This window comes from Pinus tabuliformis, chromosome J (genome assembly GCF_031772625.1).
Source record: "Pinus tabuliformis cultivar Carrire ecotype Pingquan chromosome J, CPIR1, whole genome shotgun sequence".
Classification (NCBI taxonomy): Eukaryota; Viridiplantae; Streptophyta; class Pinopsida; order Pinales; family Pinaceae; genus Pinus; species Pinus tabuliformis.
In genome coordinates this window covers 1,487,725,463-1,487,869,641 of record NC_142295.1, presented here as the reverse complement: position 1 = coordinate 1,487,869,641, position 144,179 = coordinate 1,487,725,463, and the positions used below count along the sequence as shown (strand labels likewise).

The 144,179-nt window shown below is 38.9% G+C and overlaps 1 protein-coding gene and 1 pseudogene across 4 annotated transcripts; one reads left to right on the top strand and one right to left on the bottom strand.

Moving 5' to 3' along the window:
* Nucleotides 1-6,872: 6,872 nt before the first annotated feature.
* On the top strand, nt 6,873-7,272 carry LOC149233033 (uncharacterized; annotated as a pseudogene).
* A 15,438-nt stretch (nt 7,273-22,710) lies between these two features.
* LOC149233032 (uncharacterized) lies at nt 22,711-126,394 on the bottom strand. 4 transcript variants are annotated; one of them, XM_089379648.1, is made up of 9 exons: nt 125,647-126,392; nt 125,370-125,462; nt 124,659-124,763; nt 124,347-124,499; nt 124,129-124,227; nt 123,792-123,920; nt 27,685-27,864; nt 23,419-23,535; nt 22,711-23,152 (listed from the first exon to the last, which is right to left on the bottom strand). In XM_089379648.1, exons 1-9 carry the CDS (start codon nt 126,049-126,051, stop codon nt 22,994-22,996), a joined length of 1,440 nt encoding a protein of 479 aa, XP_089235774.1. In that variant the 5' UTR covers nt 126,052-126,392; the 3' UTR covers nt 22,711-22,993. The 4 variants fall into 4 exon arrangements, with proteins under 4 accessions (XP_089235774.1, XP_089235776.1, XP_089235775.1 ...); XM_089379650.1 differs by lacking the exon at nt 27,685-27,864 and having other exon boundaries at nt 125,647-126,394; XM_089379649.1 differs by lacking the exon at nt 124,659-124,763 and having other exon boundaries at nt 125,647-126,394.
* Between the last annotated feature and the right edge of the window lie 17,785 nt (nt 126,395-144,179).

Here is a 144,179-nt window from a genome sequence, read left to right as displayed (position 1 = left end):
ATGTTTTTACTTGTATATGAAAGGATAATGTGTCTATGACCTAATAGATGAATATACAATAAATGACATGAGGGGACGATGGCTTATATCGATTCTCAGATAAGTATGAGATCCCTACATTTAACTCTGTTGTTTACACCTGTAGGTTACATGTCGATGATATGTTTGACGAAATGGCTGTCATGTCTAGTAGGGGTCTAGTTAAGGTCTTGTTGAGCTTATTGCTTTTGTATCATTGTTTCCCTGTACTTTTATTGATTTCAAGCTTTCATTCCATTCTGGGTAGTGGCCTAGGCTCTGGGCCTAAAAAAGTGGCTTAAATCCCAGGGTCACTGGCACAAAACTGGCGAGTTTTGTACACAGTCACTGGCATGAAGGCCTATGAGAGTGACTTTAGTTCTATGGTCACTCCCTTGCCCATAACATGAGAGCGAATGTGGCCCCAGAGGTCAAGAAAAATAGTGGTACCTAGGGACAGGCTGTCTGAGTGGCTGAGTTGTCTCCTAAGGGTTCTATTGATGATGTTGGATGACTGTGTGTGATGTTCTGTCGATTTCACTTCCTTAAGGTCACATAGAAGGTCGAATATGATCATAGTATCCTCTCATCTCATGTTTACCCTGGTTGACATGGTTACTTGGGTGGATGTGGGAGGAGGGTGTTATACACGCAGAGGTAGCACAAAGCCTTGAGGAGATCCGAAATTTCCTGGAGGATTTGATTTCTGTAGCTAGAAGCCGGGGTGTGAGACCGCGAGATTAGAAGTCAAAATCTCATAGGAAAATCAATCAACCGAGAGGAGAGATGCAGACCCTAGACAATGTGACATTGGGCTGACGTAGTGACTGCACATAGGCAACCAAGGGCTAGTCATTTAGTGGTTGGATCAGCTAGGATTTCCTGTGATAGTATGAGGTAATCTCACTTATCTATCTGTCAATGATATTCTCTATATTGGATAGCCAGGATGAAATCCAAAGATTGTATTAAAAAATTACTACTGCTTAATAATAAAACCCTCAGCTGTTGCACCGATTTTCCCACACTAGGTTTTTCCAGGGACATTTGTCCAAAAATAACTGTGTAGATGTGTTGTGTATTTTTTTCTTGTTCAGTTTCTTGTTTCCGCATTTTATTTAAATGTTGAAGGCTGCAGTGTATTAGTTTCAGTTTTTATTGTAGGAAACAATAAATACTTTTGTTCAGTAATTAATAAATAGAAGAAACGTAATCAGTTGCTGCAGTAGAAATTTGGGGCTTCCAAATTTTCACGTGGTATCAGAGCTGCAAGTGGAACAAGAGAACAATACCGGAAGAACCTAACACTGAAGAAGGAAGGGAGTTCGAAATTCCTGTAGAGGCAACAAATTGAATCCCCAAAGGTATTACACAGTTTAGGCCAGGAGGGCAAGATTTTCGTGGTAAATCTCTCTCTGAGTGAATCGATAGAGAGGTAGGATTTCCATATTGAAATCTGTCAACTGTAGAAGGAGTAGTGCAACAGTAGCTTCAACGAAGAGGGTTTTTTGGTGTGACACAGTTTTCTGCAGGCAGTTGTGAGGCATAAAGATGTCAAAGGGAAGAAGAGACACTTGAGGGAATTTCTTCCTTAGAGAATTCCTAGCCAGGGAATTCAAATTATCATTTGCTGAGCAACAACAGGAGAGAGGAGGTCATTCGACTTTTTTGATTGACAAAGATGGCAACCAGTGGATTGAGAGATCATGATCGGTTGGATGGTGCATCCAACTATGTGATCTTGAAGGCAAGGATATCGTGCCTTCTAGATGAGCATTTTCTCAAGATCTACGTTGACAACATGGTAACTGAGCTTGTGGATCCAAATCCGCTCAAGAAGTACAAAGGAGAAATGGCGAAGACCAAGATAATGATCCTCGACAAAGTGAAGGATCATATAGTCTGCCACATCGTTGGAAGAAACACTACCAAGCATATGTGGGATGCTTTGTCAGCGCTATATCAGGGATCTTCTGAGCAACGAAAGATGTACTTGGAGCAGAAGATGAGATCTGTGCAGATGCGGAAGGGGAAACACATTGATTTGTTCCTTACTAAGGTTCAGGAGACCCGAGACGAGCTGGTAGTTGTGGGGTCAACCCCTCAAGGTTCTAAGATGGAATACTGACCCTGAATTCAGTTTATGAGGAGTGGCAAGTTTTTGTTGAGAGCATCCTCGGCAGGGCGACTTTGCCAAACTGGGATGGAATGTGGGAAACTCTTAGGAAGGAAGAGTTGAGGAGAGGCTTGGTCTAGTGTAAACTTGAAGGAAGAAACAAGAGTGGGTCGAAGTCCAAGGAGGAGGAAGAGAATGCAACCCTCACATCCAAGGGGCAGTAGGAGCAGCGGAAGAAGAAGAAAGATGTTTCAAAGATTAAATGCTTCAGGTGTGGTGAATTTGATCACTACAGTACACGATGTCCTCTAAGGAAGAAGGACAAGGATGAGAATCATGATCTGAAGGTTAACGTCGCAAAGATAGAGGAGGAGGAGTTCTCCATGACAACCTAGTCATCTCCAGGAGGGAGGGGGGGAGATCTAGAGCTATAGTTCAAAAGGACTACAGTTGGGCAGGATCCTTGAGGAGTCCACCTCTCAGATCAATACCTTGCTACGGAAGCCTAGATCAGTTAGTAGCAAGATGGACTGGGTTAGTTGATGCAAAGGAGTGGCAGAGTGACAGTTGCAGTGGCTAGGAGATCCTGAGAGTAGCGCAAAGCTAGAGTTGACATCAGTGCAGTTGGCACAAAGCAAAGTCAACAGTAACACAAAGGCTTTAGAGGGTCGGTGTAGAGACTAGTAGCAGTGAGAACTCCTACAACAGATGCATCATGTTGAACAACAGCTCAATAATTTAGGATGCTTTTTCGTTGCTGATGCAGTAGCAACAACAGTTGGAGAAGGATGTAGTGTAGATGTAGTGTTGGCATTGGTAGGGCCAACAACAACACAAGTGCAAAATTTGAGAGGGAGTTGCAGTGTTGGCAGTGGAAGTGTCAACAATAGTACAAATGTAGCGTTCGCGCAGCAGTTGGTGGGCAGAGATGTTAGACATCAACAACGCAGAGGGAGATGTTACAGAGAAGGGTGATGCTTCGGCAGGTTGCATTATTAGAGCACATTCCTTGTTAAGAGGGAGTGTTGATTTCTGGTAGCATCAAATGCTTTTTAAGCCTCAAAATTTGCAGGGAGGCTTAGACACATGCATTCTCCAATACCCAGAAATCGTTTTGGGAAATTCCACCCGGAGACAGTGTTATTAAAATAATTAATTATTTTTAATGGGTGCCTAAGTCTAAACTTAGAAAATTAAAATAATTAACGGGTATTAGTCCAATTGTGGGTGAAACTTTTAGAAGAAGATGAGGATCAAGCCAAAATGATCTAACCCATTGATTATAAGTTAATCTGGGTCATTGGTTGTCCAAAGGAAAGAAATAAGAAGAGGCTTTAGGGGCACTTGGAGAACACATCGAGTGAAGATCAAAAGATTGATTTTTTGAAGCAAAGCAACTGTCAGAAAGAATTTCAAAGTGATATTTTGCAGTGAGGGGCAAGGATAGTTCCGGTTGGAGATTTATCTTGATCCAGGAATACTCAATAGAGGAGGAAGAGAGAGATCCAGGAGAGCAGCATAGAGCTAGAATAGGTTGATGTAGGGCCACACAGAGGCAACGTAGAGCCTTGAGGAGATTTGAGATTTGTTGGAGGGTTCGATTTCTATAGTTGGAACCTAGGGTGTGAGACTGAGAGAGCATAAGTCAGAATCTTAGAGGCAAATCGATCAACTAGGAGGAGTGATGCAGAGCCCAGATAGTGTGATGCTCAGCTAATACTCAGTGGTTGGATCAACTCGGATTCATTGTGATAGTGTGAGGTAATCTCACTTATCTCTCTGTCAGTCATATTCTCTGTATTGGATAACCAGGAGGGCATCCAGAGATTGTATTCAAAATTACTACTGCTTAATAATAAAACCCTCAACTGTTGCACCAATTTTCCCACACTGGGTTTTTCCGGGGACATTTGTCCAAGAATAACTGTGTAGATGTTTTCTGTATTTCTTCCTTGTTCAGTTTCTTGTTTCCACATTTTATTTAAATGGTGAAGGCTACAGTGTATTAGTTTCAATGTTTACTATAGGAAACAATAAATAATTTTGATCAGTAATTAACAAATAGAAGAAATGTAATCAGTTGTTGCAGTAGAAATTTGGGGCTTCCAAATTTTCACATTACAATTTCTAGCTCCAGCTCTAAGCTCAACCTGTAAAAGAATAAATATTATCTTTTATCAATGAGAAACTCTGGCCAACACGTAGCCAATTCTTTGCTTATCAAGCCTCCTATTTCCTTGCGCAATTCTTGAAGAAATTATCCCTTATTTCCTAGGAATTTCCTTCAAATTGATTACGCAATTCCCAAAGATTGATCACTGATTGCATGCAACACCTGTACACTTAAAATTGGTTTACAACTGATGTTAGTCTGCCTTGTCATCTCCACTTCAGCTGAGGAATTCAAATTCCTTGCATGCACTATCTATTTTGGGTTGATTGATAAGTTCACTGACAAATCTTTGAATTAGACTGTTGTCCCACTGCATAATTGACCTTCCACTAACTCTATCAATAGTTAGAGGCCAGTTAACTGAATACAACTAAAAATAACTGAACTTGATTACTAAAATTTAGCAATCACACATGCATAAATGAACTCCAAGCCCTCTAACTCGAGTTTACTAAACTAACTAAGTGACAAGAGCCATGTCACACTACTTAACTGCCTCCAAGTTATCCTACTGATGTGGAAATTCAATTTACTCAATTTGACTAAGGCTAAAGTCAAATTGAGCCTTTCGTGCTACATTTTTTCAACATGTCAAGTCGAGATTTTGTTTACCTGATGGGTACAATTTTAGTAGGGCCATGATAGAGGAGTTCGACAACCAATGCCACTAACATCAAGGTACATAGATGGTTTGGTGCTCTTGATTAAATAGGAGTTCCATACATTCATACATGACAAAATCCGATGGAAACATTGCAATCCCCCCAATCCTGAAAATTGTTAAGTCTGCTGTATTTTGAGAGAGATCTAAAATTATACTTTCTCCATATGAAATCTAATGAGGTGAGAACCACTCTCAAATATCTCGAGTTATTTCATGGTAATGTTAAAAATTTAAGTAAAAGGATGAAAATGAAAGATAATGGAGAATGTCAATTTTATTTTAAGAATTTAACATTACCATGAATTACATAGCAATACTAAGGCCACAAGCTTGAATATTAGGTTGGCCCGCTCATATTTTTTTTGGAACATATTTGGTGGAATTGTATGGAACCAACTTTTTTGGTACCGAACTGATTGGTTCCATCACAGAACCAACCAGTTCAGAACCAAAATGTTCGGTTCCATCACAGAACCGGCCGGTTTGGCACCGAACCGACCATTTCCGGTTCCGAACATCGAACTAGACCGATTTGGTCCCTAAACCAGTCGGACCAGCCAGTTCCACCAGTTATGGTTTGAGTCTGATAACACTGATCCAAAACCCAAGAGGATGGAGCACTGATTCGAATTAGAATTATATCTCCTCCAGCAAAAGGATTCACCACAACCAAAGCTTTTGATCTTCAACGCTTACTACTAAGATATGATTTAAGTAAGTAGGTCATACATGGACCCATGAGCTCCATAAAAAAAGGATCCTATTGTATAAAAATGATAACTTTTTATATTTAAAACCATATGGAGAAATTTTTTTAACATTCTTTGTTTTTTATATGTTATGGTACATAGAAAAATGATTAATGAATAGTCTAAGGAGGTGATGTTTTCACTCGGGAAAAAATGGAAATTCCAACACAATTTTGACAAAATCCGAGTTACAGTTCTCAAGCTTCAAGACAGGATTTTGGTTGCCCCATGGGTTTTTGTTGGTGCTGAATTGATTTCCACCATAAAAAAAAATGATTCAAATACTCCCATGGTTGGATTTTTTGAAAAAATGAAAAATAATTGTTTAGATGAAATTGTCATATCGATAAATAAAGTCAATTATTAATAAGGAAAAAAATAATAAAAATAATGAGAAATAAAAAAATAGAATACATTCGAAAAATTTGTTTTTCCTTCCATTGAAAAAATAAAAAATAATTTCTATTTCAAAATTTCACTAATAATTTTTATTTCCATGCCTCTGGTTTGGAATCGATTTGCATTAGTCCCACCCTTCTCTGAAAAAGCTAAAAAATTCTTAAAAAGTCAATAAGGGCTTCAAATTGGAAGCCTCATTGGAACATATTGTCAAATCAACCCCTTCATAATTTTGCCATTAAATAATGGAGTCGTCTATGGAGGCGGAGGAATTGCTCGGACGAGACCAAAAGTGGTTGGAATCTGGGCAAAAAAATTTCAAAAAATCTTGTAGATGCAGTGTTTGAATCATGTTTTTTATGGTGGAAATGGATTCAACACCATCAAAAACCTCTAGGGCACCTAAAATTATGAAGTTTGACAGTTTTTACTTGGATTTACAAAGATCCCTGCCGGATTTTTTCAAAATATCGTCGGAATTTCCAAAACTTTTTGGGCAAAAAAGCATCACTATGTCCTAAGGCGTTTCCCTTTGAAATGAATTATCCTCTGATCCTCGCTGTCGTTGTTATGCACCATCATGTTAGGTGTTAGACGATTGAAATGTTGCCCTCCGTTAATCTCATAACCAACTCCTTACCGCTCAATTGACTGGCTCATTAAGTTTTTAGTTGCGTCTTGACTACCCTCGCTTCATTATTATTGCTCATTCTCCCTTCATTTCTGTGAGTTTGAATCGAATCTGAAGCAGCCATGACTGACAACAAGTTTTCATCACCACCCGTAGGCTACCCTCAACCAATTCCTCTGCCAGGTTCGGCTCTCTTGTGCTCCTCTCTTTTTTTCATCTTGTCAATTATTTTCTTGAATGACAATCACAAATAATTTGTATTTACATAAAATAATTTTGATGGTGTTATCAGGGTATCCAACCCAAGCTCCTCCTCTCCAGTACGCTGAATCTTCCCCGCCTGTAAAAACACAACAGAGAGGAGAGAGTTTTTATTGAAGGATGGTATGAATTCAATTGCAATTTTTTGTTATTATGCAAGTATATATGGCTTATTATTTTGCGTTATTGATTTCTGTTCTTTTATGGATTTGCAGCCTCGCGACTCTGTGCTGTTGTTGGTTGTGCGAGACATGTGGCTGATGGGTATGGTTGTAAAACATGGTTCTTCCATAAACGATGGGAGATATGCACGACTATCTCATTTTTTCGCATGTAAATATGGATTTGTATTTTCTCGATTTTTAAATTATTCATGAGTAAGTGTGTAAGCTTAAATTTATATTCTCTGCTTTTTTTAATTATTCAAGAGTATGCCATATAAAGGCTCTGTTTATGGAAGGTACACAAAATTATTAAGTTTGTATTCTCCATGAGTATTTTATTTAAATCTATCTAGATATAACAATTTAGTAATGGAAAATATGCCAGATTATTAATGTATTCTCTTTTCTTTTAAAAGTAGTTTAATGCAAAAATTTAAGGCTAGCTAGATATAACGATTTAGTAATGGAAGATATGGGGGATTATTAATGTATTCTCTTTTCTTTTAAAAGTAATTTAATGTAAAGTGATCGCAGATCATCTCTTCTCAATCCCGCCTATGGTTTATTTTCACACTTTGCATATTATATATAAATATTATTTCTCTCTTTTACTAATACTTTTGATAGGTATAATAAACGGTATTTCATTAAAGTGATTTTAATTGTTTATTTTTATGCCTGGAATATAAATATGTGAATTTATAGTGATTTATTTAATTTATATTATTATTATTATTTTGATTGTAGTAAAATTTTTGTATTAAAACAAATTTTACATGAACCATGATTAAAAAAGAAATTTTCTATCACCACCCTTAACCAACCCTCAACCAATTCGTCCGCTTGGTTCGGCTCTCGAGTGCTCCTCTCTTATTGAATTTTTTACCTTTAATTTTTATTACACTTTTTTTTTTTTATTACAATGTTTTAATATAAGATTTAATTGTATTTTTATCTTTATTTTTAATTTTAACTTAATTATTCTTATTATCATAATATGTAGGTATAGCTTTATTTATTTTTATCCTGGTTACCTTTAATACTATCCTTATATGATTAATTAACATAAGATGATTAGTTATTTTTTAAAATTTTAAATATGAATGAAATATCTTTAATATTTTTTAAATATAAATTAGGTATTTAAAAAAAAAATTGAAATAGAAAGACTTCAGCAACTATCTTTTTCTCATTCTTATTCCTAAATACTAATGTAATAATATTTAAATTTTTTTTTTTTCAGAGAAAAAAACCAACATAGATTTATATTAAGAAAATATAAAAGTCTTCAATACATAACGCTGTAGATTGAGCTGAAGAAAAGCCCCACATAATTACAGAAAGATAGACCAAGTTATTTTTGTGTGTTTCTCATTATTTTTAACCTATTGAATTTTTGTATGTTTTAATATAAAATTTAGTAGTACTTTTATTTTTATGGTTAATTTTCCTTGATTGTATCTTAATTATTTTTATTAACCTCATATAACTATTATTTTTATTAACCTAATATTTAGTTATAGTTTTATTTATTTTTATCTTTAATACTATTTTTATATTTATTATTCTCATTTTGACATAGATTAATTAACATGACATAATTAATTATTTTTTAAAATTTATTTATTTTAAATATTAATGAAATATCTGTTATATTTTTTTAAAAGCTTCAGCGATTATCTTTTTCTCATTCTTATTCCTAATATTTATTTACCAGTACAATCACATTAAATATAGCAGTTGTCTAAGACTTTTTGGAAGCTTTTCCGGTGGGTTTTTCCGGTCAAAATCCGACAGCAATTTATTGGAATCGCAAGTTTGATAGCTAGTTTCTGTACAATCAAAATGTCCCAGGGGTTTTTCAGGGTGCTGAATCCAAATATGCAGTTAAAAAACCATTTTAAATAATACAAATCAAGATTTATCCTCAAATTTTTTCCGTCGGATTCTCCAAAAAGTCGCATTATAGACAACTCCTTAAATATATAATGAATATCTATACGTGATCCCATGTCCGACGGAATATCTGTATGCCCGCGAGCATGGAGAAGCAATTGAATATCTAGCTCTTTGATTATCTGTCCTTTTCCCTGCGGAGTCATTTACTCCTCAACCAGCCTCTCTCCAGCTGATGTGATGGACTTGCTCCACGCGGACTCTGACTCGACTGCATTGGTTAATGCTGCCATGGAGGCTGAGGCTTTACACTTTGGCACGATTAAATCGTCCTGCTGGCACTCCAAGCTAGCAGCTCATCTCCAGGATTCTATACAGGTGCCAGAAACGGAGATTGCTTCCTCCCCTGTCTCACGCCGCAAAACCAACTAGCGGCCTGCCAAGGTCACTCCCTCCCCGGCCGCGATCTGTTTAGATGGGATCGGACTGAAGGACCGTATCAAGAGTTTACAGTCCCGAGCTCTTATTGGGAAATGGCATTTCCCCGAAATGGATGACGCCATGATTAGAAAATGGCTGGGTTCAAAATGGCGGTCTCTCATCGGGTATACTCCTACCATTGTCCGGTTAATGAAAGACTAGTACAACTTTCATTTTTTGAAAGTGAAGGACCTCTATACTATTTGGAAGATTCCATGGGTATATGGTCGGAGCTTTCTTGCTCTCTATAGATGGTATATAGGCTTTGATCCGCTCAGGAATACACCTCAGAATAATTTCATATGGGTGAAGTTGCCAGCTCTCCCGATTGAATTGTGGAACAGGGAATCTTTAGAAAGTATTGGTAATGCTATCGGGAAGTTCGTCTTCGTCGACCCTGGATGTCTGGGTGCTAAAGATAAAAGGGTCGCCTGGATCCTAGTTGAGAAGGATTATGGGGGGGCTTTCCGGAGCACCTTGATCTGTTCTGGGGTACTCTATCGACCTGTCAAAGGCTCGATTACTGGGGTGTACCCTTCAGGTGCTCCCTCTGTCATAAAATGGGACATCTCAAGCATAACTGTCCGCGGCAAAAAAAGGAAAAGATGGGACAAACGAACCACAGGATGGCCCAGAAGGTCCGGGAAAAGGTTTCGCTGACGGGATCCGATGATGAAGAAATGCCTTTTTTTAATATGCATTCCCCTATTGCAAAGATCTCCCTGCCTCACACTCGCCGTTTTTCCTCCCCCCCGAACCGATCGGGGGCGACCCTCTTTCGGCCTTTTCTTTCTCCCAGGGCGCAAAAATCTTCTTTCCATTATATACAGAGATCGAACTCGATGGGGTTGCTATCCTCCTTGGATAACAACATCATTTCCTCCCAACCGCCGCCAGTTAAACCGTCTCCGGATATCCCCATTATATCGCCTCCCCCCATCATGAAGGAATCCATAAACTTCATCGATATCCCGTCGACATCGTCTTCTCCTCTGCGCTCGGGCCGCGCTCCAGACAAACTTTCCTCACCTCTCATCTCTCAACAGACCCCGATCATCTCCTTGAAATCTAAAGGAAAGACCCCCATGATCTCCCACTCTTCCCCGCCTTATCCTATCTCATCCCCCACAAACTCCCTGGATGACGATTTGGATTTACTCTTACAGAGGGAGTCTCTTCATCTGGTGCCTCTCACCATTGATAAGCCTCGTAAACCAACTTCCCCCATCATTAGCCCAAATTCGGCGAAAAACATCACTGTCCGCCGAACTAACAATAGGGGAAGTCGACATTTCAGGGGGTGAAAGGGTATTTCAAATATAAACATCATGGACTCCTCCTTGGTTGATATCCCTATTACAGATCTTCCGGAATGCGGGCCTCTTAGAGCATGCTTGCCCGAAAAAATTGAAAGATGATGAACATCCTATCTTTCAATATAAGGGGTCTTGGAGCTGGCCCGAAATTCCTTGCTCTAAAAGATTTTTTTCTGTCCTCTTCTTTCAGGATGATCTTAATACAGGAGACAATGCACGACAGACAGGATTCCCTCACCTTTTTTAGGCGCATGCTGCCAACCTGGTATATGGTAGCAACTGAAGCGAATGGCCTCTCGGGAGGCTTGGCGGTATTATGGGATCCGGCATGGATATCTGCTGCCACGTTCCGCTGCCTTGGAGGAATATTGGTTTCAGCTAAACAGAGAGGCAGTGCTGAATATTTCCACATTTTAAATGTATATGCTCCCTATAAAGAGAGAACATCTTTCTGGAATGTTTTCCTTGCATCAGGCATTATGGAGATCGAATCACTTATTATAGCGGGTGATCTTAACTATACCATGGGACCTGATGAGGTTTGGGGCAGGGGGAATAAGGCTGACCGGATTGGTGAGAACATTCGAGAGGCTATGTTACAACATAATCTGGTTGATGTGTGTCCAAAAACTATTTCTCCTACATGGGATAACGGAAGATCGGGAGATGCTTACATAGCAAAAAGATTGGATAGGTTTATCATGCATGAAAACCTCATTGGAAAATATGGATCCCCGTGCTCCCTTATCCATCCTGTTTTTATCTCGGATCACCGTCCGATTTCTCTCATATTGAATGCACAGCAACTGGGGATGCATTACCCTTTTAAATTCAACAGAATATGGCTCGAGGACGAAACATTCAATAACATGATCCGGGAAACGTGGCATGCCACTGATGTAAGCTACAAGAGTTCTCTGGCGGAGAAATTAATTGATAAGATGAACCGTCTCCGGACAAAAGTCAAAAAATGGCAGTATCAGAAAAAAGTATCAAATCGCCGGGAAATACAAGAGATCAAAAAAGAACAAGAAGACATTGCAAAATGTATGGCGTCTCGTCCCTTAACTTGGAGTATGCGGGCTCGGTTATGGAATCTAGAGAAAAAAAAACAGCAGCTGCTCTCCATTGAAGAACGGACCTGGCGATTAAAGAGTCGTGCAACTTGGCTTATGGAAGGTGACAAAAACACTAAGTTTTTTCACCGGTTCGCGAACAAAAGGAGAGCTACAAATGCTATTTGGAATATAAAATGCGAGGATGGCAGTACTGCTCATTCACAGGAGGCAATATCTAAAGAAGCAGTAAAACATTTTAAAACAACATATAAAAAAGAGGACACCAGAGAGATTGCCGACATCATGTGGGGTATCGATCCATTTCCTGTGATGTTTGACGAAGAAGAAAACAATAGAATTTTTGCAGCTGTTACGGAGGATGAATTGTTAACAGTCTTGAAGTCTTTCAAGAAAGACAAGTGTCCTGGTCCAGACGGTTGGACCATTGACATTTTCATCTATTTTTTTGACATGATGAAAGATGATATTTTAGGAATGGTGGAAGAATCAAGGATAAAGGGCAAGATAAATCATATCCTCACATCTACCTACATAGCATTGATTCCTAAAAAAAGGGATTCTCAATCATTTGTTGATTTCCGGCCTATATCTTTATGCAACACCCTATACAAAATCATCTCTAAGCTAATTGCTGAAAGAATCCGTGGAAAGCTTTCACATTATCTCACAAAAGAACAGCATGGTTTTCTGAATGGCAGAAATATTATTGACGCGGTGGCTATTGCTCAAGAAGCTCTACACTCTATGCACACAAAAAAGCTTGCTGCGGCCATCCTAAAAATAGATCTCAGGAAAGCCTACGATTGCATTGATTGGGGCTACCTGAGGTGCCTCCTCATAAAGATTGGTCTAAATGATCAATGTACGAGATGGATAATGGCATGCGTGGAAGGCGTGAACTTTGCTATTCTCATCAATGGATGCCCATCTCCTTTTTTCGCGGCTGGAAGAGGTCTTCGCCAGGGATGCGCCCTGTCTCCCCTGTTATTCATTTTGGTTATGGATACACTAAGTCTCCACCTGAAAAATGCTGTGGATATGGGGCGTATTGGCCCGCTGTCTATCTCAAGGGGATGTTTCATTTCCCACAATCTCTTCGTGGACGACATCCTCCTATTTGTTATGCTCTGTCGACGATATTGGGACTGTCTGCACGGGATTTTGCACTCTTTTCAAAAAGCAACTGGCTTATGCATAAACAAAGGAAAATCTATTTTACATTATGGAAATGTGGATTTGAATGATATGGAATATGTATCACAGATGTTCGGGATTCAGGCTGCTCCCATAATGGAGGGTATGAAATATCTAGGCTTCAACCTTAAACCCTCGGCATATTCCATTAACGACTGGACTTGGATCACAAACAAATTCTATAAGCTGATTTCGGGATGGGAATATAGGTGTTTATCAATGGCGGGCAGAGTGATCCTTACACAGTCGGTGCTCACCCAATTATCAGTGTATTGGGCGCAGCTTTATTATTTGCCTTCGGCTATCATAAATAGATTAAACAGACTGATGGCCTGTTTTATATGGGGAGGGAATAAAGAAAAGCACAAATTCCATCTCACAAACTTAAGATACTTAACCCTTCCAAAGAAAATGGGGGTTGGGGCATCATGCAGCTACGAATTTTTGGTATGGCCCTTCTTTGCAAATCCTTGTGGAGAGCTGTCTTTGGGGACAATCTATGGAGCGTTGTGGTGAAAAAAAATATCTCCAGAACAAAGACATTCTATATTGGTACAGGACCAAAAGTTTTGGGAAAAATCAAGGATCGGTCATATGGAGAAGTCTTACAAAGATAACACAATTCTTCTTTAAGAGAATGTTATGGAAATTTCAATCTGGCAATCACATTTAATTGGTATCGATCCTATTTCGGGAGTACAATCAGACTCTCCATTTCCTCAAAAGCTCCTTACAACCCTTCATCAGAAAGGAATGTTCTTTTGGGCACAGGTAATCAAAGGATGGCAGGGATCTATTCCCACGTGGAAAACAGCAATTGAGCTGGGGCTGGAGGCTTCTCTAACCGATAGTTGGAATAAGATAATCTGGGATATGAAATTAGCAGGTTTATACAGGTCTGAAGTGAATGACAGCATCATTCTACAGATAAAGGAAGGAAATTCAAATGTACAGGGAAAGGATATTTATCTTACCATGATTGCAAATCATATGGATGCCTCCCGTTGTATTTTCCCGGTGTCCTTCTGGAAAACTGGTGTACCTCTCAAGATCACGTTATTTGCATGGTTAGTTTTCCATGATAAGAACCTCACTTGGAATAATTTGCAAAAAAGAAACTGGCAGGGACCAGCTATATGCTCTATTTGTTTTGCAAATACAGAAGACAATTATCATATGTTCCTAAATTGTCATATCACCCGGAATCTTTGGAATCGTTTGGCTCTTCATTTCGGTTTTGCTATCTTCTATCCCGCCACTATAACGGAGGCCTTTCACTGGTGGAGCGCCCAGAAAAATGAGTGGAGACCTATTCCTCTACTAGTTTTCTGGTTTGTCTGGGAGAAATAGTTTTTTTTTTGAAAATGGGAGAGAGGATTTCGGTCTCATATTCGACAAAATCATTCCTGTTTATTCTTCTATCCTACCGGCTTCTCCCATGCAGCCAAAATATCAGCAAATAATAAAAACAAAAATTCTCTCCACTCCCCGGGCGCACTTCGACGGAGCATCAAAGAATGGAATATGCGGCTGTGGAGTATATATACACTTAGCAAAGGAACAGAGCTACTATATCTACTGGAATGGAGGAATGGGAACGAACAACCGAGCCGAGGCAATGGCCCTCCATGGACTGCTCATCTTCTGCATCTTTTTGGGAATTGGCTCAATTCAATTATATGGTGACTCAAAAGTCATTATAGAGCAGGTTACTGGAAAACTATCTATAAATAGTGACTCTCTTATGGGGTGGATGAACAGAATTGCTGATCTTTGGGAACCAACTCGTTTTCCTATATCCCATATCAGGCGCTCGCAAAATTTGGAGACCGATGATCTTTCAAAAAAAGGTTTGCTATCCTCTCCAGGTATGTGGCACCTGAGCATCACTGTGGATTCCTTTACTTACTGCCCACATCCTTTCAAAATGCCCGGCATTTAGTAGCTTCTCATCTTGCAGGTTTGTTTATTTTGATCACTTGCCTTCAATCCGTTTTTATCCTGTAAAAAGGACTAGCTCCCTTCTTTTCTTCAGCTGTCTTAGAATATAAATGAGACTCTAAATCCAGTTTTTTTGTCCAGAACTTCATAAAGAAAACAATCTTGTTTTCTGATATTTCTATGTTGTTTTCACTAGCTGGAATGTATCAGCTGTTCTGTTATGTACTCAATCACAGCATGTACCGAATCTTTTGACTTATATAATACAAATATTCAGCTTTTTCTCCTGAAAAAAAATGCCAGTCGATATAAGAGAGGTTCGATTCCCTCCGTCTGTCAGGCTTGAATTTTGGATACCGTGGGATAAGAATAGTCAGAGCATATGGGCAGGCTTGTGACTTTGGGGAGTAAAAACCTTGAAGTCCTAGCTCCATGGTAAGGTCACATGCTGGATGTTTTGTGTTGAAGGGGTTTGCAAATTAATGTAGGGTTTAGTTTAAGTTTGAATTCGGTTTTCCTTGTCAGCGGTGCGGTTGCACTATGACGACGGGCTGCAGGTTTACCAATGCTCCTGATTCAAAAACCTTAAAATTCTAAACCCTTGAAATTCTCATCGAAGCGTACCGCTACGGTAGGACCCTTATGCGACTGGACCATATTCCTGCCTTGATCGATTTTTCCACCGATTGAGTCGCAGACACTCCTGTCACTCGCAAGTCGCATGCATACTCAAACGAAGGTGAAGGAGAACTCTCTGCTAGCGATATGCTAAGCTATTGTATGTATCGCTAGAAGTAGTATCTCTTCCAGCGATACCCTGTTTGACTTCCCGCTTCCCATATCGCGTTAGAACCTATCTTTTCCCGCGATGAAGGATAGAACCAAATCCCCGTATTAGCAAAGATGTAGTATCTGGTGTGGTACAGACGACCATGTCCCTGGAAAATCGACTTTCCAGAAAAAACAAGGATTTGGAAATTCTCCCTTGTCGGTACACAAAGAACGTCTCGGAACACTTCAGGTAACAATATTGTATCGAATGGGGATTGAGGTCCTTAGTGATACAGCTAATAAGAGTGTTACGCTAGGAATGTGAAACCACCAGTGATGTAGCCTTCACATGGACCCATAACCATATATCGCTTGGCTTAATAAATTTGCAACATCATAGTCTCCCTTTTGCGAGTATGGTAGCAATTGTCCTCTGACAATGGGTGTCATGGAGATTGAGGAATGTTAGATTGCCCAAGTGGGATCCGAGATGGTCATAATACTGACAATGTTAGTGGGAAGCTAATAACCTGTACAATGAGTGTTGAGTCATGAGAAAGAATACCAAATGGAGTGCTAAAGCTAAAAAAAAGTTGAGAACTCAATCTTTGAAAGACAGAAAAGCATTTTAGTCACTTTTAGTCACTGGGTTCATCACAGCAAGTCCTTAATGCATTGTAAATATTAATTTATATAAAAATATTTTAATATTTTTTAATATTAAAATATTTTTTCTATAGATAGATATATATGAATTTGATACTATTTATCAAATATATTTTGAGAAGCATAAGTTTTAAATATCTTACTCACATATTTTTTTACTTTTAGTTATTTGACTTGAGATTATATTAGGTCATATGGACAACTAATTAAATATGAATAGCATATTTTTTTTTTTCTCTTTTATTATAGTGGACATTGGTTTTCTATTTAAAGAATATTACATTTTACTTACACATTGCCTTCACATTGGTCTGTAGAATAACCTCTCGGCTCAATTATAATGACCAAAGTTTTTTTGATATGCGTTCATCGTATTAGGTGATGCTTATCATTAAAGAAATGAGATTGAAACAAAATAAATCACATTTTATCAATCATTACCTTTAGGGCTTGTAAATGGCCAATCTAAATCGAATATTCTTGTGGCTCAAGCATACCTAACAGTAGAGTTTTCCATATAGTCAAGCACCCTTAGGCTTGCTACCCCATTTGTAAAACCTTAGCGAGTATTGTGCCTTACAAATTATTCATTTAGAGCTCCCTTGACTCTTTATTTCAAGTAATTGACTCCAATGTACGAGTTATCATTTTTTGGATTCTTTACGTAGAGTGAATCATTAATGCATGATCCATGTCCCATAAGCATTAGTCAAAATAACCAAATCTTCATGATATTGAATAGTTCACTTTAGTACTCATTGCATCAAATGATGCTCATAAGAGTGAAGAAGTGAGATTGAAACTAGCGAAATGAATCTCATTGCATTGGTCATCACATCTAGGGATTGTATCTAGTAATCAAGGTTCCCGACAAGGTCACTTGTTCCAAGAATTATCTAACTCAAACATACTTTGGAGTTTTTCTGATAATCAAGCTCACTTAGCTTGCTACTTCATTTGCAAAACCTTAACCGATATTATACTTTATAATTATTCATTTAAGACTCATAATTATTTATTTAAAAGATTAAGCCTCCTCAATTTCTTAATCCATTTGATTGAAGGATAAGCAAATAAACACAGATAAATTTCTGAGAGACATGAACATGTCAGACATGGCGAAAAAGGCATGAGAGCCTCACTGTATTCCTCTCTCCATATTCATTACTAAAATAATGTGTATGATACGAATATAAATACATGAGGATATTGTTTCAAGATAGTGCATCTATCTTGGACACTTTGGTTGAGCAAATATCTCAACCACACACTAATTTAGGAGCCTAACTAGTTGGAGAGAATTTCTCAACCAACTAGACCTAAACTGACTCCTAATTATGAGGAACAAACTCAATCTAGAAAGGTAGGATTAAATCCAACTTTCTTGATTTTAATTAATTTAATTATTTTGGGCTTATAATTGTTTTTAACTCATGAGAGTGAGGTTAATATTCCCCCCCCTCAATGATAAGTCCAAAATAAGAACCAAGAACCATCTTCCAAGTTCTCATGCTGAAACGGTTGATCCTCAAAAACGATGCCTGAAAAACTGCCAAAGTTGGATGCTGAAAAAACTCCAATCTGAAGAGAACATGAATCAACTGCAAGTCTGATACATCTCTTGAAAACTCCATCAGGTGCCAAGCTGCAAAAGGATACATTTGTCCTTTGCTTTCAATCAACATCCTTTGTCCACTGACAGAATGTGATGACGCCCACTAGCGAATTTGCTTGTCCATTGACAAAATATTAAGAACGCCCACTGGTGAATTTGCTTGTCCATTGACAAAATATTGAGAACGCCCACTGGCGAATTTGTTGATGTCAAAAACTGTTCATTGCTTCTATTGTTGTTGACTGCCCACTAGCGAATTTGTTGATGCCCACTCACTGATTTGATGAAGACTGCCCACTAGCTGCTTTTGCTGATGTTGTCGAGACGTTTTGTCTGATAACCACTTTCAATTCCATTATCATTTCCCCCCTTTGTCAGCTGAAAGGAGAGACGATCATCTGCACTTGATTTCTGAACGCCCCTCCCTTCAGGTGTAGGAGAGTTTCACTGTTGTACTCGCGCTTTCAGGTGCATGAGAGTACCATTTTCAATTGATTGTTGGCTACAATAGGTGAGATTGAATTTTGTTGTAAAACTTATACAATCGTTTTACTATTGACGACCATTCCCAATGATCAGTCCATGCATTATTGATCTTTAATCTAGCAGGTTGGTGTTGTTTGTAGCATTTCTCTGATGAGTGATTCTGTTTGCCACAATGGTGACATGGATGGAGATTTTGATCGATCTTCCATGTGACCTTTTCTTTGACAATGTTTGCATGTGGGCTTGTCTTCAACTTTCTCATGGCTTGTTGATGTTATTTGATCAAGAAATCCTGCACTGATGAACTTGATCGGCTTAGAATAATCTAAGATATGCAAGTTGTTTTCATCTTTGTCATATCCTAATCCTCGTCGATTTTTGTTACTTTGGAGTTCTTCCCATGGCTTGATGATTGGTTTGGAAGAAGCAAGTTCAATTTGATCATGAACAACTTCTACACTTGAAGTTGTTTGGATGAGTGACTTGGAATCAACATCTTTATCTTCATCTATATGGTTGAAAGACTTGGAAGCATCACTCTTCTGTTGCAACTCATCTCTTTGAAGTTGTGACTCCAGTTGAAGGAACTCAATTGTTTCATGTGCCTGTTGTAGATTCATTGAAATATCAGCAAGAGTTGCTTTGCTGATTTGTACCATGTCTTCAGCAGTTGAGAGGATCAAATTGTTAAGAATCTTTAACCACTGAATACTTTTCGCCATGTCTGGAATGATCGAATGGATGTAGCGACAACGTGGTGGATTTCCTCGCTGGATCATTTGTTTGTCTAAATGAATTGATTTGAAGGAGAGAGTGCTGACAACAACGTGGAAGCAAGGAGAAGGAGTTTCTTTCTTGTGTAGTATTCTAATTCTGTGTGGAGGAGCAACAATTTAAAATCGTTGTTTACAAGAAATTTTGTTAGTAGAAACGGAGTAAAAATTGCAGAAGTTGCCAACTGCATGATACCACATGAAGGATAATCAAATAAACACGGATAAATTTATGAGAGACAAACATGTCAGACATGGCGGAAAAGGCATGAGAGCCTCACTATATTCCTCTCTCCATATTCATTATTAAAATAATGTGTATGCTACAAATATAAATACATGAAGAGATTGTCTCAAGATAGTGCGTCTATCTTGGACACTTTGGTTGAGCAAATATTTCAACCACACACTAATCTAGGAGCCTAACTAGTTTGAGAGAATCTCTCAACCAACTAGACTTAAACTAACTCCTAACTATAAGGAACAAACCCAATTTAGAAAAATCGGATTAAATCCAACTTTCTTGATTTTAATTAATTTAATTATTTTGGGCTTATAATTGTTTTTAACACATGAGAATAATAAGGCTAACATTGATTGTACCATTATATCTATTATTATAAGTTATACTAGATATAATTATAAGTAACAAAATATAACTTAATCGGTTTCACAGGCTCATTACTGTCATAAGCACTACCTATATTTTTTGTGGAATTGGTTGGTGCGAAATATGTGATTTCATAGCTTCCAGAGTAATTAAGTGGATAAAATATTCACTTTATGCCCCTCATATTCAATTGCACAAAGCATGTTGTTTTGTGTGTGAAAGATAATCATTTCCACCTTGACTGCATGACAACAATTAAAATAATTTATTTGGTCGTCTCTACACTGGCTGTCATATTGTTTTGGACATTCAACTTGATTTTATTAAAATAGGATATTAATGCTTACAATTAAACTATGTTGCATGGGTTCCCGAACCCGTCTCGGGTTCTCGTCCCCAAGTACCGGATTCGGGTTCGGGTGCTTTTGAGAAGAACCCATAAGAACCGGGTTCTTCATTAAAAAAAATTGGGTTCTTTTGTCTTGACGGGTACGGAGAACCCTGATGATGGGTAGTTGGAACCCCAAAATCAGGTTCTTTTGGGTTCTTTGGGGTTCATTTTAGTTTTTATATTTTATTTTTTAATTAATTTAATGGGCTTCCCCTAATATTCTAGGTAGCTAGTGCTTCATCTTGTGAGAGGAATTGGAGTACTTATGCCTTTATCCATTTAGTAAAGAGAAATATGTTGGGCTCAAAGAAGGCAGAGAACTTAGTGTACGTTCATAGCATACTTCGTCTCATATCTCGAAAAGACCCTAGATACGAGGGTCCTTTCAAGAGATGGGACCAATACACAAATGATGCTATGTGTGTGGATGAGGAGATACAACCAGATGGACTTACTGAGCTACCTCCAATTGCTATGGATGAGCAAGAGCTTCAAGATGAGAATGATCCCTACCTGGAGAGCATGCTAACTGAAGATCTGAGTGATGTTGATGACATCGCTTGAGGAAGTCATTGTTCACCCTTAGATACTTTTATTTTAGTATTTTAAAATTTCCCAGTTCTTGTTTGGAGATGCCTTAAGACAAATTTTGAATGTAGTATGACGATGGACATATATCATGATTCTTATTAATATATGTAAACTCCAATTTTCACTTGATATCTAACTAGAAATTTTGAAATTTCATTGTGAATGTTGAATGTTCAATGATGTGCATGTTTAAATATTTAAAGTTTAAATCATAAATATTTTAGTTTTCTTGTTTAAATTTGAAAAATATACAAATTCATATATATTATAATTTATAAAATATAATATTTATATTATATATATAAATTATAATATACCCCTGACGAACCCACGCACCCTGTTTCGAAAAATGATGTACCCGTCCTCGTCCCCGCACCCGTACCCGCCCCCGAACCCACGTTTCCTGGCAACATAGCAATTAAATATTCAAGTTTAAACTAAGATATTTGTATATAACCTAAGATATTATCATATGTGAGTTTAAAACAAAATAATCCACGGAAAATATTCAATATTTAAATCCAAAATAAACCTATATTTTAGTCATTTTATGAATGCTTCATCTCTGAGATCTATATTTCAAACACTCATGTGCATTGACTCTACAAAATTTTGGTGCAGAATACAAACGATGAAAGTGACTCTGCCCCTTCATCTAGTTAGGAGAAATATCTCAACCAATTACAGGATTTTGACACCTATACAACTGAAGTACTTGATGCAATAATTGGTTAGCACCTGCAATCGTCTTCATGACTCCCTTCTTATAATTGCTGCAATTATTTCCTATTTCAAACTCAAGTTGAAAGCTGCCTCTAATTCTTTCTTGCAATTCACATGAACGGAAAATTTGCAGCCAGGAAAGGGCATTGGCAATGCTAATTTGTGAATGGATGAAGGCTTTTCTACAATAATTGGTTTTCCACATTATATTTCAATGCATGAGAATAATTTCTTAGAAAGTTAAACGTGGATTTCCCATAATTATCTTGGATAGAAGAATATGATTTGATAAATTAATGATCTCCTAGTACTTCTGCACAATATTTTCTTGAGATTATATATAATCTGGACGCAAATTTGTAGCATATAAATTTTAAATTTGCCATCTTTTTGTGACCACCTTTGATCTCACTGAAGAATAAAATCTTTAAAACAATCGACATTAGCTTTCTTGTGCAATAAGATAGTGGCTCTTATTTCTTGGTTCAAGGCATGCCGTGTTACTTACCATGGAAGTTTGTTGGTTCTTATCTTTCCAACATGTTGAATGAAACAGAGGGAACAGAAAAACACAAAACGACAGAACTACGATGATTAAATTGGAGACAATTTGAATACTAACTTGACATCCTATGCCAATATGATAAGCCAAAGGAACCTGTTAACTATCTTGGCTACCTCACAAAGAGAAATGATGAAGAGCCACCTCCTTCAGCTATGAAATGGCACCTGCTTGAGTTGCTGAGCTTCTTTGTTGCTCTAGCTTGCTTTTTAGGTCTATTAAATTTTATCCTAGATTCTACCTCGTGGTAGATTTGCAAGTTCAGCTTGATGCCCGTGTTATTGCATCAGGGGTACACGTGACCTAAATATTGCCTTAACCCTCAAGTTCAAAGTTCAAACATCTATGCAGAGAATTTTTTTAGCTATTACGTTTCGCCACCTGTTTAAATAAATGATGGCGTAATTCAGGATGTAGTCATGTATACAGTTTACAACATGGTGAATGAAAAGCTCATACAAACTCATATATAACAGCTTTATTTATTTGTGACTGAGACATATTGACCAGATTACAATCAGAAATATCCAATCTAACAATGGCATTTTTAGAACACAATCATAGGTCTACAATCTTTTCAGTGGTTTTGTAATATGTTTAGCTATAGTTTTTTTTTTTCCCACAATTCATAAACTTTCGAGAATGCCATTAGTGTATTTTATTTTGAGATTTCACATAGCCAAATACAAATACAAATACAAATATAATGGCAACAAGTACTAGTCTAAGTTCTGTTCTTTAACTCATCGGCCATATGCAAGAGGTGGTTGATGTCAACAGATGGATAGTGTTGAAGCAGCTTCAGGTTTGATGTAAAATCACCAGCTAATAACTGACTCCTAATACAAATCAGCATAGCACAACATATGCGAAGCAGGATCTCCTGCAACAACAGAGCAATAGAGAGTCATATCCAGTCATCAGAAAGCATAAAATTTGTATACATGAAAGATAAAAGTTAAAACAGAGACCAGTTCTACTGCTCCAATTTCAACTAGAATACAAGGGCAGCGGTTTACTAGCTTCTCCAAATATAACGTTTCTTTTCTAGTCATTATTCTCTTTCTTTTTTGTAATTACTAATTTCCATTGAGATTATATTGAATGCTAATAAAAGTTAAAACTTTCAGGTTGTGGGTAGCAACATACCAAAGGTCCGTCACGATTGCTTAAAAGCGAGTCCCATATCCTTAAACAATCAAGGAAACTAAACTCTTGTGTGAAGAGTGTAGTTATCCACCTGAAAGCATAAAACTGAGGGTTTACCTGCAATTTTCAGGCAAGAACAAGATAAATCCATTATTGTTTGTCCATGACATTCTTTTGGGTCAAAATATAATGATTGCCATAAAATCTACTATGGCAGAGAAGGGAAGTTAGGCTTCCACAGTAGAGAAAATACGAAACCAATTAGATACTTGAACCTGAAATCTGTAATTAAAAAGCAAAAACCTAACATACTAGCCATTCAAAATTGTATCCTAAACTTCTCCGTAATTAACCAGAAGCCATAAGATTTTATATGGAAAAGGAATATACTAAAGTGAAGTTAATCGAGGGAGATGGTAGGAAAGAATATCAACTAATTGCACATATTGCTTACGGACTCCTCTTTCTACCATGCAGTTTTATGTGACATGATTCTGAAGTTCTAATGTGGAAGAAATGCCCAATTATGGTATTTAGTTGGAAGTGCTTGAAGGAACATGACATGAGGGGCCGATTCAGATATCAAAGACTTACCTCTTTTGTTAGACAAAATACTGTTCCAAAGAAGTAGAACTTAAGTAGACTGAATAGAAAGTAATCTCAAACATAGCCAAAATTGTAACAGAGGTGGTTGATCTGGATTGGATCATTATATTATTCATTATCTATCTCGAATCTCGACACTTTCAGAGTGGAAAAAATAGATGAATCAACTTGCAGAGTTTTTTTACCAGTGGGTCCCTGTTTGGAAAATTGGGGTTTGAAACCTTTCAAAGCCACTTTGAGGCGTTAAATGATGTTTTTTGGAGTAAAAACTTTCCTTCTTTAGTATCGGACCCCAAGATGTTGTTCGACACTCCAGGACCTTTCTAGTGGTGCAAGAATCACATCAATTAGAGTTTCTATGCAAAAGTTATTGTTGATTTGGGGTAGCATCAGATGTGTTCTGGCCATGAAAATTGGTGGAGAGGCTAAAACACATGAGATCTCCAAGGCCCAGAAATAGTTTGGACAGATTGTACCCGGTTTGGGAGATATTAAAATAATTAATATTTTTAATGGAGTTCCTAAGTCTAAACTTAAGAAAAATAAAATATTAATGGGTATTAATATAAAATTGGGTTAGAAGGTTTGAAAAGTCATGGATCGAGCCAAATCTAATCTTAGCCGTTGATTAGAGATTTAATCTCGGCCATTGAAGGACCCACGAGAAAAGTATAAGATGAGTCTTGAGGGTCAGTGGGAGAACACACCAGAGTGATCAGTCATTCATTTCGCTAGAGCGGGGTTGCTAAGCAAAGTTGAATAAGTGATCAACAGCGAGGGGCAATGAGTACGAGACACAGAGGCAGAGATAATATTGGGAGACCAACACAGAAGCAGAGAGAGCGAGAGCAACAGCGAGTCCAGGCTACGTAGAGCCTAGTAGAGGCAGCACAGAGCCCAGAGGGACTACGTCATCCACGCAAAGGGCAGGAGGAGTGATGCAGAGGATCTCAGAGGCTATGCAGTGCCTCAGAGGGCTGATGCAGAGGGTCCTAGAGGCTGCGTAGTGCCTCATAGGGCTGACGCAGAGGCCAGAAGGGCCAGCATTGAGCTTCAGTCGTGCTAGAGAGGGTTTTGTGGGACAGGTTTTCTGAATCCCTGTTTCTGAATATAGAGGTATTGCTGCCGTGTATTTTTCTGTCGGGTGAGCCAGTTAGGCACCTAGTTGTATTCAGATAGACTGCATAATAATATAACCTTCTGAATAGCTGCACCGGTTTTTCCCGCATTGGGTTTTTCCAGGGACATTTGTTCAAAAATAATAGTGTCACTTGTGTGCTTGTTTTCTTTTAGTTGATGATCTATAGATGTTGTGACTGTATTGTGTTTATTTCGATATTTAAATGTATTAAATAACTTGTTCGAATTTAAACAAGTGGAAGAAATAAACCAATAGAATACAGATTAATTTTCTAACGGATATAGACTTAGAAAATTCAACAGTTATGCCTCCCACAAGTTGAACTACCGTATTGACCACCATGGTATGAGTGGATGCCACATTAGCTCCTATTACTCAAACATATGGGGCTCGCCATGTGTAGGAGTTGAAGAAGACACTAGAAGGTTCAAACTCATAACTCTAGTTGAGGGTTGAGGGAGTCAAAACTTACCCCTAGTCAACTATTGGGCTATGTCAAATACCAGGTCACTAGGAGTAGAAGTTCCATGCTATGCTATCATATTTTGTTCCGTAGTTGAGTAGAGCAACTGGGAGTGGGAAGTTAGAGAGCAAAACAGAGGGAGCTAAGAATCTATAGCAGCCATATAGGCAACAGGTCTCAAGTAACTCCATAGAGAGTACCTCTTCTTTGTACTTGCACATTTTTCCATATCAGAGAAAAGAGAGCAGAGTAGCCTCACCTTCTAGCTAGGTTCTCGATGGAAAATCTTTGTTTCTATTGTGGATGGTGTGTGTGTTTTTTGTTTGTTTTCTATTTCTCACACTGCAACTAATTCAATTACTTAAGCATAAATATAGCTAACTAGAGAATATGGAATCTAAGGAAAAATTAACAGTAAAGATTTTAGTAATTTTATCTGATCTATTGTGACGAAGTGTTCTAGAGGAATATCCATGGCAGTTTACAGATCAATGGTAATAGAGTTAACACAGAACTTGCGCTGGTTTGACAATGCGTAGACAGTTTAAAGAAGAAGAGCATTTTGACATGTGGCTTGGATAGTTGAACTGGCAGCAGTAAGCTGAGGAATTCAAGTTGTAGAGTCAATGTGTCTATGACACGAAGTGGCATCCACATAAATTAGACATTGAAACCGTTGTTGTCTCGGTAGCTATGTTAGTGATGGCATAATGATATGTAACTGTTTGTAAAGTTAGTGTCTATGCAATGGAATGTGTCACACATGAGCCACTGGATTACCAATAAGTGTGGGTGCATGAGCAAGTGGGAGTGCAGCAAATTCTCGAAATTTTAGAATTTGGGGATTCTTGAACTAGTGGGTTAAATAAGCTGTAGAACATACATAACATCGATTGTCTGGAATAATCTATACATTCTTATGATAAAATTTAAAATTTACCAAGATAAATTTATACACTGAATCACTGAACTCAATGCCATAATCTTCCGGAAGCATATCCGAAGGTTCTTTTAGAGTTTAGAGGTAACTTCAAATGTTATTTTCTCTTACTTTTACAGTTCCTAGGCATCCACCATAGCCACTCATAGGTTATAAGCTCATGGGCTATAGTCTTGATCTGTCTCTCTTTTTGGACCCATTTAAGAATCCATGAATCCTAAAAGAAAATGCAGTTGCATATAGGGTGCGAATGTGGATCAAGTGCAGGTGCAGCGCTCGATTTAGAGACTGAATTACTATGGCTCTGGTCGGTTGTATTCCCTATGGGGTCATTTTATTTTTTCAAATTATAGTTACCATATGTCATGCTCACCTTGATAGGAAGCAGTTAGGCTTAACCAACATGAGATGAAGTGAGATTCCTGTGTTTCTTTATTTCAAACATCGATATGGATACATACTTCAATTTCCGAAAGACCTAGGAATACTTTCCAGAATCGATTGTAATATGGATCCATGCATTAGATGGAAGCATTACTGTCAAGGATCGCTAAATATTCTCAATGATTTTGGGAGCATTCCTATAGATCATAATGCAGAAAAGGGGGATATTTCAGTAGAGAATAAATAAAATTATGCTGGAAAGTTATCCCAACCTCCCTGACTTTTCTAGTGTTTCAAGTTCTATAATTCATACCTCCAAAGGATTAGTTCATTCCCTAACCTCTTTTGTTTGGAGTTTCAAGCTTCTTTAGTGAAGTTGCATTCACACACTCATCCAACAGAAGCATTTTCATAATGAATTTGATTGACATTCCTGTACCTGAACTAAAGGCACCTCCATATGACTCCATAGCTGGAGCTATGTTTAACATCTTCCTAACAAAATTGTTTCTGTTATGATACAGTTATTGTAAGCAAGCCACTGCCATACATTTTTCTAGTATATCGTTGAATGCTCAACATTAAGCACTCAAGGTGATGGACTATTGAAAGATATTTACAGGAAATGCGTTATGTTTTCGGCATAAAATTTGGCTCTGGACTGAACTACTTTAAATTTCTCAACGTTAATTAGAATTTTTTACCGGACCTTTTGGTTCTTTAACCAAGTACCTTGGTTGTAGCATCCAGGTGGCGCCACAACTCTTCATCGTGTTTTTTCAAAAGATCTGTCATTCGTGCCATTGTAGAACGAATGCCTACAGTGCTGTTGTCCAATTTCTGACAAAAATGATCCAGAAAATTACTCAGCAACTCCACTAAACAAAAAAAGGCATCTGCTTCTGCGTTGACCTGCAAAGAAGTAAGTCAGACGAGGAAGAAATTAGAATCCAAAATGCTTAGAAATTCTACCTTCTAAGAAATTCAATCTGTCAACTTGAAAAAGGTGCGGTTCTGCAGTGGCCTTTCTAAAAGTTGCAACAGGACAGTAATATGTTATAACTTCATAGCCCTAAATTGAAAGCACTAACCAGTTGTGGCCAGTTATCATTTGCAAGTAAAAGCTGGAAACATATATTGGAATAATGGTATGAACACGACAATAATACTTGATTTTGTCTTGGGTTGAATGTAAAGAATCCTAACTTGACCTGTTTCAGAGTACAAATTTTGCACAAGCGGTTGGTGTGCTTTTCATGTCTTTCAAGATGCTCTTTTGATCTCGTTGATTGTTTCATACAAGCTGAACTAAAAATGAGAAGTCACTAATAACTGAAGATTTAGGTTTCCAGTTATATAGGCCTTTTAAGCAAATGGCAAGATTTGCACTTAAATCAATTATTCAAACGAACACAATTCTATCATTATGCCCTCTTACAAATAGGGAGCAGGTTGCCTATAACTAGGTAGAAAGAAATATGACGCGCATCTACTCACAGAATGCAAACTGAAATGGATGTGATATAGTTCACTTTATTTTTTATTGTTGAAAACTTAATCGGATTGTGTAAATTTGTATTACTTACTTGAGAGGGGAAAAGTAACAATTTAACAGAATAAACTCATAAAGTCTTGGAAAATGAAAAGAGAGGGCCATTAAAGTCTTGGAAACTGAAAACAAGGGTCATTAAATAAATAAATTTACATGTATGATATGAATTCATATGACAAATGCATCACATACCTTTATCTTCTCCATTTTCATATGAACCCAACAGTGATATCAGAGGCACCACATGTTTGTGTGATATGAGTTTTGTGGCCTTCCTAGGCCCGAGTGTTCCTCCTTATGCGGTTGATCTTCATGGCACTGTGCAGAGATCTTTCAGGAAACCAATCTATTTATGAATGGCAACCAGCTATGGGGGCAATCCAACTTTCGAGCAGTTTGAACATTTGACTAGGACGGATCAAGTGGTGAGAACATAATATCGTCTGTGGCTATAATAATCATCACCGGAATTCCTAACTTGCTACGTGAGTTCGAAATGTAGCCTATAAATCGGCGCACTCTACCTCGGCCCTTCTCTACTCCTCAACGTTTGCTCCTTAGCGGTTTTGTGGTTCTCTCCCCGTGGCACCTTGGTGTCACGCCCACTTCCAGTTCTGTTGAAACAAAGAAGCCCCACCACCATTTCTTCTCAGGTTCTATCGAAAAAAGAAAGATTTGCGTTGAACTCATTCATGGAAAGTTGGCAAGCCAGTCAATCAGGGGGCTATACTGAACACTGGGGACGTCGTGGATGGTAGCAACATAAAACGATGCGTTTTCAGTCTCTTATCTGTGCAATCCCAGAAAATTCCCCACTGACAATCGCTAGGGTTTGATCACCTGGTGTCATATTGATTATCAATTGCTCTCTCCATTTCTGATCGACGAGCGACGAGCAGGAATCCCAGGAGCTTCGAGTGTGGTTTAGAGAATTCTGGGCTACACTTCATCAAGCTTCAGCTGCGGAACAATTTTGATGGTCATTGTACATCATGTTGGGTGTGTTCTAATAGTGGGAAAGAAGTATCCGTGGCCTGAAGCGTGAGAATAAGTTTGTCTATCACCCCTGTTTCAGTTGGAGATGAATCCTGCATCTCGTCATGTCTATTGAGAAGGGTTTGTGAATCGTCGTATGAAGAGAAAGGATTGTCAGTGTCTTAATATACACGCAATTTTGGTATTAGTTGTTCAAAGGACAGCATTTCATTATATTTCTCTGTCTCTATTCTTTTTCCAGAGTGTTAGGATTGTAGCAAGGTGTGTCAGGCTTAATCTACTGGAAATCCGCATCCCCTTCTCTACATGCATCGTCATAGCAGCGGGACAACCCTAGCTGGAGGATCCGAGATGTGGTGCATTGCTGATTCCAAGGTCGGGTCCAGTAAACCCTTGCCTTGCCTCCCATTTTTTGCATCTGCATACGCATGAGATGTCAAGCTGGGCAACATAAGGGAAGTCAAAACAGTTTTTGGGCTTCTTGCCAGTATTACCACTGAGCGTTTGCCAGTATTACCACTGAGCGTTTGGAGTTCCTGGATGAGAAGATTAGTATCATTAGTCTTAATATCTTGGGTGGAGAGCACAGGCTCAAGAATTATTAGTCTCTGACTACATTGAAGTCACATTGAATGAGGATGTCTCTACAATCAAGAATATTTGTAAATAGTTTCTTTGTAAGTTTACTTATACTTTTTGAAAATAAGTTGAATTGCAAACGGGTGTATTGTCTGTAAAAATCGGCACCTTTTTATTTGCTGAGTTTTAATTGTTGTAAAATGATTAAAATTGATGAAGTATTAGAGTTACTAAATACTCTAATACTTTAAACTATTAATGATATGGTCAAAATCGACTGACCCTTTATCAAGTCAATAAATTTTGTGGAATTTTTTTTAGTGCTATTCAGTGGGTGTTGGATGCTAGGAGAGATGGGTCTGATCCTCTTCGTCAGGGCATTCCATACATTGTATCTTTTATGTTCCTGCATTGTACTTTTTATATTCATGCATGGTCATTAGTTGGACATAAATATAATTATCTTATCTTATCTCACCGATGTTCAAACTTGTTTACAAGATTCACAAGACAAAATCGAGTTTCTTCTGCGTGAATCTTGGCTCCAAAGAGATGAATTCCCAAAAAAAGAGTCATCACTCTAAACTAGTCTCTGTTCAAAACAATTCTTTTTTGAGTTTAAAAAGTTTTTTTATCAGTAGCTACCACATGATCAGATCAATGATGCCACTTCGAAAGTAGATTGAAATGAAGATCAAGATGTTCCACTTGCACTTTTCAATGCCATCATCAAACCTTGGGAAGAAATTATCACTCACAAGTGAAAATTAGGTCTTGGATTTGAAAAGAAAGTGACTTTTCACATTCTAGATTATATTCCAAACCAATCCAGTGCCAAAGTGTTGGGTTTCTTTAAGAAAATTCATCTTCACTTGCTTCACTTCCACATCAGATGTGCCAACATTGTCATTGAGTTGACCACTTGGCGGATCACTATTTTGATCTTCATCCTTGTGAGCATTGTGGAAAGCATAATCATCTTTCAGACAAATGTTCTAGTGATAATAACCATGCAAAAATAAAGATTAGCCTTGGGTGGATCACTTCTTCATAGTGGTCATCAACAACCTAGAAGATATATTGGTCATACCATAGAATGCATTCTCGAGTATTGACACATCTTGTAGTTGAGAGATTTTCGACTTATCACCTTCTATCTAACAAGGTGGGGGGCAGGATGATATCAGTAATTGATAGTTAGGTTTCAAGTTGCAAGTCATATCAATCAAGTAGAAACAAGTGAGCTTGAGCCATAGCCAAAACCAAAGCCTAGAGCCAAAGTCAGCCAAAACCAGAGTTAGAGTTGTAGCCAAAGATAGAGTCATGTTTTATGAACACCATTTTGTGGTCTTCCTTAAACCACCATTCAGTAGAAGACTTACAAATTCTGCTAGAAATAGTTTGTGGTTAATTTAAATCTCATTAGAGAGCACTTCTAGTTCGCAAAAGACATAAACTTCCAGATAGATTTCAATATATTCTGGGAATTACTTTGAGCTAAATTTTAGAGTTGGCGGTTAGCCTTAAACCACCATTTAGTAGAAGACTTTGGCTTCTGCTAGCCATTTGGTTCGTGGTCTTTGTTAAACCACCAAATTCAAAGAGCACATTTATCCATTGGCTACTATCCCCTTCTATATTTTAATTCTTTTCTTGGACTCCTACATCCCTTCGAATTAAGAGGGCAATGCTACAAACCTAATCCTTAGGGATTATGTAAATTGTATTATTTACTTGAGAGGTTGATGAAAAGTCACAAGTGAACTAAAATAGTCTTTGGGAGTCCAAGAGATCTCTTAGAAGATGAAACCAAGGGTCATTAAATAATGTATTTATGTGTATCATATGAATGAGAAATGCATCACATGCCTTATCCAAATTTTCTCCATTTTTGTGTGTGCCCAAACCCTACATACTCGTGTGCCAAGTTTTCACGAGTTCCCTACCTTTTCTTGCTATTCTTTTAAGGAGTGTACCCCTATATGACTTTGGATTCATTGTAAAATTATTTTCATTAATTTTCCTATAAGCCCGCAATCTTGGATATATATATATATATATATATATATATATATATATATATATACATTATCTAGAGGAATTGACAACTAGGCGAGACTTGTATTCATATGACACATGGTTGATTCTGACCGCTACCTCTATAACCTCTCGTTGCACTGCAGATCCCTTAAGCATGACACATGAGCTAGGCTAGGTCTCAAACAACAATGTTGCAAGAAGTGCCTTAATAGTACACTCTATCACCATTGATCTACAACCCCCGGGACTCTTAAAAAAGCACATGGGGGTGGGATTTGATCCACTTATGTGTGCACATGTCACTAGACCATTTTTAATAGTCTTTTTGGGTGCAACCACAAGTTTGACTACTACTTCAAGTTGTTCCTGGCTTCAAGGCTAGGCTCTCATGAAATTGGACCTTACCCAATAGTGAACAACTCGTTTTTGGCCATTGACTCTAACTGCTTTTTGCTTTGTCATCTTGGATATAACTCACTATTTTTCGTAGTTTGTGCCTTAGGATATTAAGATAAATTTCAGTGGACTATAAAATCGAGTCTTTAGCAAATGGGTTTTTCTCAAAATCATCTCAATTCAACATCTATGAAAAACATAATATTCTTACTAGGATGTGAGAAAATGTTATCTGTGAAGTTATTTCTCAAGATATAATGCCTAACAAAATTAAAACCGAAAAACACTTGTTTATGTTTATGACGGAAATTTACTAGAAAGCATATATTGATACCAAATAAAATAACAGTGGGATTACACAACATTTGGAAATGAATGAGGGGTGATCGTAAATGTAACTACTCTACAATGACTCCAAAGTCAAATTCTAAGCATAATAAGTAACCAACATAGATCCATCTTAACTACAGATCTAACATGAGTTGAGAGTGATTCAATTTCTTTAGGTGCAAATTTATTTTAAAGCGCAAAAAAAATGGGTAATTTTTTATTGTTTAAATTGTATTTTTGAATGTTATAGAGAGTACATAACATGTGTATTAAACCATTTTATTAGAGTACATTAAATTGGTTTTTTTGTTATTAATATACATTTAAGTACACTGAATATTTTATTCTATACAACATTAAAATATTTTCTTTTAACATTTTTATCTCTATATAAATATATATGAAGTTGATATCACATGTTAAAATATTTTTGAAAAGTATAAAGTTCAAACATCTTACTTACATTTTTTTAACTTTCAATTATTTTACATGAAATTATATTAGGTCATATGAATAACTAATTAAATATGCATAGCATATTTTTTCTTTTTCTTTTTTATTATGGCTGACATTGCTTTTCTATTTAGAGAATATTTTATTTTTATTTTAAGAGGAATGGACATACTTACACATTGCCTTCACACTGGGTTTTAGAATAAGCCTCTCGGCTCAATCGAACCTCAAATTAACTAAGGGGAGGAAATAAAGTGAGAAAATTACCTAGGAATTTTTTCAAGGTCGAAATTATTATAACAAAAATGACAAAAGAGTAAGTGTATCTTAATAGACATTGGAAATGTGTAACGAAAAATTTAAATTTAGTGTTGAAATTTGATGGCCTCCCTTGCATTTTTAAAAAATAACACTTTTTGGAAAAACTTATAATTTATATATTGGATAAGTATGATTCCCTACGTTGCATATTTAGAAAAATGGACACTTTTATAAAATATTATAATTTATATGCTAGATAAGTATTTATATATAATGATTTATATGCATAGTTTGTGGATAATGTATATGTTTGGTATATGTTTTGTGGCTAAGTTTTTAATTGAACATCACATTTGAAAGCAATAGTAGTAAAAGTAGTTAAAAACGTGTAAATCACACTTAATGGAAAAAGTAGTTTAAAATGTATAAAAGCTTGTCATTTTTCATGTTTTCTTCCAATCCTAACATTTCTTTTCTCTTAATCGTTAACCTAATTTCTTATTTATCGTGGTTTGTGCACTTTTTACTTTCACTAATAGCTTTATGTGTTCTTGATGATGGGTGGTGCATCTATTTGAAATGTCAGATCAATGTTGCATGATCCTTTCCCCCCCACCAAGGATCCAAGGCCAGAACCGCATCTTGTATGTATCCTTGGGCGATCCTCCAGTGCAATCGTGGATCTACGGTTCTGCCGTTTTGAGGCAATTCCTAGAAATCCAGAACCGCGCAGACCCAATCTGCAGCTCCAGATTCCTAATCCGCGAATCCGAAAAAGGATCCCCCGTAAATCCGTGGAGGCTCGGGCACAGATCAACGCGGATCATGAGTGGATCCAAAGGGAGATAGCTGGCTCCAGAGGGGCCTAATTTCTATTTTATTTTTTATTTTTTCTTTGACTTAAGTTGGGTTGGGGCTTCCCGAACACTCCCAAGGTGCTCCCTTGATGCTCCTTAGATGCTTCCTAGATGCTCCCGAATGGTAATGTTAAATTCTTAAAGTAAAAGTGACGTTCTCATTTCTCTTTCATATTCATCCTTTTACTTAAATTTTTAACATTATCAGGAAATGAATCAGGATGCTTGAGAGTGGTTCCGACTTCATCAAACTTCATATGGAGAAAATAGAATTTCATATCCTATTCAAAATTCAATAGACTTAATAGTTTTCAGGAATTGAGGATCAATGGGATTGTGACATGTCATTAGATTATATCATGTATGAGGGTATGTGATTGACATTTAATCAAGAGGACCAAGCACTATATGTACCCTAGTGTTGGTGGTGTTAATTGTTGAATTCCTTTGTCACGGCCTTAGCAAAAAAATACCTTTCAATCAAGCCAAAATCATTGTTCAAGCATGTTAAGCTTTCTCTACCATATATTAAGGCTTGGATTAGGTAGTTTGATCAAAATTGGGCAATGTTGATTAATATCCCTAGACAATCAAGGTAGAGGCAAAGCTAGACAAGAGGAGAAGAATCTAGATTCCAAAAGGTTGATGCTTGAATAATTAATCATTGATGTACAATGGATACCATATCTATCTTGATTTATGTACAAATATGCATGTTTTCATATCTTCTACAATTAATTTGGTATTTTGGATGTTTTTATTTAATATAAATTCAAATAATATATTTTGGATGTTTTTTTTTAATATAAATGCATATATTTATATATATAGTAGACGCTTCCAAGACGTTTCGCTTCCTAGATTTTTGTTAAATGACACTTCGCTTCCAAAAGACGTCCCCGCTTCGTGCAACATTGCATCAGATGTTTCATATTTTCTACACATTTTTCCAAAAGAAATATTGACAAAACAAAATTTCAACAATGTTTGGGGCAAAGTTGCACGACTCGTACTCGACAAATACTCAACTGGCATATCACTCGCCGACTCCGGAAGACTCGGGAAAGACTTGACAAATAGCAAAATCTAAAAAATATCTCATTCTTTTGCTTAAAAGATAAATTAATGGCATTTCCAACACATACAAGTTATAAAACCATGGTTTACACAAGAATCCATAACGTCATCTCATGAGATATGATTATATAAGTTATAACATAAAACAATTGAGATTTGTATTCAAAATTTTTAAAAGCAAACTAAAAAATGATTCCATAAACAAAATCACGTATGGTAGCAACTTGCAAGTTATCCATGAATCATAACATATTTAGAAGACCAAAAATAGACAATGTCTCCATGTACAATGTCATGTCTCATGCATCAACATGAGGATGCCTAGAATAAGCTCTCGAGGAGCTAGTGCCAACATCAATGGGCTCAAACAACAACTGTGAGGAAGGTATGTTTGGAGTTTCCATTTGAGAAAATGGCAGACCAGAGGGATCAGTGTCTCCTCATCAAGCCAACTCAAATCATCAGTAAGCAACTCCTCAACCCATTCGGAATCTAGACCAATGTTATATGCAATTGGATCTAAATCCTTTGGATGTATTTTGTTTAGTGAGCATTCAAAGGTTGTAATAGATATAAACAAGCTTTTGTAACCGCTCATGCTCCAACCTATTACACTTTTTTCTATGGACATGCTCAAACACTGATCGATTGTGCTTACATCCTGAAGTGATGCAAGGGTGGCTTAGAACTTTGATTGCAAGTTTTTGCAATTTGGGTGCCTTAGTGCCACAATCTATTCACCAATTGGCTGTAAAAACAACAAAAAAATTTAGAGTGTTTGTTATGCAACCAACTCACAAAGTAGAAGAAAAGATAGATCAACGACTCGAAAATTCTCCTCTTCGAGGGGAAAATCTCCTTTTCATTACATAAATGAACAATTCTTGGATGATACAAATGATAAGACCTCCTTGGTATATATAGGAGTCTAAGGGGTCACAATATAATCAGAGGCTATAGAATAATAATAACATAGGGGCACAACAATAAAAATAGTGGGCTTCTATGGGGCACAACAATAACAATAGGGGGGCTACACTAACAATAACAATAAGGGGGATACACTAGTATTACAGGGACCTAACATGCCCCTCTTCTTCAAAAAAATGTTGTCCTCAACGCTTGAGTAGTTCTGGATGTTTCTATATAAAATTCTCATCCTCCCATGTGGAATCTTCAGCAGGTAATGAGATACTTTGAAATTAATCGATTTTGTAGCTATCAGTTTTTGTTTTCATCACTGCTTCAGGCTCAAATATGATTTTTCATTCTTTGTCAAGTTCTGGCAACACTGTTTGAACTAGGAGCTTGTCACCAATAACCTTCTTTAAGCATGAAACATGGAAAACTGGGTGTACTCGGGAAGATGCATGAAACTCCAATTTGTATGCCATAGTACCAATCTTTTGCAACACCTTGTAAGGACCATAGTACTTGGGTGATAATTTATTATCCTTCTTAGCTTGCTTGAGGGACATTTGTTTGTATGGTTGTAGCTGTAAAAATATCCAGTCGCCTACATCAAAACTTATTTCACTGTGATGTTGATCTGCCTGTTGTTTCATTCAATTATGCGCTAGAGTAAGGTTATCCTTTAAGGGTTGGAGAACTTGTTGTTGATGTTCGATGTGATCTTCCACTGCTTGAACCTTAGGATTTTCTTTTAAAGATGATGTGATGGATGGTGGATGATATCCATAAAGTGCCATAAACGGGGTCATTTTTGTTGCAGTATGGAATTTTTATACCACCATTTAGCTAGAGGTAACCATTTGACCCATTGTGTTTGTTTATTAGATACAAAGCAACGAAGATATCCTTCCAAACATTTGTTCACTATCTCAATTTGCCCATCAGATTGAGGATGATAAGATGAGCTTATGAGCTAATTGAGTACCAAGACAAGAAAATAATTCCGTCCAAAAAATTTCAGTGAAAATGGGATCTTTATCACTTACAATAATCTTTGGGTTTCCATGTAGCTTTTGAATTGTTTCCATAAATGCAGTAGCTACTTTACTGACTTTAAAAGGATGAGATAAATGCACAAAAGTGTGCATACTTGGTAAGTCTATCAACTACCACCATGATGACACTCTTTCTTTCAAACTTGGGTAAACCTGTGATAAAATCCATTGAGACCCCTGGAATGACTAAAGGTTGTAACAAACCCGAGTCTTAATTGTCTCAACTTTATTTTGTTGGCAAACCAAACATTCTGCCACAAACTTATGAATATTAGATTTAAGGCCATCCCCAAAAAAAAATCCTTTTGACCCTGTGGTAAGTTTTTAAAAATCTCGAGTGGCCTCCTAAGGGGGAGGTGTGCAATTCCAAAAGAATCTTTTGTTTGAGTTAAAAATTCTTACAAAGATATAAATGATCTTTGTACCATAATGAATCATTTTTCTAGCGAAATGTATCAGATGTACTGGGATCCTACTGCAACTTTTGAATGAGTGTCCACACTTCTTCGTCATTCTTCCATGCATCCCTTGCTCCGGTTATCCAATCAAGTTGGATAATAGACATGACACAAAGCAATGCTTCCACATCCTCATCCTTTCTTAAAAGTGCATTTGCAACAACATTTTGCTTCCCTTTTTTGTAGATGATTTCAAAAGTCATAACCCAACATCTCTGTGACCCATTTTTGCCGCTCTTCTGAAGATAATCTTTATTCCAAAAAGTATTTAAGACTATCATGATTTGTTTTTACCTTGAAATTTATTCCCATTAAGTAAGGTTGTCATTGCTTTAATGCATGTAGTATTTCCAACATTTTCTTCTCATAAATAGGTTTGTGTAAATACTTTCCCTTGATTGGAAGACTTTCAAAAGCAATGGGTCTACCTTCTTGCATTAAAACAACACCAATTCAATTTCCTAAGGCATCACATTCCACAATAAAGGTTTTTGTGAAGTTTGGCATAGCTAAGACCGGTGCTTGGCACATTGCCTCTTTAAGATGTTAAAAGGCCTTAGTTGCTTTTAGGGTTCAAGAAAATGCATCTTTCTTCAATAATGTTGTTAGAGGTGCTACTATTCTCCCATAATTTTTAACAAAACTTCAATAATATCATGTCAACCCGAGAAATCCTTGAAAATGCTTTATGGTTGTGGGGATTTTCCATTCCTTAATGGCTTTAATTTTGTTAGGGTCTACTTTAACACCTTCATGCGATACAATATGACCCAAATATTCCACCTCTTGTACTCCAAAGAAACATTTGGAGGTTTTTGCATATAATGGTTTCTCCTCCAATAGTTTGAGCACCCTGTCAACATGTTGAACGTAATCCTTCCAAGACTTGTTGTAGATTAGTATATCATTAAAAAATACTAACATAAATTTTCTAAGGAAGGGTTTGAAAATGGAATTAATCAAACCTTGAAATGTGGAAGGTGCATTAGTAAGGCCAAAAGGCATGACCCAAAAATTCATAATGACCCTCATGAGTTCTGAATGTTGTTTTCCAAATGTCTTTAGTTTTCATTCTAATTTGATGATATTTGGAACGAAGATCCAACTTGGTGAAGTAAATTGCTCCATGTAATTCATCCAACAATTTATTAATGACAAGAATGAGAAATTTATCTTTAATAGTGAGCTTGTTGAGATCCCTATAATCCAGACACATACGCCATGATCCATCCTTCTTGTGCACCAATACTAATGGAGCAGAGAAAGAACTTTGACTAGGTTGACTTATACCAGTCTCTAGCATTTTTGCAACCATACGTTCAATTTTACTCTTTTGGGCATAGGGATATTTGTAAGGTCGAATGTTTGGAGGAACACTTCCTGGAATCAAATGAATAGCATGATCATGATCACGAATAGGTGGGAGGCCTTTGGGAGTTTCAAATACTTTGAAATTGATTGTCCAAGACTTTTTGGATGTCTGGAGAAATAGATGATTTCAATGTTTGAACCTGTAGTGAGCATAATTGTGTAATTACGCCCCATTGTTCTTTCTTCAGAAGCTTTGTCATGCCATTAGTGCTAATTATCTTTCCTGGTTTCCCTGCGATACCCCTTAATTCAACTGCTTTTCCTTCCCAAAAAAAATTCAAGAAAAATTATTGATAATTAAAAGCTATCATCCCCAAAGATTGTAACCATTGACTTCTAGTACAACATCAACACCACCCATTGGAATGAAAAACATTGGACTATTCATACACATTCCCCCATGGTTAGCTTGATATTATGGCACTTTACATAGCAGTTTATAGTTCCTCCATTTACAACCATCACTTGACACTTTGGTGCTAGATACTGGAAGCAATTCAATTCCTTTGTTATCTTACAATAAATAAAATTATGAGTACTACTGGAATCAATCAACACTATTACCTTTTTCTTTTCGATATATCTTTCTATCTTGAGAATTTGAGGAGTGGTAATTCCTGCCAATGGATTACATTTTATGGTCGGATTCATTTCTTTTTTCTCTGGGGTTGGTTCTTGGTGTATATTCCCCTCTTTTGATGTTTCTTGTTCCTTTTCTTCCTCCTCTTCACAATCTATGTAGAATAATTTCTTCTCAGGACACTTATGACCTTTAGTGTACTTGTTATCACAACTGTAACAAAGCCCTTTTGCACTTTTTTCTTCCAATTGTTGTGGTGTCAAACTTGCAGGTTGTGGAATGCTAGGAGCAATAACACTTCCATATTTATAGCTGTGAGTGGTAGACCTCCTTGTAGCCATAATTTTGCTTTCAACTTTCCTTGCCACCCTGAATAACTTCTCCAATGAATCAGGTTCCCAAAGACTACCTCATGTTGGATGTTATCCTTTAAAGTCCCTATGAAGACATCAATCTTATGCTCCTCTGGAATATCCGTTTTATTGTGTGAGAAAATAATGACCCAGTGGAGGAATGTGGACCTAAGTGGGAGAAGAGATGATTATGGGTGTAATGAGCGAAAGGGGAGTAATATATACGAATCAGGTAGCGGGACCACGCAACCAAATTTAGGGATGTAGTACCATCCCTAAAAGCAATAGGTCAGTAAAAGAGATCCCACAAGACTAGGGTGCAAGGTTAACATCCCAAAAGAGACCTAGGGGACAAGAGCACAAAGTTCAAACCTAGACCACTCTTTCCACCGAATCCCCCCATTAATCCATGCCTAAAGTTTCCATGATAAATAAACTAAAATACTCAATTACCAAATAACAAGACACGCCTTTAGGTTTGGGAGGCCCACCTTCAAACATACGATCATGACAGATGGGTGAGGGACCAAAAGGCTGGCTTAGGTGGCAGAAAATTGGCACATCGAGATAGTTCGTGGCTGCGAAGGGCTGCCGGCGTAGGACCATCATAGAGAAAAAATTTCTCCTAGGGATATCACCCATAAAATGGTGGATAACACATACAACACTTGCTGAGGCTATATCATCCACAAAATGGTGGGTAACACCTACAACATTTAATGAGGAAAAACCTGTAGGAACATGTTGACCTTGTGACTGTGTCTGAGATCCACTCATTATTGTAGCCTCATGCTTCGCTCTTGCTCTCTTAGCATTCTGTTCCTGAATGGCATCCAAATTTGTAGAAATTCCTTATAGATTCATACTGCTTATGTAATTTGCTAAAACAAAAGACTTGAATCTACTCTACTCATCAGCGGAAACAGTTAAATGATCGCTAAAACACGAAACATACAAGAGAAAGAATTCAATCAACACATTACACAATGATTTCCTGGGGAAAGCCACAACTGAAAACCCCCGTTATTTGTATATTGCATTAGTCAAAAAATATGAGAAGATTACAATGCTTTGCTCAAGCCCGAGAAACTTCTGCACTATCTTTATCTGTCTCACTGCTTCCTAGACAAGCCTAGGCCAATACTTAACCAAATTTCCGCTTGCCTATGTCCCGATTTCCTTGCGTTGTTTCTTTGGGAATAGGCCCCTATTAATTAGGGAAATTTTTCATTTGGAATTACATAATCCTCATAGGCCTTCCTCTAATTGCATGCACCACCTGTACAATTTAGATGATTATACAACTGATAGTACACTGTCCCTGAACTCTAATCTCAACTGGGTAACTCTCAGATCTGACATGCGTGAGTTATGTATGAGTGAATCATCAGTTAACTAGTTGAACACATGAAGCAACACCCCACTGCCTGACCTCCTACTAGTTCCTCCAATAGTTGGAACTAGTTTAACTAACTTTAATTCATTTAAACTGAATTAATTAATTACAATTCGAAATAAACTTAACCAGGGCTCCTATAATGTAGGAGACACTCTACATTGTTGATTTGGGGTAGCATCGGATGTGCTCTAGGCCTCAAATTTTGCAGGGAGGCTTGGGCACATGTATTCCAAAGAATCCAGAAAGCGTTTTGGGGAAATTCCACCCATAAACAATTTTATTAAAATAATTAATATTGTTTAATGCCCCTAAGTTTAAACTTAGGAAATTAAAAATATTAATGAGTATTAATCTAATTGTGGGTGTAACTTCTAGAAGAAGATGAGGATCAAGTTAAAATGATCTTAGCCATTGATTAGATTTTAATCTGGGCCGTTGAATGTCAATGAGAAGATTATTTAAGGAAGCTTGAGGGTCATTTGGAAAACACACTGAGAGATCAAGAGATCGAATTTCTGAAGTGAGAAGTTCTCAGGAGGAAATTTTGATCGAGTAGATTTCTTGCAGTTGAGGGGCAGAGATAGCATCCGGAGAGAGATATTTTCTCAGCCAGAGAATCATCAACAAAGAGAGGCAAAGAGTGATCCAACAACTCTCACACAGACGTTGACGTAGGGCCACACAGGGGGTGAGAGAGAGTCCAAAATTTTGTAGCAGAGTCAGTTTCAGAAGTCGGGGGTCGGGGTGTGAGACCGGGAGGTTGAGAGCATTGACTCTGGGTAACAAATCGATCAACTGGCTCGGTGACACAGTGCCTAAGAGGGATTGACGCAAGGGTTGCGTGAGGACTACGCAGGGCCTACCAAAGGCATGTCATCTAGTGACCAGATCAGTTGGGATTTTTCTCAGTACTTCTGTGAGGTAATCTCACAAATATTTTTGCCAGTATTTCTCTCTCTGTAACTGAATAACCCTTGAGGTATTAAGAATTTGCTACTGCTTAATAATAATAAACCCTTAGAACAATTGCACAGGTTTTCTCGCGTTGGGTTTTTCCGGGGACATTTGTCCAAAAATAATGGTGTTATTGTGTTGTATTTTCTTTCTTGCTCAATCTCTTGTTTTCGCATAATATTTAATTAAGTGAAGGCTGCAGTGTATGTATTTCAATATTTTCCGTAGGAAAGTGCAAGTAATTTGTTTGAAGGAATTCAACAAATAGGAGAAATATCATCAGTTGTTGCAGTAGGAGTTTTGGTTTAGGAATTTTCACATGGTTTCAGAGTTGCAGGTGGAACAAGAAGAGCAATGCCAAAGAACCCAACGCTGAGCAGAAGAGGGAGATCGAAAAGCTGCAGGAGGTAACAATTCGAAACCCTAGAGGGTTTGCATAGTTCTTAGCCGGAGGGATGAAATTTTTAGGCAGTCTCTGAATGAGTCGACGAAGAGGACTCCCAGTGCGAATTTTTGTTGGGGCAGAGGCAGCAATGCTGAAGCCTCAGCCTGAGGAGAAGCTGGTAGGACAGATTTTTTTGCAGGTAGTTTTTTGGCAGAAAAATGTCAGAAGAGAAGGAAGAAGCACGTTTGAGGGAACCTTTCCTTTGTAAGACTTCCCGCCAATAAGTCCTTTTCTTATTTGCTGAGTAACAACAGTAAGAAGCAGAGAGGAGAAGTTCGATAGTTTTCGTGGAAGAAATGGCAGCCACATCTCCGGGAGGGAGGTGGGGTGATTTAGAGTTGTAGTTCGAAAAAGCTACATATGGGCAGGATCCTTGAGGAGCCCACCTCTAGGATCAATTCCTTGCTACGGGAGCCCAGATCAGAAGTAGCATGATGGACTAGCGTTGGATAGTATCGAGGAGTGTCAGGGAGAGAGATGTAGTAGCTAAGAGTGCCAAAGACTAAACAACGTAGAGTAGAGTTGGCAGGAGTGCATATGGCACAAAGCAGAGGTCAGCAACAACGCAGTAGATTTAGAGGGTTAGTGCAGAAACTAGCAACAGTCAAGCTCCAACATTCATGTGGTATCATACTAAACACAATTAGTTCAGTAATTTTGGATGTTTTTCCGTTGTTGATAGAGTAGCAAGCAACAGTTTGCAGTGCAATGGCAGTTGGTAGTGGCAGTGCTAGCAGTAGCATAGGTGCAACACTTGAGAGGGAGCTGTAGTACAGATGCATTGTTGACAGTGGCAGTGTCAGCAACAGTACAGTTGCAGCAGTAGCGCATTTGTTGGTGGACAACATGTCAAACATGTTGAAATTTGGTACCGGAGGACAGGTGGTTCCCTAAGGCTTTGATCTTTGGCCTAGGGAAAAGTGTCCAAAAGAATTTAATTTTTTCTCCTAAAGTAACTTTATAATTTTTTATAAAGTTAAATCTAATTTGAAAGTGACTTTAAGTGATAAAGTTACTAAGTCTAATTTTAAAGTGACTTTTATAAAGTCAATGAAAAATTAGAAAGGAAAAGTGACTTTGGAAATAAATGACTAAGTGGGTCTTTATTAAAGTGGGGTGAATTAAAAAATAGAAAGTGAGATTTAAATGAGCATTTAATCTCAGCCATTGATCTAAATCTATTTCAGCCATTGGATTTAGGGATCACCCAAAAGTCATTTAGGGTTGGGTTAAGGGAGGAAAAGGAGGAAAAGATCAATTCATTTTTTCATGAGCAGATTGGGAGAAGGAGAGAAAGAGAGCAAGGGAGATTTCTGGACAAGGAGGAGAAAGAGGCAGCAGTTTGGCACACATATAGGCAGCACTTTAGCAAATCCGAACAGCATAAAGAACAAGCAGAAAAAGGCAGTTTTTGTGAGCAAAACAGTGGAAAAATTAATTTTCAGCACGAATATCGAGAAGGCGATTTTTTGCACATTTTTCGAGGGCTGTCCGTACAAGTCTGTACGGCTGTCTGTACAGTCCGTACGGTACGTAAATCCATACGTCCGTACAGTCCGTACATCCGTACGGTCCGTACATCTTGTACAGCACTTTTCAGATTGTCTGTTGGGCTGAAAACAGATAAGTTTTGCTTGCTGGAAATTTCTGTTTTTGCTGAAATTTATTTGCTGAAAATTTTCTCTGTAAAAAAGGCATTTTCCAGAAATAAAGAAGAGCTCTCAAACTGGTTTTCCCCAAGAGTTGTAGGGGGTTTTTCCAGGGTCAAGTTGACCAAAAATATCAGTGTTTTAATGTGTTTTAATGGCTGTTTTTAATTGCTGATTTTTATTTCTGCAATTTCCAGCACTCTGAAAAATTTCCAGAATTTGTGTTTTCAGCAATATTTATTTTTTCAGTCTGTTAAATGTATGGCTATGGGAATGGGCATTTAACTACATGGGAGAAATAAGGTGAAATTGAAAACCAGGGTGGGAAAACAGAAAATTTTACATGGTATCAGAGCTTGAGTGCTGAAGGGCAGTTTGGGACAGCAAAAGGAAAAAATACAGCTGCTGATTTTTTCACTCAAAAAATTCCAGCAAGCTGATTTTTCATAAACAACAGTTTTATCTTTACCACAGCAGTGCTATTTTTCAATTTTAGGACAGCAAGATGTCATTGGGATTGAGGGTGGAGGATAGGTTGGATGGGCATACAAATTACAGCGTTTGGAAGGAGAGAATGCAGAGTATCTTTGAGGAGGCAGAAGTCTGGGATATCATGGTGCATACAGCACAACACCCTGTTGTTGTGCCTACTGATGCTACTCAGTTGGCAGCTTATAATAGAAAGAACAACAAGGGTAAGAGGCTGATTCTAGACGGAATCAAAGACCATTGCATTCCTCATGTGAGAGGAAAGAGCAATGCCCATGAGATGTGGACAGCATTGTCCAATCTCTACCAGAGTACCAATGAGAACCGGAAGATGGTCCTGAAGGAGAAGCTGAAGAACATTAAGATGGGGAATGATAGTGCAGCTGGATATCTCACAAAGATTACCAATGTGAGAGATGAGTTGGCAGCGATTGGAGAGGCCATTCCATCCACTGAGTTGGTGCGTATTGCAGTGAATGGCCTCCCCCGTTCATGGTTGAACTTTGCTGATGGGGTTTGTGCACGTGAGACCCTTCCCACATGGGAGAGGTTTTGGGATGATTGTATTCAGACAGAGATCAGGAAAGGACAGCTTGGGGCAGCCAAGCCAGTTGAGCAGGATGAGGACGTAGCACTGGTGGCAGGAGGCAAGAAAGGCAAAGGGAAGAAGCAGGCTTCCACAAGCGGTGGTGGAGGCAAAGGCAAAGGTAAAGGTAAACAGGGTAACTCACAGAAGGACTATTCCAAAGTGAAGTGTTGGAATTGTCAGAAGATGGGACACTATGCAGTTGTGTGTCCGGAGAAGAAGAAGAAGGGGAAGAACCAGGATGTGGCAGCTTCAGCTGAGATTGAGGACTTTGCAGGTCGTTTTGACCGGGAGTTTGCGTTCACTACATGTGAGTCCTCTAGTGCAGGATCACCTGCCACACAGGTTCAGAGGGAGCATGCTTTTCTCTCGATTAGCGGAGCATCTACAAGTATCTGGTATGTGTACAGTGGGGCTTCACGTCACATGACAGGAGTCCGGGAGTATTTCTCAGAGCTTTCAGAGAGTGGCACTGATATTGAGGTAGTACTCGGTGATGACAGAGTTGTTAGAGCAGTCGGGGTGGGTACACTGACATTTCAGAGGGAGTCCAGACCTCCCTTGAAAGTGTCAGATGTTCTTTATGTGCCAAGGATGAGGAAGAACCTCATATCCGTCTCAGCTTTGGAGGACAGAGGATATGAGGTACTGTTCAGGGGAGGACATGTGTTGATGTATCCCAGGGGCACTCCAGCTGATTCAGCTAGAGTGATAGGTGTACGCCATGCAAAGGTGTACAAGTTTGCATTCCAGCCCCTTTTGGCATTGAGCAGTAGTACCAACAGCAGAGCTAGCAGTTCTGAGCTGTGTGAGATTTGGCACCGCAGGATGGGACACATGTATCATGGAGCCTTGAGGACATTGCGGGAGATCACTACAGGTGTGCCAGATTTCAGTACTGATCACTTTGATACTTGCAGAGGTTGTGCGATGGGCAAGTTTGCCAAATCCCCTTTTCCCAGCAGTGACAGCAGAGCGACGGGGATACTTGATTTGATTCATTCCGATGTGAGCGGTCGGATGTCTCATGTTTCCTTGAGTGGATATGAGTATTATGTTTTATTCATTGATGATCACTCCAGGAGGACCTGGATTTATTTTTTGAAGACCAAGAGTGAGGTCTTCAAGCGGTTTCAGGAGTTCAGAGCTCTTGTGGAGACTCAGACAGGTCGAAAAATCAAGTCCCTGAGGTCGGACAATGGAGGAGAGTACACCCTTGGAGAGTTTGTTGATTATTGTGCGGAGGCAGGCATTAGGAGGGAGTTCACTGTTCCTTACAACCCCCAGCAGAACGGGGTTGCGGAGAGGAAGAACAGATCCATCATAGGGGCTGCCAAAGCCATGTTACATGATCAGGGGTTGCCATTGTTCTTGTGGGCAGAGGCCTGCAACACAGTTGTTTACTTGCAAAACAGGAGTCCGCATCGTGCCTTGGGGCACATGACTCCGGAGGAGGCTTTCTCTGGGAAGAAGCCTGATCTTGGTCATCTTCATATCTTTGGATGCATTACATACTCCTATATACCCAAGGAGAAGAGGACCAAACTAGAGCCCACCGCAGAGAAGGGTATCTTTGTGGGCTACAGTGAGACCTCAAAGGCCTTTCGGATTTACATTCCTGCACAGAGGAGAGTTGTTGTCAAACGGGATGTGAAGTTCGAGGAGGACAGGGCCTTTAGGAGGTCACGGGAGTTAGAGTATCTGGATTAGCCAGACCCTCAGCAGCAGTTGAGTCAGTCGCAGGGATCCAGTGGGCAGGGATCAGGAGGATCCGGAGGTACATCTATGAGGATGTCAGGTCCATCAGTGAGCAGTGGCTCGCCGAGCCAGAGGGGTGGTGCTCCGGGCAGCATGCAGAGCAGTTCACAGAGCAGTTCACTAAGGAGTCCACTGATGGACAGTTCACACGGTACCTCAGCTTCTACAGGTTCAGGTGCAGGCAGGAGGACAGCAGACAGACAGTCAGGAGTTCAGGCTACTGATGATGATGAGGAGGAGGAGTTTCATTCTCCTATGGGAGAAGCATGCTCAGGGAAGAGGAAGCCCAAGTGGCTTCAGGACACCTTGAGAGATGCCACATCTGTTGCTGAGCCGAAGAGGCCGGTCAGAGAGAGTAGACCACCTGAGAGGTTTTGTAGTTATATGGCGATGGTTACCAGCATCCTTGACTCTGAGCCTTCTAGCTATGAGGAGGCAGCTAGCCAGCAGGTCTGGAGAGAGGCCATGCAGGAGGAGTATTCTTCTATCATGAAGAATGATGTTTGGGAGGTGGTGCCGAGGCCTGAGGGCAAATCTGTGGTTACTTCCAGATGGCTTTACAAGGTAAAGCATGCTGCAGATGGCAGCATTGAGAAATTCAAAGCGAGGTTTGTGGCTAGAGGGTTCTCCCAGGTAGAGGGAGTTGATTATGAGGAGACCTTCGCTCCCGTGGCTCGATATACTTCGATCCGCTCCATTATATCGATAGCAGCAGAGATGGGTTGGAAGATCCACCAGATGGATGTGAAGACCGCATTTCTCAATGGCTTCATACAGGAGGAGGTGTACATTGAGCAGCCACAGGGCTTTGAGGTGCATGGGAAGGAGTCCCATGTGTGCAGATTGAAGAAGGCCCTTTATGGCCTGAAGCAAGCTCCCAGAGCTTGGTACTCCAGGATAGATGCATACTTGCAGGGGATGGGTTTCACAAAGAGTGAGGCAGATCCGAACCTTTACTTTATTGTGATTGGTGAGGAGCCTCTCATTCTGGTGCTGTATGTGGATGACTTGATCATTACAGGTGCAGAGAGACTCATAGAGCACTGCAAGAGAGATCTTGCGGCGGAGTTTGAGATGAAGGACATCGGCTTGATGCATTACTTTTTGGGTTTGGAGGTGTGGCAGGAGGAGGGGCATTTCTTCCTGGGGCAGGGGAAGTATATTGTGGACATCCTTAGCAGATTCCACATGGAGGATTGTAGACCCATGTCGACACCGATGATCACCAACTGGAAGAAGCTTCATGCTTCGGATTCCGAGTTGGTGGATCCCACATTGTACAGGCAGCTGATTGGTTCCTTGATGTATTTGGTCAACACTAGACCAGATATCTGTTTTGCAGTCAACACGATGAGTCAGTTTATGTGTGAGCCTAGGAAGGTTCACTGGGTGGCTGCAAAACACATTTTGCGGTACTTGCAGGGGACAGTGGATTATGGTCTGGATTACAGGCAGGGAAATGGAGTGAGATTGGCAGGATACACTGATTCTGATTGGGCAGGTTGTGCTTCTGATAGGAAGAGCACTTCAGGGTGTTGTTTTGGGTTGGGTTCAGCAGTAGTGTCATGGTTCAGCTGGAAGCAGCAGTCAGTAGCACTGAGTTCAGCGGAAGCAGAGTATATGGCAGCCAGTCTAGCTAGTTGTGAGGCTATCTGGCTTCGCAAGATGTTGTTTGGCTTATTTGGTCAGCCGTTGAGACCTTCAGTGATTTACTGTGATAATCAGAGTTGCATTAAACTCACGGAGAATCCAGTATTTCATGACAGGTCAAAGCATATCGGGATCAGATATCATTTCATCAGAGACTATGTTCAGAAGGGAGCTGTGAAGCTTGAGTATATTTCCACTGATGAGCAGGTTGCAGATATTCTTACCAAAGCCTTACCACGGGGCAAGCATGTCTACTTCAGAGACAAGATGGGTGTGGTGAGAAACACCTTCCTCGGTAAGAGGGAGTGTTGAAATTTGGTACCGGAGGACAGGTGGTTCCCTAAGGCTTTGATCTTTGGCCTAGGGAAAAGTGTCCAAAAGAATTTAATTTTTTCTCCTAAAGTAACTTTATAATTTTTTATAAAGTTAAATCTAATTTGAAAGTGAAAGTGACTTTAAGTGATAAAGTTACTAAGTCTAATTTTAAAGTGACTTTTATAAAGTCAATGAAAAATTAGAAAGGAAAAGTGACTTTGGAAATAAATGACTAAGTGGGTCTTTATTAAAGTGGGGTGAATTAAAAAATAGAAAGTGAGATTTAAATGAGCATTTAATCTCAGCCATTGATCTAAATCTATTTCAGCCATTGGATTTAGGGATCACCCAAAAGTCATTTAGGGTTGGGTTAAGGGAGGAAAAGGAGGAAAAGATCAATTCATTCTTTCATGAGCAGATTGGGAGAAGGAGAGCAAGAGAGCAAGGGAGATTTCTGGACAAGGAGGAGAAAGAGGCAGCAGTTTGGCACACATACAGGCATCACTTCAGCAAATCCGAACAGCATAAAGAACAAGCAGAAAAAGGCAGTTTTTGTGAGCAAAACAGTGGAAAAATTAATTTTCAGCACGAATATCGAGAAGGCGATTTTCTGCACATTTTTCGAGGGCTGTCCGTACAAGTCTGTACGGTCGTCCGTACAGTCAGTACGGTCCGTACGTCAGTACAGTCCGTACATCCGTACGGTCCGTACATCCGTACGGTCCGTACATCTCGTACAACACTTTTCAGATTGTCTGTTGGGATGAAAACAGATAAGTTTTGCTTGCTGGAAATTTCATGTGGTATCATACTAAACACAATTAGTTCAGTAATTTTGGATGTTTTTCCGTTGTTGATAGAGTAGCAAGCAACAGTTTGCAGTGCAATGGCAGTTGGTAGTGGCAGTGCTAGCAGTAGCATAGGTGCAACACTTGAGAGGGAGCTGTAGTACAGATGCATTGTTGACAGTGGCAGTGTCAGCAACAATACAGTTGCAGCAGTAGCGCATTTGTTAGTGGACAACATGTCAAACATCAACAACGTAGAGGACGATGCTTCAGAGTTAGAGAAGTATGCAGCAACGTATATTGCTAGAGCACATTCCTTGCTAAGAGGGAGTGTTGATTTGGGGTAGCATCAAGCGTGCTTTAGGCCTCAAATTTTGTAAGGAGGCTTGGGCACATGTATTCCAAATAACCCAGAAAGCGTTTTGGGAAATTCCACATAGAAACAATTTTATTAAAATAATTAATATTTTTTAATGCGACCCTAAGTCTAAACTTAAGAAATTAAAAATATTAACGGATATTAATATAATTGTGGGTGTAACTTCTAGAAGACGAGGATCAAGCTAAAATAATCTTAGCCATTGATTAACTTTTAATCTGGGCCGTTGAATGTTAACGAGAAGATTATTTAAGGAAGCTTGAGGGTCATTTGGAAAACACATTGAGAGATCAAGAGATCAAATTTATGAAGTGATAAGTTCTCAGGAGGAAATTCTAATCGTGTAGATTTCTTGTAGTTGAGGGGCAGAGATAGCATTTAGAGAGAGAGAGATTTTCTTAGCCGAAGAATCATCAGTAGAGACAAGCAGAGAGGGATCCAACAACTCTCACACAGAGGTTGACGCAAGGCCACGTAGAGGCAGCGCAAAGGGTGGGAGAGAGTTTGAAATTTTGCAACAGAGTCAGTTTCAGACACTGGGAGCTGGGGTACGAGATCGAGAGGCTGAGAGCAGTGACTCTGGGCAGCAAATCGATCAGCCCGCTAGGTGACACAGTGTCTAGAGGGATTGATGCGGGATCGTGTAAGGACTGCGCAGAGGCAGCACAGGGCTTGCTAGAGGCACCTCATCCAGTGATCGGATCAACCGAGATTTTTCTCAGTGATTGCGTGAGGTAATCTCACAAATCTTTCTGCCAGTATTTCTCTCTCTGTAACTGAATAACCCTTGAGGTATTCAAAATTTGCTATTGCTTAATAATAATAAACCCTCAGAACTGCTGCACCGATTTTCCCGCATTTGGTTTTTTCGGGGACATTTGTCCAAAAATAACGGTGTTATTGTGTTGTATTTTCTTTCTTGCTTAGTCTCTTGTTTCCGCATAATATTTAAATAAGTGAAGGCTGCAGTGTATGTATTTCAATATTTTTTGTAGGACACTGCAAGTAATTTGTTTGAAGGAATTTAACAAGTAGGAGAAATATCATCAATTGCTACAGTAGGAATTTTGGTGTAGGAATTTTCACATACACGACTCTAGTTAGATCCTCAACTCGAATTAACTGAGCCAAGTAAGTCAAATTAACTTTGTTAACTCGTAGAAGTTGTCTTGTGATGTGGAATTACAATTTTATTCCTAATTTAATTCAAATACAAAATTAAATTAGGATTTTCTTGTTGCATTTTCAACAAAATTAGCTTGCATTTGGACTATCACTTTGGAGGGCAATGATTAGAAATTACTGCATCTCTACGCACTATTCTAGCCAGGTGGTATTTCAATTTATTTATGCCCCCAGACACCACAGTGGGACAAAAGTTGCATTTGAATCTCGCGTCAGAATTAATATCTTCACAGGTACCAAATTCCCAGGCTTCATCAAGAGGCCTTCTAGATTTGGATTTAGCCTTAGGAGCCATGGAATTATGGATCAGGAACCAATATGATAATCTGATTTCAAACAAAAATTATATTAAAAAATTGTATTTTTTTTTTAATTGCAGAGGCTTGCAATTAAAAAAGGCTCATAGAGGCCTGTAACAACCACACTTGGGCTTTTACAGGCCTCTGTGGGCTTTGTCTCAGGGCCACAGAGGCTTGCAACAGGCCGTCTGGCTGGACAGAGGGCCTATTGCAGGCCTTTTTAAATGGCGATTGATCAAAATTTTAAATCAATTTTCTTTTATTTATTTATTAAATTTGGTATGATTCAACCTGTTACAGGCCTGTCTCAAGGCCGCTGAAGGCTTCTGTAGCCCTGATACAGGCTTGTGGGGCCTGTAACACGCTGAATCATAACATTTTTATTTATTTATTTTCTTAAATTTGTTATATTTCGGCCTACAGGGGCTGTTACAAGCTGAATCATACCAAATTTCAAAGAACAAAATTAAAAAAAAATTAAAGTTTAAATTTAATTAAATGAATCACGATTCAAAATCTAATTTAATTTAAATTTAAGATTTTAATTTAATCAGACATCTATTTTTTTTCTAATTTGTGATTAGACCACTTAGGCACACTCAGGCTGTGATTATGCGGCCCTAAGACAGGCCCGAGAGGGCCTGTAACAACCTGAGGCCTCGTAACAAATTAAAAAAGTTGTTGTTTTTTTTTTTCAAAATGAACTGATTCGATTACGATGCCTACCTCACTCTGTCAGATCGTTGCTGGATGCTAAGTACATTGAGGCGAAGGCATTGTCGATTCTTGTTGCAGGGTTAGGATCGTGAAGCGAGTGACTCATCGGCAAGTAGAGGCCCTCTTTAACAGAAAAAGGGCGGGAATGGAAACTATCGATCATTAAAACCAATTATGTCGAGAATGTCGAGTCACGCCGAGTAAGGCTGAGTGAGGGGAGTTAAGCAAGTAAGGCTGAGTGGCTCATTTTGGTAGCTGACTCGGAGATACTTGACACACTCGGCAAGTAATTGTCGAGGCATGCTACATTGGTTTGGGGTTCATTCCACTTTTAATAACTTTACTAATATAAACCTTGCTAAAACTAAAGGGAAATGTTTTCTAGAAGTGTTTGTAAATGTTTCATAGATGTTTTTTGGAGATTCCATTTTTTCATAAATGTTTTTGAAGATTAAGTTTGGAAAGTCCAGAAATATCATTTCCTTGGTCTTGACATTGAAGATTCAATAGACGAAGCTCATAAAGGGGCATTAGAAGTTTGGTCACTTGCAAGATTTGTCATTTCTGCATTTATTCTTGCTTTCTTGGTATCAATGACCAAGTTGAATTGGTGTTTAACATCTTGGGGAGCACCATTGCAATGTTATGGCTAGGAATATCGGCAATGTGGTGTCTGAATATAAAAATGTTGCCATTACATTTAACTTTGCAAAATCTACATAGAAGCTTAATTGATCATAGAATCTTTGCATGGTAAGCTTAAGCATTATCCTTCTCCCTTGGCGTTTTCATTGGTTTGGACCTTACTTCAATGTTTGTTGTTCATTGTGTAGGACCTAGGGATCACATTTAGGATGTTGTTTAGGGTTTACTTGCATGCTGCAGTGAAGGTTTTCAATAACTCAATAGCAAGTTACAACCTATTTAAACTTCTGCACAAAATAAAATAGCAAAACAACCTTAATAACTAAAAAAAACCCAAAAAACCCTTAAAGTTTCCTAAAAAATGTTCTTGTAAACCCTAAATAATAAACAATACTCAATAAATGATGAATTAGTCTACAGGGGCACCTCCAAGGGTGAAAAAGAAGCTAAAACATGCCTATAACAATCACTTGGTGAATAAAACCCCCCAAAACTGTATTGTCTTTGATGCCCTAGATATTTAGTAGCGTTAGTGGACGACTTTAGATGGATCACTTCTATCCTTTTGTAGCATTGTTTGTCACTTGCAATCAATTGGTAGAGATGAAACTAGCTCAAATAGGTAGTGTTACACCTCAAATTCTCTGTAGTGTACCTTACTTTTTTCCGCGAGATGTGATCACTATGATGATCCAAAAGTGATGATTTTTGTTTTATATGGCAATGATGGGATGATGGATGTACAGGTGTTGGTTAGTTGGTAGCCTAGATCCTCTGAGGTTGATGATTGTGGTTAGTCCTTTTAGCCCCCATTCTCATGGTGCTTTATTTTATTGCTGTAGCTGACTACCACTGGGCAATGGTAACTCCCATCAAGTTGGGCATTTATATACTGGTTAGGTATTCAAGTATCTTCAGATGGATGTACTAGGACACGTGATTTACATGAGTCCTAACTACTCACCTATTTTATTTTTTATTTTTTTAGAAGTACAATGCTATGTGAGGAATATACATATACTATCAAGATTCATCATGTCACTTGCGGGAATTTAACCTAGATGGGGAGGATTCCATTCCTTCCTCCCAACCACCCAGGATAACCCCAATTGAATACTCACCTATTTTATTTGCTATGTAAAGGTGATTGTGTTTTGTAAGAGTTGTCGCACCCATGGTTTAACACAACTATTTTACCCCACATGGACCCTCTTTTGATTATGTATGTACCACATTTTGGACATTGTCCCTTGGAGGTGATTCTACTCATGATTATCTAGTTTCATGTTTCCCAAGGCACTTCCACAGTTCTCTAGGAATATCACATATATCAAGGTGTTGGTCACACACTTTGAGGCAGAAATGGGCTATTTGCATCCACAGGGACACACTTTACACATTCCACATGGAAGATGCTAGAGCACTCTCATCATTGTGGCATTTTTGAGCTGATTTTCATCATTATGAAGGGCCAAGTCATACGTGTGGCCACTTAGGAAATTGTGGGTTATTTTGGGCTCACTGGGATCATGTGGATGTCATTTAAGTGATGTTTTACCTTGAAGACATTGTAGATTTTAAACTTGTACAATTAATTGCTGCAAACAGATTCTTCGCCCAAGCCGTCCAAGTGAGCCTTGATGCTCACTTCCCTTGGCCCTTACAATGAAATCTTCCCAAGCCTTTTAAAGGCTTTATTACATTTAATCCATGAGCTTGAAACCATGGGAAACCAAAACCATGTGCCCAAAACTACCATTGTTGACCAAGTAACTTTGACTTTTTCATTGAGTCAAGTTTACCTAACAAAAATGACATGGCACTTATCTTAAGCAAGCTTGATGATGTGGACATAACTTAAAGACAAATGAATCGAGCTTCATTTGATGTCTCTTTGCTTCTTGGGGGTTTAATGACCTATTTTTTGTCTTGGAAAGTCATTCCCATGCTTCATGGAAGCACATTGACTTGAGGTATGGGCATGAGCATTCATTTGAGGCATATTTTGAAGGTTAATGAGCATTATTTGAGGCTTTTATGGAGTTGTTTTGGAGTAGCTGCCCCTTTTGGAGGGTTTATGTCACCTCTTTTATGAGGGTTTTAAGCATGTAAAACATCATTTACTTGTAATTTGACTTAGTCTCCAAGTTGTGTGGATGACAAGTCACTTTTTGTGTGATTCCTTAGGCTAAATTTAAGGAATAAAGAATGAGGAGTTGTGAGCCTCATCTATAAATAAAAACCATCCTCTCATTCCCAATTGTTATGAATTGTTGGAGAAAGTTTTTGAAGCCATTAATAGAAGATTTTATTTGTTGTTTTGGTGTCAACTCCCTTGAGCTTTCTCTTTCTTGGTTATTTTTCTTGATTCATTGAAGATATTGTTGTCGATGATTCAAGACTTCTACTAGCTAGCAAGATTTTTTTTCTTAAAAACAAAGTGGCTATTTGTATTAGATAAAAGGCTTCTTTTCATGGCCAACCCCATTTACATTAAAAAACAACATCAAAACTCCAGTGACATAACTTAACTTTCCTAGTGCCGCGGGACTTCCGCTTTACAGTATTACACTAAAATTGCCCATAAATTCTATAGAATTGCCCCAAAAAGATTTCAAATTTACATAGCATACTACATTATTTACTAATTTTGCCTAGAAGGGTCAGGATTTGACTTGTCCCTAGTTTTTGCCTGCTTGCCATGCACTGGTTCTCCCTCGCCTTCCATACTTCCATTGATTATTTTTTGCAAAGGCAAAACAAGATCCATAAAGTCCTGAGTTTGTTCTTCCTTCGAGCTCCAGGAAGACTCCTTCTGCTGAGTCCTCAGAAGCAACAAATCTGTCTCCATTCGAGTGAGCTGACGTTCCATTCTTGCGTGCATCCATTCCAGCGTGAGGTCAACCATCTTGGCTTAGACATCCCTCTCTTCTTCCAGAAAGTCCAATCTCCTTCCCAAAAATTTATATATTCTCAACATATTTTTGAATCTTTTTCCCACAACAACCTTCCAACTCTCTAAATTCTTCATGGCATCGCTGTTCTCCATTATTAACAAAAGCCAATTCTCCAAGTAATTCTCAACTGGATGCAAATACCACATTATTTGCTGAAGGAATTGCCTTTGAGAATTTAAACCTGTTTGACCTTCATCATGGTATCTCAAGGTGTGATGGTTGCTAAGCTTGGATTGCAACGTGGGCAAGATTTTCCGGTCTTCCATCTGTCCTTTCCCGTCCTCCGTTGTGGGATTGTGTGCCTCCATCTGTCGTTTGATGTTCATTATCCTTAATTCAACTGACATTGGGGTCAATTCTTTCGATCTCCAAGATTTTCCCATTTATGATGATAATTACGGGATTGGTGTGACAAAACGCCTACCATAAACCAGAATTACTCCTTGTTCTAATTGGACACCCTGGTTGGCAAGGGAGTCAACTTCCTCATTTAGATGTCTAAGGATGTGGTGTAGAGAAAGTTCTTTGAAATTCGAGGCCAACAATGCTATTCTCTGAACAATTGAGGGAAGGCTTGGTGAATTTCTTGCCATTGATTTGGAGATTTGTCTTATTACGAACATTGAATCCCCCAAATTCCTCAGTTTCTTAATTCCTTTTTCTTTGGCAAGGTTAAGCCCTTTCCAAAGCACCCAAAATTTCGCTTGGTTATTTGTTGCCGATCCTAGTCCCCAAGTGAAGTTATGTTCCTTTTGTTATTTGGGGCATCGAATTACCCCTCTCGCTCTTGACGCCCCTCTACTAGCTAGCAAGATTGATCCAATGAAGGGAAAACTTTTGTTACTTGGAAGAAGGTTGTTTAGGGTTTGTTTCTCTCACATTCTCCTTAGTGTGGTAAGTGCTCAATCTCTTGTTTTGTTTGGCTTTATGCTCCTTGACAATGGTTTTAAGTATTCTTTTCCATTCCATTGTTGATCTTGTTGGTAAAGGCTATTCTCTTTGAGGAAACCCTTCTTGTGAGGCCTTGGTTTTCATGTCTTTTCTTGACTAGACAAGGGATTACTTGGTCTTTAGACCCTAGTCCCTTATTCTAATCCATAAACATATAATACACAAATTTTAGAGGGACATCTTACTTGACCTCATAAAGCCTAAGTGGAGATAAGGAACTAAGCTTACTCTCAACAACCAACCAAAAAACCCATAATTTAAACTTCTTTCCTTTTATGTCATATAAAATATAAAAAATACAAACAAATACGAAAGACATGTTGGGAATCACAATTTCCGTTAGACCCAAACTCACATGTTTTATCAACGATTGGATGGCCAAAGATAAGGATCCACGAGAGGCGGTTAGTTCATGTCATGAAACACACAGGGAGCACTAGTTTATCCAATGTCCAACAATCTCCCCCCTAGCACGAGTTGGGTGTGTATCAAACTTGTGACCTATGCTCTGATACCACTTGTTGGGAATCACGATTGTCGTCAGACCAAAACCTATAAGTGTTAGTCAACAATTGCATTTCTAGAAATAAAGATCCACCAAAGGCGATTAGTCCATGTCGTGCAACACACAGTGAGCGCTGGTTTATCCAATGTCCAACAAGATATGTTGTCAAAAAATATTTATTCATTGTCTAATACAAATTTAACAGATTATTTCCTTCTTCTAGACATTTTTGTCCAAAGGTTTACAATAAATTGTTGATTTCTAATCCTAATTGCACAAAATAACCCCACACATTTATGTTTGAAGGTTTTGTCTAACATATTGTGTATTGATCTAAGGGCTTTGCCAATTTTGGAATTTATTTTACAACAAAAGAAAACAGCTTTGGTGAAATCTTAAAGCCAAGGTTTAACCTTAAGAGGTGTATTCTAAAACTACCATAGCTTATATTTCACTCCTGGATTATTTATCAAGCTTATTTAACACAATTTAATGGTGAAATGCATCTCCTCAGTGCTTCAATATATTTTAATTCATTTTGAATACTTTTTGTGAAACTCTTGGGGATTGACCACCTAGTTTTACAAATTTAAGCTATTTTTGTGACTATTATTCATTAAGACTTGTAATTGTTGAAAATTGGGTAGCTTGGGAGGTACTCCCACAAGTCCTGGGTGCTTGACTTGTGAGGAGAAAACCCACAAAATGGAAGTTGTGGGCAAAGTACCCAAGCCTGGGGTTTTGGACCCAAAGTGTGGGCTTAAAACCAAGAAAATAATAATATTTTTAGTGTTTGAGCATGTAGGCTCACGTTGGCTAGTTTCCATGTGACATGACCCTTGGGGTTAAAAGTCACCCCTTGAACACTATAAATAAGCAACCATGAGAGGTCATTTCACACAAGAGCAAGATTATCCTTGTGAAGAACAAGCAAGCCAAGAAATCTGCAGATCTTCTGAAGTGGCTGAGTTTGGTAGAGGAGAGGACGCCATCCAAGAAGAGGCCGAGTTATCTGTCTGCTGGACGAAGAGGAGGAGGTTGGCCATGAGTGTTCTGTTTATTGAACAAAGAAGAAAGGCTGACCAAATTATGTTCTCTGCTTAGAAAAGGCCACAGGGCTCATAGAGGGCTGCAGAGGTTGTAGGCAGCCGCAGAGGGCCGCAACCTGTTCTGTGGATAGGCCACAGACATAGAAGGAGGTTGAGAAGCCTCAATCTTGTGAGAAGCGGGCCGAAGTGCCTTTGGATTGTGAGAAGACCAACGAAGGTGTAATGAGGCTGCTGTTCTGTTGAAGGGAGTTTGCTGAGCTATTACAAAAGTATGTTTATGAAAAGGAAGTCCTAAACAAGAAGGTTTAAGTGCTGATGAAGTACAATGGACTGAAGGAATAGCCCCACTATGAGCAGCTGATTGACAAGGCATTGAAAGGAGCCAATCCTTGTGTGACAAGGAGGCAAAGGACAACTAGGACAGATGACAAAAGGAACCTGAATTTCTATGGACAACATCACTGAAAGGGTTGATTGCAAAGGGAGGTCAAGCAACAAGTAAGTTTAGTGTTTTGTCTTTGTTTTATTGGGAAAATTGAAGGTTTGAAGGATTAGACCTCAAGCCCTAGTTGTATCATAGCATTTGTATTAGGGTTATTTGAAGGGCCATGATCCTTGGTATGGTAACCCTATGATTTTCTTGTTGATGGATTGATGAGAAAAGTTTTGGGCCATATAAATATATGTACTATTGTTGATTTCACTGCTGATATTTTCTGCTGTGCAAAGTGCTTCATTGTTGAGTATCTTGAGTGTGTTTATGTCCTAGTCTAGACATGACTGGACCTGGGGTATAGGGAATTTCAATAGTAATTCATCATTTATGGACTGTTTTTACATGTTATTTTCATTTCCCTAGCTTAGGCATCCAGGATATAACATCAGAAGTGCTTATAGGCAATCTTGGGTGGTTTTTCCTTGCTCCAAATATGCATTTTCTGCATTTTTATTCATAAACCAAATCATGAAATTTGTGGAAATCAGGAAACTTGTCCTTTTTATAGCATATTATTAAGAGATAACTCAAGTATATAATGTGTCCTCGATTTATGCAATAATATTTCACTCTTGAATGGTAAAAGCGTCTTATTCTCTAGCTTGAAGAGTGAAGTCATAATGCTGATTTATATTTCTGCTTTAGCTGATCTCTATTTTAGATTTCAACTATTCATTCATTAGCTCCTAACCATTTCTATATAGTGGTGATTGATGCCCTAGCTTTTTGTTGAATATTCTTAAGGCATATTATCATTTGATTGGCGCTGATCTCTCTAACTACGTATTGAGGTGTGTGTTGTTTGAAGTGAATTGTATTGTGCATACAATGATATACTTTACAGGTTCATTTCTATATATTGGGATACCCCTGTGGCTTCAAGAAGCTGGTCTAAAGTGAAGGGGAGATTGCACTAAGGTGACAGTTTTTGTTTTTTAGTTGTGCTTATCCCCATGGCACCATAGTTGGAACTTTCATTAGAGTGCTAATTTGGGTGGTAACAGGCTAAAAACATGAAAGGAAACCCACAAAATATGTTTTCCTAGAAAAACTTGCTTGATCTAACTTTGACTTGTGATATGAAATTGCAATTCGTACTGAAGTTATGATTTTGACTTGTGTTGGTTGAGTCAAACTTAGTCAACACGAGTTTGAATTGGCATACTTTGGATTGGCTCTTGGAGGCTGATCCAATTCAAACTAAAAAACTTATAGTTTAAAGCATGATCTTAGTCTCACTGCACAAATGTCTTAGAGGACATTCATGTGACTGGGGGTCAAAATTATATACTTGTAGCTATTTTGAATCATTAACATGGTAGCTTGAAAAACTAAAAATGTATTTGTAATGAATTGTACTACAGTAAAAGGACAACCTATCTAATATTGGAAACATGAGTCCATCTTTCCACTATAATTCACTGCTCTAAAAGTCGATAAGGCCTTTTAAGTGGTCCATGAAATATTTGTTGAGTGTATTTTCTTGATTATTTTGGAGTCATCTTGGATAATAGAACACTTTGTCCTGATCCAAGTTCATTAAAGGTCTTTGACTCTTTAATCAACTCTTACATATTCGAGTTTCCCTTGTCTAACTTTTTTCTCTTTCTAAATTACTTTTTATATTAACATCAAATTTACGAAGAACAAACTTGACTTACATCTATCTAAAGGACAACAAAGATTACAAATCTTGGCATCTCTTTTGATGAGAGTTCCCTTGGTTGATCATTGGGTCTTGAGTTTTGTTGCCTCAAAATATAGCAGGGCTTGTGAGGGTGGCTTATAAGACAAGAACTAGACAAAGGGACAACAATATGAGGTGTGGCTCACTGTCACCACAACCACTACTTGCTCTTTTGTGGATTTTCACCACTAGGGAGGCTTCCCTATATTAGGTCACCAAGAAGATTTATCAAGACACCTAGAAGATTTAGGGATAAAGGTGACAAAGGTATGGCCAAGGATGACTTCTCTTCTTAAGAATTGGGCTTAACTAGCACAACAAGGCAATTTGCATCCTCCAATGGCCTAATTAGTGCACAATGTGACCTAGGGATTGAGAATAAGCAAGGTTAATAACACTACCTAGGATCACAAGACCAAGAAAAGGCTACCAATAGATGCATACCTTTAATTTATGGAACAAGAAGCCATCAACAAGCCCCATGTTGAAGTGTAGGGCAAACTAGGGCCTTTCTAGGGCACAATCTACCTAGGGCAAGGGACGTTAACCCTAAAATTGATAGATTAGCCACACGAATGACTTGGTTTTAAGGCAAATACTTCAGCTCCACATGTTGAATCCCTCCACCAAGTAACATCCAAAACTGTAGTTGAGAAAAATGCCCTAGCCCTAGTTAGCGACTTACCTTAGGAGGTTGAAATTCTAGGTTTAGGGTAAGAGTGACTTTATGAAATTTTCAAGGGGATAGATCATGTGACTAGGCTAGTGCCTTGACCTTGGGTGACGGAGTCTAGGGGATGGTTAAAAATGACTAAAACTTGACAAAAGAGTAAGGGAATGAAAACCTAGGTTTCAAACCCTAACTATCATTTTTGTGAGGGAGCAAAATCATTGGGGAGAGCTAGTTGAAAGATTCACCCATGGGATTGTCATTCACATTCTATAAGTGGGTCATGCATTCACTACTTTCATCAAGAGTCCATATAATATTTATCAACAATAACTTGCACATAGAAACCCTAGATAATCAACCATTCCATACAATAGCCACAAAATACAAATATTGATCAAATGCAAGGTACAATTACAAAGTAGAATGCATGAACAAGCCCTTTATTGCTCCAAAATGACATCTCCAAAGCCAAAGAATAGATCCATTAGCAAAAATCCACCATAGATCACATCTCTACAAGATACAAGTCATAATTCAGCTAGGCCAAATTCTCTAGGAGGGCCAAATTAGTCACAAGTGATGATGAGAAATGAAATGATCCCCTCCTCTACTTATATGAGGATTAGGACTCTTAATTATGCCTACAAAGCCCCCCAAAACAAGTTTGATTGCTAAATGTACTTGGGTTACAAACCAACCCATTAGCTAACAACAAATTATGCCTAATTTTCCCACATGTGTGAGCGCCTCTAAATTGCTGACATCATCCATCATAAATGCTCCAAATGCCATGTCCAAGGGTGAAGAGGTGTCAAAGAATGTGTAGATGTTTGGATCATCCAAGATTTGACGGTTGGCTGTCAAATCCACCCCAGTATCTCATGTGGGGTCCCAAGATCTAGCTGGGGTGCCATAAAGTGGTCTCCATGGGTCTCCATCTATCAAACGAGACCTCCTTCCCTCTAGTGTTAGGGCTTCCTCTGGTGCAACAAGGCCTCCCTTGTCTCTCTGTGAGAGACCATCCACATCTGGGCTTTGAATCAACTCCTTCCCATCAGATTGTGTCAAGGCTAGCCTAGGGGCATACTGGGTCCATTGGTGTCATCATCAAGAATCCTCAAAACCAGGGCAAAGGTGACCAATGTCGTGGGTCCTGGAGGTACTCTGGGACACGTGTGATCTGTTAGTGCTATTAGGACGCTATGATCTCTCAATGCTGCCCCTGCTTAGGTCAATGTACTTCTCTGAAGGGCCTGGGTACCAATGGAGTGGGTGCCCAAATCCTGGGTTGTTGAACCACCTGACAATAAAAAACATGGATTCTAGTGAAAGTAACCATCCACTAAAGACTAAGATCAATAATGTATCTACCTAAACCAAAATTGAATGTTAAAGACATATTAATACTTCAAACAAAGATCCCCTTTCAAAATCAAGTCCAAGAGGTGTTTTCTCCCTTGGTAGGGGTGGCTAATGGTCAACCCTATTAGGTGCTTCCAGCCCCTAAGGGGAAGTAACAGTTCCCTGGTCCACCCTTCAATTGATAGGTGTTAGTGAATAATAATGTGGTAATGGAGGGGAGAATACTTCATGGTCAAGTGCCATGGTCAAAGGGACCAACTAATGGGGTTGTCCACATCCTGAGTGTATAGATGTGAGGAGGGAGCATTCGTGGATGCATGAGTTACTAACTCGGCCTTGATTTTTCCACCCCTCTTGTGTGCCTTTTACTTCTTGATTATTCCTTGTATTACCGCTTATAGCTCAAGGGTTAGAGCTTGCTTTGTATGATGTAGCAATTTTATTACCCCTTAAGATGAGTTAGTTTATCGTTCATCAGTTTTGGGACATGCAAAGGTTCCTTTTTGATGTAATGGAGCATCATGTGCTCAGGAACCTGGTGATGGCTATATGAGGTCCGTATAGCTCATGCTAGGCTTTTGCCCAGGTTCTAATTTTTATGTCTCAACGATCTTTTGCATTTTGTTTTTCTTTTGTTTTGTTGTGGTCATGATATGTTTTTTCCTCTTCTTTTAGCTGCATCAACCTCCCAGGGAAAAGTTTTTGGGCCCTACTCAAGGCATGTGAACATATGAGTGCCAAATCCTAAGAACCAATGACAAGTTGTACTTGAATAATGGAGGTGAAACATGGGGCTTGTAATGTGGCATGTGTTATCACAATCTTAGTTAATGGTTTTAAGGTGCTGACAGTTTCAATATCAACACCAATTTGTAAAAAAATAGTATAAAAGCGCTGACAAATAAAATATCAACAAAATTGTGGATTTGTAAAATAAATTTGCATTGACAACCAAAGTAGCAGCGCAAATCCATTAAATTGGCAAATTAAACATTGACAGATGGTTGATTAGTGCCCGAAGGAAATTTTAAGTTTGGATGGTTAAGATTAAAAGGCGTTGATGGGCACATGTCAACGGATGAACGATAATCGATCAATCGCGCGCTGACTAAGCGAAGGGTGATACGATGTGAATGGGATTTCGCAGGACATGGTTTCGCCGCCAAGAGGTAATTGTTAGTTAAAAGTCATAATTTCACGAAGGGATTCTTTGTAATCACCAATTATGTTCATTATATGATTTACTAACTACCACGCTTTGAAATTATTTGTTTCAAATGGCGAAAATTAGTATAACGTGTGGTTAATCTATTGTGTGTTTTATGCCAAGAGAACAAAGTTTTATTTATCCCGAAACCTCAAATTGAATCCCACTCCAGTTTCCGGTGCAAGCATTTAACGGTGGAAATTATGGGAAGGAGCGAAAAGTTACACAGAGGAGAGCCCAAAGGACTCGACCTGCTTGAAGCTTATCTGGAAATTCATCAGCATTTTCGAGAGGTAGGATGGGAGAATTTTTTCTTCCACTGTATAGACTACCATGATGGTGTTGCCAGGGCCTTTGCTGAGGGTTTTGATGGCTAGGAAGTTAACGTTGGAGGAATTTCTTTTCTTGTTACCGAGGAGGTAATCGCAGAAGCCACAGGCCTCCCTGTGGATGGAGAGCGAGGTTTTAAAAGTCATGTTATGGCCGGAATCGATGTGTCGTTTTTCTTAAAGGATGAATACAGGGATAGGTGCTGGCGTTCAGAGATCCAAAGATCTTGGTTGAAAGATGAGTGGCATGTTCTCCTACGCATCGCACAATCCTATTTCACATGCGAGGGATGCTTCAATAGGATCAATTTATACCATTTCCATTTCCTTGCCCACATTGCAGGACAGGTCAGAATGAACACCCCTTACTTTTTGTTAATGAGTTTGAAGCACATGTCTGCAAGGGTTAGGGTGAAACCTAATGTTTCCTCTCATTTTATATATCATAAGGGTTTAATTAAATTGTTGATTGTAAATCATTTGAGGAAGGTCAATAGGACTTGGGAGCACTTTCTTTTTTCGGGAGGCTTTGTAGAAACTATTTCAAACCTAAGAGAGGCAAAAAAAGGGAAGTAAGAAGAAGATTAAACAACCCCAAAGCCTAGAACAGGGGACATCATCCATGCAAACTAAGAGTAAAAAAATAGTAGAGTCTATTCCTCCTTTAGTTCCCGAGTTAGCAAAATTTTATACAAGGAGGAGTGCAAGGCTGAGAGAGATGAAAAATGTGCCTTCTCCCCAAGTACCTTTCCCTACAGAAACAAAGGTTGTTAAGCCAACAAAGGAGGTCAAGGGAAAAACCATTGAACCTGAGACAGAGCAGACAGAACCTGAAAAAGAACCCACCTTAGCCGAAATTTTCAAAGGTGGAAGGAGGCCACACACAAGACCATGGAACAAACTCAGACTGAATACTAGGCTGAAACAAAACCCTGAGATGGAAAAAGAGGTTATTGATATAAACAACACTCCTCAAAAAGACTTAATTATAAATAGGGAAGAGCCTACAAGTTCAAAGGGACTTAAAAAGCCCAGAAGTTTTAAGGCAAAAGCTGCTACAAAAGCCCAAAAAACTAAGAAGCAGAGGAAGACTAATGTTGATATCCTATTGGAAGCAGCTAGCACACTCAGTTAGTTGTTTTAAGAGTATAGTTTTGATCACCAACCATTCTAATGAGGTTTTGACTAGACGTTGATAACTAGCTTGTAAGCGATTTTCACTGCTAAAATTTTGACGAGCGTGCGATTTTGTGCTAGTTTTTATGGAACGTTGACAACTAGCCCGTTAGAGATTCAAGTTCTTATCCTGATTTGAAAGAATATGACTGGATTGGTCAACACTAGGAAAAAACTATTTTTTGGTAACGATCAAGAACAATGTGTAGATGAGATAGTCCCAAAAGGAGAAATTTCATAGCAAATACCATTAAGCATGGTGATGAGGCACACGATATAGAAAAACTAGGCAGGATATTAGTCATCAATTTTGACCCTAGTTTCTAGTCGTGATTCCAACAAACTGTTATATCTTCAGATACAAAATATTTTTTATTTCACAATAATATAATGTATTGTATTCGGTTGTATTAGATATACACTCTTTATTTTTAGAAGTTTGTAATTAAGTTCTTACTAAAAATTTGGCTGTAGTTTGTAAATATTCTATAAAGACAAGTCTTTGTAATGAATAGGGGTTCGGATTTTGGCAGAGAAAGGCCTTGTGTGTTGTGTACCTTTTTTCCAGAATTTAATGAAAAATCTTTGAAGCAGAGGCATTGAGATTTTATCCAGAGATTCATGTGTTAAATATTATAGTCTATTTTTTTGGTTTTGTTTATCTTTCAATCTTTCATTGATGTGCTTCTTCTATATTAAAATGGAAGGTCATTGATATAGAATTCATGATATATGCTCTGTATCCGTGATATCTTGTTACTCATACTTTCAGTCTGATAGGTTTATGCAGAATTCATCATTTTGATGCTCTGTTTTAAGCTTTGAGTGTTTCCTGTTCATCCTACATATTTGCAAATTGTAAGTCTACCAGTACTTGGCTACCTTGCCTCTGTGATCGTTTTCCTCTGTATTATTTCGAAGATCCTAGTTATTTCACTATGACTCCATCGCCCAATGGTGTTTCTGTTTCCCATACTCCAACCAACATCAACAACTTTTACATTAATCTAGCCATAGAGCATTTAACAGACCTACTACTGTTGTGACATAGGGTAGTTGAGTTTGAGGAGAGATCCCCTTTCGGATTGAGGGGCCAACTTCAATCCCAAAGCGGTTAGAGGTTACCTTAGAGTTTTTCCCCCACAACCAAGGTTTTCTCTGAGTGATAACAACATGGAAGGTGTTAAATATGATATCGGGACAATGGGACATGTTATCTCAATCATGGTTTTCCAGGTAGTGCCCCTCCTATAACCCAAAGGGTCTTAAGGGAGGTCCCACTGGACTAGGGTCAAAGATTTAACCCCCCCAAGTAAGGTGAGAGAACAAGAATACGGTCAAGGTCTATCAATCTTCCAAATCACCCCATCATCCATACTAAATGCCCAAAACAAACAAGCATTAACAACCCGATTACAAAATGATCAAAGTACCTTTTGAACGACAACCCACCTTCACCCAAGTGCTAATGCCAAATGGTGAGAGGTACATGTCTGATGCAAGTGGCAAAGGCACATGGAATATCATCGTCTAATGGTGGCTGATGGCTATCAAATGTAGGAGAAAAATTTCCTCTTATGGGGTTACCCATTTTGGTGGGTAACAAGTTCAACATACAACAATTTACGAAAAGAATCTAAAGAAAATTGTGAGTTTTGAAGACTGCATTATATCTCATCATCCAAGTGAGTATAAGCAATCTAATCTAATACAATGCCAAATTCCTTAGATATGATGTGGGGCCAGAATATCACTAGCCCCTAACATAACAAGCTTCCAAAAAAATGTGTCTGCATAGAATGTGATTTTGGGGGGCCCAAATTATATCATAGTAGGCTCCGACATGCCCATCACCAAGAAAGATGTTAGATTATCTCACCATAATAAGGGAAATGTGCATTTGAAAAATCAAACTTAGCAAGTCTCACTTTTGAATATAAACCCTAGTAAACCACCAACCAAGTAAAGATCCTTAGCTCATAAGAGACTATATTCCCTAATCGAGTTCAAATGATCAATCGATTTTCTTTCGTCATGCTTAATATGCCATATTCTATTGAATATCTTCTTACGTGTATGTCTCACATGCAACCTCTTCTACAACTAGTGGGGTTTGTAGATCCAAATCAACTAATTATAGCACAAATGCAAATCCCTCCAAATTGGCCCTAGGGATTTATATAAAATTTGTATGCACTTCTTGCAAGGATGAGGCTTTGTAGTTCTTTTATAACAGATTTATCCAATTTGAGGAGGCCATTTTTATGTGATAACAAGAACCTAAACTATTGGAGTCTCATACTTTCCTCTTGAAGCTCACCTCACTCAAAAGTCCCTTCTTTGCAAAGCATTTAAGTAGAAATATCTCTGTATGAGAAAATGGAATGCTTTGTAGCTTCCAAGACCAAATAGTTTGGCTAGCAACATCATAGTCCCTTTTGTGACCTAAAGCTTGCGAGGGGAGACAAGTTGCTACATTCTTCTAAGCTGCCCAAATTTTCTTTTGAATTGGGGGATTATGAAATATTGAAATCTGTTGGAGTTCTAAGCATATCCAATATCACAAAGTTAAAAATTACTCTGTAAAGTTGCAATATGCTTACTAGGTAGTATTCTAAATTTGAGAAGTCACTTAGAAGGCTCGTCATGAAAAAATACCATGAACAACCCATTTGACAAGACAAATTACACCTTGAACACTAATGTCAATCATTCCCAAACCCCATTCTACCTCAACATTGTAAATTTGCCATTGAACCATTGTGATACCTTTCATCACCACTCGGACCAAAGTTACCCTTTCATTAACTTTTCTAATTTGCCAAATTGGGTGTGTTGTCGAACAGAATGTCTAGGCACTACAACAACAACTCAGATCGGGGCTGTCACCCTGATCCCCAATCTCTTCGTTTAAGCTGTCTCCCTAAAGCAGGCTATAAGAGGGGTAGACCCTATAGAAAAATGGAATGAAGAAAAACTTGTTGGGAACCAACCAGTTCGGGAGACACAATGAAGCGACCAAGTACTTGATTAAGATTTAGCAAGACGTGTATGATTTGATTAGATTTTAAACGGTTGATACCAGTGCCTTATGGAGTCAATGATCTTGCTAGGGAAATTAAGACCAAGTAATCAATTAGCAACTGCTTCTTAGATGAATGACTGTCTTATATGAAATGCAGATCCTAAAACTAATGTGAGATACAAGAATCTTGGTTAATTTTAGTTAAATGCCTATTTGAATTTGAATCCTTCGATCCTTTCTGTGTTGAGCCTGATTTCGTAGTAATTGGTAGAGAGAAGATAAGGTGAAGCACACTAAGGTGTGATTAACGATACCTCTCCTGAAAATCTAACATACCCGGTGCCTCTGGCACTGTAGAGAGCTGTGGCTCTGATGACTGCAAGGTCACCATTTTAAGTACTATTAGAAGTAGGCTTCTCAAGCAAAGACAAATGGATATCTATCTCTCTATCAACCAAGCTTATGCTTGGAAGTAAATTTTATTTATGCAAAGCTAACTTAGATGCAAATGCACTAGATGATGAGATGAAGTTAGACTCGAGGATTAGAAACACTTGTGTCACAAAAACCCTCAATTACCAAAATGAAATGTTCGCTTTATTGGATGAAGACTTAAAAGTAAACTCCTGAAAATATTACAATTAAACCACAAGCCTATTTAAAATCTTTCTGATACAATTATAGCTCAAAGAGAACAAAAACTTCTTTGCAATTTAATATCAATGTCAACAGATGCTCAAAATATACTTAGCTTAGGAAACAAAGATATGCAATCTATTACAATTCCACGACAGAGTACTTTAACAATCACTTGAAAATATTCGCAAAATATCTAACATGTAATGAACATCAAATAATCCAAGCAATGGCGATCAATTTCAATAGATGCAAAATATTCTACATTTAAATTTCTAGAGATCCAAATACTTTAAAAAACCATGAAGTTTAAATGCTAATCAATTCACAATCCTAGAATTAAAATGATTTATGCTTAGTGATCCAAATCTAGGAAGAGTTTCTATAGTCAATCCTTAGATACAAAAATTTTAAGTGTGTTTAACTATAGAGAAATGAAAAACCTTAATACCACAAAGTTCTCTTTTAGATTTTACCCTTAGCCCGAAAAGACACCAAGAAGGAATTTTAAATTGACAATATAATTAGTCTTTAGGAATTTTTTTCGATGTGCTAAGTTTTATGAAGCAAGAATTAATGCGGTAAATGATCAATTAAGACCTTTTTGATGTGACCAAAATAAATCAAAAGGATTTAATATTCTTTTAAATGTTTTAATGGGCCAGAGGCCACATAAAAAATTTAAATTTTTTAATGTGAAAAACTAATTTCGATTTAAATTTTTAGTCACATAGAATGAACTTTTTTTTTAGGTTTTTTAAATGTTTTAAGATTTAAATAAAAAAATCAAAATCAAAAACATAAAAAAAACAAAAGTAAATTCGAAATAAAAAGAAAAATCGAAAAAAAACTAAGAAATCGAGCTCCATTTTTTTTTATTTATTTGTTTGTTTTTGTTTTAGATTAAAAAAAGGAAAACAAAAAATAAAAAAAATCATGAAGTGTCAAACCTAATCTACGAATACACAAAAGTTAAAAAGGAAAACGTAAATCAAAATCGAAAAGGCTGCTTGCAGGTTTGACGACTTATGGAGGGAGGAACAGTTCGATGGAGGAGCCACAAGAGGAAGGAGATATGCAAGGCAGGTTAGAGAATGGATTGCAGGAGAGAAGAGCAGTGGGAGGATCACGAAGTAGAGCTGCAGCAAGAGAAGGAGCTGAAGGCAGGCAACGGGCAGCTAAAAATGGCAACAATTTTTGTAGGTTAAGGAAATTGCATGGGGAGTTGTAGTTGCAGGCTAAGGCAGGAAGCCGGAGCGTAAGGAGATGGATTGACGACGAGTTGTGAAGGTTAGGAAAGGCTGCAGGGTGGATCTGCGGAATGGACGCGGATCTGGAGGAAGGAGCGATTGCAGCAGAGGAAGATACACGTTGCAAGGGTTTGGAGCTTGGACGTGTGGATTTGAGGAATGAATGCAAGCAGTAGGCAGCAAAGGATTGAATCCGAAGAGCAACTAGGAGAATGGAAAATTTTCGAAGGGTTTGAAAAACGCAGGCAGACAAAACTTTCCTTAAATTTTTTTCAAAATTTCTGCAGCAAAACTGCAAACAAAAACCCCAGACAACAAACAAAATGTAAAATGGTGGCCCAATAAAACCTAGAAATTGTTGATTAAGTTGACATGTTCTGCTTCAGATTTATTAATTGAAACCCTTGTGAAATTGTCTCTAGATTTAAAAAATTTAAAACCCTTGGCCTTCAAAAATAATGACCTTGCAAAAGATGGTTTTGAAGCCAGATCTTACCCTCCATGGCCTAGATCTGGCTTCAAACTTCACCTTTAGATCTACAACCTGTACCTGAAAACAAGAAACACCCAGAACTTGGATATACAAAAAAATAAAAATAAATAAAACTCAAGAAACCCAAGTCAGAAAACCCAAAAAAAATTACAGATCTATGCACAGGAATGGAAGATCTATCTGATCTGGGGAGTGTGAGTCCAACTCTGCTCCCAAATCTAATAATCTAAGTCTCTCAATAGCCAGATTCTTCAACTTCGCACATAAAAATTTTAAGTTTTTAAATCTTAAAGGAGGTGCTTAGCTCGAAACCCTTCACACATCACCAAAAAATCTTATGATAAGCCTGGGATCAAATTAAGTTGGGCTCTTCAGAAAATACGGATCGGGAGTTGGCTGGTCCAACTGAAGACTTTCCCTAACGCCCAAGGATCTAAAAATCAAGACTTTCTTGCAAAAATCAATTCAGCGATCAAAATGGAGCGAGAAAATAATAATAAAATTCATATAAATAGAGATACCTGCTATTACATTCAAAATTTAAATTATCACTTAAACCCCAACGACTGAGCAAGATACCTGTACTCAAATCGCTGTTCAAAAGCTATTATTAATGGCCTAAAAAAATTATGCATAAAAAAACGACACATCTTACAGTGTTTCCATGAAAAGTAACACCGACAAAGATTAACCCCAAAGTTTTTCTTTATTATTCAAAAAGATTACACGAGAGCTTTTCGCTTAGCACACGACTCAAAGATCGAATGGATCAATTGACAAATGACCTTCTTTTAAAGATAAATCTTCCAACGACTAGTTTGAGTGATCCTCGTCAAAGCAATCTCGACCGTTGATGAAGATTATTTTTTTTTTTAATCTCATCCATTGATTTTTGTTTTCCTTTTGGTAGGTAAGCACCCACGAGGGATTTGACCCAATGACCTATCGCTAGGAGTGTCTTAACAGTGCACCCATTCACCGTCAATCCAAAGCCCTGTGGGCCTCATCCGTTGAAATATTAAATTATTGAGGAAATTCGAAATTTTCAATAAAATGCATTTTAATTAACTCAAAAATAAAAATTTTGAGGTAATTGCCTCAAAAAATTGACTTTGACTTAACCCCCACGGACTAAAGGCTTAAAATTTAGCGAAATAATTAATTTACCTTAGTCCCGGGTGTTGGAAATACTGAGAGGGGGGGTGAATCAGTATTTCTTATTTTTTTTAATTGTTCTAGTGATTGCCAAAAACATATATAGATATGTATATATATACACAGAACACATAAATCAAAAGTTGGAATTAATGCTTTTATTAAAACTCAAGATAGTGCAATGAAATAAATACAATATAAGTATAAATCTGATTGTGAATGGTTGCCAAGCTCCAACTTGGACTTCCGTGAGGCTCCAACCTCCAGAGCACGAACTCTGTTTTGCAGTGGTTCTGCCCTTAGGAGCACCTACCCCCAATGATTTCAGTCCTGTTCAGTTTTGAGGCTCCAACCTCTTGGGCTCCAACCCAATCTTGGTATACACTAGTATGCTGCTGCACTCTATTCAGCTGAGGTTCACTCACTCCTACTCTCTTGCCTTTGCCGCTTCTGCTGCCTCTACAGCCTCCGCTACTTTTTTTGCCTCTTTTGCTTCTGCTGCTTCTACTACCTCACCCTCTGGTTCTTCACCACAACAACAGCACTAACAGTTCTCTGTTTTTACTGTTTTATACACTCTCATGCTTTTGTCCATTCGTTTCCGCTTACTCGCTGGCTCTTTGGCTCTCCTCCTCGCTCGCTTGAGCTTCGGCTTCCTCAACGCTCGCTCGACCTTCTGGCTTCCCTCCTCCATTTGCTTTAGCTTCCTCTGCGTTCGAATTAACCAATGCTTCACGGGACACGTTCAAGAGGAAGAGGGGCCGAATTACAATAGAAATGATGCTTATTGAAAAAATATCAGAGAGGTCCTTTTTTTTTCCAAGTTCACGAGCCGTGAACTGTTATTTGTTTGTAATATAGATGTCGGAGATGCTTTCCACTATTTTCTTTAGTCGATAATTGTAGCACTTGTAAGCCTTGCTCCGTGTAGAGTATCCAAGAAATATCCCTTCATCAACCTGAGAATCAAACTTTCCGGGTGAGCCATCATTTATTTTTATGAAGCACTTGCTTCCAAAGATCTTGAAGTACTTCACCGAAGCAGGTCTTCCTTTCCATAGCTCATAAGGAGTTTTTTCACAATTTGGTCTTAATTGAGTTCGATTCAGTGTATAGATAGCTGTCCCTACTGCTTCTCTCCAGAATTTAGGTTGTAAGTCTGCTGCTAATAGCATAGTTCTTGCCATTTCTTGGACTGTTCGGTTTCTTCTTTCAACTACCCCATTTTGCTGAGGTGTTCTGGCAGCCGAGAATTCCCTTTTAATTCCATGAATATTACAGAACTCACTAAACTCGTTTGATGTGAATTCTCCTCCTCTGTCTGTTCTGAGGCACTTAATTTTTGAATCTTTTTCATTTTCTACAAGGGCTTTTAGATTCTTAAAACACTCAAAAGTTTCAGATTTATACTTTATGAAATATATCCACATCATTTTAGTATAATAATCAACAAATAACACAAAGTACCTTTCTCCTTGGAGCGCTTGATTTCTAGTTGGCCCACACACATCAGCATGGATGATCTCCAAGGGCTTCGATGTATAGAGCTCCATTGTCTTGTGGCTGATTCTGGTCTGCTTTCCATGTTGACATGGACCACATACTGCTTGATTTGGTTTGAACAGCCTTGAGATGTCTCGTACAACTTTGATCTTGCTGATATTAATCAGATTTTCGAAGCTTGTATGTCCAAGTCGCTTGTGCCACAACCAACTCTCATCTGTCTAACTCAAGTAGCATTTATTTTCTTGAATCTTGTTCAAAATGTAAATGTTGTCTGGTGTTCTCACCCCTTTTGCCACAAGTTTCCCTGAGGCAGAGTTCCTTATTTCACAGTCTTTGGTGCTGAAAACAACCTTATGTCCTTGATCACAGATTTGGCTGACACTCAGGAGGTTGTGTTTGAGTCCGTCAACCAGCAGAGCATCTTGAGCTTTTCCTTTTGCATTGATCAGAGTAATTGTTCCTTTTCCTGTAAAGATCCGCTTCCAAAGGACACATTCCCTTCCTTTTTGCTCAGCGAGACAAACTTCCTTTGTCTCCTGTCATGTGTCTGGAGCACCCACTATCTACAAACCACTAGTTTTCATTATTTTGAGCATATAGAGCTAGGCTGCACTTGTCCATGCTGGAGTTCTTGCTACTCGTCTTTCTTTATTTGAGTGGGCAGTCTTGTTCATAGTGTCCATTATTGTAGTAGAAAGAGCAAATCAGATCAAATTTGGTTAAGGGATCAAATGAATTGAAGGTTTTGATTTGTCCCTGCCTTTTGGGGGCATATGAGTTGATTATTCGGTCCTTTAGCTTTGTCTTTCCACTTTTGCGAGCCATACAATGTCTGGCTTGATGACCGAAGTTTTTATAGTGAAAGCAGTGTCCAAGAAAGATGGTTTTGTACTTGTTGAAGCAACCACGATTTGAGTCGATTTCCTTCCTGGGAATTACTCCTCCCTCGTTCTTTGGATTTGCGATGGGCCCTTGGTGGAGTACAGGTTTGTATTTGCTGTAGTGTCCATGATTCGACTCCACATTCTTCTTTGGAGTAATTCTCTCTTCATTCTTGGGATCTGGGATGCACTTTTGATAACATACTTTTTCATCTTTTGGATTGCAGGAAAGTGCATCGGCATAGCTTTTCACACTATTCTTAGTGCTTGAGGATTCTCTATTGAAACCTATTCCAGACTTGTCATGTTGAGGTTTTCGATTTTTCAGAATAGTCTCAAGTATTTGAGAGCTTTTACAGCGCTTTTTAATTTGTTCCAACTCTTTTCTCAGAGACACTATTTCGGCCTCACATTCTTCACAAGTCTCTTCTTTTTCTTTAAGCTTTGCTTCCAAGAAATCTTCTCCCCTTCTTATTTTCTCGTTTTCCACTTTGAGAGAAATGAGTTTGTTCCGTAGTTTTTCATTTTCTTCAATGGTGCTAATTAACAGTTCATCTACATTTCCTTCTAGCCCTGAGTCATCATCATCTGCGAGTGCCATGAATAATGTTTCTTGGCTTTCATCATGATCACTTTCCTCATCTGATTTCTTTTTGATGACCCTAAACTCATCCTCATCAGACTCATCTTGCTTGGAGAAGAAATTTTTCTTATTGAACCCTTTCTTTTTGTGTGCCATTCTTTTAGAATTTCCTTCATCATCACTGTCATGTTTATGAGGACATTTTGCTGCATAATGACCTATTTTACCACATTTAAAACAAATAAGAGGATACTTGCCTTTAAGCTAAGATCCTCTCTTTAGCTTTCGTACAAATTGAGCCAATTCGGATTCCACATCTGACTCATCCCTAGAGTCATTCCTTTCTTTCCCCTTCTTTGACTTTGAGGCCTTGAATGCTGCATCTTTGGAGCTTGGGCCACCTTTCCTCATTTCATAGGCAGTGAGAATTCCATGGAGTTCATCCATTTTGAGGGTATCTAGATCCTTTGCTTCTTCTATAGCGCTTATTTTGGAGTCAAATCTGTCTGGAAGAGACCTTAATACCTTTTGAACAATGGTACTTTCTTCAACTTTTTCGTCCAATCCTTTCAGGGAATTTACCACTTCAGCTACTCGGAGGAGGTATGCTGCAATATCTTCTTCATCTTCCATCCTCAAACTTTCAAATTGTCTTCTGTGAGTTTGAAGCTTTGCCTTTTTGACTTTTGAGTCTCCATTGTACAAGCCAACTAGCTTCTCCCACATTTCTTTGGCAGAGGTACAGTGCATGATTTTTGTAAGCTCAGAATCAGTGATTCCACTAGTGATGGAGTTCATGGCCTTTGCATTTGCGATGTAGGCTTTCCTCTCGTCTGGGTCTGTTGGAAGAGTGGAAGTCGTTTTGTATTCATTTTGAACAAAATGCCAAACTTCACGTCCAAGGGACATTAAGTAGTAGGTCATTCTTTTCTTCCATAAATCAAAGTTAGTGCCATCGAACAAAGGAGGTCTTCCTGATCCTTCGTGATTTCTCATCATGGCTGCGGATCCTTCTTCAAGCTATTAGGCTAGTATGAAGAAGCCTGCTCTGATACCAATTGTTGGAAATATTGAGGGGGGGTGAATCAGTATTTCTTATTATTTTTTTTAATTGTTCTAGTGATTGCCAAAAACATATATAGATATGTATGTGTATACACAGAACACAGAAATCAACAGCTGGAATTAATGCTTTTATTAAAACTCAAGACAGTGCAATCTGATTGTGAATAGTTTCTAAGCTCCAACTTGGACTTCCGTGAGGCTCCAACCTCCAGAGCACCAACTCTGTTTTGCAGTGGTTCTGCACTTAGGAGCACCTACCCCCAATGACTTCAGTCTTGTTCAGTTTTGAGGCTCCAACCTCTTGGGCTCCAACCTAATCTTGGTATACATTAGTATGCTGTTGCACTCTATTCAGCTGAGGTTCACTCACTCCAACTCTCCTGCCTCTGCTGCTTCTGCTGCCTCTACAACCTCCGCTGTTTTTTCTGCCTCTTTTGCCTCTGCTGCTTCTACTACCTCATCCTCTGGTTCTTCACCACAACAACAGCACCAACAGTTCTCTGTTTTTACTGTTTTATACACTCTCATGCCTTTGTCCATTCGTTTCCGCTTACTGGTTGGCTCTTTGGCTTTCTCCTCGCTCGCTTGAGCTTTGGCTTCTTCAACACTCGCTCGACCTTCTTGCTTCCCTCCTCCATTCGCTTTAGATTCCTCTGTGCTCGAATTAACCAATGCTTCACGGGACACGTTCAAGAGGAAGAGGGGCCGAATTACAATAGAAATGATGCTTATTGAAAAATTATCAGAGAGGTCCTTTTTTTTCCAAGTTCACAAGCCGTGAACTGTTATTTGTTTGTAATATAGATGCCCGAGATGAATTCCAGAAATGAGGCGTTTCAACATATATCTATATATATATATGTGTGTGTGTGTGACTTGTTCCTATCACCAAGGAATGAAAAATATATATGTCGGAGAATCTTTTATTCACAGACTTATTACTTCACAGAAACCATATAAACGAGGCTATAGCCATATCAGTGTTGCGGGGGAGCACTCCCCCCCCCGCTCTCGCTCCCAATCTTGGGAGCACGCTCCTGATAAAAAAATTTGCGCTCCCTGCCAATTTCAGGAGCGACATCGGGAGTGTCGCTCCCAGAGCGAATATTTAACGCTCGGGAGCGATTGCTCCTGAGCATTAAATATTCGCTCCGGGAGTGAATTGACCGACGTCGGGAGCGATCCGGGTGGAAAAAAAGCCGCTGACACGAAAAAAAATCCAATTTAAAAAAAAAAAAATTGTTTTAAAAACTCAATGGGTCAAACAAACATTTCATTATCACTTGAATGAGAGCAAGAGCAAAGGAGAGCAAGAGCAAAGGAGCGAGGAGAAGCGAGGAGCAAGCTTGCAAAGAGGTAAGTAACTTAGTGATTTAGTTAGTTTAATTTAGTTAGGTAGTAATTTAGGTAGTTTAATTTAGTTTATTAACTATATTTAGTAAAAAAATCATGAATCTAAATTAAATTAATAGATGAAAATTATTAAATTAATTAATCTAAATAAATTAAATTAATTTGCAGATTCAAAAGCCTACAAATATCAAACATCATGGACCTGGCTATATTTTTTGGGATTTTCCTCTTCTTGGTCCCTTTTATGGTTATTATGGTGCTGGAGAGTAGGAAACGGAGGGGCCAAAATGAAGAGGGGGATGAAGAAGCTGGAGAAAGTGGATTTGATGAAAACCCCAATGAGGAGGAGCAGGAGGAGGGTGAACATTACTCTCAACAAGACCAAACCCCATTGTGGAAATATGTTAACAGGCCTGAAGCAGGGAAAGGGGGTGGAACCACTAAATTTCATTACCCCCATTGCAACAATGATTACACAGGTTCATACACTCGTGCCAGAAAACACTTCTGCGGGAAAAGGCCATGGGATGGAGACAAACAAATAGGAATCAAAACTTGTCCAGCGGTGTCAGCAGCGGATAGAGCCAAATACATAAGGGAAGAGGAGGAAGCCCAATACAAATCAAAAAAATCAAGGGGTTTCTTTGAACCAAGCTCACAATCACAAGCACAAAGAACTCCTTTAGCATCCTCCCAAGGCAGTGGATATGGAGGAACAGGGTCATCAGGTTTAAGGCGTAGAACCATATCAGATTTCCTTGATGAGGGGTGTAGGAATGATGTGGATTCAAAGGTTTACAGGTTTCTCTATGCATGTGGGATACCATTCAATGTTCTTTGCTCAACTTATTAGCACGAAATGGTTTCTGCCATAAATGATGCCCCTAAAGGATACAAGAGCCCTGGGTATGACAAGGCAAGAACCGTTGGACTTGATCATGAAAAAGCAAAAATATCACATTCTTTGAATAGAATGACAAGTTCTTGGACTGACCATCGGGTGTCCATTGTATCTAATGGATGGACAAATGTAAAAGGCAAGCCATTGATAAGTGTTCTTGCTGTGTCTGTTAGTGGTGCCATCTTTCTAACTGCACATGATTACTCAGATAAGTTTAGGACCGGCATCAACATTGTAGAAGCATTACTTGAAACAATTGACCGTATTGGGCCATACAATGTCATCCAAGTCATCACTGATAATGCTCCTAATTGTAAGGCAGTGGGAGCAATTATTGAGGATAAATACCCCAACATATTTTGGTCTGGATGTTTGGTTCACACATTGAACCTTCTGATGCATGATGTTGTCAAGAACAAAAATGCACAATACCAATGGATTGGTGATTTGTACAAGAAAGACAAACAAATGATAAAATTTATTACAAATCATAGCAATACCCATGGCCTTTTCCGCAATCACTCGAGATTGGAGTTGTTGAAGATTGCGAAGACCAGATTTGGTAGCTATTACCTCACCTTCAGGCGCCTTTTGAAGGTAAGAGAGTCACTGGCTAGCATGGTATCAAGTCCACATTGGCAGGTATTAAAGGAAAGGGCTACAAATGCAGCTAACAGGGAAGGTTTTGAACTGGTGGAGGAGGCCGCTCTTGATGGTCAGTTTTGGACAAGTGTGAGGCAAGTATTGGATTTCACCAAGCCCATTTATCACATGATTCGGTTTGCAGATATAGACAAACCAGTGATTGGCGAGGTGTATGAGCAAATGGATACCATGTTGGGGCAAATGTAAGATATTGTTCATAACAGAGATCCCAACTTGTACAAACTGATTCATGATTGTGTGTGTGAACGGTGGAATAGACTTAATCTTCCACTACATTGCTTGGCGTATATCCTTACACCAAAATACTACTCTACATCTTGGTTGGGCCAACCTGCACCAGGGGGTGGGATTAGGACCAAACCCCATTTAGATGCAGAGGTAACTAGTGGATATTTGCAAGCATTAGAAAAGTTGATACCTGACAGGGAGGAATGTGCAACTGTGCGCCTTGAAATAGGCAAATACTTCAGTGGCACTGGTTTTTTTGGTACCTTCCATGCAATGGAAGACAAAGACAGATTTGATGCTCTCACATGGTGGGAAACATATGGCGGCCATGGAATTTTGCCAAAATTGGCAAAAAAACAGGTTGTGAATACTTCTTCTTTAGAGAGGTGTTGGAGCACCTACAGCTTCATACACAATGTGAAAAGAAACAGACTCAATGAAAACCAAGCAAAAAGCTTGGTTTATGTGCACTACAACTTGAGGTTGTTGAGCCATTACTGTGATCGGGCTTATGAGGATCCCACATAAAATTTGGGACAATCACCCAGAGGATGACAATTTGGAGGATGGTATAGTGCATCTTGAAGAACTGGAAGAGGAACTTATAAGGGATGAAGATGAAGCAGTTGCAGCTGCAGCAGCCATGCCACCTCCACCTCCACCATCCAGTAGCAGTGCTCGAGGTCCGAGTCTTGTTCCTTTGCTGTCGCCACCTCCGTCTACACCCTCATGTGGAGGGCATGTGCCTTCTAGTTCTGGTCATCGGTCTGTGCGGGAGACTCCTAGAAGACCACCACAACCTGCTTATACTCCTGGAGACTCTCGTGGCAAGGGCCACATGTAGATTTACAATTTACTTGTTTTTTCTAGTTTCTATTAGTTTTCATAATTGTTGAGTCTTAAAGTCCTTGACTCTTGACTTTTTCATATCATAATGATATTTTTTGTAAACAATATATGACTATGACAATGAAAATTTGAAGTTTGAAGTTGGCAATTATAACTCATTGGTAATGATTGTGCATTATGAATATGATGCTTCGTGAAAGACTAAAGTTGTTTCATTTCATTTCATTATTCATGTTTCATTTTATAACATTTCATTTCATGTGAACAGTTAGAAGTTAGGACTTAGAAATATCTAAGATATTACTTCTTGTAATGGTTAAACTTAGCTTACAAGTACAACTTTGGTGATCAAAGATGATAAATGTTATATATTGAATTTTCAATTTTGAAAGCTTGAAGTTGAAACTTTAACATTGAATTTGATGAATCATGATTCACGAGACTCAATATGTTGCAGTTGTAATATGTATTTTACTAACTTGTGGACATGGTTGATGAAGATTATAATTTCTAGAATCTAGATGATTGATGTGATATGGTTCAATGATCAATCTATGTTTTTTTTTTTATGTTTTTTATATCTAATTCATCATTCTACATGTTTTTTTTGACATATATGTATCAAAAATTAAAAAATATAAAAAATATATATATTTTTAAAAAATCGCTCCCGGATTCGCTCCCAAACCGGGAGCTTCTGAAAATGGTCGCTCCCGCTCCCAAGTAACATTGAGCCATATAGAGGTCCCACATGCCACGTCATCCTTTTATCGCAATCGCCATTTCCGGAGGTTCGCACATAACATAGTCAATTGCCGATGGCCGATTCCCCTGCTGGATGCGATATTATATAAACTGTTTTTGATGAGTCCATCGGGTCCATACCTCTATCGCAATCGACACTCGGGAGAGTGTAATTCCTTTGTGTATTGTTGCGATGGGCGGATGAGATAAAGCATTCAACCATAACACAATTCCGCATCGGGTCCGCATGCGTCATCGCAATCAGCGCATAATAGGTGGACAAACCTTTGGGTATTGCGATGTGAGAGTCTCGATAGGGTGGATGCGATATTGCATTCAACCGTAACACAATGTTGCATCGGGTCCGCGTACATTATCGCAATCAGAGGTTTCGCCGATATACATATATATGCCGATATATATATATATATATATATATATATATATATATATAAACTTCTCCGCCGATCTCTTGTCACATTAGTCAAAAAAACATGTGAAGTTAAACCTGCCATCCGATCATTCATTAGGCGATTCGACGACGTTCGCTCCTCTTAATCCCGCAAATCGCCCGCGCGTTAACTTGCGATAAAGCGGTTTTCAGTTGTTCCCTGGCGCCACGCGTCACAGTTCTAATGGAATCGCGAGCCCGTGTACGAATACCACTTGACTCCCAAGGGCGGTGCGAGCATTACCGTTTGCCGCTTAAGCTTGCTCTCCCCGCCCGATAAACCTTATGTATCTTCCGCTTGCTACATATGTTATGGTGTATTCTGCCTGCTATATATATATAATTATGCTTTGATACCATATACACTATAATCCTCCTGATGGCTCTGTTTGCTCTGTTAGTTCCTTTGGCTCCATTCCTTTTGCTCCTCTTGGCTTCGTCTGCTCCGATGGCTCTGTGTGCTCCTCTTCTTTGGCTCTGTCTCCTTCCTTGAATATTGCCATATTGACATCAATGACAATCTGTGTCCAACACCGGGACCTTTTAAATTTTGAATTTTAAGGACCGACGAATTTTGTCTTTGGAGAATTTAAATTTACCTAGGACCTAGAATTGATTAAATTTCTGGCTTAGGATTTTAATTAATTTTGGTCAGAAAATTTAATTAATTAACTTATGAGGGGATAAATTATTTTTCCAACCCTCAAGACACTTTACATCATAATTTTCATATTTTTTACATCATAAGGGGGAAAACCCATCTGTAATAGACCCTCACAGACTATCCATTTCTGCGACACAAATATAATCCAGCAGACCAAGCAATTTGTAATAAAATAACCTAACCAAATAGTTAGGATTATTTCCAAATTACATTTACATAGACCCAATCTATAACACTAGGACTCGCCAAAGATCCCAGTGACAAAATACATTCTGGCTTTGGGGTAAGGCTGAACGAAGACTTTGTCGACCATCCGAGAATGGATCGGTGAGACAAAAAACCTCTCAGAATGTAGATCATTACCAGAAAAGTAGGTTTACCTATACATACATGACACGGATTTGCTGAGATTATTTACATCATATACATGCAAAATGGGTTTACATTATAACATGACGATCAGGCTGATGATGATAGTTGGATGACACAGACACATCGATCAGGTGCTATCCCCTTTGTGAAAAAGAGAGTGTACTGCTATGGGTCGTTGACACGTAGTGGTCAATAGGGTGCTAGAAGGGATCTAACGAAAAACATAACACACATGATTGGCCTAAAGAATTTGACAGATCACAATGAGCAAGACCAACTTGGAAGTTTACATTGAATTTTATGAAGACCTAGTGCCACATTTTATATATCATCTAAGGAAACATTAACACCAAAGGCCACTCCTGGATACTTAATAGTGTGCCCATCATTAACCCATCATCATAGTCAATTTAACGAATCAAGAACATCCAACCATCTGAAGGAGCCAAAGGTTAGATTTATGGTCACTAATAATGATACCAATTGTAATCCAAAATGTATCCAAACAAAAGAATGCAATATCCATAGAGTTAGGGGATAGGTGTATTGAGAGGAATGAATCATCAACAAAATGGTTATATAATACTTTTCCTCTAGGGATGGATATCTCTCTCACCTGCCTCTATAATCTCATTGAATCAAGAAGGTAGCGTAATGCACAAACTAGCACATAAAGATAAGGAGCTAGAGGGCTCCCCTACCTAATGGATTTGTAAGCAACATTTTTGTTTCAAATGACCCCATTTATTGGTGCTAAATCCGATCCAGTGGAAGGTCTTGACTATTGTCACAAACTAGGATTCAAATACCAACCAAGAAATCATGCCCATGATAAAAGACTAGTCAACCCTTCTTAGCTCATTTGACACTCTCCCATGTCATGAGGAAAGTGTAAAGGAAAAGGTTCCCTTGTAAGAAACATGTATTCTTTTCCCAAATGACCTTCATAGAGTAGTCCCCTCTTAGTAGCTCGAGTGGTTGGGAGCACGGTTTGTTCTCCCATCCACTTGGGGTTCAACTCCAAGGGACATGTTTGGCCTATTGTGACAAGGCTAGAAGGGTAGGTGCCCCCACTATGAAGGATGTCTTGGCCCTTGCTAAGTCATAAGTTATTGGTATATCCAGCTTGCAGGCTATTGCATATACTCTTGGTGTTATAGTGGTAGTTGGTAGGTTTGATCTTGGGCCTCGCCCAAATTACTACAATGAGTTACAAATTCACCATAGTTAAAAAAAAAGAATAACTTTTGTAGAGTAACGTATTACAGCTAGGTAGCTGCCACACAAGAGGCTTGTAGAATGGTGGTTCCTTCTGAGGTGTGGAGTAGTGAGAGGGACATACTTTATGTTGATTTGACATAAGACATTCTTCAAATATATAACCTTGTTGTTCTTAATTTAGTTATTATAACTAGGGGTATATATTGAAGCCTAACATCTATGAATTTCTTCACGTATTATAGACCAGGTAACTACCACACAAAAGGCACATAGAAAGGTGATTCCCTTTGATGTGTAGAGTAGTAAGAGGGACATGCTCTTTGCTGATTTGATGTAAAACATTCTTCAAGCATATAGACTTCTTGTTGATTTATTTATTATAACTAGGGACTTATATCGAAACCTAACATCTATGGATTTATTCACCATTTTCTTGTCAAAAGGTGAAGGGAAAACATTAAATTCAATTTCTTTTTTTTTTGGTAGGTAAGCACCCACGGGGGATTTGAACCAGTGACCTATCGCAAGGAGTGCCTTAACAGTGCACCCATTCACCTTCAATCCAAAGCCCTGTGGGCTAACATTAAATTCAATTTCAATTGCCATCATAAACTCATAAATTCCTTAGCACTCCAGAAGAAGTGTAAACTATAGAAAGCATACTAGCTTCATGTCCTTTCCTAGATTGGATTAGAGATACTCTTCTAGATGAGTGGCATTTAATTTGTTATGTGGCTGTTGATATAAATATTTTGGACTTTTGGATTAAATCCATAATGGTAATAGAAAAATAAACTTAGAAGTTTGATAAGCCCTACTATATAAGGTACATGATAGGGAGGAATTAATCCAACATTTGCCATCAATCCCTGATATATAAGGTACATGATAGGGAGGATTTTATCCAAAATTTGGCATCAAACTTATGAGTTTCTTTTTCTAATACCATTCAAGAATTTATCCAAAATTCCAAAATCTTTATATAAACAATCACATAAAAATTTAATGGTTGCTCATCTAGAAGAGTATCTCTAATTCAATTTAGAAAAGGACATGAATATAGTCTACTTTCTATAGTTGACACTTATTCTAGAGTGCTAAGGAATTCAATGCCCACTTCTCTTCCAGCTTATTGTGCAGTTGGTAGGTATTCTTTTCTCTGCAATTAAGAAATTGCTCCTATCGCCTCTCAAACTTGGTGAAAGTCTTGACAATAGTGCTATGACGGTAAGCACACTTGGGAAACATACCACTGTCAGCTTAGCACAATATCCTCTTCACCTAAAGGCAGTTCCTTGAAACCATGGGGGTATCCCAAATTGTGAAATGAACTTGTATCATTGTAAACACTAAACAATTCATTTCACCAACAAACACCTCAATACATGGCTAAATCGACTAGTGCCAATCAAGTGTTAAAATGCCTTAAGATTCTACAACAAAAGCTAGGGCATCAATCACCACCAAATAATGAGGGTTTGGATCTAATTTAAGAGTGCTATAATATGATATAGGATATGCTACAACAGAGATATAAATCAACGTTTCGAAATCACTCTTTAAGCTAGAGAATAAGTACCTTTTAAGTTTTACCATATGAGAGTGAGAGATTGTCACATAAATTAAGGAAAAATGATATTCCAGGGTTACCTTTTCATAATATGCTGTAAAATGGACTAGCTTACTGCTTTTCACAAAGTCTAGAATCTAATTTACAACAGGAAATACAGAAAATGCAGATTTGGTACAGGGGAAAGCCACCCAAGAGTGCCTAAATAGTAAAAACATTTAAAATGTTAGACTTGGGTGCTTTTTCTAGGGAAATGAAATATATATGTAAAAACAACCCAACAATGGTAAAATACAAGTTCAAATGACAAGTAGAAATGAAATTAGCATAAACTTGTATGAAGAGGGCCTGAATCCCCCTAGGATTCCACCCTAAATTTTTCAAATTCAAATATAAGCAATGTAAATCACTTAATAGATAAATTCCACCGTTAGAATGTGTTAGATAACCTTGAATAACAATCCAACAATGAAATATGGGCTAGGGTAGGATTAGAATGCACATGCTAAAGGTAAACCCCAGGTTTAGGGTTTCACAAATTCTGATTGCTTTTGCTGTATTTTAATTTCCAGGATTAGTGAAACTTTATATTAGCCCACAAATAGTTATATAAAACCTTTAAGCACAAATATATGGGGCTACTTTTCACAATTAGGGTTAGAAATTAACAATTTACCATAAACCCTTGGACAAAATTGCCTAGATATGAAATTAAACCATTAACTTTGCAATAGACATGAATCAATTTTTTTAAAGTATATCTTATATCTCTATCTATCTATCTATATATATATATATATATATATATATATATATATATATATTGTATTTTATATGACATATAATGAAAAGTTTCGAGTTTTTGGGGTTTTTGTTTGGCTGTTAGGAGTAAGCTTAAATGCCTTATCTCCACTTAGGGCTTATGGGGTAAAGTAAGATGCCCCTTCAATGATGGTTATTTTATGCTGAGGGATTAGAGTGGGGATTAGGGTCTAGAGACCAAGTAATCCCTTGTCAAATCAAGACAGTTTATGAAAACCAAGGCTCTACAAGAAGAGTTTCCTCAAGGGAATAGCCTTCATCAACAAGATCAACAATGGAATGGAAAAGAATATTAAAACACTAGTTAACGAGCATAAAGTTAATAAAAACAAGAGAGGGGGCACTTACCACACCAACTAAAGAGAATGCGAGAGAAACAAACCCTAGACGTCCTCCTTCCAAGTGACAAAACTTTTCCCCTTAATGGATTGATGTTGCTAGCTAGCAAAAGTCTTGAATCATCCACAACAATGTTTTCAATGAACCAAATAATAACCATTATAGAGAGAGCTCAAGAGAGATGACACCAAGCACCAAGTTAAGATCTTCTATTAGTAGGTTGAAAAAAATGTTCTTCAACAATTCACAACCATTTGGAATGAGGAGGGCCTATATATTAGATAATGCTGATAACTCCTCATTCTTTATTATTTAATTTTAGCCTAAGGAATCTCATAAAATGACTTGTAATCCACATATTTTGGAGTCTAAGTCAAGAAAACAATTCAAAACGTGCTTTTATATGCTTCAAACCCTAAAAGAAGGGTGACACCAACCTTCTATGGGGCTGACTTGTTTTAGGAGAGCAATCCTCTACTTGAAATGCATTTAGAAGGTTTCATTTGAGTGTAAGCAAGGTTCCTTTGTCAACTTTCCTCCAACATCTAGCTTGAATAGGTGGAATGCCCTCTCCAAAGGGGAAAGAGTACCCCTCACAAGTGGACAACTTCTCTTTTTGGGCCAATTAGTCTTCAAGACATGATTTTAAGTCATTCCAACATCATCAAAACACCTTATGTGAGTGTCATGTCATAATATTAGCTAACATTTAAGTGACATCCACATTATCAAATAAAAACACAAATTAACCTTCATGATTGGCATGAATGTCCACATGTGTGGGTGACAGGTCAGCCCTCCATAATGATGAAAATCCGTGCTAAAATGCCAAAAAGAGGAGATTGCTCCAGAATGTTCCACATGGCATGTGTAGAGGGGGCCCATGTGGATGCAACTAGCCCATTTGTGCCTCAGAGAGCATGACCAATGCCTCAAAAAATGTTATATGCTTTGAGAACTATGATAATGCCTTGGGAAATGTGAAACTAGATAAGCATGAGTATAATCACCTCCAAGGGCTCATGACCAAAGTGTGTCACATACATAAGAAGAGAGGGTCTAGCCGGAGAAAATAGGTGTGCTAAACCATGGGTGTGGCAACATTTACAACGCACAACCTTTACATAGCAATAAAAATGAGTGAGTAGGTAGGGCTCCCATAAATCATGTGTCCTAGTAGATCCACCCTAAGATTCCTGAATACCTACCTTGGACATAAATTCCCGACATGAATGGAATTAGCACCAACAAGGAATAGATTAGAGCAATATGATGGGCCTCCAAATTAGACAAAAATTAAGGCCCATCTAACCTTTCCTAGGCACATAAAAAACTATATTAAATCTCTCCTTCTACACTTAATAGAGTTTTTTTTAGCTTTAATTTGTTCTTAGGAAGGTTTAGAGAGGATTGCATTTTATGTGCCCAATCTTATTTATTTTTGCTGAATATTGAGAGAATATGGAGTAAATTCTGAATGAGATAATATAAGGACTTGCTCCGTACTACATGAGGATCAAGATTGGATAATAAATGAACAAGATATTATTTAGCAACTCCGCTTTTATTTCTAGCAGGGATGTACTTAGATTGATTCAAATAATGAAGTTTGGTGCCATTTTTAACTTCTAAATCTTGGTTTCCTTCACAGGACTTTGAGTTTCCTTGGGCTTGACCATCCTAGGAGCCTCAGAGCCCTCTTGTACAATTTTTTTATTTCCTTTGAATATCTTTTTCACTTGCATCTCTTATTTTTGCATTTGCTATTCATGTCTCGTTTGTTGTAGGTTACATTGGTTAAATGATTGAAGTGAGTTGTTTTGCAGGTTATTTACAGAGTCACAAGCATGATGCAGCCTTAGAACAACTTTGAAAAGTCATATTCATCATTGATCTACTTGGATTGGTTTACTAGTTCACAAATCTAGAATTTCTGGAAATCCCTTGTAGCAAAATAGTAGTAATTTTTTGCTATTTTTTAGAACGTATTAATGAGCTTCATTTGAGTTGATTCCACTTGTATTGGGTCATAAAAACATTCAAGTTAATAACAAATTTACCCCATAGCATTTTCACTTGATTAGGTTAGGAATTTGGTAGGTTAACTAGCTCACTAGTTCTTGAATTTCTAGTTTTTAGAGTAGTAATTTTCTGCTATTTTTTAGCACATGTTAACAAGGGTATTTTGGAGTGATTCCACTTGGAATGGAGTCCTAAGAAATCCTACTTAATAACAAAAATTTTCCCATCCATTTTCATTTGATTTACTTGGGCATTTGGTAAGTTATCTCACTTATGTAGCAAAACAGGGCCACGTAGCAGCTCCTGTAGCACTCTTGTAGCACGTGTAAACTTGACCAGATTTGCTCCAAAAGCTTGGTTTTTGTCTCTTAGGCTTGAACCATGACCCCTAGGCTCTAAATGCGTGAGTAAGATCAAACGACCTTTAAGCCTTGCTTATAATCCATTGCAATTCACCTCTGTAGTTTGGATTAGTGGAGAGATTCACAACTTGAAGAGCATAATGATGATTTTCATGATTACTTTATGAAGCACCTTGTGAACTCTATTGACAAAATCTATCCTAAATGCAATGATTGAAGAATGATTTCATTTTGTTTCATACATCTTAAGCTATGGTTTCCATTTCCAACATTGCTATTTCTATTGCATAGACTAGGCTTCTTTTGACACTCTGCAAATAGGTTAATGTTTACATTTATACAAATAGGATAACATTTACATTCATGCAAAGTAGAATAGCCTTTCCTTTCTACAAAAGTAACTATGATTTCCTCTCTACAAAAGTAATTAGGTTTCTTTTCTGCAAAATAGAGTAACATGTCCATTTCTGCAATTAGTTTAGGCTTGGATTTCATAGCATTCACTTCATTGCATCAGATCAACGAAAGAATGACACATTGCATGCTGCACATATAGTGCCGACACCTCTTAAGTTTGTATGAACCCCGGGTTGATAATTTAAGTTGGTAGCCTTGGGAGTTGCAACATTCTTGTTGCAATACTGAGGCTCATCACAATATAACTAGGCACCTTCAAGACGGGGAATAAAAGGACTTGCCATGACCATCCACCATAAGGGACCTAAGCCATCACTAGCCAATACTTGACATCAAATCATCCCACAAGGCCACATACAAAAAAATCATCACACTTTGAGCTCATCATTATGGTCTCATCTCATGAAAAAATGTAGAGCACACTATAGACAATCTAAGGTGTAACAATTGCAAATTCATCATAGTTTTTACAATTTTCTTAGTCTGTATTAGTTTCCTAAGTCCAATTTTGGAATGTATATCATGTTCTTGATGATTAATGTGCATTTCCACATCTCTGATTTCATCATTGAAGTTATTCTGATAATCTTGTGAAGTCTTCATGAAAGGGGCTTTGTGCAAAAAATTCAGGCTTGAAGGCCTTATTTCATTTAATTTCTTTTACAATTGGAAATGAATTTGAAAAGAGAGAATCCCTGGATAGGTTCTCTTCAAAATAATGGTTGCAACGAGTCCTTTCTTGCCTTAGATGATTTTATCAACAACCACATAACAAATTGAAGGCCACTCATCTAGAAGAGTATCTCTAACTCAATATAGGAAAGGGCATGAATATAGTATTCTTTCTATAGTTGACATCTCTTCTGGAGTGCTAAGGAATTTAACACCCAATTCTCTTCCAACTTACTGTGCAGTTGCTAGGCATCATATTCTTTGTAATCAAGAAATTGCTCCTACAAATTCATCATAGTTTTTGCAATTTGCCTTGTGTGTATTGGCTGCTTAAGCTCATTTGTTCTAATATTGGGATCTATTTCATGCTCTTGATGATCAATGAGCACTTCCTCATTTCCAGTTTCATCATTGAAGTGGTTATGATCATCCTGTGAAGCCTTCATGAAAAGGGCCCTCCACAGAAAAGTCAGGCTTGAGGGCCTTGTTTTGTTTATTTTTTAAACTAATAATGAATTTGAGGAGAAAGAATTCCTTGATAGGTTCTTGCTTGCACTTCCTCATTTCCAGTTTCATCATTGAAGTGGTTCTGATCATCTTGTGAAGTTTGCATGAAAAGGGCTTATTGATTTTTTAAGTGCAATAAAGACAAGCAGATTTTCTGCTACTGATAATTACTTCCAATGATATTATTATTACTTCATCTCATTGCAGATTATCATTAATAAATTACACTACAAAAAATTCAACCACAATACAATAAAACAATAGAGATCATAGTAGAATAATCATGCATAGTAGACACCAGAAATTTACCCTGCGAAAACCCTATCTAGCGAAAAACCCAACAATCTTTTTTTAGGAGAAATTGTCATCAAAAGTACAAACTGATTTCCTAGTTAAATTTGGTCAAAAAAGACCAACAAACTAGCACAGGTCAAACCTAGTCAAATTGCCCAATAATAGCCTTAGTCAACCTACGGTCAAACTGCCTAGAAATGGGCCAAATTTTGGCCTCTTGCTGCTGCCCAGAAAATCTCGATCTGCTTCCCAGAAGATGCCTAGAAAGTTCAATCAGCCAATCAAACCCTGCAACTCACACGTGCAAGGTCAACACAGGTCAAAGGCTAGCCTGCAACATAAATTTTAGCTCCTTGAGAATTTATCTGTCTTCCTTAGGTTTCTCTCTCTCCTTTGAATGTGTGAACATAAGAAATGATATTATGAGATGATTTGAATTGATCCCAAGTGATGAGGTCGAATGGCAATATATAGTGGTTTAGGGGTGCCCCAAAAGGCGTGTCTCCTTAACTGGGCTGACTTGAATAGTTGGAGCCAACTTGACTTTGGAGGAAAAAAATAAATTCAAATTCAAATTTTCAATTCCCTTCTTTTTATTTTCCTTTAAGGGCTAACATGAATAACGACCACAGTTACCAAAATTCAACACTCCCTCTTAGCTAGGGAGTTATTCACCTTGATTTCCTCAAATGTACATTTTGATGAAAAAATTCTCCATTCCAAGAAAATATTGAATGAATGAGCTATGTTGATGTATCCATCCACTTCATGTGGAAAGCATCTTACATCAACATCATGCAAAGGATCTATTCATCTACTAGTCAAATCTCCTTTGCAAATGGATCTAGTCACCCACTAGCCAAAACCCTTTGGTTATATGGTCAAAACCATATGATCAAGGTCAACAAAACTAGTCTTGGGTCACTAGCTCAATAAGTCGTCATTTGGAGCGAGGCTAATACCTTTGACCTGTTCACCAAACTTTATCAACAGTCCAAGAAGCATAGTACAAGGTAGTAGACAAATTTTTTCAAGGATCAATGTCATCATACAACTTCCAATTTTATTATTGTAAACCAATTTCTACAAAAAATATTGTAAATGATGCTAGTATGACCATTAAGCCATGTAACAACATCTAGGTAAGTCGATGATTTTTGTCCAAGGATTTCATCCTAGGAAGTTTTAAAACCTTCCTAAATTATGTGTGTTTGTAAACACAGATAATTGGCAGAGTTTTTCTTCCAGTTAAAACTCCAAAGCTAGGGTGGAATTGATTGACAAGGTCTTAGGTGAGTCCTAGTGTTTATCGAGTCTATGTAAAAGTGTGTTTAAGAATATTTTAGTGCATGGTTACTCATAGTTAGACACCATGGCTAAATTATTTTATTATAGACACACTTGGTTTCATACTAGATCATATTGTGTCACAAAATTGGGTAGTGTCTTGAGGGTCTATGTCTAAATGTGTATTTCCCCTTCTAAGGGTTGAATTAAATTGTAATATCTTGATGTAAAAAATATTTTAGTGCATGGTTACTCATAGTTAGACACCATGGCTAAAATATTTGAGGGTGGAAAAAATAATTAATCCCCTCGAGTCATTTAATTAATTTTTCTGGCAAAATTAAATAAAAATCCTAACTTAGAAAATTAATTAATTTTGAGTCAAAAAATAATTTGAGAGAAATTAAATTTCCTCCAAGTGTAAAATAATAAAAAATTTGTGGGTCAAAAATAATTGATTTTTGGACCCCCACCAAAGGAAAAATGATTTTTTTAAGAAAATTTGACCCCTTGGACCTTGGTGGCTAAGTCAAAATGATTTTTTTGAGGATATTAGTCCAAAATATTATTTTTTGGATTAGTAAAATAGGGGTTTTAAGAGAAATTCGAAATTTTCCTCAAAAATAAAATATCAACAGTCAAGGTAAACTTATTTTTAAAGGAAGATCAATGGATAAGATTATTTTTACAAGGATTAAACCAACTAGGTGTTATTTCCACTTGGAGGGGTTCTATTCTCTCATTTTCTATATAAAGAAGCTATTGAGCTCCTCATCTCATCTTTGGATGATGTAATCTGTAACACATGTACTGAGCCTTGCTCTGCTGGAATTGTATTTCTCATAATAGAAAGACTTTGGGGTTTCAATTTCATGGTGTTCTTTTATCTGCTGATCTGTGGTATGTGCTAGTGATTTTTATGCTCTATATTATACGTGCTTCATAAAATTGTTATTTCATTTGCTGCATGATAGAACATCTATTGGTACAGGTATCTTGCCTTAGGTGTTGGGTTTAGATCCATATGTCTAAATCTCTTATGATCTAACAATTTATCTTTTAGTTTTGAATAGAGATCTATAGGTGCACTAGCCCTTGGTCGCCAAGTACATCTCCAGTTCACACACTGTGGGGAAGAATCGACCATGTTTGGATTCTGAGTTTTTGTTTTGCAAGGTACTTTGCAGAAGGGTTTTGGCTGGTGATTTATTTACATACATCATTCATTGTAAAATTTCTCAAAAAAATTTCTAATCTCTTTCTCATGCTATAAAAAAATCTACATGCTATTGAGGGAAAAATTTATTTTGTAAATATTGTAAATATTTGTAAATAACTTTTCTAACCCTTGTATTTTGACACTAACCAATTTTTCTATTTTGTATAGCATTTGGGATTTGAGGTTTTGAATTTTAAATTTTTGTATATATTGGATATTTGGGCTCTCCATTTATTTATTTTTCATTTGTGCAGGGGATAGCAACAATTGATTTCTAGGCTATTCATTCAAGAGTAGAAGGCTGATCTCGGCTCTTGAGGGTAAAATCTAGCCTTCCAGCTCCCAACAACTCAACATCCAACCAAAAGGTGGCCGCTATCCTTTTGAGGCCTTTTGGAGTGATTTTGTAGTGAAAAAATTGTGTTTCTAGGGGGCCAAGTCCTTTTGCAAGGGTGATGTGGGGTTTTTAGGGCCTTTTAGGCCTAGCTGCAGCCCCCGAGGGCTCTTTTCAGCTAGCTGCAACCTTTGGGAGGGATTAGAACCCTAGCAGCAACACTTTCGGGCCTAGCTGCGGGCATTAGAGCCTCTTCTGGGCAGGCCGCAGCCCTAGACGACCTTGCCTAAGGCACCCACAGCTCTTGTGGGCATTTTTCTTCCAATGTTCAACATTTTTGGGCAAGTTGTGGGGTTTGGCATCAAAATTTGGACTAATTTTTTGTGGTTGCAGGCCTAGGGCATCATTGAAAATTATTTGGGACTGATATCTATTGTTTTGGATCATAAATTTTGAGTTTATTGGGCTAACAATTTGTTTTGCAGATTAACTAGCCTCTTGGGCAAGGGTTTCAAGGGCCAAAGTTGCCAAACAAGCCACCAACCAGCCATAAAATCCCTAGCTTCAGTCATAAGAGGGCTGGTCCACTTAATTTCAAGCTAACAAATTGTGTTGCAGGTGTTTGAAAGAGTTTTAGTCCATTGGAAGGTCAACTAACCATCAAACTAGGCCTCTAGGCCTAAGGGTTTGCTCTCTAACCTTGTCTCTTCCTCACTGTTTTATAAATCAGATCTGAAGTAGGTTGTTAACAGTGGCATAATCTTTGAAGTAACACTCTAAAAATCCCCAAGAACACACTCATATAAGCTCATACTTAATCTGAAGTAACAAGAAAGACTTGTCTCATGGTTTCTATGGTTTTCTAGTTGATTTTGGAAAGCTGATATACATTTTTTCTGAGTCTGATATATTAACTTCTAAATTTGATATAAATGCTACAACAGTGAAGTTCATAAGTTTTGGTGCTAAAGTTTTGATCCAAGCAGTCCTAATACATTTAAGAAGTCACAATAAGCTTGGTTTGGCAAAGTAACATGAGTGGTTTTGCTCTAAGTGGTTGAACTAATCATTGTTGTCTTGCTCGTCACTCTTCGCATATTGCATCATCGACATAGTTTTGCATCTCACGATTTACATCAAAGTGTGCTCTAATAAAAATCAACCTCATTTGTGAAGAGAATCTAATTACACATCTCATTGTGAAGTTTGAATAATTATTAATGCTCTAAAGGATCATTGCTCATCTTGTTGCATTTGCATAGTACATTTCATTGTTGGTAATCTCATCTCAAAGAAGATTAATTTGACATTAGCATTGTGTCGGTTCATTGTGAAAGTCAATACTATTGATATCACTTTGTTGCATCTTACTCTTGCAAGTAACCTATTGCTTCTAATTGATAAGTGACATAAGGAATTGGTTGCTAATTGGTTAAGAGCATTATCTTGTTTCATGGTTTAAGAATATCTTGTGATATCATCTTCTTTGAGTAATTTTGTGATCTTAATTGGATAATTCTATTGCTTATTTTGTTGAAGGATTCATTTGGTGCTCCTTGCTTCTCATTGGTTATCTATTTAGAGCACTTGTGATTTTGAGATTGCTAATCACTGAATAGATCTTGAAGCGATTTGTATTTGGGCATTTGTTGATCTTGTTCTATTAGCACATTGTCTTAGTTGAGGTTGCTCCATAATTGCTCTCTTTAAGTGCTTACTTGTGATATTAAATTGAACATCATAAATATCTAATTTGAATTGAAAGTTCTTAAGAGAATCATCTAATAATCTCATTTAAGGCAATCACTCATAATTTGTATTTCATCTTAATATTAGTTGTGCATTGATTAATTTACCTCCAAGCATAAGCTTGGTTGATAGAAAGACAGGACCACCTTTCTCATCCAACTTGCGAAGTTTATACCCTCACTTGTGGTTAACAGGGTGACCTTGTAGTCGTCAGGGCTAGAGTCCATGTGGTGATGGAGGCATTCGGGTGGTTAGAACTCCAGGGGAGGTATCGTTAATAAAGCCATAACTTTCCCTGGGTTTCTCTCCACAACCTACACTTGAAACTAACTTTAAAACAATTGAGAGAGAGGATTCACTTTGAATAGGCATTTAATCTAAAAGTAACCAAGATTTTTCACTTCACTTAGTTCCAGGTGTCGCATCTCATATAGGATAGTTCTCATCCTAACAACAACTGTTCATCCAGTAACTTGGAAATTATTCTATATTGTGCAAGTAATTTGACTCCTAAGCACTGGTGTCATACTTTAGGAATTCTTAAATCTAGTCAAATTACGCTAAATAATCTTAACTTGTCAATCATTTTCAACCAAGTTACTAGGCCATTTAGTTGTGTCTCCCAAACTCATTTGTTTAATCCATAGGGACTACCTCCCTTACCTGCTATAGGGAGACAACTTAAATGAAGAAGGCCGAGATCATAGTGACAACCCTTGCCCTGAGCGTTGTCACATTCATGTGTACAATTTGGGCGACAACATGACCGAAAAAATGGCGAAGCCCTGGGCCAATTACCATTCGCGCATGCCAATTGAATGGTGAAACAATTGCCCGATGCTAAAGGAACTCACCCTATCCTCTAGCCAAGTACCTCTTGGAAATATGGTCAGAACCTTCTGATTAGAGGAGCACTCCGAGCCCTGATGCTCTCTAGCCAATCTCCCTAGCCACATTACATGGCTCCTGGTCAATACCTTTGACTTAAGGAGAATATTTACCCATTGATGCTACAACATCAACACTCCTTGACTGAGGGAAGCATTCTTAACCACTCCAAGCTTTTCCCTAAAGTAAACAAACTTCATCTTGGGATGGAGGCTTTGTGAGAGTGTTAGCGATCTGCTCGTATTTAGAAATGTACTGGAGCCTCACTTCTCCCTTTTGTACCATGTCTCAGTACTTGATCTCAATATGCTTCGACTTGTCATCACAGTCGTCTCCAACACTTGGTCAAACAATCCTGTGAGTAGCTTCCAAAGCCAAACTGCTTACAACTCGCCAAACTGGCTACAATATAATCAACGTCTATAGTGGCGACAGATGTTTGCTTCCTTCATCCAGGATATCATAGCAGAACCCAAACTGAATCATCATCTTGATGTGCTCTTCCCGTATTCTGCACTTTCTTTTGAATCTAAATCGATATATCCCAACAACTACAATGTTGTGAAAATTGCGATTTAATCGCTTTTTTTCAAAAAATCGTGATTTTTTCATTTTGAAAAAAACGTGATTTTTTGGGAAAAATTCTTGATTTTTGTAAAAAAAAATTAAATTTTGTCGATTTTTCCCGATTTTTACGAATTTTTTTGTTTTTGTTATCATACCCTTCCTGATTTAATCCTGATCGCAATGTTTGCAACATTGAACAACTGTACTTCATCTCAATTCATAACTGATTGTACCATGTCGGTACCTCAACACATGTTGCGTCGCATGCCTCGGCTCAACCATAAACTGAGCAACTTACTTCCATCACCATAACTGCTTTTTGGTTACCTTGATTGGGTGCTCTTTCTGACATTGAAACAAATGTTGTTGTGGAAATTCTAGTTGCTCCCTCAACCGCTCAAGTTCTATAGTTTGGTTATCATGGGAGTGGCCATGGACTTGTTGTGCATCATCTCAAATCTTTGAAGGATCATAATAATATACTTCCTTTGACCAAGTAAGATCTCATCCGACATCTGCCACACTTCTAGTCTCAAGAAGTAATGTATCCCCAAGATCCTTCATCTCAAACTCAGAGGTCAACTCCCTTTGACATTGAAGCAGGGCTTGACTATTCCCTCTATCACGAAAGCAAACCCTCTTGCCATTGTTGCTCCCTCTGTCACGTGAATCCTTCTGCTCCCATCAGAAACAAGTCATGTAATAACAAGATCAACCAAGACTCATCAAATATCGATCAATTCAAGAATACCATGCCTGGGGTATGTACAAATCTTTCTTCAATCTACATACATGAGATCCTCTCTCATGTACCTCAAACCCCTGAGGTAGCTTTATGTACACTTCTTCCTCAATTAGTACATCGAGGAAAGCGGTCTTTTACATCCATTTAATGTGACCTCCAGCAGAAGCAATATAAATAATAGTTCTAACATGTGTACGTGACAATTGGAGCAAATGTTTCCTCATAGTCCTCTCCCTCTTTCTGGGAGAACCCTCACGAATCTCACTTTGTACTTCTCTATGTTGTCATTTATTGCATGCTTGATCTTGTTGATCCACTTGGGAGTCACTATTGACTTCTCCTCATGTCTCGGCATAATATCCAACTTGGCATCCTTCAAACTTGTTGGTCTGCTTGCTCCCTCTGAACTAGGAGATCTTCCGGTCATCTGGCATGGTTCTAGATGTCAATACAATTTCTCCCTCTTGAACACAATTCTCTCTAGCTGAATTTATGCTCGATCTTGGGAGAGTCCTCTTGCCAAAAGCTTTTCTTCGTTCTTACCGATGCTTTTATCTGTTGCCAAAGCCTTGGCAACCTTCATGATGTATCTGCAATCTTCATTAGGAGGTCATGGAAGAAACGATTATAACCAAACAAAAGATACAAAGACAAGAAGTTATCCAAAAGTAAAGCAATAATCAAGGAAGAAAGATATAAAGTACTTATCTTTTGCTCTGAGGATTGTGAGGAATTTTCAACTCCCTCTTGATCCTTGCAGCAGTCACTGAAATCCATTTGCAATCACATCAAGCTAGAAATGCTCATCCTCGTTGCATAGACCATTCTTCTCTTCTTCTTTCTTTTATAAGAGATAGGGTTTCTTCATTCAATTTATTCATGAATTTTCAACACATTAGGTCTAGCTCTAGGGTTTTATCACAAACCCTCTTTTTAAATCATAATCTTCAAGACTTTTATAGGGTTTACAAACCCTAAGTCTACTAGTTCTTGTATAAGAAATTCCAAGAGGGCTCATACTTTAGCATAAGTATTATGTCTTTTCTTGCTTTATATGGGGGAGCCTTTCTCCTCAACTCTCTCTGGCTCTGGAGTAGCTTTCTTGAATCAAATCAATAACTTTTCTTTTGATCCAAATTTTAATTACTCAAATTGATCATATCTCAATTTGTTCTAGTAAAACCCAAGCAATATATCTCAGCCAATGCAATTTTTAACTTTAATAAGATATGCATACTTGTCAAGAACCCTTATTTTATCATATTTGCACAATTATGGAAACACTCTACTTTTATTATGAAACCAAGGGTTTGTATCAATGTTTTCAGAAATGACCGAGCCGACTCCAACTCGGCCGAGCTAGACCGAGCCAAGGCCTGGCCAGGTCAGCTCAGTGGATGAAATAGAACGGCTGGCCGGTTTGTTACTGAACCGGTCACCGACTCAGTAACAAACCGCCGGCTTGGCCGAGCCCGAGATAACTCGGCCGGCGCGGTCAACTACGCACACACACGGCCAACAAGGTATTTTGGGGGGGAAATTGGACCCCACAGCCAATTCTAATTTGCTTTAGGGTGATTTTGAGGTCCATTTACCTCTCCCAACCCTATAAAAGCTACCCAACCCCTCTCATTTCCTCATAGCTATCTCATTGCATTTGTGTGAGAATTTGTGAGTAGTTTGTGAAGAGTTGTGGAGCTACAGTGAAGAGTCTTGGGAAAACATTGGAGCAGCAGTGAGGAGCTTCTTGGGCATCCATTGGAGCAACATTGAGGAGTTGGTTTGTTGGAGCAACATTAAGGAGGCAGTTTGTGCCTAGAGGTATTTTTTCTTCACTTCTAAAATTTTTGCTTATTTATTTTTTTGTGCAAATTTGGAAATTGAAAAGAGTCTTTTTTGTAAAAGAAATGAACATTGAAGCAATGTTATTTTTTTGTTTTCATTTTTAGATTTTTTTCCTTTCATTTCCAAGTCAAAAAATGGCTCCTAGAGTGAAAGACGCTGCTTGGGCATATGCTGAAATGGTTGATAATCAAATGCATTGCAAATTTTGTCATAGAAAAATTAAGGAGGGCCCTGGGGCATTCATAGGCTGAAACAACACTTGGCTGATATTAGAGGCCAGATTACTCCATGTGAAGCGCTATCAGTGCAAATTGGGGAGATTGGGAAGGAGTTGTTAAATAGCTTTGAGAAGTTTCAGGAAGAAAAAACTAGGCAAAAAGAAATAGAGGCTGAAATTAGGAGGAAGAGGAGTATACAACAGATGATGGCTACCAACCCCCATTTTGATTTTGAGGGCTCTTCATCTCTCCCTTGTACTAATGCATCCAACCCCTTCCGCTATGTTCCTCCCTCTTTGGAGTCCATGCAAGAAAAAAAGGGTAAGGGTAAAATGAAAAAGAAGGGTGATATGAATATTAAAAATTATTTCATCGTCACACCCTTCTCTCCATCAAATGCACATGGTCCTCAAGCTAGTAGAAGTCATATGCAACCCACTTTAGATGACCATTGGAAGAAAGAATTGAGGGATACTGCTTGTGATTACATATCTAGATGGTGGTATGATGCTGATATCCCCTTCAATGCTTCATGTTCACCATATTATGAGCCTATGTTTGATGCCATATTTGCTGCTGGAAAGGGCTTCAAAGGCCCTACTATGCATGAGTTAAGGGGGTCTCGTTTGCGAAAAGAAATTTCCTACATTGATGAGTATTTGAAAGATTTCAAAAGCTCATGGGCAAAAACATGATGTACCATCATGTCAAATGGATGGACTGATCAAAAGAATCGTATCATAATAAACTTTCTTATCTTTTGCCCACAGGGAACCATGTTTCTAAAATCAATTGATGCATTTGATAGGGTGAAATATGGACAATTGTTGTTTCAGTTGTTGTATGAGGTTGTTGAGGAGGTGGGGCTGGCAAATGTTGTTCAAATCATCACAAACAATGCCTCTAACTATGTTCTTGTTGGTAAATTGTTAGAGGAAAAACACAAAACCATCTTTTGGACCCCATGTGCTGCACATTGCATAGACCTCATGCTTGAGGATATTGGAAAATTAGTTTGGGTCAAGAACACTGTAGAGCATGCCAAAAGCAAAACAAAATGTATCTACAATCATTCATGGATTTTGATCCTGATGAGGAAACACACAGGGGGCAAGGATATTATTAGGCCTTCCATCACTAGATTTGTAACTCATTTCTTGTGCAATCTATGCTTTCCCAACATAAAAACTTGCAAAAGTTTTTTTCCAGTGATGAATGGAATGAAAGCCATTGGTCTCACAAACAGGATGGAAAATATTTGAAAAAGAAAGTTAATGAAGAAATATTTTCGAAAAAGGCAGCAAAGATTGTGAAGGTTGCTAAGCCACTAGTTAAGGTGTTCTGGTTGGTGGATGGGGAAAGTTTGGCTATGGGCTTCATTTATGAGGCTATGGATCAAGCAAAGGAGCAAATAAAGACAACATACAAGGATAAAGTGGCTAAGTATGGGCCCATTTGGGCAATCATTGATGAAAGATGGAACAATCAACTCCATCGCCCTATACATGCAGTTGGGTATTTTTTGAACCCAAGGTATCATTATAAAACTCTGGAGGCAAGAGCTTTGGGTGGGGAGGTTAGAGATGGATTGATTGATTGCATTGATCGCATGGTCCCTATGGAGAGTGATCAACTGGAGACACACCGAAAGATCACTTGTTTCAGCAAAGCCACAGGTACCTTTGGCAAGAACCTAGCAAGGATTGCAAGGGAAGCAGATGAGCCAGGTAAACAAACAATTCCAATTTTCAAATTCTTATTTTGCTAAATTGTTTATAATTTCAAAGTTGGATATAATTTGTAATTTTGTTGGGCTAACTCATTACACAACTATATTTTTTGCAGCACAATGGTGGGAGGCATTTGGTAGCCATTGTCTTCAATTGCAGAAGTTTGCAATTCGTATTTTGAGTCAAACTTGCAATGCTACTGGGTGTGAGTGCAATTGGACTGTCTTTGAGAGGATTCACACGAAGAAGAGAAACCGTTTGGATTAAAAATTGTTAAATGATCTAGTCTATGTCCAATGCAACCTCCGGCTTAGACGCAACCAATTGTTGAACAAAAGACCTGATTCAAATCCCATTGTGTTGGAAAATATTGATCCAACATCAGATTGGGTAGTGGAGAGTCATCCAACAGAGTTTGATTATGATGAGGATCTTGATTTGGATTTATAGACAAAGGCATTAGTTGAAGAAAATGTTTAGTTGAATGCAGATCCACTTGTACCAGCCTCACGCCCAGCCCCAAGTCCTCCAGTTACAGGCGCTTCCTCTACTCAGCCACGACGAAAGCACATATCTCATCTATCTTAGCGTGCAACTGTTGCACAATCTGCTAGTGCTACCACTTCTACTGCTACAGTTGCAATTGGAGATGATGATGAGGAGGAGCCATGGGTTTCCCTGCCTGAATCTGATTTAGAGACTGAGCCAGATGATGTTGGCTCCTCTAGAAGTAGCTAGTAGTACTGGTGACTAGTGATGTTTTACAGTTTACTTTTGTTGTAGAGGCCATTTCTAGCCTCCTTGGTTATGTGTTTTTGTTTTGATCTATATCATCATTCATGTATGTATTGAATAGTGCATTGGGTGCCATTTTGATATAATGGATATATTCATGAGCCTACTTTGATCATATGTTGGCTTCTCTCTATATTCTAAAAATTTGTGTTTGGAAACATGAATGAAAATATTTAAAATTATGTTTTTTTATAAAAAAATAAATATTTAATGTATTTTTACAATGACCGAGTCGGAGTCGGAGTCGGAGTCAGAGCCGACCCTCAACTGTTTCCAAACCAGAGTCGGAGTTTTAAAACATTGGTTTGTATGATTAGTACTAGAGATAGATAAAAAATCTAGCTGTCCCATATATACAATCTGAAACATATTTGCTTTTGTTGCATTAACAACCTCAAGTACTTCTTTCTTATATTCCACATCATTCATAAATATGTCTTATCACCATTCTTGAACGACCTATTATAACCTTGTGACTTATTCTGAATACCTGTAATATCACAAGAACATTCACTTGTCATTTAACCATGTTGTTACAACCATCTTCCTGTATGTGGGGATTTATGGTTTCTATAGTAGAGAAGACTTCAACATTTCATGTATCTCTTATGGTAGATACACTTAACTCTTTTCTGATGACATAACGAAATCCAATACAGCGATCCTCTTCTACAACATGCCATTTCTCACAACCAAACTTCATAGGGCTAGATCACAATTTAGCCAACCATTGGGAAGGATTTAGGATGGAATCTTCATGACCCATAGTTTTACCATAATGAACCAAAAAAAATACCTCAACAGGCCCTCCTTATTGTCTGTACTAGTTTGAACCCCTATTCACATCAGCTAATGTTCTCGGCCTCCTCCTAAGACAATGTCCTGGCCATAGAACGAGTCTGCATCCTATTAGCTCTGCTATGCAGCGCTGACACGTTACTGACAGAGAGAAGCATGGTCTGTTGATCCGTGTCCAAAAGAAGGCTCACAATTGGTCATTCCTCCTTTTTCTTCCACCCCGCTTCATCTCCGCCACCTCCATTCCTCTCTTTTTCTCCTAAAACCCGACAAATTAACCCCTTTGGCCTTAGCCCCAAGCGCCAAAAGCCCAAACCCTCATAAAATCCTCCCATACGCCCTCGCGCGCTTGCTAAAACCTTTCATCATTTCCCCGCTGTTGATTTCCTCTTGCCGATCCGACGACTCTCGTCACGCCTGATAAAGGCGACCTGCCCCACAAATCCCCACCGTCAGATCATCTCTGCTAAGATCTGACGGCCTTCGCACTTATCGTGCCCACAATTTGATCGAACGTTAGCGTTCGATGAGAGCGGTTTTTCTATCTCATCCGCCGCTACGTGTCAATCGCTGAGTGGCATTGCACGCCCCTATCCTTTTACTGTTTTACGCCCAAAAGCGGTGCGATCAATACCAAAACTGCTCGACCAATCCGCCCCCGCTCGTTAACGCCTGTGCAGCGCCGTCACCCGATCACCGTCCGATCTATCCGCTGGAGATCTGACGGCCCCAATTGACCCTGCTCTCACCATGGCCGATAGCCTCTGCCGAGCCATCTCCGCCATCCATTCCCTCGATCCGACGACTGTTCTCACCGCTCATCCAAATCGTCCACTCGCCCATGCAGTGCACGTCCCCTGACCACTCCGCTTGCCCGAAGAAGGAAGATGACCAGCTTGCCATTATCAGTCGCTGTCAGACTTCCAACAACCATGTTTAACAAACAATATGGCCAAGGGAGAAAGGGACAGAGCACGACCCTGTGACTGCATCTATCAATTATGGAACCCCACTGGTACGAACACTTGTTATAGACATTTTTGTGCCTTACAGCATTGAGCATGAAATGTCCATAATCTAAGGGATCCAAAGTCCCTAAACATGTTGTTCCTACCCCTAGAGGAACAAGGCTAACAAACCACAGCAATTCACAGAAGTTCTCCACCTGAAACTGCTCAAAAACAAGTCAATTCAGGATCATGTCAATGGCTCCACTGGCTATCTGCGCTGAATGTTAAAGCCAACACTGGCTACCTGCGCTGAATGTCAAAGCCAACACTGGCTACCTGCGCTGAGCGAGAGTGGACATGTGGCAAGCTCATTTCTCAAGGTGTCAAAACCCAGGAAGCTTCCAAAATGACACTTGCCTCAGGGAATTCAACTGGTGATGAGTAAGAGGTTCCAAATCTCCAAGTGGAAGCAAGAACCTCCAAGTGGAATCAAGAACTGACAGAGGGAGAGGACACTAGTCAGATCTCAAGCTGACTCATCCTCTCTCCAAACATCTATATATGGATCTCTCCTCCATGAGATCCAGAGGCTGGAATTTTGGGATTGCAAAGAATTGTTGTTGGTTTGAGATTGGAATCATTGGGTGCTTAATGCTTTGAAGGGAGGTGAAGATAGGAATTCCATTTTGCTGGGAAGGAGATGCTGGATTGGAGCCCTCTGGGTTGTATCTCTTCCTGAACCTTGTTATTCATCAATAAAGCTATCTTGGTTTCTCCTATATACTGATGTATTCTTGATGTATGATTGCATTAGTATGTTTAGTTTACTTCTAGTCCTGAACTAGTTATGATTATGAATCTATGTCTTTGTGTAGTGTTCTTCTCTTGTGATCTTGCAGAGACCTGTTGAAGCTGGGCGAGCGAGAAGGCAAGTAGCTAGGAACACCCAAAGAGAAGAGAGGCCGGATCGAGGGACAAACGGAAGACACCGGTTAGTCCATCCATCTCTCTTCATTCTTAATTCATAAAGGAAGAATACTAGAATAGCTGTCTCTGTTTGTTGCTAAGGCACTGTCACACCTTAGGTGGATAGGATCGTCCTGCATAGGCATTTTTCCCCACAACAAATTGGCGACTCCATTGGGGAGATTTGTTTTAGTCATTTTATTTGTGTTTCTATCATTGTTTGTTTCATAGACTCAACATCAACAATCGAACTGCTTCTGCTCTTCTCAGTTGCAAAGTAGACAGTTGCTGCCTTGATCCAATCACTGGATTTGTATATGATCTGAACAATGGACTCACAAATGATTTGATGATCCTTTGTGATAGATCTTAGTACCCCCTCAAAGCATCCCTTTGATTGTACCTTGCTTATGGTTTTGATTTGGCCTGAAACCGTTGATTAATTAGCAATCTGTGACCCAGAAGCCAGTGAGAAACTCTCGTTTCTCGTTCAGCGCGAACCCTGTGAAGAGGTTCTGCATTTCAACGCAGGTCCCGTGAAGGCTACCTGCGCTGAATGTCAAAACCCCAGTGTTGAGGTTGCGCTGAACCAGTTTGGCCTTGTGCAGCTGGGGTTCTCTGCTCTCTGTTGCCCTGTTTTGATCTCTGATTTTTGCAGCCTGTAACCAGCATAGGTACCAGTCTGATAACTCCTTTTCTCTGCTTAAATTCCGCCTCCTTTTGTACAAAAAGACTGTGAGTGTTTTTATGTGTTTGTGGCGTCATTTACAGTTTTCCTTTGCATGAGTGAAATAATCATCCTGTAGCCTTTGATTCGGATCTGTTGATTGTGATCTTAGGAGAGAGTTCATTGGCTGTTTACAGTTGATTATACATTTGCTTTTGCTTATTGGTTTGAGTTTGTCTCTTTTAAGTGTCGAAACAAGTGTTCATTTCGAAAGTCGTAAAGTGCTGTATTCTCTTCTACCCTTTTTGATTTCGAAAAAGTAAACTTGTTTGTACTTGTCATTTAAAAGCAAATTCAAAGTTGTACAAAAAGCTTTCTTTGTAGGCATCAATACTAAGAAAGCGGAAAACAAACACCTGCATTGTGCATTTGCATTTTGATAGTTTGCATGCTTGATTTAGGAAAAGTGCATTAGAGTGTGCTGATTGCTCTTTGAGAAAAGATGGTGTCTTTCTTTTCCCTTAGTAGCTAGGATTTTCAAAGTTGAAAAGATATAAAGCTTGCTTATCATCTTTAGACTGCATTTAGGAATTGTGTCATACATCTCGTGGTGATCCAGAAAGGCAAACTTCTAAAAAGATCAACTTAAAATAAACTGAATGAACTTAACAACGCTTTGCAACATAACGCACAACATAGAGGTCTAGGCTAGAGACGTGTTCCGACGTCGTAAAGCCTGGTGACTATCGATCTCGTTGAAGGTGGGTGATTCCTCCTGAGGGACGATAGCGCCAGTACGGATTGTGCTCCCACGTACCGTCGCGTATATATTGGGAGACCCCTATAGGCATAAAACCTTTATCCTTAGGAAGCCGTGTCGGCCGCCCTACTGATTGCAATGCACTGAACACAGCATTCAGGAAGATTGACTGCCCGTACCCTAAAAAGTATTCTGCGGTTTTGCGAAAAGTTTGGCACACCCTCTGCCTAGAACTCCAGAGCAGTTCCTTTTGGCCTTTTTCAGACTCTATAACAGGAAAAGTCCATCCGAGCATTTGTCACTTCGGGCTCGTTAAAACATCGAAGGAGACTAGAGTCATCTTTAGCTTTTTCTCGACTCTTTAAAAGTGAAAAAGCAAGTTGTGTCTAAAGCGTCGTTAACAATTTATTTTAAACGGAACAATCACCCTTTATTCCCGCGTTGATCTTTAGGTTGAAAAGATGGAGCCCACCAACCAAGGAATTCCCCTTGTTGGAAATCCTAGTCCCTTCTCCTCTTGGGGAGATGTTGGTGCGCCCCACATGGCCACATTGTCGCTTCCAGGACTGACGATTGGCCTGCCTATCTGGCTCTTTTCAACCAATGTCGTTCAGAACACCACTATTCCTGAACAGTCGAGTCAACAGTTAGACCAGACCAGAATTGCCCACCAGCCTTCGACTTCATATAATTCTTCCTCTCCTCCTTCCTCTTCGCTTGACGGAACTGGTAGAACAAAAAACCGAGTTCCTAAGGAGAAGAAGGAGAAGAAGAAGAAAGAGAAGAAGAAGGAGCCAAAGGCGACTGGGGGCAAACAAGTGTCGTCTGACAAAAATCCACACACAGCACTGGCAAGGCCTAAATCGCCATGCATCATATGCAAGGGAGACCACTTCCACAGAGATTGTCCCTGCATCCCTCGGATACTAAGGGACTGGTCTCCCCGTTTGCACAATTCGGTAGCGTCGACCTCTGATAGCCATGTTGACTGCTCACCGTCAACTAGTGGAAGTGAAGCCACAGGACAAAGAGGGAAAGCTAAATTTCCCTGCAGACTGTGTGAAGGCGACCATGCCATCCACCGTTGTCCCTTCTTAGACGAGGCAAAAAGAGTTCTGGAAGATCGCCCGATTTTACGAGCGCAACTTCCTCCTGGATATCAAAGACTCCTGCCAAGTCCTTCGCTAGTTGAGAACCCGGCTGGCCCGCTCAAGTGGTCAGCCGAAGCACCTGTCATTGAAGATGAACCGTCTGAATCCATACCTGACGAAAGTCTAAAGGTTGAAACGGCAGTTGACCCGGTTTTGCCTTCAGAGGCTCTATCTTCGAATGATACCATCACAGAGGAGAATAAAGACGACACCGTCCAAATTCTCTTCATCAACACTGACTCCGATGAACAAGGGGGCAATGCCCCCATTCCTTTATCGCAGGAAGGAAGTTCGTCAGAGCGATATCCGGCCGTATATTCGGTCCCACCGCCAAGCAACCTAGTTGTCTCGTTCGACTAGAACCAACTAGGCAGACCCCGCTTGCCAGCTAGCATACCATTCAGAATTATCGTCCAAATATACAGAATGGTAATGGCTGGCACTATCATTGATGAGGGGGCATCTGTGAGTATCCTTTCCTCTATTGCTTGGAAAGCGCTTGGTTCGCCAGCGCTTTTGCCTGAAATGAGAAATCTATCAGGCTTTGATAAAGGAACCAGTCGACCTTTAGGGATCCTCCCCAATGTGCCCATAACATTGAAAGGGAAGACCGTTCAAATGAACGTGATGGTCGTTCAAGGACCCTTGGATTATAACCTACTCCTTGGACGAGACTATATATATTGCATGGGAGCCGTCGTCTCCTCACTCTTTAGAGTAATGTGTTTTCCACATGAAGGAAGAGTGGTCAAGCTCGTGGATCAACTTTCATTTCCCGGATCACGCATCGCAAATAGTCATGTACCATCCCTAAATGGTCTATTCACGCAAGAAGTGTCTCAACCCACGGTCCGTCCTCCTGATGAGCGCGAGTAATCCGGGAGGATATGACTGGAACCCAGGGGGCATGCATCCTGGTCTGCTTCGGCAGGGAAACTTTGGGTATAGGGTAGGTTTCCGCGGGAGAATATGACTAGTCCGTACCCCGTCCGTCTAGGAAGAGGGGTTGTTCTAGAATAAGATTCTTTTGTCAAAGTTATGTGAGTCGGCGGGCGTCGTCGCTCACCGTTGGTAGACATCGCCGAAGAAGTGTTTTATTCGTAGCCGCGAACGAGACAATCTTTGGGTAACCTGAAAGAGGTAAGCCTCTCTCGTTAAAACAAATGTTTTGACGGAAAAGAAGTAGAGGTAACCTTGAAACTCTGTCTTATGCCTGGGGGCATGCAAACCTTTTGGAGTGCAAGCAAGGGGCGGCTATTTATTTTTAAAATTTTTAGGACCTCTAACCCTTTAAACTCGTAGGATTAGTCGTTTCCGAACTTGCATAACGAAAGGTGCGGGGCATAGCTTTGTGAGATGAAGCTCCATAAAAAATAGAATCTCAATGAGACACTCTTATCATATGACTGGATAATCGAGCAGTTTTAGCACAAAGTTCATGCTCGTTAAAAAATAAACGCAAGATCCGAGCAGTTTTAACGCGGACTTCATGCTCGTTAAAAAATAAACATAAGCAATGAGCAAGTGTTTCCATCAGCGTTTAAGCTCATTTTAAAATAAAAAATGAACCACCACCTGGTAAATAACCACTGCGAATGTAAATTATTAGCCATTAAAGCCTTGGTCGTATTTGCACCATCACCTCCATTTTTCATTTGGCCGATCATTCACCTCCATTTGATTGTTTACCCATTTTGAGGAACAGCTGCGAAGAGTGATTTCACCTAGCCATCCTTGTGACACTGCCGTGATTGGAAAATTCCAACCTGTACCTGGAATCAACTGCTAACCTTGTTCATCACTCATTCCTCGAAAGACGAGTCTCCTTTAAGCTCTTTTCAACTGACTCGTAAAATATGAAAAGATTGCCGAGTTTTGGCCTTCCAGCTCGTTAAAGCGACCGGAAGTGCTATCCCTCCTCTAGATTTTAATCTTTTTGGACCTGAGGGATTATTGCACAAAAAGATCGAGCGCTTGTTTTATTCGGCTCGTTAAAACTATCGAAAACTCATCCCTTTTGTATTGTTTTATACTTTTTTGGACTTAAGGGATTAGATGACGAAAAAGGAACTTTCGGAGTTAACTTTACGTACCTTTTCAGACTCTCTAAAAATGAAAAGGACCGAGTTATCTTTGTCGTTAGACTCGTTAAAATCACTAAATAGCGACAAACTTGTCTTTAGATGAGAACGAGTTTCACTATCGCTAGGCTCGTTAAAACATAGCGATGGGCTTGCCCGAAGGGCAGGTTATAGAACAAGCATATGTTATCCTCCTCAAGCTTGACAAAAATAAAGAGGTACTGGTCAGCAATGACTGGGGAAAAATTGGGAGAAACTAAAGAAAACTTTGATGGTAGCAAGTCGCTCTTGAACATGACACTTTTCCTCCGTACCACAATCGGGTTGGGTTGTTTCATTCACCGGTCACATCACCATGGTCTCGCCATACCATCCATAATTGGGGTAATGCTACTGATCCATCGCATCAGTGTCGCCATATGTTCAAGAGAAGTCGTTCAGAAAGAGTCAACCGTGTCCCATCCACTGCCATACATTATCCTTCATCCGTTCATGACCGCCACCCTGAATCATATGTCACAGATCGTTTTCACCTCCATCAAAATCATTAGCTCCGTTCCGTGTCATTGATGTGGGATTCATTAAGGCCCTCCTTTGACGGATCGCTTCTTGTCGACATCAGCTCATTATCCAAGAAGTTGATCTAGGAACAACCCCTTCAGTACTTTGAAGCTTGCATGCCTCAATGGCAAGTTTCTCACTTCCGGCGACAGGTATACATCAATGACCTTCGATCGAAAGATTTTGCGTGGTGTTCGACGCCAAGTCCTTTATTCACACCACGTGAATTGTACTGCAGTACCTTGAGGGTCATTATCATTATCGGTGATTCCTCTCGCGCTTGTTAACGGTTTACCTCATTGACCGGTAATCAAGCGATGTCTTTCCATGTTCGACTTCAGAACAATTCTCACATGGATCGACTTGTACTTAGAGTGAAGATCGAACGAGTTTGAAGACCCCGGATCTAGTTTCATCCATCCGGGCTGCGATATATATTCAGGAAAAATAAAGACATTTGACATGTACATCTTTGCAGCAGATGATCATCCTACACAAAGGATGATAATTTCATCAAAATTATCAGTCTACCATCAGACGATTGTCTGTTCTATGTACAAAGAAATGAATTTATAAAGCTGAGCATGGGAATGCCCGCCTCAGCTAGATCATGAAAGCAGTATGAAAAATAATGTATTGTATTGTATCTTATTACAGGTCTCCTCCCAGCATTGGATGAACTTCGGATCCTCCTGGATAAAGCATTTCACCCGATAAACGACCTCATACTTTAGGGGGCAACTGTTATAGACATTTTTGTGCCTTACAGCATTGAGCATGAAATGTCCATAATCTAAGGGATCCAAAGTCCCTAAACATGTTGTTCCTACCCCTAGAGGAACAAGGCTAACAAACCACAGCAATTCACAGAAGTTCTCCACCTGAAACTGCTCAAAAACAAGTCAATTCAGGATCATGTCAATGGCTCCACTGGCTGTCTGCGCTGAATGTCAAAGCCAACACTGGCTACCTGCGCTGAATGTCAAAGCCAACACTGGCTACCTGCGCTGAGCGAGAGTGGACATGTGGCAAGCTCATTTCTCAAGGTGTCAAAACCCAGGAAGCTTCCAAAATGACACTTGCCTCAGGGAATTCGACTGGTGATGAGTAAGAGGTTCCAAATCTCCAAGTGGAAGCAAGAACCTCCAAGTGGAATCAAGAACTGACAGAGGGAGAGGACACTAGTCAGATCTCAAGCTGACTCATCCTCTCTCCAAACATCTATATATGGATCTCTCCTCCATGAGATCCAGAGGCTGGAATTTTGGGATTGCAAAGAATTGCTGTTGGTTTGAGATTGGAATCATTGGGTGCTTAATGCTTTGAAGGGAGGTGAAGATAGGAATTCCATTTTGCTGGGAAGGAGATGCTGGATTGGAGCCCTCTGGGTTGTATCTCTTCCTGAACCTTGTTATTCATCAATAAAGCTATCTTGGTTTCTCCTATATACTGATGTATTCTTGATGTATGATTGCATTAGTATGTTTAGTTTACTTCTAATCCTGAACTAGTTATGATTATGAATCTATGTCTTTGTGTAGTGTTCTTCTCTTGTGATCTTGCAGAGACCTGTTGAAGCTGGGCGAGCGAGAAGGCAAGTAGCTGGGAACACCCAAAGAGAAGAGAGGCCGGATCGAGGGACAAACGAAAGACACCGGTTAGTCCATCCATCTCTCTTCATTCTTAATTCATAAAGGAAGAATACTAGAATAGCTGTCTCTGTTTGTTGCTAAGGCACTGTCACACCTTAGGTGGATAGGATCGTCCTGCATAGGCATTTTTCCCCACAACAACACTCCAACTGCCTAAGAGGACAGCACAGCACCTGAACAGATTGGATTCATCCACTGAAGCAAGCAAACACGTTCAGAGACTCCATCAGGCAGTTAAATGCAGTTGGTGGTCAATTATGACCCCTCCATACCCAAATGGCCAAGTGCCCTTATTATGAAAATCTATAAATACCCAGAAGAAAGATGTAATCAGGGTTGACGGTTGGCATTTGATGTAAGGTTCAACTTCTGGAGACTGTAGATATTTTGTCACTTGCAGCGTCTTGTCTTCATTTTCAGCTAATACAAGTTTTTTTTGCTGTTAACTGCTCACTTTCCATTTACCTCTGTTCTAAGCTGTGCCTGATATGCTATGTTCTTGGTCTCTTGATGTTTAGCATTAGATAGCTGTCATCCTATCTCTGTGTTAGAGTCTTGTATGCATCATTGAACAGGTGGTCCAGGTTTCTTTCTATCTAATGCAGGAGAGCTGTCATCCTATCTTTGCATTAGTAGATTAGATTTGCAGACTTCTTTACTGGTTGCAGCCGGCCATCACATGGTCTTGTGCATTTTCTGGTGTGGTCAGTATTCTCCATATTCACCTTATACCTCAAACTGTGAGTAGTTGGTGGTCTAAAGCCTTGTAGTCTGGGGGTGTTCACGCATGTCTAGAGTGAAACAAAGTAGAAGTGGTTATCTGGCTTGGACAAGCATCATTCCTTCCATTCATCCATTGCAACAATAGTTGAATTTATATGTTACCAGGCATCTCCGAGCTACAACCTAGGAGAGTTTCTTGGAATCCTAACATAATTGGCGCCATTGCCGGGGAGAGGAGATTGAAGCTTAGCTTCCCTGGGAGAATGACACAGATCCAACTTTGATGATAGACAAACTCTGGACACATTTTTTGTTGTAATCATCTATCTGGCGACTTTATTGGAGGACCAATCTTTTGGCGACTCCACATCACAGTTCTAGCTCAGTTTATGAGGCATACTCAGAGAAATCCTCAGAAATCACCAGCTGACCCAGTGCCTGACCCTGAGAAGATTGTCAAGCAGAGAAAGACATCACAAAAAGGAGCATCAAGATCAGGTAAACCCAAACAATCTTATATATCTCTGCAAGAGAGGCTTGTAACTGAGCATGTTCATTTTGAAAATATAAAAGCCCAGCACTATCAATGAAGAAGTACCTTCAGAGATTCATAAAGCTCCTTGTTCAATAAGTTCCCCTTTGGATCTCAGTCCAAAGAAAACCTCCTCTACAGTCCATCATATTCCTTTATCCTTGTTAGTCCTTTCTCAGCTCCCCACCTTTCAAACTGCATGTACCCTTCCATCTACCCCAGTCATGGCAAGCCCACAAGCACCCACTAAGATGGAGAGAATCATAACTGCTAGGTATGGACCCCTGGTTCTGCCTACACCCTTGAATGCCATGCTTGCAAGAGAACACCAGAAATACATGCCTAAGTTCACTGGTACAGAGGGAGTAACAGCTGAAGAGCACCTTCAGTCTTTTTATAGCTATGCTGATAACCTAGATATCAGTGAAGATGATGCGTGGATGAGAGTATTTGTCCAAAGCCTTGATGGAGAGGCTAGAAAGTGGTTTAGAGAGCTGACCCCTAGGTCTATAGCAGACATTGAAGCATTGGATGATATGTTTTTAAAGCATTAGGGAGATAAGAAAGACTTGCTGTACTACCATACTGAGCTTGGAAACCTCAAGAGGGAAAATGGAGAATCATTGTCTGATTTTAATAAGAGGTTCAATCGAATGTGTAGCAAGATACCAGCTGAAGTAAAGCCTACCCCCACTTTTGCCAAACTCACCTATGCTAATGCCTTTGATTCCGATTTCTGCCTGCTGTTAAGAGAAAGATGATGTGTCACTTTAGCTGAAATGCAAGATGCAGCCTTAGAGGTGGAATCCAATATTATGGTTGCAGAAAAACTCAAAGGCCGTGCTGATAGAAGGAGGCAGAGAGGTGAGGCTTCCTCTTCTTCATCTTCAGAGCCTAAATTAGACAAAATGGCTAAAATGATCGAGTCATTGGCTGCTGAGATATCCAAGTTGAAGGTTGAGCAAAGTTCTGGGAAAGCAAGGCTGCCTAGCACATTTGCTCCTAGAAATCCAAATCCATTTAAAAGAGCAAATGAACAACTACAGATCATTCAGAGAGGCAAAGAGACTAGTGAAGAACAAAGGGTTAAGGCTCATTTCCAGAACGTAGTCATGGAGGAGGCACAACTTGATGAAGAGGATGAGATTCACTGCATGGAAGACAAGGGCAGTGCTGCCTTTTTGACATTGGCTGCCTATGAAGAGTCATTACTCAAAGACCAGACCAACCAGGAGTGGGACAGAGAAGCTGTTCTGCAGACTGACGAACAACAAAGCTATAACTTGAGGTCGAGAGCCAGTAATGTCAAAGAAAACCCTGCCTAAAGAGTTGTTGTCCCCACAGAGCAAAAAGCCGAAAAACCAGTAGCTGATCCAGTCATCCTCAAAGCACCAGCTCAAGAGGTAAGAGGCCCTGACAAGTTCCCTTCCCCTTTCAGCTTTGAATCAGAAGTCTAGAAGTTAAAAATATTTGTACCTCTGATAGAACTTGCAAAGAGTGAGGTCTTTAGAAAGCCTATCCTTGATGCCCTTGAGCTAAAAGCCTCACAAGCCTCCAATGACTATGTGAATTTGCAAGATGATAAACCTGCAGTTGTGCTTAGCCCAATGATTGAACCCTTTGATAATAGCTCCCCATCATTTTATGTCTCTTTGACCATTCATGACAAAACCCTCCACAACTGCCTGCTGGACACAGGTGCCAGCCATAATCTGATGCCCAAAGCTATCATGGAAGAGTTAGGCCTTGACATCACCAAACCTTATCATGATTTATTCTCCTTTGATTCAAGGAAGGTGAAATGTCTGGGATTAATCAAAGACTTGGCTATCACCCTAACTCAGCTGCCCATGAAGAGCATGATGATGGATATTGTGGTAGCAGATGTCCCCCCTAAGTTTGGTATGCTACTTTCCAGAGGGTGGATTAAGAGGTTGGGTGGGACATTACAAAATGATTTATCTTATGCCACTGTCCCAGTTTTTGGAGGAGAAAGCAGGAGATTATACAGGGAAGCCCAGCTGGCCTACATCATTAGTGATGAGAAGAATCCCACTAATCATCCCATTTATGCTGTGGACACTGATTTTGGAGCATGTATTCTCCAAATTGAAGAATCCCAGAAGGCCTCGGTGCAGCTCAAGAAACCAGTAGCCCAGGCCATGGAAGAAGAAGGAAATCAGGTTTGGGATATGTTCTTTGATGGAGCATGTTCAAAGGAAGCTGCAGGAGCAGGAGTGGTGCTGATATCTCCAAAGCAAGAGAGCACACATCTCTCTTTTAAGCTGATTTTTCAGGTCACCAACAATATAGCAGAATATGAATCTCTGATATTGGGCTTAAACGCTGCCAAAGACAGAGGGATCAGGGACATAAGGTGTTTGGAGATGATGATCTCATCATTTAGCAAGTGAACAAAACGTTCCAAGCAAAGCACCCAAGGCTGAAAGCATACAGAGACGAGGTATGGAGACTCAAAGAATCTTTTGATAGTTTTTGTATCTCATACATTCCTAGGGCCGAAAATCAGCTTGTTGATTCCCTTGCTGTGTCTGCTAGCATGTTTATCCCTCCCATGCCTCTTAGATTGGTTTATGCAGTCCAGATAAAATATCGACCATCCTTGCCTGATAATGTCCAGCATTGGAAAGTCTTTGAGGATGATGATGAAGTGAATAGGTTTTTGCAAGTCATTGATGAATTCTCTGACCTGCAAATTGATCAAGAAAATCAAACCTTGGAGGAATGTTCCCAACCCTAGCTAAAGAACAAAATTGGAGAAGACAACATTGTTCAGCTGCCTAGCAATCATATACCTAAAGGGTTAGTGCCTTTAGAGAATCTGTTTGACCAAAATGATGTGCCTCATAAGGTTTCCCAAAGAGAAGATTAGTCTGCAGTTTATAGGCATAACATAGGAAGTCCAGATCATCCAAAGTATATAAATCTGTCCAGCCATTTGTCTACTGCCCAAAGTTCTGAATATTGCACCTTGATGAAGCAGTTTGCTGATGTCTTTGCCTGGGAATACAGTGACCTCAAAACTTATGACAAAATATCATCCAGCATAAGATCCCATTGGAGAAAGACACCATTCCTTTCAAGCAGAAGCTGAGACCCATAAATCCTCTGCTCCTTCCCATGATTGAAAAGGAAATCAAGAAGTTGTTGGCTGCCAAAATCATAGTCCCCCTGAGATATTCAAAGTGGGTAGCCAACTTGGTAGTGGTGAGGAAGAAAAGTGGAGAAATCAGGCTGTGCGTTGATTTCAGGAACCTGAACAAATGCTCTAAGAAAGACAATTATCCTCTGCCTAAGATGGAGCATTTGCTGCAGAAAGTCTCAGGAGCCAAAGTCATGTCTTTCCTGGATGGATTTTCAGGGTATAACCAAGTTGTTGTACATCCAGATGACCAAGAAAAGATTGCATTCACCACTCCTTGGGGCACTTTCATGTACTCTAAGATGCCTTTTGGGCTGATGAATGTTGGAGCCACCTTTCAGAGAGCTATGGATATAGCATTTGTAGGAGAGAAGGATAAGTTTGTCCTTGTCTACCTAGATGATATAACAGTATACTCCAGCAGCCATCAAGATCATTTGCAGCATTTGAAGAAGGTGTTCCTGAAATGCAGGAGATTTGGGATATCAGTGAACCCAAAAAAGTCGCAGTTTGCTTTAGAAGAGGGCAAGCTGCTAGGACACATTGTTTCTGCTGTAGGTGTCAAAATTGACCCAGAAAGAGTGAAAGCAATACAGACCTTGTCTGTCCCAAGATAAAAAAAGGACATCCAATCCTTTCTGGGCAAAATAAATTTTGTAAGGAGGTTCATCCCTAATTTTGCAGAATTGGTAAAACACATCACCTCCATGCTAAAAAAGGGATCAGATATCAAATGGACTGATGCAGCAAGAAGATCTTTTGAAGCCATCAAGAGAGCTATTATGGAAGCTCCCACTTTGATTAGCCCAGACTATAGCAAGGAGTTCCATATTTTCTCCTTTGCCTCAGGTGACACCCTTGTAGCAGTCCTATTGCAGAAAGATAATGAGGGTTTAGAGCATCCAGTGGCATTCTTCAGCAAAACATTAAGGGATGTTGAACTAAGATATGATATCATTGAGAAACAGGCCTATGCTCTTATCAAATCCTTGAAAGCTTTCAGAATATACATTCTGCATTCCAAGGTAATTGCATACGTGCCTTCTACTTCAGTGAAAGATGTCTTAACGCAGCCAGATGCTGATGGAAGGAGGGCTAAATGGATTGCAAAACTTATTGAGTTCAACATAGAATTGAAGCCCACCAAGCTGGTCAAAGGTCAAGGCCTTGCCAAGCTAATGGCTGAAGAAAATTGCAGAATGCTAGACATAAATTGGATAGGCACAGGCTCAGATGACAGACAGACAGGGGAAGAAACAGTTAAACGAGGGTAGAACCAGTCATTGGCAGAAAATCTAGCTTCTTGTGAATGGTATTATACAATAGTTCAATTTTTGCTGAAGCTAGAAGTTCCTCCGGGCATAAGTCCAAGCCAAGCCAGAACCATTAAGCTCAGAGCATCCAAGCATTGCATCCATGAAAACTTGCTCTATTGGAGGGATCCATCTGGAATCCTTTTGAGATGTCTGGACAAAGAACAATCTCTGGAGGTCATGCACTAGTTCCATTCCAGCATTTGTGGAGGGCATCACTATTGGAAAACCACAGCCCACAAGATCCTCAGAGCTGGGTATTATTGGCCCACGCTATTTTCTAATGTCTTTTCATTTGTAAAATCTTGTGACAGGTGCCAGAGGTTTGAAGGAAAACAACAGTTGAAGTCTTTGCCCTTGAAGCCAATTCAAGCCAGTGGTCCTTTTCAGCGGTGGGGTTTGGATTTCATAGGAGAAATCAATCCACATTCCAGTGGCCAGCACAGATGGATCTTAGTAGCCACTGACTACTTCACTAAATGGATTGAGGCCATCCCTATCAAGAAAGCTGATCACCATGTGGTCATGAAGTTCTCGACAAAAAATATCTTCACTAGGTTTGGCTGTCCCCACAAATTGATTACAGACAATGCAGCAGCTTTCAGAGCAAAAGAGTTGGTGGACATGTGTGACTCAATGGGCATTACGTTGGTGCATTCCACCTCATATTACCCTCAAGGTAATGGCCTAGCAGAATCATCCAATAAGAGCCTAATAAGGATAATAAAAAAGCTACTGGAGGATAACAAAAGGAATTGGGATTCCAAGTTGAAGTATGCATTGTGGGCTGATAGGGTGACCACCAAGAAATCCACAGGGAACTCTCCATTCAAGCTGGTATATGGCACTGAGACCATATTCCCAATTCAGTTGATCCTCCTTGTGGCAAAATTCTTGCAGGGAGAGCAGAATGAGGAAAATGACATGGCTAAGAGGATTAGTGACTTCGTTGAAGTACATCAGATCAGAGATTAGCTGATTGAAAAGTCTGTAGCACATCAAAAGAGAATCAAGGAAGCCTTTGACAGAAAGGCAAAGATGGATAATTTTCAGGATCGGAGACTTGGTGCTCAAATGGGATGTGCAGAAGGAAAAGAAAGGCAACCATGGGAAGTTCGATGCTCTGTGGACTGGACCTTTTATTATCACTCAAATCCAGGGGAACAACACCTTCACGCTGCAGAGTATGGAAGGAGAGACAGTTTTTGATGGCCCAGTTAATGGGCGATTTTTGAAAGTTTATGTTGTTTAAGGTTTCCAGGCCTTAATGTTGTAAATATGTTATTTTTACCAGGTTTTAGAGTAGGCTTAAATAGACTCCATGCCCAATGGAATATGTTTTTAATCTTGTTTTTGTATAAAGGCAGTGGTCTACGGTTCTTGAGACCTCACAGGGAGGATCTCATCCCCAGAAGGAGCCAGTGTTAGCTTTGTTATGCAGTTCTGACTCGTTACTGACAGAGAGAAGCATGGTCTGTTGATCTGTGTCCAAAAGAAGGCTCACAATTGGTCATTCCTCTTTTTTCTTCCACCCCGCTTCGTCTCCGCCACCTCCATTCCTCTCTTTTTTTCCTAAAACCCGACAAATTAACCCCTTTGGCCTTAGCCCCAAGCGCCAAAAGGCCAAACCCTCATAAAACCCTCCCATACGCCCTCGCGCGCTTTCTAAAACCTTTCATAATTTCCCCGCTGTTGATTTCCTCCCGTCGATCCAACGACTCCCGTCGCGCTCGATAAAGGTGACCTGCCCCACAAATCCCCACCGTCAGATAATCTCCGCCGAGATTTGACGGCCTTTGCACTTATCGCGCCCACAATTTGATCGAACGTTAGCGCGCGATGAGAGCATTTTTTCTCTCTCATCCACCGCTAGTAGCTACGTGTCGATCGCTGAGTGGCATCGCACGTCCCTGTCCTTTTACCGCTTTACACCCAAAAGCGGTGCGATCAATACCAAAACCGCCCGACCAATCCGCCCCCGCTCGTTAACGCCTGTGCAGCTCCATCGCCCAATCACCATCCGATCTATCCGCTGGAGATTTGACGACCCCGATTGACCCTGCTCTCACCATGGCCGATAGCCTCCACCGAGCCATCTCCGTCGTCCATTCCCCGATCCAACAACTGTTCTCATCGCTCATCCAAATCGTCCACTCGCCCATGCAGTCCACGTCCCCTGACCACTCCGCTTGCCCGAAGAAGGAAGATGACCAGCTTGCCATTACCAGTCGCTGTCAGACTTCCAACAACCATGTTTAACAGACAGTATGGCCAAGGGAGAAAGGGACAGAGCACGACCCTGTGACTGCATTTATCAGTTATGGAACCCCACTGGTACGAACACTCCAACTGCCTAAGAGGACAGCACAACACCTGAACAGATCAGATTCATCCACTGAAGCAAGCAAACACGTTCAGAGACTCCATCAGGCAGTTAAATGCAGTTGGTGGTCAATTATGACCCCTCCATACCTAAATGGCCAAGTGCCCTTGTAATGAAAATCTATAAATACCCAGAAGAAAGATGTAATCAGGGTTGATGGTTGGCATTTGATGTAAGGTTCAACTTCTGGAGACTGTAGATATTTTGTCACTTGCAGCGTCTCGTCTTCTTTTTCAGCTAATACAAGCTTTTTTTGTTGTTAACTGCTCACTTTCCATTTACCTCTGTTCTAAGCTGTGCCTGATATGCTATGTTCTTGGTCTCTTGATGTTTAGCATTAGATATTTGCCATCCTATCTCTATGTTAGAGTCTTGTATGCACCATTGAACAGGTGGTCCAGGTTTCTTTCTATCTAATGTAGGAGAGTTGTCATCTTATCTTTGCATTAGTAGATTAGATTTGCAGACTTCTTTACTGGTTGCAGCTGGCCATCACATGGTCTTGTGCATCTGCTGGTGTGGTCAGTATTCTCCATATTCACCTTATACCTCAAACTGTGAGTAGTTGGTGGTCTAAAGCCTTGTAGTCTGGGGTTGTTCACGCATGTCTGGAGTGAAACAAAGTAGAAGTGGTTATCTGGCTTGGACAAGCATCATTCCTTCCATTCATCCATTGCAACAATAGTTGAATTTATATGTTACCAGGCATCTCCGAGCTACAACCTAGGAGAGTTTCTTGGAATCCTAACACGTCCCTCCTTAACTTCCTTGGCCCTTTCTGTTCTTTAGCGCATGAGTACTTTCCACTATGAAAACCCTCTTCAAAACTTCAAGTCTCTTTAACAACTGCTCTTTCACTTAGGTTAGTGGACGAATCCTTAGCAACCCTTTCTCATTGTCAACAACCTCATTTTTGTGCCTCGCTGGCCTCTTCACAAGCCTGAGGCTGCTCGACCCTGTTCACAGCCTCCTGAGGCCTTTCGGCCTTGATCAATCAGCCCTGAGGCCCTCTCGACCTTACTTGTTGAGGCCTTACAAGGGCCTCGGTCTATACTTGAAATTTGAACATAATTCAGCTCTCTCTTCAAGCATTAGACAAAATAAGACTAGTGCAACCTTCTTCTTGAGCACAAACTCTCTTGAACAAGCTTGACCCTCCTCTTTTTAGAAAAATACTCTCCAAGTTAAAGATTTGTTTGCAGAATGGTGTCTTTAAAGAGTGATCTCAATGCCCCTAACCTCGCTATGATACCATGTTGATTTTTCATGTGCAATTGAGACAAACACAATTTTCTGCTACTGATAATTACTTCCAGTGATATTATTATTACTTTAGCTCATTCCAAATTATCATTAAGCAATTACACTACATAAAATTCAACCATAATACAATAGAATAGTAGAGATCACAGTAGAATAATCATGCACAGTAGACCCCAGAAATTTACCTAGGAAAACCAAAACTAGGGAAAAACCCAACAGTCTCTTCTTAGGAGAAATTGTTCAATTCATCAAAAGTACAAACTGATTTCCCATTCAAATTTGGTCAAACAAGCCCAGCAAACTAGCACAGGTCAAACATGGTCAAACTGCCCAACAATACCCTCAGTCAACCTGTGGTCAAACTGCCCAACAATAGCTTCAGTCAACCTGCGTCAAACTGCCTAGAAACAGGTTGAATTGCGGCCTCCTGCTGCTGCCCGGAAGATGCCCAGAAAGATGCACAGAAAGTTCGGTCAGCCAGTCAAACCCTGCGGCTCACACGTGAGAGGTCAACACTGGTCAAAGGCTAGCCTGCAACAAAATTTTTGGCTCCTTGAGAATGCAGCTGTCTTCCTCAGATTTCTCTCTCTCCTTTGCACATGTGAACAGAATAAATGATGTTATGAGATGATCCGAATTGATCCCAAGTGATGAGGTCGAATGGCAATATATAGTGGTTTACGGGTGCCCCCTTGACTGGGCCAACTTGAAATAGTTGGAGCCGACTTGACTTTTGGAGCAAGAAATAAATTCAAATTTAAATTTTCAATTCCCTCCTTTTTATTTTCCTTTAAGGGCAGACATGAATACCGACCGCAGCTACCAAAATTCAACAGGGCTTTCTGCAGACAAATCAGGCTTGAGGGCCTTGTTCTGTGTATTTTTTATTTTTTAAACTAACAATGAATTTGAGGAGAAAAAATTCCTTGATAGGTTCCTGCTTGCCCTGGACATATACTCCTGTGATCTTTAATGCCTTCTGCAAACCTTCAACTTCTTATATTTTGCACTTCTCTCTTATTTGGAACTACTTAACATACTCATGAGGCCAAATTTTGCTCCCATTAGTTAATGTTCAATGAAGGAAGAAAATTGCTACCTGAGACACAGTCCCTTGAAAAGTTGACACGTTAATCACTTTAGTGGTTCATGATTGCTTAAATGATGCTTCGACAAGTTTTAGTGTTGTCTATAAAATAGCAGCTTTACACTTTTAAGGAACCAGGATAATTGTGCAACATTTTCGTTTTTCTCCCTCAAGTGAAATGACTACACGGGGATGCCAAACGGGTAAGTTTGGCTGAAATTGTGCATATCAGATTCATATATTGCATCATCTGAGAGAAGTAGGAAATTTGAATCTGTTCGATTTATCTATATCGTCAGAATTACACTTTCAATAGATTCTCTTGAATATCAAGAAAAAATGAGATCATTGAATTTCCATAAAAACAAATTGATAAAAAGGCAAATAGTTAATCCCTTTTTAAGCACATGTCCCTAAATGTGCACCATTTGTTTCCTTTGGATATATTGCAAATGGTGAAGAAGAATAAAATCTCCAAACTGAAAAGTTATTGGGCATGTTCAGGGAAGCTATGTAAACTTCACTAAATTTTACCTTCACTGGCAAATAATGGTTTTTCAGTTTCTAGACCAAATTTCAACTTTAGTGGAGAATTCCGCCTAAAGGTTTCTGGGCTATATTTTACTCCTGAAACTGGTTCAACAGCTCAGATCCGTAAGAGGAATTAATAGCAGCATTCAATCCTGCTATGGCTTACCAATAGTGAATGTCGGTATCCATCTGGTCAAAGTTATGAAGGACTTGCACCCGGCTCCAATGGAAACGTATTTGTCCCACCAAAGTGACCTGAAACTTGCATCAATGTAGTTGTCCTTTGCCAAGCAGTGGCGAGTGGAGATATCTATTTGACCAAAGTCATCAAGGACTTGTACATGATCCCAATAGTTCCGAATAGAAAGGTATCTATTCCACCAAAACAGCCCAAGGCTTGCATTCTTCTCTACTCATTGTTTCATGCCCTATCAAACATCCACATAGGTGAACACAAACATTATCATGGAATTTTTCTGGCAAGCTTCCTTTTGATGTCTTGTTGATTGTTGGGATTGGTCAAATCTTAAGACAACATTTGAGGTAATAGTTTCCCCCCTCGTTTTTAAGGAGGTGGTGCTTCTCTTCATTGTATAAAAATGAATTTCAAAGAAAAATAAAGAAATAAGCCTGAGTATTGAAAATTTTGATGGTACCACTTCAGGTGCAATTTTGTTGCATAGTGATTTAGAAGATAGGCTTGAATATTGAAAAAAAGCATAAATTTTGAACCCTATTATTCCAGAGGAACAGAAACAATGCCAATATTTCAATTTCACAATCGATTTCAGTCATTCATCTCTTTTGCTGACAATTGAATCATATAAGATCATATTCTACGAGTATGCAGCTTTAGATCTCTTTTATTGTACAAGTTTGGGCAAAGTAAACAGAGTATAGGTATGTTTCTTACTTCATTTCCTTCATCTGGGTCTGTTTTGAACACATAGTACAGTGGAGCCAGGACCTCGTTCATCCCTTGCACATATTGAGTTGATGGGTGCAACTTAGCAAAAATGAATAAAATGCGTTTCAATGCTTCCTGTTTCAAAAGTCATTCAAATTAAATTTTCATTTGAATATGAAATTTTTATTGATGTCCTCAAATGACAAAAATAGGCTTTGAGAGTTTAACAATATATATGATAGCACACAGTAATAGCTATGAAGGGACTGAACTGATGTCCCAGAAAAGATAGCAGCAAAAGAGACGTGAAATCTTGGATCTAAATCTCATGAAAAGCATATACCTGATTCTCTAGTGATGATGCAGATTCTCCTGAGAAGAAAATCATATCTGGATGTGTGCGTTTAACATCGCGCTCAATCTGTTCTGCCATCTCTATGTCCTGGGCAACACGTGAACCGAAACGACAATAAGCAGATTAAGCAAATATTTTGGAAATAAAATTGCTTTTACTAAAATGCTAGTTCATAAGAAAAATCTACAACTAAAAGTACATGGAACCTGAAAAAACTGATTCCAGACACTAGTTTCACCAAGGCTAAGTGGATGATCCCCGTGAGGGATTTCATGTCTTCTGAGCTGTCCATCTTCATCATTCCTACCATCTAGTTTATTCTGTCTACTAGTTTCCTCCATCCTTCTTGTCACTTCTGTCTGACCAAAAGAGATATTTCATGAGTCTCTTGGCATCTCGTTTATAGCAACAGCCCATCTGAACAGATGGCAAAACTATACATATATTACAATCTAAGCAGTGGTGAAAAGAGCAGCATGAGCAGTACTTACATATCTCTTAATTTTTCAGTTACTTACTGGATTCATAAGAAGCTCTTCTTTCAGGGCAGCATACTTTGATCTCTTTCGAGCCAATTCACTCTCCCATAAATCTCGATTCCTTGGTAAGTAATATAAAAGCAACTAATCTCACCAGTCAATTTGGAATATAATTTAGTAATTTTGTTAAAGCAACAAAATTCCATAGAACTCTCTATCAAATACCTCAAACAAAAGGAGGCATGCATCATTAATCGTGTGTTAAATTGTTTTCCAGACAACTCTAAGCAGTATTATTTGACACATTATATTAAGCATGGGAAAGCCTTTAGGAATAACGAATGCTTACTCAAAACCGTAGAGAATAGCAAAGCATATCATGGGCTGTGTACAAGTTTATGGAAGATTGATGCAAATAATTGGACATGAAACTCTAAGAAATATTTGTAGAGATTATTTTATTGGTATATACTATAACTGAAAGTTTTTCTTTGTGGGCAGATTTTATGGTCATAGAAACTATTGCAAAATGTCAAACATGGGGAATCCGACTTTTCATTATCCTGTTTTGCAGAATTTAATTCAGCATTCAAAGAACTTAATGGCTTAGCTGTGATTTTACTATTAGGCATTTATAGGGCACCTTCTGTTAAACGGCTTGGTCATTACCTTTGTTAATGTATTTAAATTCATTTGTGAAAGATAATAAATGGTGACATCAGATATGAACTCAAAAATTATAATCAGTACCTTCCAAACAGTAGCACGAAGCCCTCCATAATCGGGTATTCCTTGACTAGCCAATGACTGCAACTCAGTCAAGTTTATCACTTCCTTGGAAAGCTGATCAATTATCCAGATCATACAGCTTTAGAATTCTTAGAATGTGAATTCAGAAAGAGCAACACAGATGCAACTGACACCAAATATATGCAGCCTGTATCATATCTGTGTATGAGATATATTTGAACTAATAAAATTATAAAAGTGCTTTTATATGATAAAAAAACCAAAAGTAGGTTCTTACTGCAGATGAGTATCTATCAAGCCTGGTACCAGATGGCAAACATCTCTGGAAATTTGGTGAAGAAGAAGAAGGGCCAGGCAAAGAAGGCAAGACTGGATCTGAAGAATGTTGATCACAAATGTGGTGCTTATTCTTTTGATCATCTGGGTCTATTTTTCCTTCACCATGATTTTGGTCATTTTCAATTCGACTGCTTCTTTCACCTTCACTACTCCATGAATTGGAGCTTGATGCAAATGTTTCAACTGTTTCATCTCTTCCAACCCCCAAAAGTTCATGTTCTTCGATTGTGTAATTTCCATCTACAGAATCAGAAGTGGATTTTGCGGACCAAAGTGGGTTGTTAAGCCACTCAGGCACTTTTCTGATGATCTTGTCAACATTTTTGAATTTTTCTGTGATCATTTGGGGATCAGTAGATTCATCTCTTATACAGCTTTGGTCATGTATCCTTGTTATCACTGAAATGACTCTTGTTTTTCAGGTTGCCACCAGGTTAGAACTGATTTCAAATATTCATTGGTTCATCCCAAATTCTTTTGCTTCCCTACAAATTTATTTTCTGAGGATGAAATCTTCGTTTGGACACATGATGAACTGATCAAGATTTCAACAAACAGCGAGGAGATGGGAAGGAGAGATTGCCTTAATGTTTTGACTTTCCTTCATGTGTTGGATGGACGTCGTAGTGTTGATTGGTAGTTGAAAGTTGGAACGGTAGTTCCGTGGCCTGCCTTACGAAAAGATGGCTTCCACGCAAGAAAGCAAAATAATTCGAGTGTATAAGAAGTGCAAGAATCAAATTTGGATGGGGAAGGGGCATATTTTAGTGTAATGGGTTATTATTTGTTTAATGGTTACCGCTTAAAATAATATTGCTTCAATTTGGGAAGGAAATAATTTCATTTTACAAAAAATATTATGATCGAAAATCGATTCTTATCTCTCTCTTACATATATATATATACATAAAATAAAATACATTTTAAAAATTTATATATATATATATATATATAATTTTTAAAATATTATGAATATTAGTTTTTTTTTTAAATATTAATATTTAAAAAATGTATGTATATTTAAATACAATAATCTTATATTTATAAAAAGAAATATAAATATTAATAAATAAAAATAGTTTTTATAATCTAAAAAAAAGTGTAAGTATTAATAAAGAGTAAGAAATTTTTACAATCTAAATATTTAGTAATGTTAACCATTATATAATTTGATAAATATATGTGAATCTCTCCTCGCTAAAAGCCATTGGAAATGCAATTGGGAAATTTTACTGCAGGTGCTCAAAAACAGAAGAATATGCTAGAACCACCTATGCACCCATCTGTGTGGAAATGGACTTCAGCGCTGGATTCCCAACTGAAATAAACCTAACAAGTAAAGACTGTGTGGAAGCAGAAACTCGATTATGAAAGTGTCCTCTTCAGATGTCGATCCTGCTTTGAGACAGGCCATCCAGCCAAAAATTGCCCAAGAGCCTCCTAGAAAAATTCTGCTAGAAAAAAACCACCACAGATCTACATGGTGGGAAGGAGCACAAAAAGAACACTACATTGTCATTAAAGAAGAATACTATAGAAAAAACTCTGAATCACAAGAAGTCGGGCAAGAAAGAAACAATTCTCAAGACAAGCAGGGAGAAAGCCCCGCCCAACAACAAAAAAGTGAACTCGACAACCCCTCAAGCATCAACAGTTATGAGGATTCGAATACCGCACAAAATGAATCTTCATTTAACAGCAAAACAGATCTCCTAGACCAAACTTCTTCTTCGACTATCTTCAAAAGGACGAACACAATAGATCGCGAAGCTAAGACACCAATGTCCCAAGAACTAGAAGAGATGAAGGAGATGCAAGAAAAATGAAGTTGGAAGACCGTAGAGAAAAAAAAGAAAGCTACAACATCAATCTCGCCAAGAAATACGAGGAGCCAGAGAATTAAAAACTAAGAAACTTATAGGTCCAATAGACCAATTTTGATTTTAGTGGATGTTAACCACTATCATCATCATCATCATCAAAATATTTAATTTTGTCAAAAAGATTTATATTCAATTACAACATACACTAAAAATACTTTAACTTAAGTTCATAAGAAATAATCACAGTAATGAAAAAGAATATTATTGAGTTTTGATATTCAATTTTGAGATTAGGCAGCTGTTTATCAAAAGTTATAGTTGTTGAAAAATATGAAATAATGTTGTGGAAAAGATGTATTTTTTCTATGGTTAATTTTCACCATATAAATTAAATTCATAATTTTCATGGAAATTAGGTTTCAAGATCACAACTGTAAAATTAAGTTGTTAAGTTATCAAATATAATTTCCCTAAGGTAACTACTTGCAAATAGTTATTTGTTATGGTTATATAAGGGCTTAAGGTCATTGGTTTTACTAATGAAATTGGTAGTAAATGTTGTAGTATCTTAGAACTGGTTTTGAGAACCAAATTCCTGGTTCTGTTACTATCCATGAAATCATGATATTATCTTCACAAAAAAAATATGATACATCTAGAGAGTTGCTCAAAACCTACCAGCAGAGCAAGTTCTACAATTAATGTGATAGCCATTAGTTTGAATATTAGATTCAACATGGAGATGATAGTAGACCAATGCATACCCAACATTAGGATTAGCAACCACAAGTGTACCAGTTTACATTCATGAAAAGTTAAGGTAAAAAAGCTATTAAAAGAGCTAGTAGCACTTACCAATTACTAAGTTCACGTCTCAATGATATATTATGACTTTGAAATTAATGTTGTGGAGAATTTTTGGAAGAAACTACTTAAAGGATTTGTAATCCCTCAAACGTTTGGGGTGGACACTCCACACCCATCACTAGGGACCAAAAAGCATAATAATATCAAACAAGTGTTGAGAAGTCTTAAATATAGAAGAATATAAGGTAGTTGTTAGGGAATTACTATTAAAATAATAAAGTTAATTGTCAAAAAGATAAATTAACAAGGTTAAGGGATCAAGTTAAAAGTTTGAATAAGTAATTAAACACGTGTATCTATCTATCTATCTATCTATATAGTAAACAAAATCAAGGATAAAATTGGGGTGTTACAAATTATGATTAATGGGCACAAGGATTAAGAGATTCAAAATAAGGAAGCGAAACAAAAAACTAATATTAAATTAATAAGCTTGATGAGCAAGATAAGAGATGAGAAATTATATATATATATATATATATATATATATATATATATGATAGATTTTTTTATTTTTTTATTTTTTTTTCTAGTTAAGACTAACCTAAGTACCCACGGGGGATTTGAACCGGTGACCTATCTCAAGGAGTGCCTTAACAGCGCACCCATTCACCGTCAATCCAAAGCCCCGTGGGCTTATATATATGATAGATAAAGGAAAGGTGAAAATGAAATTAGGAGGTTGAAAATAGATATGACAATTTTAATTATATAAAGGAGAAAATAAAAGATTGGAATTGATAAAAACTTTTCATAGCTTAAAATAAATAAATTGGAAAGGTTATAAAAAAATTGATAATTTTATTTTAAGGATCAAATTAAATAAATTTGGAAGAAACAAATTAGAGGAGAGGGGAGGGGGTATAACATATCACTCAGCGAACAATAATTAAATATTCACATATTGTAAGAGTGATAACCTTTTGTTTGTAATGATATAGAATGATCCTCATTATGTCATTCACAAGTATGTACATACACATATATAGGGCTAAGAAAATAATTAAATGCCCTTTTATAAAAGGATAACGCTGACTTGAATGGTAGTGAAAGCTTCAAATTGATCCCTAATACAAAGAGATCCACATAATGGAGATAAATAATGAATTTCATGTTGTGTTTTCGAAAGTGTTTTGGAAAGGACTTCATGGCTTGTGTTGTATCATGCAAAGTTTAGGTAATACGTTTCAAAAATATATAATCTGCCAAATATTTCTTGGTGGATTTTGTTTTTAACAATTTTAGTTGAATTGTTAAATTTGATTGAAGTTTAGATTTGATCTTTTTTAATGTTTATGTCAATGTTAAGTATGTTAATATTGTAATCTCTCTCTCTCTCTATCTCTCCTTTTCTTTTTAACATATGTTTGGATACCAACATTGTGATGTCAGAAATGCAAAAATTAATGACTTCATTTGTTTTCTAAACTTCTTTTAAGGTTATAGCAAATAGATACTAGACATGCTATGTTTGCGGGGTATTTCCCTAAGACTACAGTGGTTATATATCAAGGTTGAGTGGTATATAATTAACCAAATTTGCCTGGTACTTGGACCTTTTTTTTTAAGTGTTAACTTAGATGCTAATGATATGGGGTATCTCTTTTGGTGAATTTTCTAGGGATTTGGACCCAACCTCATAATTTTTATTTAACAACATCAACTTAGATGTCAAGATAAATTGAGAGTGAAAGGTGTTTGAGAGAGAAAGGTGTTTGTTCAGGATTTCATTGCTTAGATGCGATGAATATATGGGGCATCAATTTTAATAATTCATGTAAGGTTTGCATTTGGCATTTGTTAACTTGGCATCTCAGGGACAAATTCCCTCCTTTGGACAACCTTCCTCATCTAGAGCAGACCCTCTTTGCCCTTGGAAGAATTTAATTTGGTCAAGGAAAAATGTATTTTTAATGTGAAAACCCACATGTGCAGAAAAGTACATGTCGACTTTAAAGATAAATTGGGTCTCCAAGGAAGCATATAAATACAAAACAAATCAACCTCATTTAGCATGACATAAACTCATTCACTCTTCTCTTTTTCCTTTTATGATTGGTCTACACATATGAAATTGCAAGTCTCTCTCTCACACGTGCAAAGGAAAGGAAGGACTATCTGATTTTCTGTGTTGAGTTTCTGATGAGAGAGTTTGTCTAGCTATAAACCAAGTTTGATTGGGTATTTTGACCTCCTTCGACTTGGAATTTTTTTATTTCTTGAGGTCGAGTTTTTTCTGTGGAGAATCTGAATTTTTTTGGCACTCTTTTATTGGTATTGACTATTGACTTTGACCTCTGCAATATGAAGTTTGACCACATAAATTTTCTCTCTTCATTGACCAAGTTTGACAGAGTTGTTTGGGACTGCTTTGAATTCATTTTGACCAACAATGAGGCCGCGTATCTTGACCTTTGACCAAACTAATTGAGAGGAAGTTTGACTATTGACTTATGACTAGTTAAGGCATCTTTGACTGCTATTGACTTTGATAAGATTTTATAATTTGATTAGATTTGACTTTTGGGCTCGTCTCTTGGATATTTGGATATTGGTTTGTTGGAAAGTCAAAGTTGTGGACCTTTGACTCTTGATTTATGAATTGGATCATTGTACTCTCTTTGCTGAACATTTTATGACAATCTAATAAGAAGAAGAATTTGAAAGGATTTTCCACCTTTTAGGGTTTTCCCCTAGTCTTTGACCAAATTTGGTGTCTCTTGTTATTGTTCTTTATTGTCTTCTAATGTATGTTGCATTTACTGTTCTATCTACAATTGCTATTAATCATTGAAAGATTAAATTATTTTCAAAGAGATTGCTAATTGAAGAAAAGAATTGGGCTAAAGTGATTGTAACAACATAGAACAATGGAAAATTAACATGGTATCAGAGCCAAGGTGAAGACAAGCCCAAGGAGACAAAAGACAAGAGCAATTATCTTTGAAATAAGCTAAAGGAGCCTATTTGGCATGGTCAATATGTCTACCTCTTACTTCAAGGATTCTAAGAAGCTGGGTGACTCATCAAACTTTGCTACTTGGAAGATCAAGTTGGAAGTGACATTGGATGAAAATGATGTTTTGGAATATGTGGAAGGAAAAGTTCTTGTACCTCCAGAAAATTTTCCTGCTGCTACCAAATCCAAGTATAAGAAAGGTGAGTTCAAAGCCAAGAAAATTCTCATTGATGGTTTGCAAGATCATTTACTTGTTTATGTTGGAAGCTTGAAGAAGTCCAAGGATATCTATGATAAACTAGCTGGGATGTATGAGGTGTTTATTTTTGTGTAGCTTGGGAGGTACTCCAAGCCCTAGTGTTCAAGCATTGGAGGTCAAAGCGCCACAAGTAGGCTTGTGGGCTTGGAACCCAAGCTTGGGGTTTTGCACCCATTGATGTTTGGGCCAAAACCGTGACGATTCTTTGACATGTGATGGATGAGGATGATAGCTCTTAGCAAGATGATTCTAACGCAATGAGAATCATCAGATTCTGAGTTGCCGTTGAGGCGTTATGAATTTTTGAAGGTTAATGATGGGTTTGCAAGTGTGTATGTAGGTCGGTAGAGGGTGTTTTAGGCTCATGACAGTTGGAAGCCCCTCATTATGGTGTTTTATGGAGCTCCTTTGTTGTGAATAAATAAAGGGCAAAGGCAAGTCATTTCAACATTCATTGTGCAACACACATAACCATCAAGAGCTCGTTGGAGGGAGAATAATTTCTCTTTTAGCCGCAACAAGTGGAGGTCAAGAACAACGAGGCAAGGAGACTATCTTTGGGTCATTTCAAATGGTTGAGGAGCTGTTAGAAGGGCCGAGTTTGCTGTAAGGGAGGCCGAGGTACCTCCCTAGAAGGCCAAGACAGAGGAAGACTGTTTTAAGGGCTGGTTGAGGTGGTTCTTGGGGGGAGAAGCTTTGGGAGAGGTAGCGAAGGTAGCTGTGAATAGGTCCCAGATCCTACCTCACTGGTTGAGGGCAGCATAGGGTATATTGAAGGTTGTTCATGCCTGGAACAATAGAAAACCAAGTGAATACCTCTCCAAGGGTGTGCCGCAGTCAAGGAGGGATGTTTGGGTGACTGTATAGGCGTTGTTGCAGTAGCTCATGATGCCCTAACCAGTCACACGAACAACAACAATAATGCAGACTTGAAACAACAATGTGATGTGTGTTGGATCCTAGTTTGAGGATCAGTCTTGGATCATTTATAGGGCAATATGTGAAGTCAAAAGAGGAGGGGCAGACCTCATGGTTAGATACCCTAAACCAGTGACAATTCCACAATGATTGGGCAACAACTTGGATCAATTTGATGTGCAACTTGAGGCCTTAGGAGTTGTTTGGAGGAGCCCACGGGAATTGTTGGGAGGCCTACCAAGCAACCAAGGTGACAACAGGCACATAAGATTGGAAGGCAAGAGGACAACTTTAAGGAGTGTTGCAGATGTTCCCTTGGATGATGAGTTGATGGTGTCCTAAGTGAAGGACATGTTGTTGATGCCCAAATTTGTGAAATAGGTCCTCTATTGTAGAGCAAAGGGTAGATTGGTGGAGTTTGTGAGTAGCTATGTGTAAGGGTCTCCTAAGTGTGGGGATGCCCTAACTAGGTGCAGATGCTACAACATGGACTTGGTCTCTTGTGGAATGTTGGAGGGCAGCGTGAGAGAAGACCAAGTGTGAACGTGATTGGGAACTTATGGTCTGCAGGAGGACAGCGTGATAGTGTCCAACTTGGAGCCTAGGGTGCACCACCTTGATGGACAAAGGTAGTTTCTAGAGTGGAAATTATTGAGCTCAAGGGTTGATGAACCAAAGGAGCAGTTGTGGAGCCCGAGAATTGTGTGTGGAGAAGGAAATATACAATAGAATAGGGGTAGTCCTCCTAGCCCATGTTCATTGTGGGAGATGGACATCTTGTAGTGATAGGTGGCAACCCTCTGCGCCCGATGTTGGTCTTCGTCGGAGAAGCACAAGAAGACCATAGTGGGCTGAAGTCCTTGAGTAGCTGAGGAACAACAGTGGGAAGATTGAGATTTGTTCACAAATGGAGCTGTGAACAACTCAACAAGAGTCTCGATGTGTTGTGCCCTTGACGGACTAAGGCACAACTAGTGAGCAGACTGGATAGATGAGATTCAGTGGTCAGATGGACTTGGAGCATTGATAAGAGGCAGAAGTTGCAGATTGGGAGCTAAAGGACCACGTAGGTATAGGGTACGACCGAGAGGAGCTGAGAGAGTGCGCTACATCAACCAGATGGTCAGATTATCTTGTTGAGGACAGATTGGATATCGATGGGCTAACACCAAGTCCTAGTTTTGTATCTTGTACTGGTGGATGTATGAGGGCCATTATCCCTGGTACGAGAGCCCTAGACTATTGTATTATATCAGTGGGATTAATATAATGAAGTTGGGTTGAAAAATTAAAAGTTTGTCTATATTCTGTGCATGTGTGATTTACTACTATTTTATTCTGTTGTGCATTGAGATTCTTGGTTTGGTAGCATTAGTGATTTTTAGACTCTAACCTAGACCCAAGGTCGTGGAAATTCAACATGGTATTAGAGTGTATCTGAGCTACTTTGAGGGATAGTGAATCAGAGAGTGCACAACGAAGAAATCTCAGAGGGAGTTGTGGGTGTCTGGATCATGGAACAGAGGGTTCAGTTGAAGACATGGAGATGTGGTCTCGATAGGCTACATGATGATATGGGATGGGACTTCTGGTGGATTAGTGGTTAACCTGGTGCACTTCAGTATTTTGTGTGGCGATTTGTAGACCGTGGACTTCCTATGTCTTGTCATGGATGGTTGGGACAACTCGAGGGTTTCTTTGGCATGGATTAGATCAAGTTCATCGAGATGGCTTCATGTGATGGACTTGATATTGGCAGGCTAGAATCTTCATCGGATCGTGATGTTTCATATCCGAGATTGGAGGGATTTGCACGATTGGTATTTGATCTAGGAGGATGAGTGCTTGCAGGACTGAGCCAGTGGAGATTGTGTAGGCCCAAAGGGAGTCTAGCCTCAGAGGGAGAAACCCTATGGAGGCTTGGGATTTTCAAGTTCAGGTATGATGAGGCTAAGGCACTATTGAGATTTATGGATTCATTCTACAAGGTATGCTGCAGTGATGAATGCCAGATGGGCTAGTGTCGTCGGATGATGATGGTTACTTCATAGTCTTGGAAGTACCTTCCTCTCTAAGAGGGAGTGTTGATTTTTGTGTAGCTTGGGAGGTACTCCAAGCCCTAGTGTTCAAGGCTTGGAGGTCAAAGTGCCACAAGTAAGCTTGTGGGTTTGTAACCCAAGCTTGGGGTTTTGCACCCATAGATGTTTGGGCCAAAACCCCGATGAGTCTTTGACATGTGATGGATGAGGATTATAGCTCTCGGTGAGACGATTCTAACGCAATGAGAATCATCCGATTCCGAGTTGTCGTTGAGGAGTTATAAATTTTTGAAGGTTAATGATGGGTTTTCAAGTGTGTGTGTAGGTAGGCCTAAGGTGTTTTAGGCTCATGACAGTTGGCAGCCCCTCATTATGATGTTTTATGGAGCCCCTTTGTTGTGTATAAATAAAGGGTTAAGGCAAGTCATTTCAACATCCATTGTGCAACACACATAGCCAACAACAACTCGTTGGAGGGAGGATAATCTTTGTTTTAGTCGCAGTAAGTGGAGGTCAAGAACAACGAGGCAAGGAGACTGTATTTGGGTCATTTCAGAGGGTCGAGGAGATGTTAGAAGGGCCGAGTTTTCTGTAAGGGAGGCTGAGGTACCTCCCTAGAAGGCCGAGACAGAGGAACACTGTTTTAAGGGTTGTTTGAGGTGGTTCTTGGGTGGAGAAGCCTTGAGAGAGGCATCGAAGGTAGATGTAGGTAGGTCACAAGCCCTACCTCACTGTTTGAGGGCAATGTAGGGTATATTGAAGGTTCTTCATGCCCAAAACAACAACAAACCAAGTGAAGACCTCTCCAAGGGTGGGACACAGTTAAGGAGGGTTGTTTGGGTGACTGTTTAGGGGATGTTGCAAAAACTCATGATGCCCTAACCAGTCATAGTCATAACAACATTAATGCAAACTTGAAACAACAATGTGATGTGTGTTGGATCCTAGTTTGAGGATAAGTCTTGGATCATGTATAGGGAAGCCTGTGGAAGTCAAATGTGGAGGGGAAGACCTCATGATTAGATGCCCTAAACCAGTGACAGTTTCCACAGTGTTGGGCATCAACTTGGATCAGTTTGATGGGAAGCTTGAGGGGGCCATAGGAGTTGTTTGGAGGAGCCCACATGGATTGTTGAGAGGCCTACCAAGCAACCAAGGTGACAACAGGCACATAAAATTGGAAGGCAAGAGGACAACTGCAAGGAATGTTACAAATGTTCCATTGGATGATGAGTTGATGGTTTCCTAGGTGAAGGACATGATGTTGATGCCCAGATTTGTGAAATATCTCCTCTATTGTAGAGTAAAGGGAAGATTGATGGAGTCTATGAGCAGCCATGTGTAAAGGTCTCCTAAGTGTGGGGATTCCCTAACTAGGTGTAGATGTTACAACATGGACTTGGTCTCCCGTGGGCTGTTGGAGGGCAGTGTGAGAGAAGACCAAGTGTGAACGTGATTGGGAACTTATGGTATGCTGGAGGATAATGTGATAGTGTCCAAGTTGGAGCCCTGTGTGCAACACCTTGATGAACAACGGTAGTTGCTAGAGTGGCATTTCTTGAGCTAAAGGGTTCACGAACCAAAGGAGCAATTGTGGAGCCCGAGACTTGTGTGTAAAGAAGGACATCTACAACAGAAGATGGGAAGTGGTCCTAGCCCGTGTTCATTGTGGGAGATGGACATCTTGTAGTGATAGGTGGCAGCCTTATGTGCCCTATGTTGGTATTCATCAGAGCAACATAGGAAGACCATAGTGGGCTAAAATCCTTGAGTAGCTAAGGAGTAGCAGTGGGAAAATTGAGACTTGTTCACAAGTGGAGCTGTGAACAACTTAACAAGAGTCTCAATGTGTTGTGCCCTTGACGAACTAAGGCACAATTAGTGAGCAGATTGGATAGCCGAGATTCATTGGCCAAATGGACTTTGAGCATTGATAGAGGCAGGAGCTGCAAATCAAGAGCCAAAGGACCGGGCAGTTACATGGTACAAATGAGAGGAATTGAGAGAGCACTCTACATCAACCAGATGGTCAGAGTATCTTGTTGAGGACAGATTGGATATCGATGGATTGACACCAAGTCCCAGTTTTGTATCTGGTATTGGTGGATGTATGAGGGCCATTATCCCTGGTATGGGAGCCCTAAACTGTTGTATTATATCATTTGGATTAATATAATGAAGTTGGGTTGAAAAATTAAAAAGTTGTTTATACTTTGTGCATGTGTGATTTACTGCTATTTTATTCCGTTGTGCAAAGTTGTTTATGGTTGAGATTCTTGGTTTGGTAGTGTCAGTTATTTTAAGACTCTAACCTAGACCCATGGTTGTGGAAATTCAACATGAGGTCAACAACTTGAATCATCTTTTCTCCTTGAAAAATCAACTCAAGGACATGAAGACAAACACAGGGGAATCTGCAATCCTATGTCATGAGGGTATCCTGCCTAAGGGGTCAAGTGTAGACTGTAGGAGAGCCTATATCTAACAGAGAGTCGGTGATGATGAATCTTCAAGGTATTCCTCCTATTTGGGAAACCTTAATTACTACCATAAGCAACAATAATGTACTCCCGACATTTGATGAGCTCGTTGGTAAATGCACTCAAGAGGAAACCAAGATGATTTCTAGAGGGAGGATTCAAAAGCATGAAGTAAGAGAGCCCTCTGCATTTGTTGCTCAAGACAAGAAGAGAAAAGGAAACGAAAGACCATTTGGTTCAAGAAGGCCTCCCCCAAATTCTAGGAACTCCAATAGAAGATTCAAAAGGGAATTATCAAAAGTTGAGTGCTACAACTGCCACAAGCATGGTCATTATGCTCGAGAATGCTTGGAAAAGAGGGATGCACCAAGGTCCAACCATAGCTTCAACAACAACAGGTTCAATGATAGAAGAAGAGGTGATAATAGAAGAAGAAGAGATGATAGAAGAAGGGTAGATGCTCCATATGATCGTGAAGAAATCCATCGTCCTCAAAAGAGGTCAAGGAACTCCAGATATGAAAATAATGCAGCTGCTAGTCAATCCAAATATATTATTTCTTTCCTTTCTAGTTTTTTCCCTCCATATTTGTATGGTGGTTGGTAGATAGTAGGGATTCTAGAAATTTCTCTAGATACCAGGAAGTCCTCTCAAAGTTGGTTGAGAAGGAGAAAATTTGAAAATCATCCTTGGAGACAACTCTACTCATCCTGTGAAGGGTTTTGGTTCTATCAAATTTCAATTGGACTCTGCTGAACCCATTCTTCTTCATGACGTGATGTATGTTCCAAGACTAAAGAATAACTTAGTATCCATAATCAACTAAGAGGACAACGGGATGAGAGTAACCTTCATAAGAGGAAAATTCCTCACTTGGCCTATGGAATCTCGCATGAGGGATGCTTTTACCTTAGGATCTAGAATTGAAGGAATCTATAGAGTCAATGGAAGACCTCTTCTAGCAATGGTACATGACATGAATCATCAAAGTGAGTTATGGCACTGATGGCTGGCACATCTACATTATGAAGTTCTCCCAAAATTAAAGAAGCTGGTTTCCGAGATGCCTGATATTCAAGATAGTCACGATAAAGTATGTTCGGGATGCACCAGTGGAAAGAAGACAAGAGGACCATTCCCCTCTGGCAAGAAGAAGACTAGCGATACTATTCAACTAATTCATTCAGACCTATGTGGACCCATGCCAATGCACTCTCTTGGTGGCCATCTCTACTGCATAACCTTTATTGATGGCTTCTCCAGGAAGACATGGATATTTTACTTGAAGCAAAAGGATGAGGATTTTGATATGTTCAAGGACTTCAAGGCTTTGATTTAAAATCAAACAGGGAAGAAGATCAAGTTCTTTAGGTCTAACAATGGTGGAGAATATATTTCAAATGTGTTTGTTGAATTTTACAAGGCTAGAATCAAGAAAGAGACTATTGTGCCTTATAAGCCTGAGCATAATGGAGTAGCTAAATGAAAGAATAGGTCCATAATGGAAGCTGCCCAAGTTATGAGACATGATAAAAGGTTGTCGAAGTTCCTTTGGAGAGAAGCTACAAATATAACAGTTTGTACAAAAGAGAGTTCCTCATTAAGATTTGGATAACAAGACTCCCAAAGAAGTGTTCACAAGTGTGAAGCATGATGTTGAACATCTCGGGATATTTGGTTGACCCATATATTTTCATGTGCTGAAGGACAAGATGAATAATTTGGAAGCCACTGGAAATAAAGGTATGTTTGTTGGATATTGTGAAAACTCTAAAGCATTTAGAATATATATATCTGGTCAAAGGAAAATTGAGTTTAGCAGGGATGTAACTTTCAATGAAGATGCTGCCCTTAGAAAAGCAAGGGACCTTCCTTTGCCTCCTCTTGAGAAGAAAGATGATGACATGGACCTACAAAAAGGTCCTTCTATGCCTATGCTAGAGAAATATGTTGATGATGATCCCATGGAGCCTATGGACCCCTTGGATCCTCCTCCATGTGACCTCCCCACTGGGAAGAGACCATTGTGGCTTCCTGATACATTATAGGATGCCGAGAGACATGCTATTGCGAGAGGTACCTTTAAAGAAAGCAAGAAGCCATGTCGATACTGAGGATACGTTGAGCTATGAGCTCTATCGTACAGGATGAAACTCCTACTTTTGAGGAAGCAGTGAAAGAACAGGTTTGGAATAATGCCATGACTGAAGAGTATGAGTATATTATGAAGAATGATGTATGGGATGTTCCCAGACCTAAAGGAAAGTATGTCGTTTCGAAGTGGTTATACAAGATCAAGCATGAAGCTTATGGAAGCATTGAGAAGTATAAAGCGAGGTTCATGGCTAGAGGCTTCTCCCAGAAAGAGGGAGAAGGTTATGATGACATCTTTGCACCTGTTTCTCGCTACACCACTATTAGATCGATTGTTGTCGTTTCTGCTATTCATGGATGGACCCTTCACCAAATGGATGTGAAGAAAATATTCCTTCATGGCATACTTCAAGAAGAAGTATATGTTGAGTATCCTTAGGGATTTGAAGTGAAGGACAAAAGGACTCACATTTGCAGGTTGAAGAAAGCTTTATATGGTTTGAAGCAAGCCCCTAGAGCTTGGTATGCCTGCATTGACAGTTACTTGTTGAAGCTTGGATTCACAAGAAATAGCGTTGATCCAAGCCTATACTTCAAAGTGGTCCAAGGTATGCCTTTGATTTTGGTTTTATATGTGGAGGATCTATTGTTGACACGTATTGAGCCTCTGATGCTTGAGTGTAAGAGGGAGCTGGCCTCCTAGTTCAGGATAAAATATCTTGGTTAGATCCATTACTTCTTGGGATTAGAAGTGTGGTAAATATCTGATGAGATTTTTTGTTTCTCAAGGAAAATATGTCGTAAAGCTCTTAGAAAGATTTGGAATGGTAGAATGCAAGTCCCTGGCCGCACCAATGGATATGAAATTCAAGAAGTTGTGCAAATATGTTGCTAGACCTGACTTGGCGAACCCCTCTGAGTACCAACAACTAATTGGGGCATTGATGCTCCTCTTGAACACTCATTTGGACATATGTTTTGCAATCAACTCTTTGAGTCAATTCATGACTAAGCCCCTTCATGCACACTGGGTTTCTTCCAAGCATGTACTGAGATATTTGCATGGGACGATCAATCTTGGTCTGAGATATACTGCCGAACATGTGACACTGCATGGATACATTGATGATGACTGGGTTAGAAATGTTAATGACATGAAGGGAACATCGGGGTGTTGCTTTAGCTTGGGGTCCGTGATGATATCTTGGATGAGCAGAAAACATAAGTCCATAGCTTTGAGCACGACTAAGGCAAAGTACATTGCTACTAGCATGGCTAGCTATGGGGCAGTCTGGTTGAGGAAGTTTTTTGGAGAGTTGTTTGAGCAGGTCTTGGATACGATAGTGATATATTGCGACAACAAGAGTGGGATCCGATTGGTTGAGAATCCCGTATTTCATGAAAAGTCCAAGCATATTGAGATCATGTGTCACTATATTTGAAACATAGTGCAAAGAGGAGTTATGAGACTCCATCATAGTTTGACTGATGAGAAAATAGTATACATACTCACCAAGGCTTTGTCGAAAGGGAAGTTTTTGGTCTTTCGAGAGAAATTTGGTTTGATGGATGTGAGCCTCTCAGGTAAGGGTCCCAACTAATCAAGGACACTAAGATATGCTCTTACCCCCTGTCTAAGCTCCTAGGGTGAGGAATTAAGCCAGAGCTCTCCCGGGGTTGAGGGAACTCTTAACAATAGGATAAATGTGGTCCTTACCTCATGATAAGTAGTATCCTTTGTATTTTCTGGAAATAGGATAACGAAGATCCTTACCACATGGTAAGCAACATCCTACCTATTGCCAGTATACCCCAGTTGGCATCCTACCCACAAGCTGGGCTTGTTGGGATTGTTCCTCCCCATTTGGCCAATGGGTTGAGAGGTGACTTGGGATAGCTATGATCCTTACCATTTATGGTAAGTAGTATCCTGCCCAAGTGAGAGGATGCAGGTGTTCTACCACTGACTCTTGAGGGTCAAGTTGGGAAGATCAACAGACAATATGATAATTGTGATCCTTACCTCACGGTAAGTAGTATCCTTCCTATTGTGCTGACAATAGGATAGTTGTGATCCTACCTTCCATGGTAAGTCGTATCCTGCCTATTGTCCTTGGATAACGGTGATAGCTTGAGCTCCCCTATGATGTCAAACTACTCTTCTCTTATATTTGAAAGCATTCAACAAGTGAACAGAGATGAGCAGAGATGACATTTGACTTGATGATGATGAGACAATTGAGATGAGATTCATGATGTAGTCAAAAATTTCTCCCTAGCTGAGAAGGATTGTTAATTTAGTAGCTCAGGGACAAATTCCCTCCTTTGGAGAACCTTCCTCACCCATAGAAGAGCCTCTTTTCCATTGGAAGAATTTAATTTGGTCAAGGAAAAATGTATTTTTAATGTGAAAACCCACATGTGAACAAAAGTATAGGTCGACTTGAAAGATAGATTGGGTCTCCAAAGAAGCATATAAATATAAGACAAGCCAACCTCATTTGGCATCACATCAACTCATTCATTCTTCTGTCTCTCCTCTTGTGATTGGTTCGTACATCTGAAATTGCAGGTCTCTCTCTCACACTTGTGAAGGAAAGGAAGGACAATTTGATTTTCTGCGTTGACTTTTTGCTGTTGACCAAGTTTGACTTGGTGTTTTGACCTCCTTTGAATTGGAAAATTTCAATTTCTTGAGGCTAAGTTTTTCTATGGAGAAGCCGCATGCTTTTGGGCACTTTTTTGACTACCGCTGACCATTGAATTTGACCTCTGCAATATGAAGTTTGACTGCAAATTTTTTCTCTCTCCGTTGACCAAGTTTGATCGAGTTGTTAGGCGCTGTTTGGACTTCATTTTGACTAGAAAATGAGGCTGAGTATCTTAACCTTTGACCAAAATTATTGGTAGGCAATTTGACCATTGACTTATGACTGGTTAGGGCATCTTTCACTGTTGTTGACTTTGACGAGATTTGATAGTTTAACCAGTTTTTGATTTTGGGCTTATCTCTTGGATTTTTGGATATTGGTTTATTGGAAAGTCGAAGTTGTTGACCTTTGACTCTTTATTGGTGAATTGTATCATTTTACTCTCTTTGTTGAACATTTTAGGACAATTTAATAAGAATAAAAATTTGAAAGGGTTTTCCCCCTTGTGGGGTTTTCCCATAGTCTTTGACCAAATTTGGTGTCTCTTGTTATTGTTCTTTGTTGTCTCCTACTGTACATTGCATTTATTGTTCTATCTTCAATTGCTATTCATCATTGGAAGATTAAATTGTTTTGAAAGAGATTGCTACTTGAAGAAAACAATTGGTCTAAAGTGATTGTAACATCATAAAACAATGGAAAATTAACAACATCCTCATTGTTTTTTTGACAATATGAGCTTATTTTCTAAGAGGTGCCAACATAAGGGGGTTATTACTTGAGATTGCATTACTTAGATGCCAAGTTTAAGGGGGAGCCATTTAGTGAGATTTGTTTGAGGCTTGCAATAAACTTAACCTTGAGCAATATTAGATTAGATGTTGAGAGTTGATAAGGCTAATGTGTGGTAGCCTAGGACCAACTTGCGTAAATGCCAAGATTGAGAGGTATTTTCTATACTAAATTTCCTTGGAATTTGCACCCAACCTTCTTGTCCTTTATTTTTAATGTCATCTTAGATTCTTGTTCTCTTTTTATAGAAATAGTAGCCTACATGTCTATTTACATGGCTTGTTTATTGGAAATTAACAAGCTCCCAAAGCCATGAGAGTTTTCCTAGTGAAGCTCACCTTCATTTTTCAGTGGTTGTTCTTTTTGAATATCTTTGAGATTTAATAAAAACTATGAAATATTCATAAACCAAAATACTTAAAATATTTAGTGATCTAAAAATTCAATTCAAGATTTTGGGATCTTTGATTTGTGAAAGATTAATAGGAAGTTATCCAATCCTCGTAACACCCATTTCATGAAATATAAACTCATTGCATTCAAGATTTTTATTTATTTATTTTATTCCAAAGAAAAAAACACATTTCTATTCTAGCAAGAATAGAAAACACCCTTTTAAAACACCCTTTTTAGGAGCTCATGACACAACACATAGCATGAGGAATAATTCATTTATATCATTCAAGATCTAGACAGATAAAAAAAATTGAGGTATGTTCCCTTAAGTATTAGGAAATTACTAAGTTCAACTAAAAGCTAATAGATTAAAAGTCTAAAATCTGACATATTACAAACCCAAAAGATTTCAAAATTACATAGCCATAATTTGATCATATATAAGCTCATAATTTAGCAAATTGTCTTGTCTACTTTTTGAGATGTATTCATTAAGAGACCCCTTAATTAGAAACTGTCCCATAAGAAGTTGTAGGCCTACCTTTGATAACGCATCAAATGTTATATTTTTCTCTCTATTCACATAAATGTATGTAATTTACCTAAAAGTTACTGGAAATGGACCTTCAATTGTTTAGCCATGGGTAGCAAAGAAATGATATGAACTTGGATCTACTTATTCATCTAATTTATCGCCATCAAGGAGTCTCCAAACACATAAAGCTAAACCTATTCATTATCTAGAGTTGTTTTCAATAGAAATTTAAGAGCCATAAATCCATCAAAGTTATTTTTATTAGCTTTAAGTTGAAAATAGTGAGTGCATAATAGCTACAAAATACCCCCAAGGCTAAAGTTATATTTCTGTCCCTAGCATGCCCCATAAAAATGCCCTTAAGCAAAATAACTATCCACCATAACTTCACCCATCACTCTACCAATTATAGGTTTTTGAGTAGGTTTACAAATTTGAAATGTAGTACATACCTATCTGGGAGTTTGGAAATATTGAAAATGAAATTAACTCAAACAGATTACAGAAAAACACATATAAAAACCAGACACAAAATATGGGCGGAAAAAGGCTGAAGCCTCATGCTTCTCTCTCACATTCATTCTCATTCATTAAAAAAATTGAATATAGTGTTACAAATAAATAGATGAGAGATAGTGTTCTCAAGATAGTGCGTGCT

What these genes read in the sequence shown, in the direction of transcription:
- LOC149233032 (XM_089379648.1), bottom strand. Translation starts at nt 126,051, where the DNA reads ATGATCACAGAAAAATTCAAAAATGTTGACAAGATCATCAGAAAAGTG. An exon ending in CATCATCACTAGAGAATCAG is followed by an intron (nt 123,921 to 124,128) that starts GTATATGCTTTT and finishes CTTTTGAAACAG; the next exon opens with GAAGCATTGAAACGCATTTT. An exon ending in GCAATCGTGACGGACCTTTG is followed by an intron (nt 23,153 to 23,418) that starts GTATGTTGCTAC and finishes CTGTTGTTGCAG; the next exon opens with GAGATCCTGCTTCGCATATG.